The sequence below is a fragment of the Schistocerca piceifrons genome, chromosome 6 (assembly GCF_021461385.2).
Source record: "Schistocerca piceifrons isolate TAMUIC-IGC-003096 chromosome 6, iqSchPice1.1, whole genome shotgun sequence".
NCBI classification, from domain to species: Eukaryota; Metazoa; Arthropoda; class Insecta; order Orthoptera; family Acrididae; genus Schistocerca; species Schistocerca piceifrons.
In genome coordinates this window covers 330,130,932-330,275,110 of record NC_060143.1, presented here as the reverse complement: position 1 = coordinate 330,275,110, position 144,179 = coordinate 330,130,932, and the positions used below count along the sequence as shown (strand labels likewise).

The window sequence follows — 144,179 nt, the reverse complement described above, 5'->3', positions numbered from 1 at the left end:
ATAACCAATGACGTACGGAGCCAGGACGACATGAAAAGGAGACTAGAATTGGCGAAAAGGACATTTCTTTGCCGAAGAGAAGTCTACTAGCATAAAACATAGGCCTTCATTTGAGGAAGAAATTTCTGAGAATGTACGTTTGGTTCAAATGGTTAAAACGGCTCTGAACTCTATGGAACTTAACATCTGAGGTCATCAGTCCCTTAGAACTTAGAACTACTTAAACCTAACGAACCTCAGGACATCACACACATCCATGCTCGAGGCACGATTCGAACCTGCGACCGTAGCAGTTGCGCGGTTCCGGACTGAAGCGCCTAGAACCACTCGGCCACCGCGGCCGGCTGTACGTTTGGAGCACAGCATGGTGTGTTAGTGAAACATGGATTGTGGGAAAACCGGAACAGAAGAGAATCGAAGCATTTGATATGTGGTGCTACGGACGTATGTTGAAAATTAGGTGGAGTGATGAGGTAGGGAATGAGAAGATTCTCCGAAGAATCGGCGAAGAAAGGAATATACGGAAAACACTGACAAGAAGGACAGGATACTAGGATATGTGTTAAGACCTCAGGCAAAAACTTACATTGTACTACAGGGGGCTGTAGAGGGTAAAAACTGTAAAGGAAAACAGAGAGACGGCCGATGTGGCCGAGCGGTTCTAGGCGGTACAGTCTGGAACCGCGCGACCGCTACGGTCGCGGGTTCGAGTCCCGTCTCGGGCTTGGATGTGTGTGATGTCCTTAAGTTAGTTAGGTTTAAGTATTTCTAAGTTCTAGGGGACTGATGACCTCAGAAGTTAAGTCCCATAGTGCTCAGAGCCATTTGAACTATTTTTTTGAAAACAGAGACTGGAATTAGAAAAAAAGGTGGGCAGCAAAAAGTAGCAACTCCATCATGATGATGCATCCGCCCATTCTAGTCATCTCATTCGTAATTTCGTCACGTTCCTACGTAATTGTTAGAATCCGAAGGATCCTGCAGCAGCTCTGAAAGATGTTCAATAAAAAAAAAAAAAATGTTGAGAGCCACTCGGATGCCCAGTTGAGCTGTCTGGCCCAGTAGCTGACATACTCTTCTGGAAAAGAGAAGTTCAAGAACATCTACCCATGTCCTGTCTTTTTTTTTACATTTACGTGTTTTTCATGAAAGCTTTTTTTGTATGGTCGCAGCTTCATCCTTTCCAGGCAGTTTCCCGGTAGTGTGCTAGTGGCTCCATCTGTACGGACGCCGCCATCGCAGGACGTGCTACTGTAGCTCCGCAGTCGCTCGTAACTCATATTTTACAGCAGCCGGCGTGACGCGTGGTCGCTGCCCTTTGAAAGGCACTCGCCCTGAGCCACGAGCCTCCGTGTTTTTAGCGCCTTTCTTCCCGTCCGGCAGCCTGCAGGAGCCGCTAGCCGGAAGCGCAGGTCTGCGGTCTTTTTCCAGCTGTCCCGCATCTGCGGCGTGGCTGGGACCGGCCACAAGGCGTGACGGCGCAAGCGCGCCGTGGGAACGGCGGAGCAGCCATCCCTGCTGGCCTTCAGCTCGCCTCTGCTGGAACATCGGCGCAGGCGGTCTTCCACAGCTGCCGCTCTACAGCTCTGTGCAGCAGGTCGCTTAAATGTCTTAGCCGAGCCGAGAATTTGCCTCGCTGCCGAGTTACACCGACGAAAATAAACATACTACGCCCGAACAGGTCGTGAAGGCTCATCGGTACCGGCCGACCGCCGTGTCATCCTCAGACAATAGGCGTCACTGGGAAACGCGAAATCCCGAAGACTGGATAAAATTTACAGACGCGCGAAATTTGGCACGGACTTCAATGCGAGATGCCTTTAATAGGTTCCACAACGAAACATTGTCTCGAAATTTGGTAGAAAATGCGAAGAAATTCTGGTCGTATGTAAAGTACACAAGCGGCAAGACGCAGTCAATACCTTCGCTGCGCAGTGCCGATGGTACTGTTACCGACGACTGTGCCGCTAAAGCGGAGTTATTGAATGCAGTTTTCCGAAATTACTTCACCAGGGAAGGCGAATGGCATATTCCAGAATTTGAAACACGAACAGCTGCTAGCATGAGTTTCTTATAAGTAGATACCTTAGGGGTTGCGAAGCAACTCAAATCGCTTGATACGGGCAAGTCTTCAGGTCGAGATTGTATACCGATTAGGTTCCTTTCAGATTACGCTGATACAATAGCTCCCTACTTAGCAATCATGTACAACCGCTCGCTCACCGATAAATCTGTACCTACAGATTGGAAAATTGCGCAGGTCGCACCAGTGTTTAAGAAGGGAGGTAGGAGTAATCCATCGAACTACAGACCTATATCATTGGCGTCGGTTTGCAATAGGGATTTGGAGCATACACTGTATTCAAACATTATGAATCACCTCGAAGGGAACGATCTATTGATACGCAATCAGCATGGTTTCAGAAAACACCGTTCTTGTGCAACGCAGCTAGCTCTTTATTCGCACGAAGTAATGGTCGCTATCGACAGGGGATCTCAAGTTGATTCCGTATTTCTAGATTTCCGGAAAGCTTTTGACACCGTTCCTCACAAGCGACTTCTAATCAAGCTGCGGGCCTATGGGGTATCGTCTCAGTTGTGCGACTGGATTCGTGATTTCCTGTCAGGAAGGTCGCAGTTCGTAGTAACAGACAGCAAATCATCGAGTAAAACTGAAGTGATATCAGGTGTTCCCCAGGGAAGCGTCCTGGGACCTCTGCTGTTCCTGATCTATATAAATGTCCTGGGTGACAATCTGAGCAGTTCTCTTACGTTGTTCGCAGATGATGCTGTAATTTACCGTCTAGTAAGGTCATCCGAAGACCATTATCAGTTGCAAAGCGATTTAGAAAAGATTGTTGTATGGTGCGGCAGGTGGCAGTTGAAGCTAAATAACGAAAATGTGAGGTGATCCACATGAGTTCCAAATGAAATCCGTTGGAATTCGATTACTCGATAAATAGTACAATTCTCAAGGTTGTCAATTCAACTAAGTACCTGGGTGTTAAAATTACGAACAACTTCAGTTGGAAAGACCACATAGATAATATTGTGGGGAAGGCGAGCCAAAGGTTGCGTTTCATTGGCAGGACACTTAGAAGATGCAACAAGTCCACTAAAGAGACAGCTTACACTACACTCGTTCGTCCTCTGTTAGAATATTGCTGCGCGGTGTGGGATCCTTACCAGGTGGGATTGACGGAGGACACCGGAAGGGTGCAGAAAAGGGCAGCTCGTTTTGTGTTATCACGTAATAGGTGAGAGAGTGTGGCAGATATGATACGCGAGTTGGGATGGAAGTCATTAAAGCAAAGACGTTTTTCGTCGCGGCGAGATCTATTTACGAAATTTCAGTCACCAACTTTCTCTTCCGAATGCGAAAATATTTTGTTGAGCCCAGCCTACATAGGTAGGAATGATCAAAATAAGAGAAATCAGAGCTCGAACAGAAAGGTTTAGGTGTTCCTTTTTCCCGCGCGCTGTTCGGGAGTGGAATGGTAGGGAGATAGTATGATTGTGGTTCGATGAACCCTCTGCCGAGCACTTAAATGTGAATTGCAGAGTAATCATGTAGATGTAGATACTGAAGTGTATATGGTCTGTGCACCGCTCTCCCGACCGTTGCCAGTTTTCGTGACTGGAGCCGCCACTTCTCAGTCAAGTAGCTCCTCAATTGTTCTCATGAGAGCTGAGTTCATCCCGTTTGCCAACAGCACTCGGCAGACCCGGACGGTCACCCATCCAAGTGCTAGCCAAGTCTGTCACCACTTACCTTCGGTGATCTGACGGGAACCGGTGTTACCACAGCAGCAAGGCCGTTGGCATAACGCCGTAAATGGAAATAGTTTTACGACGAAGCATAGATCTTACAGATATCAAAACACCTGTTGTCCCACGAAGGATTTTAGTCTGCTTGCACTTTGATAACTAACAAAAATAACAAAGACTGTGAATTTTTAAGTCACACACATGGTTACGACATTACTGATGGTGTTTTACTGTTGAGGATGTTCAAAATGCAGTCCATCAGCAGCAATACAATGATTGCAACGCTGCGGACTCAACGGCAACCATGTGTTAACGATTGCCATTGGAATGGCAGGCTATCACAAGCACCTCTCTCATGTCATCCAGTGTACGTGGCTTTGCGCTGTGGCCGGGATCCTTAGAATTCCCCTAAGGAAACATGTCTCATGGCGTTAGATCGTGAGATCTTGATGGAAACCCAACACTTCCTCGTCACCCTAACCCGCTCTCAATAAACTTTCATCCAGGAATTGCCGCGCGCCACGATGGTAATATGATCGAGTTCCATCTCTTTTTTTTTTTTTAAACTTTATCACTGAGCAGTTGGTACAATTTATTCCTGCAACCTGCTATGCTACTTCACGCTTTTCACTGTGCCTTTAAAAATGAATCGTCCTACAATTCCTCTGACAGACATACCACACTGATAACTCAGGAAGATTAACAGCTTTTTCTTCCGTAAAATGGGGATTATCTCTTAGACACTATACAGAGCTATGGCGGTTGATGATTCCGTTCAGTTTAAATGTCGCCTCATCAGACCAAACAATGAAATCAGTCAACTGTAAATTTTCGCAAATCCATTCATAAAATTCGTGGCGTCTTTCCCGGTTCGTCCTTATTCAGGTCCTGAAGCAATCTGGGTAAGTAGGGTTTCCATTTATCTTGTTTAAAAATGCTGTGGACACTTGGGTTGCTTACGCCTGATTCACACGCAGCTTACCGTATGGATTTCTTTTGGTATCTTGTGGAAGCTTGTACCACAGTTACGCAGCTTACTGTATGGAGTTCTTTTGGTATCTTTCGAGTACCACAGTTTCCACCTCTCCTTCGTCCGCCACAGATTTCTTCCTGATATATCGTCCCTTTTTCTGATCACGCATACTACCTTCCCTCTCAAATCCATCGCATAACTTCGTTACTGTTAGCACGTGACGGTGGCGCAGTATTAAATTTTACCGCGACCGTCTCTGCACTTCTTTAATGTTTCTACAGTTCCAACAACGCTTTAAAATCCACTTTCTTTGCTCCAGGTTCCCAGCCATTTAGTTACTTTTGTGAATTTGCTGGCAACGAAAATAAACAACTGAGAAAAATTTATGGCTGCACACACGAGTCGTGAGAGGAACGTATAATTAAAATTGGATCAGGCTATCATTAATGCCTCTTCAGTTGTTAAACTTCAAAGAACGTAAACCCCTTTGCAGGACACTCTGTATGCGCAGATGTTCATCACATGAGTATGAAGAGATTTAACTTTCATTCCATTCGGAGCTGATGTCCATGATCGACATTATCATAAGTTCTGAGCCCCGCGGGAACGAATACACATTTGCCTCAGAAGCTAACAGCTTTCGAAACCATCTTGAAAAATCTCTTGTCAATTCTGAAACATATTTTGTGTCAGTTCATGAAGGCTGGTTGAGGGCTAGTAGGGAAATCAACTTCTCATCTGCATCCAAGACAGGCTCTATGTGTGACAAATTAAGGACCAGTTAGACCAGTCAGGGATTTGCTCAACTAAGTTACGGGAATACATCCGGGGGACGTTTTTGACAGCAGCCGATATGCCGACAGGTGACCTCCCTGACATTTTCAAGGTAAAAGTCGAGAAAGTAAGCGGAGGGCAACTGAATTTAATACCTGAGTTCGGAGAGCAATTCCGTAAAGATAACACACGCAAACACACACACACACACACATCCACACACACACTTTAAACACGCTCACTACACAACCAAAGATGACCGACACTATAAGTTAACGATGGTCAAAATTACTAAACAACCGTTATGTAGCTTTAACTCTATCCCTCTGTTTCTTGACAAGGGAAAAACTGGATTCCACGCAGAATTTAAGCAAAAACCTCCATCTCTGTTTACAAGGTTACTTGATGGTTGCCGGCCGCGGTGGTCTAGCGGTTCAGGCGCTCAGTCCGGAACCGCGCGACTGCTACGGTCGCAGGTTCGAATCCTGCCTCGGGCATGGATGTGTGTGATGTCCTTAGGTTAGTCAGGTTTAAGTAGTTCTAAGTTCTAGGGGACTGATGACCAGAGATGTTAAGTCCCATAGTGCTCAGAGCCAACTTGATGGTTTTCAACTCCTTACTTAATAACACTACCTCAAAGGCTCGAAGAGCATGCAAAAACCTCCGTGTTGTTGTATTTCGTTCAATGACCGGTGCCAAAACTAAGCTCTGAAAAGTCACTTTGTTCGGCTGTTGCAAGCGTGTGCATCTCGTGGTCGTGCGGTAGCGTTCTCGCTTCCCACGCCCGGGTTCGATTCCCTGCGGGGTCAGGGATTTTCTCTGCCTCGTGATGGCTGGGTGTTGTGTGCTGTCCTTAGGTTAGTTAGGTTTAAGTAGTTCTAAGTTCTAGGGGACTGATGACCATAGATGTTAAGTCCCATAGTGCTCAGAGCCATTTCTTGCAAGCGTGTGCGACGCTTATGCTCGATGCACCAATCCTCCTTGGTCCTGCTAGCCTGACCAATATATGACATGCCACATACGCAAGGTATATGTAGACACCTGCCTTACGGAAACCAATATTCTCATTAACGGAACCTAAAAGGAGCCTAATCTTAGATGGAGGTCGGAAAACACATTTGACACCACATTTCCACAAAATACGACCAATCGTGCTGGAAATGCTCCCTGTGTAAGGAAGAAAGACCGTAGACCATCGTGTTAATTCGGTATTGTCATCACTCTTTGGTGCACGGTTGGTCGATAGCGCAACGCGAAAGATGATCGAGATAAATCACCCAACAAACTCTAAGTGTCTGAAATGACGTTGGCCCTGTTAAGCAAGGTATGAAGTACTCCTTCACGCTGAACCAGACGGTGATAACTATCAGCCTGCAGATACAAGTCAGTTCCTATAAACAGCGTGCCCCAGTGTACCATGAACCTCCCTCCTGACCAACATGTCAAAGAAGGAAAGGCAGCCTTCCTTTTCCCTCTCCATCGTGAATATTCGTATGGATCGAACTCAGGTGTCCTAAGAAGTCGACCAAATTCTCGCCGCAATGAGGCCAAACAACAAAAGTATCGCCTAAATATCTGAAAAAACACGCATGTTTCAAAGTCGCCGACTCCATCGCACACTCTTTGACGTCTTCCATAAAGAAATGTGCAATAATAGGTCCCTCGGTCATAGTACTGATGACTGAATAAAAAGTAAGTGGAAGTCAACACGCGTCGAAATAGGTTAGTTAATTCAACATCAAACCTAAGTTCAGTTAACTGTAACGAATCAGACAGAGGAACACAAGAGAGGGAACATCAGAGTCATTCGAATGCATTCCCTCTAATCGACGTAAGAAATCCTCTTAATGTGATGCTCAAACCGACAATCTAGTGGGCTCAACAGAGTAGAAAGGTGTTTTGCTACACGACAGGTCGGAGCAGCAATGTTACTCACAATAGGACGAAACGGATCCCCTTCTTTGTGGATTTCAAATCTTACACTACAGATTAATGTCTACGATAATGGACGGCAACTCATCTTGTAGATGGGTGTGACCTGTGGATTCTTCCAATCGCTGGGCACAATTTTTGGTTCGAGGGATCTTGGAGACATTACAGACTTATTCAGTTTCAGCGATTGAGCTGTTCATCTACGTTACAGATAGCATATCACTTATCTTTGCAGTCGTGTGACAATTACAGCTGGGCATGTGATAAAAATGAAGGGAAACTTAGCGCAAACATAGGTCCGAAAAGGCAGATTTATGGTTTTTTATTTTGTGTGTGGGCGTCAGTAAAATGTTTTCAAATTCAAGCAGAAAGTTGTTTGAAATGTCGTGAAATGATCTCGCTGCAACGAAAAACGCAATTTGTTTTAATTAGTGGCATCGCAACCCTCTCATCATATCCGTGACACACTCTCTCTCCTATTTGGCGATAGTACAAAATGAGCTACCGTTTCGTTGTACGTACTCTGTCGCTACACATCAATTCTCTACAGATGGCTAACAAGTGTTGTGTAGGCAACCTCTTTAGTAGACTAGTTGCATGTTCTGAGCGTTGTGCCAACAAAAGGTAGTCTTTGGTTTGCCTTCCCCACAACATTATCCATGTGGTGGTTCTAATTTAAGTTGCTCCTGATTGTAATTCCTAGATGTTTAGTCGAGTTCGCAATGTTTACATTTGTGCGATTTATCGTGTAACAGAAATTTAATGGATTGCTTTTTGTATTCAAGTGGATGACCTCACATTTTTCCTTATTGAGAGATCATTGCCACTTTTCGCACCATACAACGCATTTCTAAGTTATTTTACAACTGATTTTGATCTTCTGGTCTTTGGTATCTGAAACTTCAGAAATTCGAGCTCATACGGAAGTTTTTCGATAACCGTTTTTCCAACAGACAAGTCCTGAAAGGAGCAGGAAAGCAAAGGGTTCGTAGTGGCACCACAAATTACCAGAGATCGTATGGTGACCACTGTAGTGTAGAAGTACATTACGTGGTTCGGAGATGCTTCGACGCACATAATGTTCACCGTAATTTAAAACGGTGTAATATTGTCACACATTTAGCGTGTTGAAGTTTCTAAATAATATAACACGTCACCTAAAACTAGCTGGTTAAGACCTAAACGAATCGATTCCACATCATTTTAATTCACAGTTAATACGTCTGCACAACACACAAGCGGGTTCCTCTTGGCCCTCTAATAACACGTGCCAGCAGCTGATCAGTTCCGAGAAGTCGAGTGTTTGGATTCAGTACGAAACGGCCAGCTGAAAGTAAACTGGAGTTCCCACTGAGTTCCTGGCACTGCCAGAACACAAAAGCCCCAACTGTTGCAGCTCTGCTTCTGTGAACTTCCCTTCATGGAAGCGAACGAATGAATCATTTAAGACCATTGATTCAACTTGTTAGATGACCCATTTCAGTGAGCAACCCTTATCGAACGAATATAACCTGATCGAACGAATATGACACTCTTGTCTTGATGTCGTAAGAGGTTCTGCTACTGTCTTACATACTTATCATTTCACTTTACGTCCCTACAGTTTCACAGAACACTAAGTAATGCAGGAAAATGCCCAGGGTTCCCTTGCATAATTCTATAATAATTTTATGTTGCAATGCAGATAGTTTGTGCTGCATTGGAGTCGAACAAATCCTTCTTGGTTTGCAATTTTCTAAAACATTAGTGCATTTGTCGCTAAATTTCAGAATTTTGTGTTATTAGTGAATTAAATTTATTGGTACACGTTTCTAACAAATGGTGCTCATTTTCGGGTAATATACTAGGTTACAAACTGACTTTCATATTCTCACAGAAGTCTGAGCATTTTTTAGTATCTGAAAGAAGGAAGAAGACACAACATGGTTTCTTGGGACGTTTACTGAGCGTATAGTTTATATGATCTTGCAACACTTCTGATTATTTTTATGGAGACAAGTGAGTTAGGCTGGTTGTAACAACCTAACGGTACACGTGATGGTTGAAGGTAGACACGTACAATCACGCACACGTCGCCGAAATTGCGTCCACTGAAGTTGAGTACCTCTCTTTAAATGTCACGTGCGATCGTTGTTCCAGTGATGATTTAGCTGGGTGAAACTGTTAACAGAAAAGTGCAGGTCAACCTTATATTACTATTTACGTACTTTTCATGGAATGTCAAGAATTTATTCCACTGTTACAATTCTTGGCGCAACTCTTTCCGCAATTACTGATACACTCACCATTACCTCCTGCTATACGCACATAAATGACTGCTCCGTTTGACCTAATCGGAATATAAGTCACGAATTTAAAGAACCGATTTTAATGTTGAATCACAACCTATCAAAATTAAACATTCTGAGCAGTAATCGTTTCTACTCAAGCCGTGAACAGTGGCACTTAGGAATGCTCTCGGTTATGGCCACCGCACAATTCGTTGACTGTAATTCAAGTAAACTTTAATAATACTGGATCAGTAATAACCAACCGAGCAGTCAAAACACTTCATCTCAGGCCACGACCTGCACAACCGCTCGATGTCATCCTGTAGTGAAATCTCTGTCCCCTAGTTCTGGCCAATCAGAGGTCAGGGAAGGAAAAGCTACCGCATAAGGCCATGCAACGAGGGTTGTTCAATAAAGAATGACTATAATATTTTTGACAACATACCTTTACTCGTCCTCATAATTTTGATGGCCCTTCGTAGTCTCCCACAAATGCGATACACTTGTCGCTGCGTTTCTGCCAGTCTTCAAATACACTCCTGGAAATTGAAATAAGAACACCGTGAATTCATTGTCCCAGGTAGGGGAAACTTTATTGACAAATTCCTGGGGTCAGATACATCACATGATCACACTGACAGAACCACAGGCACATAGACACAGGCAACAGAGCAGGCACAATGTCGGCACTAGTACAGTGTATATCCACCTTTCGCAGCAATGCATGCTGCTATTCTCCCATGGAGACGATCGTAGAGATGCTGGATGTAGTCCTGTGGAACGGCTTGCCATGCCATTTCCACCTGGCGCCTCAGTTGGACCAGCGTTCGTGCTGGACGTGCAGACCGCGTGAGACGACGCTTCATCCAGTCCCAAACATGCTCAATGGGGGACAGATCCGGAGATCTTGCTGGCCAGGGTAGTTGACTTACACCTTCTAGAGCACGTTGGGTGGCACGGGATACATGCGGACGTGCATTGTCCTGTTGGAACAGCAAGTTCCCTTGCCGGTCTAGGAATGGTAGAACGATGGGTTCGATGACGGTTTCGATGTACCGTGCACTAATCAGTGTCCCCTCGACGATCACCAGTGGTGTACGGCCAGTGTAGGAGATCGCTCCCCACACCATGATGCCGGGTGTTGGCCCTGTGTGCCTCGGTCGTATGCAGTCCTGATTGTGGCGCTCACCTGCACGGCGCCAAACACGCATATGACCATCATTCGCACCAAGGCAGAAGCGACTCTCATCGCTGAAGACGACACGTCCCCATTCGTCCCTCCATTCACGCCTGTCGCGACACCACTGGAGGCGGGCTGCACGATGTTGGGGCGTGAGCGGATGACGGCCTAACGGTGTGCGGGACCGTAGCCCAGCTTCATGGAGACGGTTGCGAATGGTCCTCGCTGATACCCCAGGAGCAACAGTGTCCCTAATTTGCTGGGAAGTGGCGGTGCGGTCCCCTACGGCACTGCATAGGATCCTACGGTCTTGGCGTGCATCCGTGCGTCGCTGCGGTCCGGTCCCAGGTCGACGGGCACGTGCACCTTCCGCTGACCACTGGCGACAACATCGATGTACTGTGGAGACCTCACGCCCCACGTGTTGAGCAATTCGGCGGTACGTCCACCCTGCCTCCCGCATGCCCACTATACGCCCTCGCTCAAAGTCCGTCAACTGCACATACGGTTCACGTCCACGCTGTCGCGGCATGCTACCAGTGTTAAAGACTGCGATGGAGCTCCGTATGCCACGGCAAACTGGCTGACACTGACGGCGGCGGTGCACAAATGCCGCGCAGCTAGCGCCATCCGACGGCCAACACCGCGGTTCCTGGTGTGTCCGCTGTGCCGTGCGTGTGATCATTGCTTGTACAGCCCTCTCGCAGTGTCCGGAGCAAGTATGGTGGGTCTGACACACCGGTGTCAATGTGTTCTTTTTTCCATTTCCGGGAGTGTACATGCTGGAAACAATTTTTTGACAGGTCCTTCAAAATCGCCTCCGCAGCTTTCACCACTGCTTCTGATGATTGATAATGCCTCCCACGAGGCCGTTTCTTCACTTTAGGGAATAGACAAAAGTCACATGCAGCTAAATCCGGACTGTAGGAGGGGGGGGGGATGAGGGATGCTCTTCACGTTGATTTTTGCAAGATATTCAGCAACAACATTGGCAATATGCGGCTGCGCATTATCATGGCGCAGCATCCAGCCTGCTCACGGAAATGTGGTCTTCTGTGCCTAATATTTACTTGCAATGTTTTCAGGACATCCCTGTAGTATAGACCAGTTACTGATGTGTGTGCAGGTACAACGTGCTGATAAACCATTCCATGAATATCACAGAATGAGATGACCATAACTTTCCCAGCAGAAGCAACCACTTTTGCTTTTTTGGGGTTGGTGATGAAGGAGATTTGCACACTGAGCTTTGGTGTTTGCTCTCAGGATCAAAATGAATGTAGCCAAGTTTCATTACGTTTGAAAGAAACTCCGGATCTTCCTCTAACATCAACTTTAACTGCATGCAGACATGCACGCGAATGTCCTTTTGTTCGGGAATCAACAGCCTTGGAACCCATACCGCACAAACGCGTGTCATGTGTAATTTTTCTGTCATCAACGTGTGTATGGCACCCAATGAAATGTTCAGTACTTCAGAAAGTGATCATAAGGTAATTAGTCTATCCCCTCTCACAATGACAGCAGTAGTGTTGATTTTTTTCTTCCGTAAGAGCAGTAACTGGAGCACCGGGTCCACCTCCCTTTGAAATTGATTGTCTCCCCTCTTTCAACATTTTAGACCACCTTCGAGCTATGCAGTAGGGAAGAAAAGACTTCCCATAGGCCTCCTGTAACACTGCATAGGCCTCAACTAAAGATTTGTTGAGACGAAAGCAGAATTTCAAAGCCGCATATTGTTCCTCGCGTGTTCCCTCCATTCCAGCGGTAGCCAATACTGAACATGTCTGACCTTGCTTGCCTCTCACAGGCGGGAACCATGAGTCCCCACAATGAAACTACTATGGAGTGTTTGTTGAACATTAAGCTAACAAAATGTCATAAGATTAAATTTTAGCGCGAAAAATTATAACCATAAAAAAATTATGATAATTCTTTATTGAACAGCCCTCATACAATCAACCAATGAGCCACGCCTTCGCTCGTGACCACGACGCTATATGCTGCACTGTGGCAGCATTTAGGCCACATTCCGCAACATTGCGGTTTGCATCAGGCCTTTTAGCTACAAGTTTTACAACCTGTTCGCTGTTTCTGGAGTAAAGCGTTTTCAGGTGCATATGAACTTTTAAAGGAACACGCCCGGTTTCGTGATCTCAAATCACAGCTTCAGATGCACATCTACAAGATAGGAAACTTACAATCGACATTATGATTAAAAAAAAAAACGAGAACAGATACCTATCCTAGTAATCTATGCCCATGACAACCAATATGAAAAATGTCAGTAAAACATTTAAGCCCTGAAACAGGAAGGAGGGGGCTCAGTTGTCTCAAAATAAAGTACTGTTACCTTCGAGAAGCAGGGCGTCATAGTTCAAACTAACCAGTTGAAAAACTGACATGCTAAAAGCACGTTTACCCACAATGAAAACAGCAAAATAAGAAAAGAAGAAAAGGTGAAGAGCCCCAGTATCAACACTGAAAACCCATGGTTAAGAACAATTACCTCACATCGGAATGTGACGGACAGTAAATCTCCATCCGCCTCGCCGTGCAGGCCCACGATGTAAGTCAATGTGCCGGCCGGTGTGGCCAAGCGGTTCTAGGCGCGTCAGTTTGGAACCGCGAGACCGCTACGGTCGCAGGTTCGAATCCTGCCTCGGGCATGGATGTGTGTGATGTCCTTAGGTTAGTTAGGTTTAAGTAGTTCTAAGTTCTAGGGGACTGATGACCTCAGATGTTAAGTCCCATAGTGCTCAGAGCCATTTGAACCATTTTGTAAGTCAATGTGCTCATGTTTGTAACAGAGGACCAAACGTCCCAGCCGGCCGCGGTGGTCTAGCGGTTCTAGGCGCGCAGTCCGGAACCGCGCGACTGCTACGGTCGCAGATTCGAATCCTGCCTCGGGCATGGATGTGTGTGGTGTCCTTAGGTTAGTTAGGTTTAAGTAGTTCTAAGTTCTAGGGGACTGATGACCACAGTAGTTAAGTCCCATAGTGCTCAGAGCCATTTGAACCAAACGTCCCAGAAAACCGGGATTGTCCCGGTTTTCACCCCTGTGTTCCGGTGTCCCGAAAATTTGTTTCGGGACGCTCAAAAGTCCCGGAATTCAGTTTTTAAATACATTTCGTGAAACTTTCCCAAATTTTTGGGGTTTCGCTATATTAAAGGAAATACAACACAAGAAATTAATGTATTTTAGCTTATTTGTCTAAAGCATCCATCGTACCATACTAGTAATCACAGTATCAGTATTGATACACTCAGGCAATAATTTACTTTGAGCGGTACTTTGGCGAACAAGTAGTAAGTTGTATTATTGTAACAGAGCTATGAAACCGTCCGATTGTCACGCCACTTACTCACACACTCATTGTCAGAACAGTGTAGTAGTTGATGTTTTGTCAGACAACCTGCAATAGTTTTTTGACTGTTATTCCAAGGAATGGAATTTCATTAAGAAAGGTCGTTTTGATTACGAAGCAGAGTGTTCCGTATGTAACTGTTTTATTAGTATAAGTCATGGTGGACATTCCGACATAGTTGATCACATCAGGTCAAAGAAACACATTAACAGATACAGTGCACCGAGCTGCAGTAAAACTCTACAAAATTATTTTGTGAAAGATCAGTCAAGAGAAGAGACGAAAGTTCGAGTAGCCGAGCTTACACTAGCATACCATACGGTAAAACATCACCAAACTTATAGATCTAGTGATTGTACTAATAAGCTTAACAGCATTATGTTGGATGATTCTTCCATTACAAAAAAGTTTAGTTCAGCAAGAACTAAAGTGTCATCCTTAGTGAAAGGAGTTATTGCTCCCCAGAGTGTAAAGGAAAGCCTTGAATACATCAAAAAGTCTTCTTTCTACGGGATAACCACTGATGCCAGCAATCATAAGGCCACTAAAATATTTCTGTTTGTTGTTCAGTTTTTCGATATTAATCAGGGAATTCAGACCAAACTTTTGAAGGTGAGTTCCCTACCTAATGAAACATCTGACGAAATTTCAAGATTTTGTGTGAATACTATCGAAATGTTTGATCTTGAGAAAAATAAATGTGTGGCATTTTGTGGAGACAACATCGGAATGTCATGAGAAGTGGGTGAGTTTTTTAAAAGCTGTGACTGTCTTCAGCATTACTCTGAGTTGGTAATAATTGCAAGGTATTTATTTGCAATCCCAGCCCATAATGCCAATGTGGAAAGAATATTTTCGTTCATGAATATCCAGTGGACTGATGAAAGGAACAGAATGGAGGTGGACTCTCTTGAAGCAATCCTGCAGATCCTGTACAACTACAAAATGGATTGTGCCGAGTTTTATCACTCTGTCTCAAAGAAGAAAGACATGATCAAGAAGGCTGGAGGCAGTGAAAAATACCATTTTCTCCAAGGACAGTCAATTCCATCTACAAGTGCTCAGTAATATTAAAGCTGATGTTAATATTAATTGATTAAAAGTAGAATGGCTGTAAAATTTTGTAAAATCGTAATACATTTCTTTCTAACTCTATACGTTTATTAAATATCATTAATTATACAGATAATCTAGATTATATCAATCTTTTGTATCCTCTTATTAGTTATAATAATCGGGTTAGCAAAATGTATCAACAAAACATTAAAATTTAAAATTAAGAAGCCTGGGTACATGTGGAATGAGGTGTCCATTGGCACCCGGGTGAATGTGTCCCGGTTTTAACCGAAAATTATTTGGTCACCCTACACTAGCACCACCACACACATAGCAGAGAAAGCTATAAACATTTTCGGGCGTATCTAAATGCCGAGGGAATGATTGGGACCCTGTTACACAGCTCAACTATATAAACCATAAAATGTCCGCCCACGGTAGCTGAGTGGCTCAGCCGGCACGGTAGCTCAGCGTGTTCGGTCAGAGGGCTGTGTCAGCGCGACAGAATGTCAATCCTAAGGACCCGGGATTTTCTCCGCTCAGGGACTGGGTGTTGAGTTGTCTTAATCATCCTCGTTTCATCCCCATCAACGCGCAAGTCGCCGAAGTGGCGTCAAATCGAAAGACTTGCATCCGGCGAACGGTCTACCCAACGGGAGGCCCAATTTACATGACATTTTAACTATAAAATAGTTTAGCACAAAAATCGTTAAGACCAAAATGGACCAGACGCAAGAGCGTAGAACAACAAGCACAGGATCAATAACCAAGTAGTCGAACAACTATGACACTTGTGTCCTTGAAAGGCAATCAAAGTTCGACAGTATATTCCAATGTCTTAATTCCACCTGATTGTTAAGGGTGTGTCGCAGGTATGCGGAGTGTAAAACTGTGCCCCCCCACACCTTAACAATGAGATCGAGTTAAGACATACAGTATCCTGTCGAACTTTGCCTTTCAAGGACTCAGTGTCACAGTTGTTCAAGTACATAGTTACTGATCCTGGTCTTGTTACAAGCTCTGTATTTCGGGACTGTGTCATCTCTGTTCTTGGTACAGTCACTGATCGATGCCCTTACCCACTTAACGTGAGACTAAAATTTCTTAGGATTTTTTTGTCAGTGGTTAGATCTGTTTCAGTTATCATAGAGTAAGCTCCAAATCAAAAACGTAGCTGCAAAATACATTTCTTTCCAGCGTTTGGTATGAAGAAGGAAATTAATGCTTAACTTCCCACCGACAATCAGGTCACTAGAGATGGAGAGAAAGTTCGCATTGGATAAGACTGTGGAAGATATTTTGGCGTGTCTTTTTCAATATAACCACCCCGAAAATCTAATTAGATTTTTTCGATAAGAGATTCGAGTCATCGTTCTTTCAAATGTGCGTCCGTTTAGTATCGTATGAATTACGAATGCATGTTTAGCAAAACAAACCAAAGAAGGGTCATAAACGATGTTCGTTCCGAAAGTACGTTTCGTCCTTGTTTTTTAAAGAAAAAATTGTAAATCAGGTGACACAAACAAACATCATATGAAGGGCTTATTTAAATAGTGGTACAAGTCCATTACCTCCACTTTTCTGTGTATATTGCTTCTGAAATTAATGGTCCAAACAAACAGAAAGAAAGGTTCATCACTAGCAAGAAACCATATGTTTGAGTATTTCTGGTATCTCAAGTGCGGATTTCTCAGCGCTCTTTTAACTTTATGACTCTCTATCTCAGAACGAACAAAAATGGACTTGTACCACTATTGAAATAAGCCCTTCATGTAAAACCACACCAGTTTCTCATCAAATGAATTCGCAGTTGCGAATAAGGACAACCAATCAGCTGTAGAATGGAATGACCACAGCGAAAATCTGTGCCGGACCGGGACTCGAACCCGGATTTCCCGCTTATCGCGGACCGTCGCCTTACCTTTTTTTTTCATTTTGTTCGGTACTGTTCATTGCGTTTGGTCTGGGCGGATGCCACGTGGAAGATTCGAATGCGCTTCGAATGAGAAACTCTGTGTAAACTTTCCTTACATACAGAATGTAGGTGGCGTCATCGCTCTCTAATTTCTGTGACTGCATTGAAATGCTAATCATTTGCGTATCCAAGCATGTGGTACAAGTCATGTCGATCAGAGGTTTTGCTCCTTTTTTTGCATGTCGCCTTCATAGCGTTGCAACTTTAATTAGCAGCATTTATGTAGATGTAGAAAGGCATTAGAAAAAACTGACAAGGTACGAGTAGGGCTCCGTACAAACTTAATTAGATATATGGACAGTTCATCCATACCGGGAATCGAGAATGGCGACCATTTTTGTCTTTTATCGACATTGATACTGGCAAGGCATCGGTCCCAGGGAAACCAAGATTTTGGAGAATGTTTTAATTTCAACTATATAATTGTGACATGCAGGAGGTAGGCGATCATTATTATAATATTCATCAGTTCTCCATTCAGGCTGACAGGGTCGTAATGGTGAACGTCAAACGTCACGCAAGGAATGACTTTGTTGCTTAATTTATCCATAACGTACACTGAAGATCCAAAGAATCCGATACACCTGCCTAACATCGTGTAGGGCCCCGGCGAGCACGCAGAAGTGCCACAACACGATGTGGCATGGACTCGACAAATGTCAGAAGTAGTGCTGGAGGGGAATGGCACCATTAATCCTGCAGGGCTGAACAGCACGTTTCAAGGCATCCCAGATATGCTCAAATATGTTCATGTTTGGGGAGTATGGCGGCCAGCCGAAATGTTTAAACTCAGAAGAGTATTCCTGAAGCCATTCTGTAGCAATTCTGGACGTGTGGGATGCCACATTGTCCTGCTGGAATTGCCCAAGTCCGTTGGAATGTAGGTAATCAGACAGGATGCTTACGAACGTGTCACCTGTCAGAGCCGTATCTAGACGTATTAGGGGTCCCATATCACTGCACCTGCGCACGACCCACATCATTATAGAGCCTCCACCAGGTTGAACAGTCCGCTGCTGACATTCAGGGTCTATAAATTCATGAGACTGTCTCCATACCCGTACACGTCCACCCGCTCGATATAATTTAAAAGCAGACTTGTCCGACCAGCCAACGCGTTTCCAGTCATCAATAGTCCGATGTCGGTGTTGACGGGTCCAGGCGAGGCGTAAAGCTTTATGTCGTGCAGTCATCAAGGATACACGAGTGAGCCTTCGGCTCCCAAAGCATATATCGATGATGTTTCGTTGAATGGTTCGCACACTGACACTTGTTGATGGCCGAGCACTGAATCTGCAGCAATTTGTGCAAGCGTTGCACTTCTGTCACGTTCAACGATTCTCTTCAGTCGCCTTTGGTCCCATTCTTGCACGATCTTCTTCCGGCCCCAGCGATGTCGGAGATTTGATGTTTTGCCAGAGTCCTGAAATTCACGGTATACTCACGAAATGTAGGTGTGGGAAAATCCCCAATTCATAGCTACCTCGTAGATGCTGTGTTCCATCGCTCGTGCGCCGACTATAACACTACGTTCAAACTCACGTGAATCTTGATAACCCGCCATTGTAGCACCAGTTATCGATCTAACAACTGTGCCAGACACTTGTTGTCTTATGTAGGCGTTGCCGACACCAGCGACGTATTGTGCCTGTTTATATATCTCTCTGTATTTGAATACGCAAGCCTATACCATTTTCATTGTCGCTTCGGTGTATTTGTAGGAGCGATAACTGCACGTGAATACGGCGTTTCAAGTTGCATGTGAAACAAATATTCAGAAATGCGTCATATGAGGAATAAAGTCATTCCTCGCAGATGTCTGACTTTTAGGATTGCGACCCAGTCAGCCTGAATGCAGAACTGCTGATAAAACAATATCAAGTTTGACGTCGGATAACAAATGAAAAAGAAATATTTTTTCGTATGATACAATTAAAAATTAACAATTTTCTGATTTTTTAATTTACTTGTACTGTGAAACCATGTTTCTAGCCAAATTCTATAATTCTAGGTTAACGGGAAGTATTGTATAAGTTTTGATGAGTGAGTTTCCGAGCTTTAAAATACGTGACATAAATGGCTGTATCTTTTGATTGTACTGACATGAAGCTTCAATGCTTTACACCGCCAAGGGATTATGGACCTCACCATGTGACATTGGTCCGCAGGTCGTGGTCTAGTGGCTAGCGTTGCTGCCTCTGGATCACGGGGTCCCGGGTTCGATTCCCGGCTGGGTTGGGGATTTTCTCTGCCTGGGGACTGGGTCTTTGTGTTGTCATTATTTCCTCATCACCATCATCATTCGTGACAGTGGTTAGACTGGACTGTGTACAAAAATTTGGCTGTGTAAAAAAATTGCGATTTTGTATGGGCGCTGATGACCCAGCAGTTGAGCGCCCCACAAACCAAAACATCATCATCATCATCATCATCATCATCATGTGACATTGGTGGTGGTGGTGGTAAGTTCCTATGGGACCAAACTGCTGAGGACATCGGTCCCTAGATTTACACTACTTAATCTAACTTAAACTAACTTGCGCTAAGGACAGCACACACACCGATGCCCGAGGGAGGATTTGAACCTCCGACGGGAGGAGCCGCGCGAACCGTGCAGAGTGCCTGAGACCCCGCGGCTACACCGAGCGGCTGATGTGACATTAATTTCAACTTGACTCACCTACCCATTCTTGAGAAAAAGGGTTTTGAACAGTCGGATAGACAGACAGGCGGACAACGTAGTGATCCAGTAAGGGTTCCGTTTTCACAGACTGGTGCACGGAGCTCTAAAAATAACATCTTTTGAGGGAAGTATTTGCAGGTTCTAAGCCATGTCACCTAGTTCGAAGGCAACTGGCGAAAAATGAGCGTAGTGTTTTTGAGGGGAAGCGCCGTGACCGGTGGAGACATCCTTTCCATTCGCAGGAGGCATCTGAAGGCGAACGCCGTCGGCTGCTACGGCGCTGGCGGCTCCTTTGCCTATAAACTGGTTCACCGACTAATCGGCCGTTCCGTCCGGTAGCCGACTCGCTAATGTCTATTTATATGCTGCTGCGAGCGATCGGCGTGAAAGCGCACCTCCTATCCGGCGCACTTGGAATAATATTCCCGCGTTACGCTTGGCGACGCAACTTTCCTACCAAACGTAGCGAAACTGGCGTCAGCTCCAATGCAGCACTGACGGCCCTAAGCGACAGAGCGCAGTGAAAGTTGTGATAAGTTGGGCACTGCTTTCTCTCGCAAAAAAGCAGCTGAATTCAATCTTGTTCCGTTATGTTAAGAGTGTGACGTTCTAGGCCAGTTCTGACACGATTTCAAAAGCCTACATGTCCTCTATATCGGGACCGGCCATTGGTTGCCAGACCTTACACTAGCCCCATGTTCGGCCCCATGCGGACCGAGGCTTGGTTTCTCTCGGCTTCGAGTCTCCTCGGAAGTATTCGGTACAGTTCAACATTTTATTTAGTACTGCGGTGCGGCATTTTTCGGTCGGAACGAGTCTCTTCTGTTCAGCAGAATCGTGGTGTCAGTGCTGTTTACCCTTCGCTGTTAGTTCGTGGTACAAAGGACCTTTACAGGCCCAGCAGCTACTTGCGCAAAAAGAGGCAATCTAGCGAGCTATCGTGACAAGCCCTTGAAATTGAACGGTAATCATAGAAGAGAGGAATGAGAATTCTCAATATATATTACGCAGTTGCGTAATCGATGGGTACTGCAAGTTTTCCTTGAAGAGACATTAAAACGCCATGCAGAAAGAATGTAAACATTCAGTTGACAATCAAAGTGCAAAAACTAAACGATTGACACACGAGTTTCATTGTTCTGTACGTGAAGAAGCACTTCGTGCTAAATTTTCAGGCATGGAGCACGTAACGAAATTGGTAAAATTTCTGAAGTCGCAAGCATTATCCACTGTGTGTTGCAACTGTTTTCGATGGAAGTGAACGAAAAGGATGGAGACCTTATATACTACTGCAAAATACGTTGGTTAAGTTAACGTGTATGGCTGGAACGATTTTTCAATTTAAAACCCGCTGTTGTTGAATTTATGAAGAAAAAATTAGAGCAGTAACAAAATTTGAACATCCAAAATGGATTGTACAAGTCGCGTTTTAAGTGGACATGGCTGCAGACTGCCCACAGCGAGGCAATGCAAGGTGAAAGCAGCTTGATGACGATGCATTTGAAAAGAAAATCGCATTGCAGACGGTATAAATTCCGACGAACACAGTCCAAATCCCTTACCTCATTGACTTGCTTGAATAATTCATTGTGGCCTTAAAAGAATTCAAAGAACAGTTTTCTATACGTTATGAGCACACTGCCAATCAGTATATGAAATTAATGTCAGAAAAGCTAATAATACATAAAATTTACATGCACCCTATGTAAATGACAAGCTTCTAAGTTATATTAGCTTAATCAACAATATAACACAGGAATTAGTTTATTTTTTCTGGTAGATCGCTTACAGAATAGAAGAAGTAGACCATGGGGATATTCTTTAGCTTACAACTGTGAGCATTATCGCTAAGAATTTTCTCTTAATTGTTTTACCTTATAGGAAATGTGAGCCGTGGTAAAAAAAAAGAAAAAAAATTGTGCTGTTATGAAGAGCGCGCCGCAGCGCGCTGTGTGAAGCAGACGCCCTCCGTTTCTGGCAGTGGCGCCGCTGTGGTAATCGCAGCTTTGGTGTCTCCCTCTGGTGGGAAAGTGAAAAGGTTGCCTGTTTACGTGCATTTAAGGAGCGCTATGAGCTCTGTAGAGCCCTGTCGCGTCTGCCCAGCACCCCCCCCACCCCTCTTATGGGTCCTCATCCTCCATCGGCTCCTTTCCCGCCTCCCCCCCTTCGCTTTTCCTCTCCTTCCCCCCTTTTTTATTTTCCCATCATCTGTCCAGTTTCCCCCCCCCCCCCCCCACCTGCTCTCTGTTGTGGTGTGTCACATTTGCCAACTTTTTAGTGCAGTGTTTCAGTGACTGTTCAGTGTTGTTCGTCTTTCTCGTGTTTCGAACAGAAACCATGCTGTCGCTAGATGTGAATTTTATGTCTTTTGCGAACAGAAACCAGACTGTCGCCGTGTTTTTTTTTATTGTCTGTCTATTGTTTTACCTGTCTAATTCGTATATATTTTATTAGCATCATCATCCCTCTGTTCTTTGTTTTAAGTTCCACGATTTTTTTTTTCGTCATGTTACTCTTTAAGTCTCCGATTTTATCGCCTGTTTTTATTATTTATCCTCTTCATCTTTTTAACGAAGTCTGTAGGCTGAAGAGCGGCATGCTAAGCTGCTGCCAGCCCGCCCCTTTCGGGGGGAATTGAAATTCAATAAAGAAAAAAAAACCTCTGTAGAGGAGAGTCGGTCAGTCGAAGCGAGTCTAGACAGTTGGTCAGCCGGCTCAGTGTGGGGCAGTCAGTGTCTGTCTGTCGTCGGAGTGCGAATATGTCTGTCGTTTGTTTCAAACTTTAAGTCAGAAAATGAGAGTCTTGCCACTCCGCCAGTAACAGAACTCAGCTAGTGGTCTCCCAGTCGGGACTGCGTTCCTGCATCTGAGTCTGTGCGCTAGGCCGCCAGTCTCCTCGAGTTGCTCGGGCAACGGTCATTGGCGGTTGGATTGGTCGGTTGGTTGGTCGGTCGCGTACTGAGACACGAGATGACTTGTCCGCCTTGAGCGTCTGCGCATATGAGGCCTCCACGTGAGTCCAGTGGGCAGCTCCGTATAGAAAGGGGTAGTGGCTTCGCGGTTCACAAGAGAGCAACAGGAGCGGAACCACGACATCGAGGGTTGGGGGTGGTGCGCGAGGTCTTCGCCAGCAATCGCTGTTTATTAGAAGTTAAGTGAGTGGAGATATGTTGTTTCATTTACTTGTTAAATTCTACTTGTTTTCTTGGTGAGGTCACCAGCCGCTTTGTTTTTGGGTCGTCCCACCATTCTTCTCCGTTTGCCCACCCACGGGAAGGTGGTTATTGTGAATTGAGTGGTCCGTTTTTCCCTTGTTGAATTGGGGAGGTTTAGAGCAATCTGCGGTTCGGGTTGTTTCGTAACCCCCCACCCCCGTTAATCTGCCATACGTTAATAGCTGTCTCTGTCATGTTTGTCGGATTCGGTGTTAACGAATTTATAGAACTAACGTAAGGGCCGAATTTCTGAAATATGTTTTTATCTTGCCTACCATTTTGCGAGGCGGTAAATGTGTAATATAGAGCTTGTTGTACACTTTATGTAAGTCTGAATTTCATGAGTTTTATTTAAATAGTCATTTTTATAGAGTTTCCACCCTTCCACCGTAAGAGCCCTTTTAAAAACAAATTGCACTTTGCTGGAAAATAATTTCTTAGTGTGAGTGTTTGTACCATTTCCATCCCTCTTACGGGATGCATAGTTAATGGGTTTGTGTGACTTGTTAAACATTTTAGTTTAAAGTAATCTGGTGTATTGCAGATGTGCACCAGCGTAGTTTTTCAGAGGTCGTTGTGAGCGGCCGTGACAACGGCCATGTTGAAAGGGGGCGGAAGCTTCTCAGCCCGAAGGCTCCTTCTTTTTTTTAGTCTGCCTCTGAATAATTGTAACTTGATATTTCGAGGGTGCTTTTCCGCTTATAATTTAAAACTGTTTTGAAAAAGCTTTAGGAATAAAATTCACATTTGTTAAATTGTTCTTTGATATTTCGAGGGTGCTTTTCTGCTTATAAATTTTAAATCTGTTTTTGAAAAGGCTTTTATGAATAAAATTTCCATTGGTTGAAATTTAATTTGTTTCCATCAGTTACTCCTTGGTAACTACTGTGTGTTAATGTTCTTGATGTATCGGTAGTAAATAAAGTAAATTCTTTAAGAAGAGATTTTGAAAGTAAATTTTCACGGTTCAAAATGATTCCAGCATAAGAATCGAGGACATTCGATCCAAATGCAGATTGGATTGCTGCCCGGTATTAACTGAGTAAAAGCTGACAGTTCTTGGGAATGAGCTCGTATTGCTTACAGCAAATGGTATTAAAGAAAATATACATTGTGAGGCCAGTGCCAGAATTTCCAGACCCCTGAACAGTGGTTCAGGAGTTTCTGAGACAAAAATACATTTCGCGAATGTAAAAAAATATACTATATAGTGCCGAATATCATAAGCGAATGAAAATAAGCAACATAGATTAATTTTCATGTTGGGCTATCACTTGTTGCAGATATTGTTCTAATGGTAAATATAACAGCATTCAATTTTTGAACAAGATCCTGGAAAGGGCTTTCCAAGACGGCTTACCATCTATCTGAACACCTAGCAATTTCGATTGTTCAGACTCACTAAATACATGCCAGTTATGAGTATTCAACACGTTCGTTTTGGTTGACCTGTGTATTAGAAAAACTGAGCATCCATTTATTTGCCATAAATTTATGTCTTGAACTGCACTGTTTGATACATTGCCTATGTTGCACTCTTAGCCTTCGCTATCAACCTAGTGTCACATGCAAACAGAAATACTTTGGAACCGTTTCTCATTTATATAATAGTGAAGGAAAATCGTTGAAGAAGCCAAGGCTCGCCAAGGACTGTAGCGCTACCAAAGAAGTCGTCCAAACAATGACCATTAAGGCAACCCCCCACCACCACCCCCCTACCTAACCATCACTGAGATGCCACCCCGCAGACGATCTTGCTACTACGGAAAATGGCCTTTTGGTGTCCCTTCATAAAGTACGAGACGATACAGCCGTGAGCTTATGCTCTTATTTCATAATGGTCGGACTTCTGTAGCAATATTTTGTGATCTTCGCACGCAAACAGCTTACTTAAATCAAGGAAGGTGCCTAATGTTCGTAACTTTTGGCTCATTCCGTCCAGTGTCTCATACAGAAAAGAGTATATCGCGTTTTCAAGTTACCAAACCATTCTAAAACCAAAATGTACGTGTGACAGCAAATTAGCCTAACTGAAACGATCAATTAATCTTATACATACAACCTTTTCAGTAGTAAGAAAGGGAATAGTTCGTAGTAATTGATGGAAAGTCATCGAGTAAAACGGAAATGATATCTGGCGTTTCCCCCCCAAAAAAAAGAGCACTCCGTCGTCAGGCCACGAGTGGCCTACCGGGACCATCCGACCGCCGTGTCATCCTCAGTGGAGGATGCGGATAGGGGTCAGCAGACCGCTCTCCCAGTCGTTATGATGGTATTCTCGACCGAAGCCGCTACTAGTCGGTCGAGTAGCTCCTGAATTGGCAGCATGAGGCTGAATGCACCCCGAAAAATGGCAACAGCGCATGGCGGCCTGGATGGTCACCCATCCAAGTGCCGACCACGCCCAACAGCGCTTAATTTCGGTGATCTCACGGGAACCGGTGTATCCACTGCGGCAAGGCCGTTGCCCTGGCGTTTCCCAAGCAACTGCTTTAGTCCCTCTGTTGTTTCTAATCTAGATAAATGATTTAGGGTATAATTTGAAACCCCGTCTTAGATGTTTACAGATGATGCTGTTATCTAGCGTCTAGTAAAGTCATCAGGAGATCCAGATCAATTGCATAGTAATATAGAGAAAATATTTGTATTGTGCGAAAAGTGGCAGTTGAATCTAAAAATGGCAAGTGTGAGGTCATCCACACGAGTACTAAAAGGAATCCATTCAATTTCGGTTAGACGTTAACTCGCACAAATATAAGGACTGTCAATTCAATTAATCGCTTAGGAATTATGATTACAAACAACTAAAATTGGAATGATCAGATATATAAAGTGGGGGGAGGGAAGGGGGGGGGGGCAACAAACACTGCTTGTTACTGGAAAAACACTAGAAGATGCAAGAAGTCTACTGCTAAAGAGACTGTCTACGCTACGCTTGTCCGTCCTCCGCTAGAGCACTGGTGTGCCATATGGGATCCATACCAGATACGACGTGCGGAGGACGTCGAAAAAGTTCAAAGAAGAGCAGCTAGTTATTTACCATCGGGAAATATGGGAAGGGTATCACGGTTATGATAGGTTTGGGGTGGAAATCATGGAAACAAAGGCACAGTTCGTAGCGGCTAGGTCTTTTCACACAGTTTCAATCTCGAAATTCCTCCTTCGAATGCGAAAATATTCTCCCTACATAGGGAGAAATAATCATCGTTATAAAATAAGAGAAATCAGAGTTCGTACGGAAAGATTTAAGGGGCAGACCTCTTTGAAAGCATGAAAAATAGGTGATTTTTGTGATTTACGCAAGTAAAATAAAAAATTAATGTTAAATTTGGTGATATAGTTTTATTCCTTGTACTTTTATCTTTTTTGTGTCCACATTAGATGCCTAGCAAATAGTTGAGTCAGGTGGAAGGGCCCCTTGCTGCCGGAACGCTTATCATCGGCCTGAATTCCCGAAGCCCTTCGGTTGAACCTGTAACGAAATAGGATGTGAAATTACCTTTCAGCCATCTAATTTCCAAACTTATTTTATTTGGCTACCAGTTTCGTCGAATAACGGACGCCTTCTTCAGGCACTGTGTACAGACAGTAATGGTATCAGTATGAAATAGATAACCAAAAATGGGGATGGTGCAAGTTATATACAGTGGTAATATGTAAAAACATAACATAACTTTATAAAACTTCCTGTACTGTTTGGTATTGTTATGTTATTACATATTATCACTGTATATAAGATTTGCGCCAACTCCATTTTTTTGTTATCTATTGCATACTAGTACCATTCTTGTCTGTTCACAGGGCCTGAAGATGGCGTAGTAAATCGCTGAAATAGCAAAACAAAAAAAAAAAAACAAAAAAAGTTTGGAAATTAGACGGATGAACGGTGTTCGATTTGACATTCTATAGCGAACAGTTGAGTCCCGCAACCATCTCTAAAAAGATGGTCATACAGAGACTGTAACGAAATGATTTTGCATGAGCCATTCTCATTATATTTTCCGTCAACATAAGTAGAATAACTAAAAAATATTAAGTTCTAACATAAGGGTGACGTACCCAAACAAATGTCAGTTTCTTCGCCCACGGAATGGAGACAAAAGCGTGCACCGAAAACACACTTTTGAGGACATCGCAAAACGACCACTTACGTGGATAGAGAACGAAATTAAGAATGTCGCAATCGAATTCCGATCAAAATAGCATGTACCGCCCTCGGGTTATGTTCCACCCCCTAGGCCCAATTTGAAAAATGAAGTTTAAAGAAAAGCACCTTTACAGTTTTGGATTACATTTTTTGTAGTTACTTTACACATACCCCTGGTCAAAGACCGAGTGAGGTGGCGCAGTGGTTAGCACACTGGACTCGGATTCGGGAGGACGACGGTTCAATCCCGCGTCCGGCCATCCTGATTTACGTTTTCCGTGATTTCCTTAAATCGCTCCAGGCAAATGCCGGGATGGTTCCTTTGAAAGGTACGGCCGACTTCCTTCCCCGTCCTTCCCTAATGAGACCGATGACGTCGCTGTTTGGTCTCTTCCCCCAAACAATCCAGTCCAATCCAATCCCCTGGTCAAAGACATCTGGACCACTCAGCTGTCCTTCCAGACCCAAAAGGAGGTCCTCCTCCATCTACTTCGTGGCCATGGTGATCCTGCGGCCGTCTGTGGCAGCTTCTGTCAACCGCTGCTCTGCTCACTCGATACGCTTTGTGCAAAAGCTGTAACAGGCTGGTCCGATCTCAAGTTCGAGCTCGTGATTAATTTCCATAATGAAATTACATGTTGTCAATTTTTTCGCTCTGTGAATGGTTTTTGGATACACTTTTTCACAAGTCGGCTTTTAACTCGATAACGGTGTTCCCTGCGAAGTTACGATGACCACTACAATGAAGTAGGCATCCCAGACAAGATTTTTATCTAAAAAAATCGAATTTTAGGAATTATCAAAGAGGAATACCCCCTTAAGAGCTCATTATTCGCAAGCGTGGAGCGGTCGAAAAATAGAGTGAAAACGGTTCGATGAACCCTCTGTCAGGTGCTCATGTATGAATTGTAGAGAAGTCATGTAGGTGCAGAATTTTTACAAACAGTAATGGTAAAGAAAAAGGCCTCAGTTTCTGTAGTATGGCCTTCTCCTCTTTTTATAAAGCGGTTTCCCTACTGCATACTTTAATCGTAAATTACCAGATCATGTAGTGGCTGGTTGTGGTTGCCCCTGGTGCAACTATAGCGTGTTAACTCGCTCGTTCATTACCGAATGTACGTCGAGTCGAGATTGTGAGCACACAGCATCAAAATTCGTTTTGCGTTCTCCATTCCAAAATGTGCAATTCAGGTAAACTGCGACGTGTGTTTTGCTTCGAGCGTGCGACACTGCACCTTCTACAAAAAATGGTTCAAATGGCTCTGAGCACTATGGGACTCAACTGCTGAGGTCATTAGTCCCCTAGAACTTAGAACTAGTTAAACCTAACTAACCTAAGGACATCACAAACATCCATGCCCGAGGCAGGATTCGAACCTGCGACCGTAGCGGTCTTGCGGTTCCAGACTGCAGCGCCTTTAACCGCACGGCCACTTCGGCCGGCTCACCTTCTACAGTTGAAAGCATTCGATAGTAGCACCAGTAGTTTGGGAACAGTGTTTGTGTAAGAGATAAAGTGTAGATCGTCCCTTTACGCTCGTTCAAGACGTACAGCTCACTCAATAGAATTCGGCACGTACTATACGGCCATGAGTTATTCAATCGTCATGTGTCTGTTTAATGTGTTTAGGGGGAGGGGGGGGGGGGCACGTTCATGTGTTTAAGCATACAGGATTCATCGCATACAAGCCCTTCGTGATTGCATTATACGACAATGTGTGAGGTTTCTTGAATTCATTTTGGCCGTGGAGATGTAAATAACAATTTCCATTCACCTATGATTTTCAGAAATGTGGCCGTGCTCCACTTACGTGGAAAAGTGGGCCGCCACAACGTAAGACTACGGGGAACTTGACAGCCAAAGACCAAGGTAGAGCACGAGAGACTGTCTGCAAAGTTTCATGTGTTGTACATCATTGCCAGAGAAATGATTTATGGCCCGTCGTTTTTTGCACAAAAGACGTTTACAGGACTCAAATATCTGAATATGTTCTGGTGTTTTATTAAATTATGCCGATCGTCCAGTTTTTCAACACGGCGGAGCACCACCACACCGACGCATGGAAAAGCATTTTCAGGGATCTATACCTCAGTCGGCAGAAACGGAAACCTTACAGCATCGCTTTCTTGTCCTATCTATCTATGTGCCTGTCCGACAGTTCACAACTCTTTTCCTTAGAAAGGGCAGACGTATCAAATTTATATCACATACGAGGTCTGTTCAAAAAATTCCAGAACTTTGTCCACAAAATTCTTATACGCCTTTACTTATTGCGCCGCGCGGGATTAGCCGAGCGGTCTAAAGCGCTGCAGTCACGGACTGTGCGGCTGGTCCCAGCGGAGGTTCGAGTCCTCCCTCGGGCATGGGTGTGTGTATTTGTCCTTAGGATAATTTAGGTTAATTAGTGTGTAAGCTTATGGACTGATGACCTTAGCAGTTAAGTCCCATAAGATTTGACACACATTTGAACATTTTTTTCTTTACTTATTACGCATGGTCTCCTTCGAAATACTCTCCTCCACAATTGATACACAGCTTCCAACGCCGTTTCTACTTACGGAAGCAGTCTTGATACGCCTCTTGCGATGCGGCGACTGCGAATTTTCTGTTATCTCGTGTTTCGTTGCAAATTTTCGTCCTTTCAACGAAGTTTTCAACTCTGAAAATAAAAGAATAAAGTCCGCAGGGCCGAGATTTGGAGAGTACAGAGGATGAGACAGCACAGTGATTTCGTTTTTTTACAATATTCACGTATCAATAGAGATGAATGTGCGGATGCGTTATCGTAATGTGAGAGCCATGATTTAATTGTCTCGCCACATTTGACGCCATTTCCTTCTCACTTTTTTCGATTAACAGTTTGTCCCTGTGGCACTAATTCATGATGATTTAATCCTTGAAAGTCAAGGAAAGCTATCAGCATGACTTTGACATTTTTTTGGTCTCTGAGATCCTTTCCCGACCCATTGTGAAGATTGAACTTTTGTGTAAACATCATAACTGTAGACCCACGTCTCATCACCAGTTACGATTCACTTAAGGAATGTCTCATTCTGACTTTCGAGATCCAAAAGCTCTTGACGGACTCCGAGGCGAAGGTCTTTCTGGGCTTGACTCACGAGCCATGGGATGAACTTGGCGGAAACACAATGCACTCGAAGATGCTTTGTCAGGACTTCATGACATGATCCAACTAAAATGTTACATTCTTCTGCAATCTCTCGGACAGTCAGTCTTCTATTGGCACGCACAATTTCGTTGACGTTCCTGACTTGTGCATCGTCGGTAGACGTCAAAGGGCGTCCTGAACGAAGGTCATCATTAACTTGAGTCCGGACATTTTTAAATCGTGTGAACTATTCGTAACATAGAGTACGGCTTAACCACTCATCGCCGTAAGTTTTCTGCTTCATTTGGCGTGTCTGTGTAAAGGTGTTCTTGAGTTTCACGCAAAACTTAATGCAGACATATTGCTCCTCTGACTCTGCCATCTCGAAATTCGCAAACTGTACAACATACCGTTCTGCTCAGTACAACACTAGACACTAACAGACATATAAGAATGAAACTTCCGGCAGTTACACATGAAACGTAGGTGTGTCCAGGAATGCCACCGCATTTCGCTCCAACACACCATTGGCGCGATATTACGAATGTTCCGGAATTTTTTGAACAGACTTCGTTCTAAGGTCCACGGTGTGTTGTCGGTGGAAAACATGGAAGCTTCTACGTCAATGCAATCAGAAGATACGGCCATTTATTTCGTATTTTGATACTCGCAAACTCACTCATCAAAATCTATAGCGCACTTTACGCTGACTTGGCATAATGAAATTTGACAAGAAGCAAAATTTCACGCTACAGGTCGAGGGAAAAAATTAGAAAATTGATAATTTTCTAATTACATCAAAAAAATATAAGTTTTGGTCATTTGTTATCTGAGTCGAAACTGAAAACTAAAACATTCTCCAAAGTCTTGGAATTCCCCGGACCGATATCTTGCCAGTATCAATAACAGACAAAAATCTTCGAAATTATCGATTTCTGGGCTGGACGATCTGTGTATATCTGTGTTCTTACGGAACACTCAGGGCGCTATTCCTATTCGCAACTGGCCAGTTCCGTTAAACTGTATAATATCGTGAAATCGGATGAGTCTTCTTGTATGTCACCCAAATCTCCTCAAGTTCAGGACTTGCCTTACAATCTCTCATCCATCTCACTCCTACCTATTTCAATGTTTCCTGGATCTCCTCCAAAATTTTACAAATCCCTTGCAATCTTCAGGGGACACGTACACCACCACGCATTTCGTATCCCGCGGCTTTGCCCAACTGACGTCCTGTACCAACTCATCTAGCAGACGTGCCTTTTTCTCTTACCGAAGCGCCTTCCAACTCCAAAAAATCAATCGGAAAATCAGTACCCAATATACTACCCTATTACCGCAAATGAAAGTATCCTGCTCTGCCATTAAGCAGCATTATACCTTCTACACACCTCTACGTCTTGCCCGTCTTCTCCCGTCGATACGCCAACCGTCTCCCACCCCAAAACTACGAAATCTGTCGTGAAGTACACCCTCCAAACTACTCAAACTCAACAACGCCGCTTCTTGCCACCATTCCAGCGCATTTCCTCGTTTCTAGCTACCCTAGTTCCGCTCCCGTTCCAAATAACTATTAGGTAGGCTACATCTCAAGGTTTCTTCAAGATCCTATTACAGCATCTTGTCGTCCCCATCGGAGACTTTTAACAAAGGTAGAAATAAGTAGCAGAAGTGAGAATAGTGGGAAACTTCTTTGCCGTCCGCACGCCTCGTACAAATTTATTCGCTTGGCGCCGGCAGCGCTATTTCGGATTACTTGTCTTGTCGTCGGCCGCTTCTCATCATTCCGTTGATGACAAGCTTCAAACACATTGACTTTAGCGGCCTTTAATTTTTCCGGAAATCCTCTATTTTACCGTATCGTTCCACAAACTCCAAGTTTCTTTTCAAGTAACTTCTCTGCAAGTTCTTCGCTGTTATAATAATTATCCACATACAGCGTGTTACAAAAAGGTACGGCCAAACTTTCAGGCAACATTCCTCACACACAAAGAAAGAAAATATGTCATGTGGACATGTGTCCGGAAATGTTTACTTTCCATGTTAGAGCTCATTTTATTACTTCTCTTCAAATCACATTAATCATGGAATGGAAACACACAGCAACAGAACGTACCAGCGTGACTTCAAACACTTTGTTACAGGAAATGTTCAAAATGTCCTCCGTTAGCGAGGATACATGCATCCACCCTCCGTCGCATGGAATCCCTGATGCGCTGATGCAGCCCTGGAGAATGGCGTATTGTATCACAGCCGTCCACAATACGAGCACGAAGAGTCTCTACATTTGGTACCGGAGTTGCGTAGGTAAGAGCATTCAAATGCCCCCATAAATGAAAGTCAAGAGGGTTGAGGTCAGGAGAGCATGGAGGCCATGGAATTGGTCCGCCTCTACCAATCCATCGGTCACCGAATCTGTTGTTGAGAAGCGTACCAACACTTGGACTGAAATGTGCAGGAGCTCCATCGTGCATGAACCAAATGTTGTGTCGTACTTGTAAAGGCACATGTTCTACCAAAAAAAAGGGGTCTAAGCACTATGGGACTTAACATCTGTGGCCATCAGTCCCCTAGACTTAGAACTAGTTAAACCTAACTAACCTAAGGACATCACACACATCCATGCCCGAGGCAGGGTTCGAAACTGCGACCGTAGTAGCCGCGTGGTTCCGGACTGAAGCGCCTAGAACCACTCGGCCACCGCGGCCGGCTCATGATCTAGCAGCACAGGAAGAGTATCCCGTATGAAATCATGATAACATGCTCCATTGAGCGTAGGTGGAAGAACATGGGGCCCAATCAAGACATCACCAACAATGCCTGCCCAAACGTTCACAGAAAATCTGTGTTGATGACGTGATTGCACAACTGCGTGCGGATTCTCGTCAGCCCACACATGTTGATTGTGAAAATTTACAATTTTATCACGTTGGAATGAAGCCTCATCCGTAAAGAGAACATTTGCACTGAAATGAGGATTGACACGTTGGATGAACCATTCGCAGAAGTGTACCCGTGGAGGCCAATCAGCTGCTGATAGTGCCTGCACACGCTGTACATGGTACGGAAACAACTGGTTCTCCCGTAGCACTCTCCATACAGTGATGTGGTCAACGTTACTTTGTACAGCAGCAACTTCTCTGACGCTGACTTTAGGGTTATCGTCAAATGCACGAAGAATTGCCTCGTCCATTGCAGGTGTCCTCGTCGTTCTAGGTCTTCCCCAGTCGCGAGTCATAGGCTGGAATGTTCCATGCTCCCTAAGACGCCGATCAATTGCTTCGAACGTCTTCCTGTCGGGACACCTTCGTTCTGGAAATCTGTCTCGATACAAACGTTCCACGCCACGGCTATTGCCCCGTGCTAATCCATACATCAAGTGGGCATCTGCCAACTCCGCATTTGTAAACATTGCACTGACTGCAAAACCACGTTCGTGATGAACACTAACCTGTTGATGCTACGTACTGATGTGCTTGATGCTAGTCTGTAGAGCAATGAGTCGCATGTCAACACAAGCACCGAAGTCAACATTACCTTCCTTCAATTGGGCCAACTGGAGGTGAATCGAGGAAGTACAGTACATACTGACGAAACTAAAATGAGCTCTAACATGGAAATTAAGCGTTTCCGGACACATGTCCACATAACATCTTTTTTTTATTTGTGTGTGAGGAATGTTTCCTGAAAGTTTGGCCGTACCTTTTTGTAACATCCTGTAGAGGTGATGCACTTTCCATAAGAAGGTGTCAATAGTTCCATCACTGTTTTTGTTAAAGGTTGTCCAGCGCCGGAATATATCTTGAATGAGGAAATGTACCCCGTACTCGAATCACCCAGCATCCGAAAGAGTATGATATATTTCGTAATTTTCGACAGATTGTAAACTTTAAAATTTAACTATCCACGCTACGGTATCGTTCCTTCATCAGTTTAGATGTTTTTACTTAGATTGAAAGTTTCTTTAAACTTTTTGGAAAAATAATCAATTATGATTTGCACTTTGAAAATCCGGTCGGCATTATCTCGTTTATTGTTGTCGGAAAAATGTAAAAATGATAATATTTGTCTGAATCGGTTGCATGACATCGTTTTGCGAAATATCGGTGTGTCTGGTGGCTCTGAGCACTATGGGACTTAACATCTATGGTCATCAGTCACCTAGAACTTAGAACTACTTAAACCTAACTAACCTAAGGACAGCACACAACACCCAGCCATCACGAGGCAGAGAAAATCCCTGACCCCGCCGGGAATCGAACCCGGGAACCCGGGCGTGGGAAGCGAGAACGCTACCGCACGACCACGAGATGCGGGCTATCGGTGTGTCTATCAACGGATTCGTTGACCAGTAATTATCCATCCTTGATTTTTTTACGAAGCCCAAACCATTTTCTAAGTTCGGGTCCCGTAACGTCGAAAAATTTGGCATTTTTTTAATCCGGTTTCCTTCTATTGCAATTTTGACTGTAATACTTGTTTGTTTCGTTGCTAATACATTCAAATAGATCGTTCCCAATATATAATTCTACGATATCCACGACTCTCAGTGTATCTTTGGAAATGTGTGTGGACCCGGAGATCCTTCAAATTTATTATTGGTCCTGAGTAAATCATAGTCTGTCTTCTTCGTCTGATTCATCCGAATCAGTTGGCAACCGTAGCGTTCGCCGAATTCTTCTTGGACGTATTTTACTATCTTCCGACGATTCTGCTTCACTTTCATTTTTTTTGGTACCCATTGTCTTCTTCCCAATCGGCCAAAGTCGTCCGGAACGTCAGACAAGACGTCCGCGCATTCATCGTAAATAATCGTATCGTCTCTTTCGTCTGCCGTGATGAAAGTGCACAAGTATTTATATTGTTGACGTGCGTAACTTATTGTTACCTAAAAAAAAACACCAACAAAATGGAAAAGATACTGAAGTGCTGTCACCGGCCACTGCGCGATACTATGCTCACGACACCACTGTGATGTCGCCGGGCGGCAAAGTGTTAACATCAGAACTGGTGGATACGAAGTAGGTGAAATTAAGGAATTCTGCTACCCAGAGGGCAAAATAACCCATAACGGACAGAGAAAGAAGGACATTAAAAGCAGACTAGCGCTGGCAAAAGAGAAATCTGCTAGTATCAGACATAGGCCTTAGATACGGTATGCAATGAGGAGGTTCTCCGCAGAATCGGCTAGGAAAGGATCGTACTGAAAACACTGATAAGAAGAATGAACAGGATGATAACACATGTGTTAGGACACCCGGAAATATCAACCATAGTACTACAGGGAGCCGTAAAGCGTAAAAACTGTAAAGGAAGACAGAAATTGGGTTACATACAGCAAATAATTGATGACATACGTTTGCAAGTGCTACTCGCAGATGAAAAGCTTGGCGCAGAAGTGGAATTCGTAGCGCACCGCATCAAACCAGCCATTTTCCGTAGTACTAGAGGGAGCTGTAGGGGGTAAAAACTGTAGAGAAGCCAGAGATTAGAATACATCAAGCAAAAAATTGAGGACGTAGTTTGAACGTTCTACTCTGAGGTGGAAAGGTTGGCAGTGGCGGGCCGCATACAACTAATCAGAAGACTGATGACTCAAAAAAATATTTTTCCCGTGATCAGATTCTGATGAACTAAAGGCTGTACGGTGCCCCAAACTATGTTCAAGTTAGGAGCGAAAATCCCATGAAAATTCGTCTAGCAGCTTCGGAGATCAGCGGGTTCAGAGACAAACAGACAGATACGGCAGTTTTACAGATTTATTATTCTATAGATGTTCAATAATGCTCCAAATATGCCGGTGCCAGTGTCCATCCCGCCCACATGAAGTAGTCACCCCCCCTCAGGCAGGAAAGACAGCGCTATTATGTATTACTACAAGGCGCAGCAGCTGATCCATCGTGCCTATAAGTATTGCGTTTACAGCTACCGAGGAAACGTGCAACTTGTCTCGCTGTCCTGATTCATCCCAAGCAGCGATGGTGTGTTGACTCACCGCCTTGACACACAGCTTATCTCTCTGTCAAGTGTCGTCTGAGCCACCGTGGATTTACACCGCATCGTGTTCCACAGAAATCACGCGTAGCAGACGAATCAGGCTTTCCATGGTTCCTCACGCCCCGTACACTTAATTGAAGGGCGGGTCAGCTTTACAACAGCGACCACTGACGTCTTCTACGCCTCTATAATATCGTTGAAAAAAGGGTCTTGAAAGCACATCTACAGAATTTCGTGTGAATAAAAGCTGCTTCCTTGAAGGCTTACCATCAGTGGTATTAGTAGCAACAGTAATATGGGAGGAGACGAGGAGGGGGGGGGGGGGAGGGTGGTTCTAGTAACCTTAGTCATTCATGGATAACTTTTACGAGGACACTGGACATGTCTGGGTATTAGAATTTAAAAATAGCTAAACAAAAATGTAATTCGTACGTACAGTCATCCACATACTTACAGGTTTATTTTGCCAAGAACGGCACAGGAAGCCGGTCGTGGCTTCGTAACTTCACCGGAAAAAAATAGTCATTCCATTGCGCACACACTGATGAATCGTTAAGTCCTTACACGTGACGCATCGATCGAGACAGGTGGTCAACCGAGCGAGCATTTCCTCTACGAGAGCATAAGGCAGTAGCGATCAGAGAGACATTTATGTTTCAGTTGGACACTGCACGTAAACATGTGTAAATGTAAGGACGTGACAGAGTAGCAGAAAGGGGCAATCTTGTTCGGCTGTACCCATGGCCATGTGGTGAGCGAAATTGCTGGATTTATTGGTGGTTCGCGGCGGAATGTTCAACGTGTCTAGAAGCAGTGGTGTAACAGATGTGGCCACGAAACACGTCGTAATTGTGCTAGGAGAATGTCCTGACTGAAATGGACTGGACACGAGTTTCACAGCTTGTAAATCCAAATCCTTTCGAAACCCGGCAGGCTTGCTGCAAGCACAGAGCACAGAACGGAGATCCATCCCAAACTGTTAGCGAGAGAACACTGCGACGGGAATTACATGCAATGAACGTTTGTAGTCAGTCGTCTCGGAAGAGTCCATTTGCCACACAGGCACACAGAACCTGACAACACCGAAGTTCATCGGGCTGGAACAATATGTGACTAGTTTTCTCAACATTGTATTGTATGGAACTGGGGACCTAGAAAAGATGGTGAGGCTTCGCCCCCGCCGTAGCCCTCAGTGGTTTACAACCCCACAGTAGGCTACAGGAGTCCACTCACCGCACCGCCGCCCCGCACCGAACCCAGGGTTATTGTGCGGTTCGGCCCCCAGTGGACCCCCGGAAACGTCTCACACTAGACGAGTGTAACCACAATGTTTGCGTGGTAGAGTAATTATGGTGTACACGTACGTGGAGAAAGTGTTTGCGCAGCAATCGCCGACGTAGTGTAACTGAAGCGGAAGAAGGAGAACCAGCCCGCATTCGCCGAGGCAGATGGAAAAAGGCCTTAAAAACCATCCACAGACTGGTCAGCACACCGGACCTCGACACTAATCCGCCCGGTGGATTCGTGCCGGGGAGCGGCACGCCTTCCCGCACGGAAAGCAATGCGTTAGGCCGCACGGCTAACCGGGCGGGCTTTTCTCAACATTCTCCCACCCTATTACATTTCGACTCGCCTGCAAAATCACCTTCATAGAAAATCTGTGGGACATGATGGAATAGCGGGAAAACACCGACATCTGCGTCCATGCAGTTTGGTGCAAATGCGCGATCCTCGGGACTCATTCCTAAGCGAATCCAGGCGGTTATCAGGTCCATGGGATGAATTACGCGGTCTTAAATGATACTTGTAATGATTTCTCTAGCTATGGGTGACTAATTTTTTGACCAGTATGCTTAGTAGGAACGGAGCGATGTGGAGCAGTAGTTAGCACACTGGACTCGCATTCGGAAACTCGATATAAATCCGCGTCTGGCCATTAAGATATAGATTTTCCCCTAAATCGCTCAAGACATATTTCGGGATGGTCCCTTCGAAAGAGCACTGCCGATTTCCTCCCTCGTCCTCGAAACATTCCGAGCGTGTGCCCTGTCTCTACTGACTTCGATGTCGATGGGACGTCATCTTCCTTCCTGATTCACCCAAAAAGCCGACAAATTTCCATTGATCGATGGGCAAATCCCGATGGTCCCGTGCCCACTGCAATCGTAACTGACGACGTTCTTTGTTCAAAACGTATACACGTTCTATGTTCAACAATGCACAATGAACGCTGTGCTCCGAAATATTTGTGTGTGCGCCAGCATTGTAGTCTTCCGGCAGAGATGCCACAGACCACCATCTATCCTACAAGCCTCTAAACCGCACGTTCTGTGAAGAATCGTGGACGTCCAACCATTTATCGCTTAGTGATAGCTTCACTGTCCTCCTGCATCTTTCCGTAGATGCTCACCACAGTATCTTGGTAACATTCGACCAGCTTCGAAGTTTTAGAGAGACTCGTTCACGGGTTCTGCGTAATAATAATCTGCCCTTTGTCGAAGTCGTTTATCTCAATGGATTTCCCCATTTGCAGATCATATCTTCTTTAGGGTGATTCCCCGTCCGTGCCTGCTCCGCTTTCATATTTTTGTTACCGTGTCACGTGCCTGCAACGCCCCCAGGCGGCATCCAGCGTCGTAATGTTTCGGCTCATCAGTATATTTTCACATTAAGCTGCTCCGTGAGTTGCAGTATAGCCGCGTGTTTGATACATTTATTTCAGCGTCAGCGGAGAAACACATCTGAATCTCTCATCACTCGCAACATCTTTAATTAGAGAGCACTATACTGTGAAGAGAGAAGCTATAACAAATACAATCTCAGTAGACGCCAGACTTACGGTCGACCTCCGAAATGTTCAACGAATACTTTGGCTATCACGATCTTAAAACAGACTCCCGACGTCCAAAATCGCGGATGGTATTGTGGTATAATCCTATTGAATTGTCCGCACTTTTCACAGATCAAAGAACGACTACGAATACTAAGTCTATAATTAATCCATAGCTTCAGAAGGAAGCCCCTTTGTTAATCATACTCTACACCGTCCAGTCAATATGAGCACCACCTATGTTCAACGTCAACATGCAATAACCACTCACAGACGACAGATGGCAGCACTAGCAGTGGAGGTGAGGCGCGGAAAAACAGTGCAGTCGTTGTTGTAAAGCGGAAACGGAGCAATCTGTCCAAAAGGGCATGATCATTGGGTTTCGAGCAAAGAGTGGATGCATTTCCGAAATGGATGAGTCTGTAAATTGTTCGCGTGCTGCTCTGGTTAAAGCATACCGAACCGTGAAAATTTACTTTCAAAATATTTTCTTAAAGAATTTACTTTATTTGCTGGCGATTAATCAAGAAGATTAACACACCATTTGAGCGTGGAAGTAGTTGCCAAGGAGTAACTGATGGAAACAAATTAAATTTCAACCAATGGAAATTTTATTCCTACAAGCCTTTTCAAAACAGTTTTAAATTATAAGCAGAAAAGCACCCTAGAAATAACAAGTTACAATTATTCAGAGGCAGAATAAAAATGTTTTTGTTGTACGGTAGGATCCTTCGGGCTGAGAAGCTTCCGCCCCCTTTCAACACGGCCGTAGTCACGACCCCCACACAACGACCTCTGAAAAACTACACTGGTGCAAATCTGCAACACACCAGATTACTTTAAAATTTTTAATGATTCACACAAACACATTAACTATGCACCCCGTAAGAGGGATGGAAATGGTACAAACACTCGCACTAAGAACTTATTTTCCACCAAAGGTGCAATTTGTTCTTAAAAGGGCTCTTACGGTGGAATGGTGGCAACTTTATAAAAATGACTATTTAAATAAAACCCATGAAATTCAGACTTAGATAAAGTGTACAACATGCTCTACATTACACATATACCGCCTCACAAGATGATAGGCAAGATAAAAACGTATTTCAAGAATTCGGCCTTTACCTTAATTCTATGAATTCGTTAACACCAAATCCGACAAACATGACAGAGGCAGCTATTAACGTATGGCAGACCGACAGACAGACGACCGACACTGACTGCCTAACAAATGCGGACGAGAGACAAACGAGCAAGCTGGAGACGATAGACTGACCAGCAACACAAGTAGAATTTAACAAGTAACTGAAGCAACATATCACTAATCCCTCAGCTTCTAATAACTGCGATTTCTGGCGAAGACCTGGCGTAGCACCCCCAAAACGCTCTCCCGAACCGTCCGCTGCCAGCCGCTTCAACGGACGCAGGAAGGCGCGCCGATCTCCCGTCACACGGCGTCGTAGCCCGCCCCCGGCCAGACCGATGTCGTGGTTTCGCTCCTGTTGCTCTCGTGTCGGCCGCTAAGCCACTTTGCCCCGCTATACGGCGCGGCCACTGGACTCAAGTGGCGACCTCACATGCGCCGACGCTCCAGGCGACAAGTCATCTTGTGTCCGAGTGTGCGACCGACCAACGAACAATCCAACCCCCAATGACCGTTGCCCGAGCAAATTGAGCAGACTCGCACCGGGCGACCACTAGCTGAGTTCTGTTACTGGCGGAGTGGCAAGACTCTCAATTTCTGGCTCTAAGGTTTGATCCAAACGACAGACATACTAGCACTTCGACACTAACTGCCGCACAAATGCAAACAAGGGCCAGACCAGCAACTGGTGACGCGAGACTGACCTAGCCTCACTCCGACTGACCGACCTACTAGACTCGCAGAGACTGACAGACTCCATGGCTGACCAACGGCCTCCGACTAATTGACTAACTTAACGTATGGCAGACCAACAGACAGACACTGACTGCCCGACATTGAGCCGGCTAACCAACTGACTAGACTCAGATTCACAGACTCACTAACTGCCGAGCTCATAGCGCACCTTAATTGCACGTGAACAGGCAACTTTGCCCCTTTCCTACCAGAGGGAGACACCAAAGCTGCGACTGCCACAGCGGCGCCACCGCCAGAAATGGAAGGCGGCTGCTTTACACTACGTGCTGTGGCGCACTCTTCAAAACAGCAAATTTTACTACGGCTCACATACCATGCATGGCAAAACAACTCTATCCAAAACCGGCGTCGAGGTAACAGTGGTGTACCATGGGCCATAGATGACAGGCGTGAACGGGGGATATGGAGATGTGTCCGGGCAAGTAGAAGTGCAACTTTGAATGACTGACTGCCCAAATGAACCAAGGGTCTCCAACAACGCCTGGCCAGCGATCGTTGCTGCGTACGGCCCTCCACAACAGGTGGCTGGTTCATGGACCCTTACTGACTGCTGTTAATCACCGACGAAGTCTGGAATTTGGACGCCAATATAGCGACTGGACGTACACTGTGTGGCGACAGCTGGGCTTTTCACACGACTCATGTTTTACGCTGCATCGGAGAGATGGCCGTTGGATCGCTGGAAGCATCAAAGCCGGTTCAGGGAGTGTTATGATCTGGGGAATATTTTCGATGCATTCCATGAGGGATCTCGTCGTTCTGGAAGGCTCAGTGGATCAAACCAATTATGCATCTATCCTTGGAGATCATGTCCAGCCATAGATGCAGATTATTTTTTCTCTCCACCGTGGCATCTACCAGCAGGACAATGCAACGTGTCGCACAGCTCGCATTGGTTCGAAGAGCGCCAGGATGAGTTTACTATACTATCCTGGTCACCAAACGGAAACTCGATCTGGCTGTTTGCACCGTGGATTCTCAACCGAGGAACCTAGAGCAGTGTGCTACGGCGCTAGAGTCTGTATGGCTCCTCATCCCTGTCGGTAATATTCAGATCCTCACTGACTCTCTTTCTGCACGTCTAGCAGAGTTCCATGATGCGAACGGTGGTTATTCAGGCTTTAACAGGTGTTCACATTAATGTGAATGGACAGTGTATCTCCTGCCTCACTAACATCAAATCATGATCACCTCATAATCGCAATGACTTTGTTGGTGACAGCTTAAGTGATCTAATCCTGCAAAAGCCTATATGACAGCACTGCTCAAAATACTTCTTGATACTATCATTGAACAGCATTCTATAGCAATAAGTATCACAGTCTATGTACAAGGTCGAAATGCCTCGATACATGTAGATTTTTCTCCAATGATGATATTTTGTTTAATAATAATTAATGAAAACGGGCTACTGTGGGGCCATGTTCCAGAAAGTCGATGAGCAGTGGGCCGATGCAGTCAAAGAAAAATATTACCATGACTTTCCTGGAGACAGCGTGCCTGTTTCTTCGACTACGTTGCAGAAGATTTGTTGGAGAAGCCCTTACTCGTCTTCCATACAGCCCCGATCCGTCCCCATGCGATTTCCAGTTTTTTTGGAGCCTCGAAGAAAGGCATGCATGGTTCTTCTGACGAATAGTTGGACGCCTGGGTACGATCACGGTTCCTTAGGCAACTGCAAACAGTTTTCAACAAAGACAGTGAACCGTGGTATTTACTTCAAAATCTTTTCTTAAAGAATTTACTTTATTTACTAGCGATTCATCAAGAACATTAACACACTATGTGAGCGTGGAAGTAGTTGCCAAGGAGTAACTGATGGACACAAATTAAATTTCAACCAATGGAAATTTTATTCATAAAAGCCTTTTCGAAAACAGATTTAAAATTTATAAGCAGAAAAGCACTCTAGAAATAACAAGTTACAATTATTCAGAGGCAGAATATTTTTTTTTTTTTTTTTTTTTTTTTTTTACAGTAGGAGCCTTCGGGCTGAGAAGCTCCCGCTCCCTTTCAACACGGCTGTAGTGACGACCGCTCACAACGACCTCTGAAAAACTACACTGGTGCAAATCTCCAACACACCACATTACTTTAAACTAAAAATTTTGACAAGTCACACAAACAAATTAGCTATACACCCCGTAAGAGGCATGGAAATGGTACAAACACTCACTCTAAGAACTTATTTTCCACCAAAGGTGCAATTTGTTTTTAAAATGGCTCTTACGGTGGAATAAAAATAACTATTTAATTAAAACCCATGAAAATCAGACTTACATAAAGTGTACAACATGCTCTAGATTACACATTTACCGCCTTGCAAGATGTTAGGTAAGATAAACACATATTTCAGGAATTCAGCCCATACTTTAATTCTATAAATTCTTTAACACCGAATCCGACAAACAAGACAGAGGCAGCTAATAACATATGGCAGATTGACAGGGGGATTACTGAACAACCCGAACCGCAGCTTGCTCTAAATCTCCCCAATTCCACAAGGGAAAAAACGGACCACCCAATTCACAATAACCACCTTCCCGCGGGTGGGCAAACGGAGAAGAATGGTGGGACGACCCCAAAACAAAGCGGCTGGTGACCACACCAAGAAAACAAGTAGAATTTAACAAGTGAATGAAACAACATATCTCCAATCGCTTAACTTATAATAAACTGCGATTGCTGGCGAAGACCTGGCGCAGCATCCCCAACGCTCTCACGATCCGTCCGCTGCCAGCCGCTTCAACGGACGCAGGAAGGCGCGCCGATCTCCCGTTGCACAGCGTCACAGCTCGCCCCAGCCAGCCCGATGTCTTGGCTCCGCTCCTGTTGCTCTCTTGTGAACCGCGAAGCCACTACCTCTTTCTATACGACGCTGCCCACTGGACTCACGTGGGGACCTCACATGCACCGACGCTCAAGGCGGACAAGTCATCTCGTGTCTCAGTGCGCGACCAACCAACCGACCAATCCAACGGCCAATGACCGTTGCCCCAACTGTAGCAGACTGGCGGCCTAACTCGTAGGCCTAGATGTAGGAACTCAGCCTCGACCGGGCGACAACTAGCTGAGTTCTCTTACTGTCTGAGTGACAAGACTCTCATTTTCTGACTAAAGTTTGATCCAAACGACAGACATACTAGCACTCTGACGACAGACAGACACTAACTGCTGCACAAATGCAAACGAGAGCCAGACCAGACTGGTGACGCAAGACTCACCTAGCCTCACTCCGACTGACACACTGCCCTGGGTGACCAACTGCCTCCGACTGACTGACTCACCACTACAGAGCTCACAGCGCCCCTTAAATGCACGTGAACAGGCAACCTTTCCCCTTTTCCACCAGAGGGAGACACCAAAGCTGCGACTGCCACAGCGGCGCCACCGCCATAAACGGAGGGCGACTGCTTCACACTACGCGCTGCGGCACAATCTTCAAAACAGCAAATTTTACTACGGCTCAGACAGTGACCGTCTTGTCTCACAGCTCACAGTGGGATAAATGTATTAACAGTTATGGCGATTACTTTTGAACAAATAAACAGTTGAAACGCCCCCTTTGAACAATTGTACATGACTGTGTTTAAACTGACACACAATATTTTCAGTGCAACGCAATCTGACTTTGAAAAATCCCTACAAAAGAATGGCCCTGACTAACATTAACCTATACCTTTCACAAATCACTTACCTCACCAAAAATCTTCGTTATTCGAACTACTGCAATACAGCGAGCGCAACTACTGCCAGCTAAATAAAAGATTCAAACTACTGAAGGCACTAACTACTAATAGGCATAGTTAGCAAATGAAAGACTTTGATAGAGAACAAACAATGTATTTACCTCAATAGTGTTCAAAAGTCATAATGTATATAGCAGTTCATGACATCCAGGCTTACAAATTTCAAAACTCCGCCATCTCTCTCCCCACACCCACCACTGCTGGCGGCTCACCTCCAACTGCGCAACGCTACGCGCTGTTAACAACCAACTGCCAAACGCTACAATGGCAGACAACAATGCAGACTAGCCACAGACTGCACACAGCACAGCAAGTCATTTTTCATACAGATCGCTACGTGACCTTACCAATAAGAAAACCTAAACAGCCTACTTACACAGTTTAGTTACTTTTTTCCATCTGTCTCGTTTTCATTTGGCTGCCCCGTATATGAACCCATGGACCAGCGGGATAAGCAGAATATATCTATGAAAGTTGAATATTAGAATCTACTGATTGGGACTCTCCTGTGCACAAAACAAGGAAACGGGTAAGTCTCGTTTAGTCATTTGTTCTTTCGGGGGTGAGTACAGTGGCGAGCTGCTGTCGGTGGAGCTAAAAATATTCGGAACAGGATCCACAATGACGCGCAGGCCTTTCGACAGCAGCCACAGCAGGAAGTAGGTGGAAGAGCAGTGAGATGGTTTGAGTGCGTGCGCATCGCAGTCGCCAGCCTACCCCAAGCAGTAGCCGAGCCGGAGGGCGTGGCGCGCAGGTTGCGGCCACCCGCCGCTAGAGGCGCCGCTGCCGACCTGCCCTCAGCTGCTTCGGCGGCGCGTCTGCTACTGTCAGTTGGTCTCCGGCACTCGCCCGCAGAGGACTTGGATCTTGAAGAGCGTCTCGTCTGCGCAACCGAATCATCATGCGGGAGATCGTGCACTTGCAAGCTGGCCAGTGCGGTAACCAGGTTGGAAGCAAGGTAAGTCGGCTCACAAATTGCTCGCTTCGCAATACGTACTGAGGTTGTGGTATATTCCTCGATTCCTCACTAAGTATTGGTTCTTCGACACTTGGTTTGAAGGCTTTAGCGGGAGTTATCGTCAAAGCGTAACCCAGTCAGCGCTTGCGGCATCTCAATGACGCTCTCCGTGCGTCAAACAAACCTGTGACCGCCCGTGTTGCACTTCGGGTCACTGAACTGCCAGTTCGTGTTCATACTGTTTGCCATAGTAGGCTACTAGACGACAGTGCATGCTTTAGCAGAAGAGCTGCTCTCTATTGCACAGGGAACGGACATTGCTGCATTTGTTCATTCTGTGCTCGAGATAATTTATCTCTTGATGGATGTAAATTTTGATGCTACCATATTAAGATGGTATAATTTTTTCGATGATTACAGTGTACAAATGATGTTAAAACTTGCACTTTGGGCCTGAGTTTCTAAGACAGATTATTTGCGATCGACCTGTGTAATTTAATGAAATAAACGATGCCTACAGTCTTAACATTTCGTGGGTTAAGCTAACGGCGAACCGCTGCTGCATACCTTGTTGTAAATATGCTAATAGTTTTTAAAAATGAAACGTTTCCAAGACAGTAAAGGGAAACTTAATGGTATTCCCCGGTGATGATACCGAGCGAGGTGGCGCAGTGGTTAGCACACTTTGGAAGGACAACGATTGAAACCCGCGTCCTGCCATCCTGATTTAGATTTTCTGTAATTTCTCTAAATGGCTTCAGTTAAATGCCGGAATGGTTCCTTTGAAAAGGGCACGGCCGACTCCCTTCCCCATACCTCCCTGATCCGATGGGACCGAAGACGTCTTTGTTTGGTGCCCTTCCGCACGTCAACCAACCAACCGGTGTTGATTTGACAGGCTGCTGTGTTATGACGTGTTATGTGAGAAGGTGAGACAACTCGATGTTAGGCATTCAACACTTTCAAACTACAAAATAAATAGTATGCTATCGGGAAATTGTTATAACGTATGCAGTTAGCTTGCTGAAGATACAGTATTCGAACTATTAGATACTACACTTCAGGTAAAGTTTACAGAATTACAAGTTTGCGTTAACAGAGCAGTCGTACAATGTCATGATTTTGTGGGATTTGGCGCAATGTTTCCTTGTATTTGGATGGAGGGATTGGGATAGGCGATATAGGATTATAAATGGTTTCCTGGCCTGCCTTACCTTGCTTAGGCTGTGATAGGATGATGTGAAAGGACAACTGTGCGTTTAGATCGGCTTAATGAACCGTAAAATGAAATATAAATCTAACCATTGAATATTAACTAAAAGTACTGGATTACAATTTGGGAAATTTGATGCCAAATATTAGCTTTATATCGACCAAATAGATTTCTCCTGAAGTGGAAAACTAAAGAGCGCAGATCGTAAGGAAATCTGTATTAGCTGTATTTAACAGAACGGATAACAGACTTAGTATGCAATGGGCTGTGACCAACCATCTGAAGATATTCATCAAACCAAAACACGATAAAATAACTTCAAAATAATTGGGCGGTGAACTGCCATGAATTCTATTCTATTCAAATCTTGAGATTTTAATGCAAAAATCCACAGATAATTTAATAAACCAAAACTTGAAAAATGCATTTCTCTTGTAATATCTGTGCAAGGAATGTTGGTGAACGACTGCAGAACCAAGAACAATGTTTGTTGAACGCACTTTTAAGTCTTTCGAATATGAGCAGTATACAGTAAAATTAACTTCACAAGCGGAAATTAAAGTGTACATACAAGAGTATTTTGACTGGTATTCAAATTCCGTAGCATGTCGAACTTAACGGGAAAAAGTGATTCAGTGTAACTGGCACCTGGGAAACCTTTTCTCAGGCTGATGAAACTTCGAATATTGGGCGTCCTACAATGCATGAAAATGTTGTTGTGAATGAAACAGAAGTAACCTTTCGGTTATTCTATTTAGTAAGTTCTAGAATCTCTACAAGGTTTTCAAACATTCGAAGTAAATCTGTGGTACGTCGATGGTACTAGACAGAGACCTTGAGTCTGCATGATAATTATCCCTATCCGTGAGAGCAGTTTCTCGTTCGGAATAAGCTGCGCTTCTCAAGACCTTGGAAGATGGCTCCGCTGCCGATGTTACGGGTGGGTACCTTGTCTTCGTTCTGGTGCAAAGCGCACAGTTGACTGCATGTAACCGTACTTCTTCGCTGTAGTGTTTCACAAAGAACTGTACATGAAGTGCACATTTCTGACAATGATGTTTGTAAGTCGGAAGACGATGGCTACAAGCATGACGCATTACATGTTTCATGTGACTCGTTTTTATGCATCGTGTCAAACACTTGTTAGATATTTCATATAAACTGACGTGTACAAAGTAAGAATTGGCCGATGCTCAGCATCATGGGTCATGCGATGCTGTTAGATTTTATTAGTACGCAGCCTCGACACTCAGAAACGCCATGGCATTGTCAAACCTGTCTGTACAGCAAGCTTGGGAGAGTAGAAGCTGTAGCGGAGAACGTGGTACAGATTTTCTCTCGGCAAAGGCAAAGCAGTATGATGTTTGTAAGGATACTGTTCTTTGTCCAAATGAAACTCTGAAAGACTTATTTCCGTCCACATATTCGCTTTTTCTTGCGGGATGTCTCCGGGAAAATGTCAGGTCTTTCTCCCCTCTCTAAGCTTTCGGTTTTTTGCCGATTCCATGAAAATCGGCAATAGCTTCGTTGCCTGTGGTGGCTGAAGTGTGTAGATACCGCGGGCATGCTGAAAAGTAACATGAAAACTCTTGAAGCTTTTTATATAAGACAAACGTCATTAACATTCAAAATCTTGTATTATCTCATATCTGCAGGCCTCCGCCGCTACAGGGCTCCGAATTGTAGCGTGTAACGTGGCAGTGTGTGAAGACAGCGTGCGAGTTTCTAACTCGACATTCGTCCACACAGATGAAGCACTTTTCTCCTCCAGCGTGACACCGCCAGAGCATATACGAGCGCTAGACATCTGCAGCAATGCGACGCCTTGGGTTCAATGTCATCGGTCATCCTCCGTACAGCCCGGCTTGGCCACATCCGAGTTTCATCTGTTTCCAAATCTTAAAGAACGCCTTAAAGGGCTTCACTTCCAGATAAAGTGGTGTATGCAGAGGTGAGGTTGTTGCTCCGTCTAAACAGTAAAACATTTTGCAGATATAGTGTCAAAAAGCAGGTTTCTCTTAGAGAGAAACGCGTTCGTCGCTAGGATGACTGTTGAGAAATAAGTATGTAGACATGAAGAATAAAGATGGAGAATGTTCATTACATTTGTTTCATGTAAGAAGCTTTAAGAATTTTCACTTTAAAGTTCGGAGGCACTTCGTTTTAGCACGGCATCTTGTATAAAATGGTCCACTTACTTCTTCCCTTTAATTTTCGCTATTTCTCTGCTCCACTTCAGATTGTCAAAATAACACGAAGCGGAGCGATTACGTGATAGTAGTTTATCGCAAGTGTGACCGAACAAAAGTAACATTGGTTGTAGTCGTATTTACGACCGACTTAATCAGTCGAGCCTTCAATTAATTTAGTCGTGATCAGGCTGTGTTGATATTTGCGATCACTTAAGTGCCGGGGTTTACGAAAAGATGTTTGTTGCTGGTATACAAGAGTCAGTATTCCCGGAACGAAGTGCATCGCGACGTTGAGCTGTGTGTGGAGTCGGTGCGGTCTTCCGCAGGGCCAAGGGCAGGAGATTCAGCTGCTTTGTGTACAGGCGGGCCCGATAAGCAGAGAGCAGCTGACGTAACGAGTCAACATTTGGTGCCGGGTGCCTGGACCCTCATACTACAGTTCATTATTTCTTTACCTAGAAAGACTCTATACCAAACCGTGTTGTGTAAACTTCTACCCACCTGTCAGCTGAAGGACACACCTTGCTAATGTGAAAGGCTTTTTGGACTTGCCCAATATTGGATTGCACTTTTCTGGATTCTTCCAGACTATGACATTTGGCTGATTTGAGAAAATCAGCCAATCAGTTTCAGGTATAAACGTTTATTAACAACCTTTGGCCATGGTTTCAACAATTGTAAAATTGTCTTCTTCAGAGGAACATGGACCTATTGAGGGAATTTTATTCACCATCTTAAAAAGAATTATCAGGGTGTAAAGGATGTACAAAACCACTGGATAAACCGAGCGAGGTGGCGCAGTGGTTAGCACACTGGACTCGCGTTCGGGAGGACGACGGTTCAGTCCCGCGTCCGGCCATCCTGATTTAGGTTTTCCGTTATTTCCTTAAATCGCTCCAGTCAAATGTTGGGATGGTTCTTTTGAAAGGACACGGCCGACTTCCTTCCCTAATCCGTTGAAACCGATGACCTCGCTGTCTGGTCTCCTCCCCCAAAACAACCCAAACTGGATAAAAGTGTAATAAACAAATTACTTACACGTATTGGCGGCGACAAATTAGAGCAAAGCGGCTCATTTTAAGTAAGATGGTCCATGCGATCATCAGTAAAACCAAATAAAATCCATTAAAATCATTCCCATTAAAGCTGGCTAAGCGTAAGTCTTCACATCGTATTGTGTGCATGAAATAGGAAACATCGGTAGATGGCGTTCGTGCTCGAAAACATACGCGCATAACAGATAAATTGTAGATTATCAATGTCATGTTATATCGGAGAGGGACAGAAAAATTTTAGGTAGAAAAATGGAAGATGGGATATAGGAACATGGGGAATCGTTAAAAATAAATTCACTGTAAAAGGTGGACAAATAGGAGAGAAAATATTTAATAAGAAAAATAGGAATTAGACGAGAACGATTGACAAGTGGAGGCTACCAACGGACTGTAACTACCGAAACGAGTCAGAAGTACCGGCTTAAAATCTTGAAGTAACAGTCGATTCGCATGTTGCAGCTGGTCATTTAACATGTTACCATCCCCATTGTGTGTCTGAAAATTTCCAGTTTTTCACATGTTTCATTTTCTCTTTAACCTCCTTACACAAAATTACGGTTTCTCCTTAATCTTTTACAAGATTTATCATGTTTAAAATTTCCTCAGTAGCTTCATATACTTCGGAAGGAGACAATTTTCAACGGTGGAAACTCTGATCAATGGTTGTTAATAAACCTTCACATCTGCAACTGGTTGGCTGATTTTCTCAAATCATCTATTTGTAATCACCGTTGTTGACAGTACTATGTTCAGAATTTTATGACATTTGTAATATTACGTTCTGTGCTTCGAATGAAAATTGTAAAATATGACGGAGTTGACAACATTTGGAATCAGAGAGAAACAAGTAAACCGCTGGTATCGAGTTTTTCGTCCTAACAGTGAAATATTGTATGGATGCCCCCTCCCCCCCCCCCAAAAAAAAAAATGTTGTCGCAGCTACTTGTACGCGAAGGTATATGTAAATCACATTATTAGCTGGTTCTGAAAAAGCTTTAATTACATTAAATGGAATACTTTAGACATCATACAGAAAAGCCAACTAGAAGTTTTCTGCTGTGTGGTGACACAGCATTTAAATACATAGAGTTGTTACGTCGCTTGCAAAACCAAGACGAGCAGGCGACTCACTTCGGTTTCTCTTCCCGTTCGTTATGCTGTGTTTATTCTACACGGTATTCAAACACCTGCTCGTTGAACGCAGTTACTAACTAAACTTGGAGCATTTGCAAACTGCAGCTGAAGTGATCCATATACACCTTACTATTTTGGTTCTGTCTTTTTGACAGGCTGATTTGTTAAATTTGAGCTGCAGTGCAAAGATAATATTTCGTTCGGGAAAAGTTTTAGTTGCAAGGCGTGGTGTCTACAAAACAGTTCATTTTCCTTGCAAATTTCAATTTGAGATTGCCGGTTTTTTTCAGTACTCTACGAATTATGATTTGAAACATCAGTTCGAGAGTTTAATAGCTACTGCCTGACAGCTCAGCGATACAGTCTCCACGAAAGGTTTCAAATTAGCCATTTCAAAGCATGCGGTCTGAATGCCATGGATCGTTGTTACTGCTTTCCTGGCTCACTTCAGACGTCTAACGGTGCTGTTGCTGTTTGCTACAGGGGAAATTCTAGGCCGTTAAGCCGTTTACAGAAAGATTGGAGGGCAGTGTTGCTTTCACTCTCCGCGCGCAGACACTGTAGAATTTGTGTGAAGTTTGTGAGCAAGCACCTGGATTTTCTGCGCGTTGTTAAATGTACCAGTCAGGTTACAATGATGCATGTCTGAATGTAAACGAAAACAACTTTTTTTTCTGAAGACGAAACGTGGCATCAGTAATATCACTAATTACTGTGCTGACCGTTTTTCCCGTTGCGTTCAGGTAGATATAGCAGCGGAATCAGCGGCTTGATATTGCCACAGTACTTTAGTTCACATGCTCATCGCCGGCTTGATATTGCCACAGTTCTTTAGTACACATGCTCGCCGCATTCGTCATCCTTGGTATCAGTTCCACGTTTTCCTGCTTTTGTAAAAAACATGAAAGATATTATCTTGATACGCTGAATTACTTCACCTTCCCGTTTCTAATAATTCGAAAGTAGATAAGAAAATAGATAAAAGTAGGGGAAACCAGTATGAAGAAGTCTGTAGTACATCAGAGCGCTGGGTTAATGTGCAGAAAAATATTCAGTGATAACCAGAATTGTGATTAACGGTCTGTTGACACACATGGCGCAAACAGCTGCAGTTATTTGTTCGTTAGATTAAGCAAGCAGCTGGTATGCTGCAGACTACCAACGGCGCCAGATGTACAACTGTAATGACGATGAACTGGCCATGGATCTCTGAAACAGGGCATCAGATATGCACGATAGGTTTGATTCGTGACAAGCATGATCGACATAATTAACTTGCATTTTATTATTGGTCTCTTCAGGCCACTTGAGAAAGTTTCTCGTGGAATGGACTACATTGCAATGGCTATGATGTCCTTCTTGGGAAATCTTTGGGTAAAACGTTCTTCGGAAACTTGGCGCATAAAACGTGGATAAAACTCAAATGTTTCAACGATAGTCTCTATCGCCGTCTGGGGGTTTCCTCGAAAGCGCGAAATTAAATTCGAAAAGGTGCTGTTAAGTGCAGACATCAGTCATGAATGGATGCAGGTCGCTGGCAACTATACCGCGGTAATAGAGAGTGCATGGTCTCCTCTGTGACAGCAAGTGCCCATAACATAAATAAACTACCTGCATTTGCTCTGTTGGATTCAACCGTGGCAGGTGAAGGTCTGTCGGACTAAGAGGGTTATAGGATTCATCTATACAGGGTCTTCCAGGAGGATTGGTCAATATTCAGAGATACAACAGAAACCACCATTCGAAGGGAAAAACTTCATATGGACATAGGCCAAACTCCGAATGGCTTGGCCGGCGTGGGTGACCGAGCAGTTCTAGGCTCTACAGTCTGGAACCGCGCTCTCGCTACAATCGCAGGTTCGAATCCTGTCTCGGGCATGGATGTGTGTGATGTCCTTAAGCTAGATAGGTTTAAGTAGTTCTGAGTTCTAGGGGACTGATGACCTCAAAATTGAAGTCCCACAGTGCTCAGAGCCATTTCAATGGAATGGCTTGGAACACATTTAATATACATTGTTTAATTTTGTTTCCTCCGCATATGAGGTTGAAGCCGACGAGTTAGGTTGGGCCAGAATAAAACGTCAGAGGTTGGCTGAGTAAGACACATACATACATACATACATACATACATACATACATACATGCCACTAGCCCAAAAAATATATACACATGTGTTCTATTACGAAAGCAAATCGGAATATTACTCATAGATAAATATCTAAACAATTTTATTCAAAACTAGGCATAATTAACTTTTCTATAAAAACATCTTTCTCCGTGGCATATTCCTATATTTTCTGAGCCACAAATCGTACGATTAGTCGTTCTTAACTTTACTGTTTTTGTGCTGATCTCACCTACATCCCACAATGCCAGCACCCAGCATTGACCTATTTCGGTGCAGTCTAACAATAACGCTCTTTCGTCTTACTCTGAACTCGTTTTCCCCACGACAACAACAACAAAACTAAAGTTACTTCCGTTGTTTTGAGTAGCAGACGAGCCAGTCGATGATTTGGGGGTGGACATCATTAAAAAAAGAGGCGTTGGTCGTTGCTGCGGGATCTTCTCACGAAATTTTAATAGCCAACTTTCTCCTCCAAATGCGAAAATATCTTGTTGACGCCGACCTACTTAGGGAGAATGATCATCACAATACGGAAAATCGTACTCACGCGGAAAGTACAGATTTTTTTCTGCGCTCTATTCTAGAGTGGAATAACAGAATTACAGTGAAGGTGGTTCGATAAAACCTGTGCCAGGCACCCAAGCGTGATTTGCAGAATAGCCGTGTAGATGTAGATTTTAAATTGCAAGCATTGTGAACCCATGCTGTATATCTTAAATGTCTCAGCGAAAAAATTTGTTTCGCTGGTGGAGATTTCTAGCCTGCCACTTTCACTGCCGCACCTATTATTTCCCGATTAACTAAGTTCTGAAGCAGATGTAGCTTCGGTCCATTTAAATAAAACTATTTTACTCACAAACTCGAGGCGACCTGACATCCCACATCATGGAACGCAGGCGCGCTAGAAATCAGAGAAATTTGAGTACAGTGCGGATTGAAATGAGAGAGAGAGAGAGAGAATTCTCTGTTCCTTGAAGTTCTCAGTTCTGTCCACCACCATCACCACCGTAAGCGCTTTATGGCCTCCGCTTGCAACTGAAGTGCCACACAGTGTAATGAATTGAGACAAAAGTGGGGCAATGAACTCTGGGAGTTGAGGAGCGGACTATCGATTCGGCGGCCAGACGGTGTCTGGCAAGTTTGCAGGGAGACAGAATGGTGCAGCAGCCTGGACCCGCCAGCGGAGGTCAGGCAGATAAAAAAAGTCTGTCAGGCAGCAGGTCAGCACGTCTCGCCACCGCAGAACCCGTTCCGCAGTACCCTAGGCGGAGCAGAGCAGAGCAGAGCTGACTGGTCTGGGTTCGTGTTGCAGGCGGGGTACGCTGCGTGTACAGTACTGCTCACTGGAACAGGAGCACACGGAGTAGTCCGCTAAATTACAGGCCCATATCACTAAAGTCGATTTGCAGTAGGATTTTGGAACATAAGCTGTGTTCGCACATCATGAATTACCTCAAAGAAACGATTTATTGACAAAGAGGCAACACGGATTCAGAAAGTATCGCTCTCGTGAAACACGGGCAGCTTTTTGTTCTCACGACGTAATGAGTGCTATCGACAGGAGATACAAAACAGTCAATATTTTCAGATTTCCATAAGTATTTTGACAACGTTCCTCTCAAGCGACTTCTAATCAAATTGCGTTCCTGCGAAGTGTAGTCTCAATTGCGCGATTGGATTCGTGGTTTCCTGTCAGAAAGGCTGCAGTTCGTAGTAATTGACAGTCACGAGCAAAACAAACTGAGTCTTGTAGAACCCCTGGTGTTCCTAATCTACATAAACAGATTTAGGAGGTAATCTCAACAGCCCTCTTACTATGAAGTCGCAAAACGCCAATGGTGTTTACGGCATCCGACACCCTACGTGCTGTCTCCGATGCAACCACAGTATTGACTGCTAACGGCAGCAACGGGCGGGATGGAGATATCCAATGATGAGTACACAATGAGGTTAAGGAGGCTAGTTGAATTCTTAGTAGACTAGTATCTCACAACAGTGCTACAATGCTAGTGGCGTTTATAGAAAGCAGGTCAATGGCAACGATAAACAAAAAAGTGTGTGAAATCTTATGGGACTTAAATGCTAAGGTCATCAGTCCCTAAGCTTACACGCTACTTAACCTAAATTATCCTAACGTCAAACACACACGCCCATGCCCGAGGGAGAACTCGAACCTCCGCCGGGACCAGCCGCACAGTCCGTGACTGCAGCACCTTAGACTGCTCGGCGAGCAGCGATAGACAAACCAAACCTTTCATTATATCTAAAACAGCTGGCGAAGTTGACATGTCGTAAGAAAGGAATCCAAGGAATTTTGCAGAGTGAGAATGAAGTGGCAGATAAAATATTAGCGTTTCTGTGGAAGACGAGCCAGTGGAATGTGTGGTGTCCTATATGCTAGACTGTGCGGACAACGTACATGAGTGCAATGATACGTGCTTAACAAGTGATACTGAAACAGGCGTCGAGCCTTGTAGTTCTTCAGACAGGAAGCCACATTCTCATGGTCAGCCAGCCATGGTAATCAGCTGTCTTGTTTCGATCTCTTCTACATGTTTCTTGCGTCTCTGTGTGGTTTTGTTGTCTGATTTTGTTCATTTTAGTGTTCGTTGCCCTTCTGTCATTCTAGTGGTTTTCTTTAGCTGTTTTTGTATGTCTCGATTATTTTACTCCCACCCTTGTGAAATTATTTTAATCGGAACAAGGGACCGATGACCTACCGTTTGGTCCCTCCCCCTCTTTTAAACCAACCAACCAGTAAGCCACAAATCCCGTCTCCAGTGAAACGCAATAAAGGACAATAGTTCAAGAAGCGGGCACTAAACATAATTACGTACATGGAAGATCGTCGGCAGCATCGTAATAAAGAAGTTATAAACTGATTTAGAATAAGTCCACAGCAATATAACCGTGTATTGCACAGGAAGAACTACGGATATTAAGGGGCTCCGGAACGCCCTATACTTGCAATGTTAAAATAACGCTTATAAATTTCGTCTTTCCTCACAAAGTATTTGAGGTAGGAAGTTGAACTTTTTACAGATTATTTACTGGAATATGGGCTACAACTTAACACGGGGATTTTACAAAATTTTAGTTCAGTTATTAAAGATAATTTTTTTCAATTGTAATGAAAATTCACAACATTTTTTGAAATTTTTTATTTATATATTCAAAAATATACAGTTTTTTGGAAAAAGGCTGTGTAACTGTGTAACATTTACTGAAAGTTTGAAACAAATATGTTTGGAAGATCCTTAGAAAACATGTAATTAGTACGAGAAAATAAAAGTTTTGGGAATCGAGCGACAAAGATTGGATTAACTTTTTAGTGCATTCCAGGTCCATAGGATGGATTATCTTCATCCTCTGCAAACTCCTCCTCCAGCTTCCTCTTGTTCCTCCTCCTGTTTACTCTTGCTTGTACTTCTAGACTCTTTACATCCCTGTCTGCAGCCCGAAGGCGTTCCTTGTCTAAAGCAAGCATCGCTCGTTGTTGTTCGTAGATTTTGCTACCATTTTCTTCAGTTGCAGTTACTGCAACACTGTTCCAAAAGGTGGTCATGTATGAACACTTATCACATTTCAGTTGTATTTCACTAGCAAGTCCTACGTGCTTTATTATGGAGAGTTCCAGACCAACTTCACTACAATGAATACATCTTACACAGTTTGAAAAAATTCCTTTGAGAACCGACATATCAAATATTTCATTCACATCCGATTCGCCCATAAAACATTCATAGTTTTCACTCATTGAACCAAGCTTCTTCTGTGAAGTATTTTCTTTCCCACTTTGACTGCTATGGGCAGGTGTACTTGAGAGGTTAGGTTCACTCACTTCGTTATCGTCTTTATTGTTTACAGTAATAACACATACCTTTGGCTTTCCAACATTTCTCCTTTTCTTAAGAGCCTTCAGAGGATTTCTAATAACTTTACTTTTACTCATTATTATACTTCAACAAAACAGAGACTCAAGAAACAGAATTAATTACGAATATTTTCGAGATAACGACAGAGAAATAAACATGAAACAATCGACAATCACACTAGCGATATATAGTGAACCATCACAGGTTAGCCACAACACATACTTTCTCTCACATCACTAAAATGTACCTGATGAACACGGACGTTAATAATAACACCATTTGACAGCAGTTTAACAGCGCCACAGTGGGTCACGCCCATGTAGAACACATTTCAAAAAAAATTTAAAAATAGTTGTAGTCTTCGGAATTGAATAAATTATATGTCTATTAAAAGGTAATAGTCTGCAGATTCAGAAAACGCAAAAAAGGAAAAATTGAACTTTTCATGATTTTGAGCCTTTCCGGAGCCCCTTAGAGATGACAAGGCGCTCCTGTTACAAGAACTGGTGTTCGCGCATTTCAAGGAAGCTCGATACAATTCATAGGATGTGCATGACAGTGGCCTACTACGTTACGCACATCAAATTGCGCGTGACATAGGTTAGTGATTTCAGGGGAAGCATTGAAAGGTTGCATAACTTCAAACAGGGCTACAGAGTTGGAAGACATAACGAAATGTCTAACGAAGCGTCAAGCTTCAGTAGATTGTTATAAAAGATAATTCAAATTAGCCTACTAAATATAAAATGAATTTTCTCGCTACGCGGCAATACACATCGAATTACACGAGGAATAGCGCCGGATTGTTGAAGAGGTTCAGCTACTGAGGAATCTGAGTCCGAACTCGCGTGGATTCTTCCACAAAGTCCGCCCTCTAGCAGGAGAATAATGAAAGTTCACAAGCAACACTTGGTTTCCAAGGGAGAGCAACGCAGTGTGGCGTTCTTCTACCACTATTTCTCTTTGACCTACCCTAAAACCTTATTATGTCGCTTTTTTGGTTGTTTATTCAGTACAAATTTTGCTGTAGAACTAACTCTCCGATGAGCTAGACCTGAAACTTCCAACTTAGCTCAGAACTTGATGATAATGCAGAATTAACCCACTTTCGTGTCTGTTGTGTGGTGTAGGGTACTTTATGTACGACTACGATTTCCCCTTTTTTTTCTGTTGCACTTGCGAATGTTTGTGGTAAGAACGGTTGCTGGTGAGTTCCCGTGTAAGGTCGAATCTCTCGAATTTGTCTTTGATGTTTCGCGGGATTATTGTAGGTGGAAGCAACGTATTGATTGAGATGAAGAGAAACGTAAGTATCCTGAAATTCACAACATGTCTCTGTTCTAATCTTATCAAAATGTTGCAAATCGATTCAAAAATTTCACACACAAAAGACTAAGAAGCAGAAAATAATTATTTGAATAAAATTTCTCAGTTTAGTTTTTAAAACGGACTAAAAAGTATAAAATTTCTCCTAGCCCGTACAGATTACTAACCCCTTACAGACAGTCCTCAAAATTTGAGTTTTTAAATTTGAAATAGCTATGGAAATGCTTGGAGAACTTCGAACGGAAAACGTGGGACACGTTGATGTATAAATAGGTCACCACCTTACTGTTTAACTCATGTGTCCTGCATTACCAGTTTTAAATTGCTATTAAAAATTCACAAGAAAAAATTTTCAGGGTTATCTGTACAGGGTTAGGGATCTGTATGGAGCTGAGAAAAATTATTTTATACTTTTTAGACTGCTTTAAAAGCTTAGATTAAAAACTTCTTTATTTAAATAATTATATATATAGGATTACTGACAGCTATTCTTTCCCTCAGAAATTGTTGCCATGTGCTGGGAGACTTGAGAATGCCTATTTGCCCTCCAGAAGTTTGGGAACATAATCGCAAAAGATGTGCAACATAAAATTATGCAATCACTCTTTCTGCTGAACATTCACTATTGCGAAGTTATTCCACAAGGTACGAGTAATGAATTACCGGACAGCTCGAACTAATCACGAACTGGTATTTGTTACATCTGAAACATCTGTTTGACTGTGTCATTGCTTCATACTCCCAGTTAGGATGGTCAGACAAGTTGATGAGACCAAGCACTGTGTCTTTTATTGGGTCCTCGGTGTACATGCACTCCTGTACCTCATACCGCATACCTAGGATCGTAGCTGTGCCTGTGCACAAAACAAAACCATTAGCAAACTCCTCAGTTGTTGCTATCCGTCTCTAGAAAAGCTATCCTACACTGGACACATTACTTTAATGTCCTACTACGTTTAAGAAAAGCTGAAACAGTTATGTCTCACCAAGTTTTCTCAGAAAGATTCTGCATTTAGCTGGTCTCTCTGTATGACAGAAAAGCAAATGGTTCCATCTTTTAATAAGTACTTTCTGTTTTCGATTCTGTCACACACACTTATTTTCTCCCCTCATTATTAGTATTGTGTGGTGTTTGCTTTCTCTCTCCCACTACATTATTCACATTTCTGCTAGTCACTTGAGTTCGTTTAGCTGCCAGCAATTTATCTTCGTTTTACTTTCCACAAACATAAATTAGTTGTGTTCTGTCAACATTTCCACTGTTCGATATTTCTGAGTGTCAGAATTCATATTCTGTACAAGCCTTCATGTAAGATGTTTCTCATGAGTACAAAGTAAAATACATAGAATTCTTGTTTAAAGAGAGGGGCTGATGAACTAAAAATTATCAGTATCTTTACATTTATAAAATCTGTAATACATATGAAGCAGTGTGTGTGTGTGTGTGTGTGTGTGTGTGTGTGTGTGTGTGTGTGTGTGTGTGTGCGTCAGATCTACTCTCAGACCTCTGTATCAATTGCAAACGAATATGACTCAAAAACAGCAGGCTTCAAGAGTATCAGAAATGTGGAATTTATAGCCTCCTGGCTCCAATAGGAGTGGAAATATGGGCAAAAATGTGTTCTTGCAGGCCTTACACTATAGGCCTGTTGTGTGGCAACAGTAATGGCCACATATCAGAGGCAAGGAATGTTTTCTGGTCCCTGACATGTAGGCTGCCCTGCATAGCAGGTTTGTCTTGAGAGTAGTATTGTCCTGGTTTATGGAACTCTATTGCAGAGGTGGCATGTGCTGATGAGCATGACTGCAGACAGGTTGAGATGGATAGAGGAGGAGACTGACAGAATGAGTGGGAGAAGGAATTGGACAGAGGGAAGGAGACGGAGATTCGTGAGGCAGGTGGAAGGTGTTGAGGGGTGGTGAACGGGTAGAAGAGGAAGAAAGGAGGTGGAAAGAGAGAGGGGGAGAAGAATATGGTCAGAGAAGAGGATGGAAGAAACGGCTAGAAAGAGAGGAAGAGATGAAGAGGTGGGAGGGTGAGTTGGCCAGACAGAGGGAGGAAGAGGCAGACTCTGAGGGGTGAGGAGGCGTGTTTCAATATGAGCCGAATGCATTTGCAGAAGCTCTGCTATCTGTATGTATTTCCATTTGAAGCACCACAGGGCTTTGCCCGTCTGACTTCTAGCATGGCTAATGTGTGATTTAGGTTAGCTTTTATTCATTTGTCGAGGTGATTGATTGTATGTATGACTGTATGTCTGTATCTGTTATTCCCTAAATTATCTGGTGAATATCGATCTATTATTCGAAGCGCTGGGGTACTCTGGCCTAGCTGGTGAATTAGTTGGTGGGTTGAAATTGAAGTCCTTTCGTAGAAAGTTACTGACTTTCTTTTAATGTGTGTGAGGATGGATGGTTCATCTAATAATTCTTTGATATGTGTGTTGGGTGTATATCTATCGGCTTCTGCTATGGTACGGAGGATGCGGTTTTGGAGAGTTTGAGTTTATGCTGATGGGTGTCTGCCGCCATTGACCGAACTTCTGAACCATATAATATAGTGGGGAGGATAACAGCTCGGGGGCGAAACTGCGGGGAAAAGGCTAGTAAATAGTTAGATGAGAAAGTGAATACAGCCGTGATTTAATAACTAACGTGAATATCTTCAACGTCTCGACAACGCGATAAGTGCGTCCCCTTCGTTAGCGCCTAGAAATACGCGATACAAGAGGTTTTAGCTACAGCTGTAGGATGCAGGAGAAAGCGGTAATGACTGTTCTGAGAACGATCGCAGCGGCTATCAGATTTGCATATCACGACGCTGCAACCAAATCTCGTCCGGCCCGTCCTGCTTACTTTTTCTTTCCTTTTATGTCGAAGTTTCTCTGTGAGCCGTGCTCCAGAACCAGCGAAATTATTCAGACTGAACGCTGCGATATCGCTCCGTCGCTGCGACTCTAGGTGGCCACGTTCTGAGCTGCCTCGTCAGTCAGGTTTATCTTGCCGTGACTTCAGGACTGTACGGTAGATTCACTCATACCGTTTTCTCTATCGCGCTCAAATACACTATTAAAGCAATGGAGAATTTTTCGATTTCCTTTTGTACTTCTAACTTGCAGCAGAGGACCACGATTGTTACTACTTTCAGTAGGTCATAAAATATTTATCTTAATCCAGTATTCTCTCTTCTCTTTTTAAGCGTGAGGTGGTAATATTCCTCGACTCCTCGTGCTTTACTCAGTTTTCATTTACACTATGTGATCAAAAGTATCCGGACACCTGGCTGAAAATGACTTGTTCGCGGCGCCCTCCAGCGGTAATGCTGGAATTCAATATGGCATTGGCCCGCCCTTAGCCTTAATGACAGCTTCCACTCTCGCAGGCATATGTTCAATCAGGTGCTGGAAGGTCTCTTGGGAACGGCAGTCCATTCTTCACGGAGTGCTGCACTCAGGAGAGGTGTCGGTCGGTGAGGCCTGGCACGAAGTAGACGTTTTGTGCAGGCGAGTCCATTATAGGGATGTTGTTGTCGTATAACAACTCTGCACAGACCGTGCATTATAAACAGGTGCTCGATCGCGTTGAAAGAAGCAATCGCTATCCCCGAATTATTCTTCAACAATGGGAAGCAAGAAGGTGCTTAAGACATCAATGTGGGCCTGTTCTGTGATAGTGTCACGCAAAACATGGGGTGCAAGCCCCGTACATGAAAAACACGATGTAGCGGGACTTTGAATTTCGCCGCGCTACACTCGTTCCCTCAGATAAAAAATATCCCGTCGCAGCGGTATGAGCGCTCGACAGCAGAGAAAATACTAAAATTGTAACTCTTTTTTTTGTTTTCTATCAGTTTGATTGTCTCTTGATAGCCGAAGCTTAAGGCAGACGATCTGAAGAAGACGTTAAAAAAACTTATTAGCTAGTCTTGATCTGATTTTAATGTGTAGCCATATTGTGGAAGTTGTTAAGAAATTCGGAGGATGGAAGTAGCAAAGTAAATTAAATTGCATACAGTATCAAGATGATTTTAATTGGTATAAATTAGTGATTCCAGGACGATTGCAAGATTTCGGAGCAGACTTTTCACGCAGAAATAGAGATTTTTGAAGGCCTGGACGCCGCACGAAAGAAGACAAGTTAACCTGGTAAAGGATGAACTCTTTATCTACGGCACTTCCCCCTGTCAGTTACATTTTGTTGTTCTGTTTCTTTTCAATAATTTTTGTAGTGTAAATTGGTTTAACTTTTGCTCATAAACGCCTCAAGGACCACCCCAACAATAGCCTTTCTGTAATACGAAATCCGATCTGCATTTCTTTCTTTCCCTTTTTTCACGGTCATTAACGATTTAAAAAAAAAATATTTTCACTTAGATTTCTTCCCACATTTTCAACTTTTTTCTTTTCTATTTTTCTTTTTTATTAACCACTACAACGACCACACCATGACACCACCGCCTCTGAATTTTACTGTTGACACTACACACTCTGGCAGATGACGCTCACTGGGCATTCGCCATACCCACACCCTGCCATCGGATCGCCATGTTGTGTACCGTGATTCGTCACTCCACACAACGTTTTTTCACTGTTCAATCGCCCAATGTTTACGCTCCTTACGCCAAGCGAGGCGTCGTTTGGCATTTACCGGCGTGGTGTGTGGCTTATGAGCATCCGCTCGACCATGAAATCCGTTTTCTCACCTCCCACCTAACTGTCATAGTACTTCCAGTGGATCCTGATGCTGTTTGGAATTCCTGTGTGATGGTCTGGATAGATGTCTGCCTATTACACACAAAAACCATCTTCAACTGTCGGCGGCGTCTTGTCAGTCAACAGACGAGGTCGGCCTGAACGATATTGTCCTGTACGTGTTCCTTCACGTTTCCACTTCACTATCACATCGGAAACAGTGGACCTAGGGATGTTTGGGAGCGTGGAAATGTCGCTTACAGACGTACGACGTGACACCTAATCACTGGACCACGATCGAAGTCAGAGTTCCGCGGAGCTCCCCATTCTGCTCTCACGATGTCTGTCTACTGAGGTCGCTGACGTGGAGTACCTGGCAGTAGGTGGCAGCACAATGCACTTAACATGAAAAAGTATGTTTTTGGTGGAGTCCGGATATTTTCGATCACATAATGTACATGACTACTCTCAATTCAAACTGAAGTTCTCGCAGAGGATTTGTCGAAACACTTTCACACTATTTCTCTACAGCTCCACTCTCAAACATCACTCGGGATAAACGAACACTTACACCTTCCCGTGCGAGAACTAGTTTCTCTTATATTATTACAATGTTCATTTCTGCCTTAGTAGGTGGGTGTCAACAAAATCTCATATTCGGAGGAGGACGTTGGAGAACGAAATTTCGCCGCAACGAAAACCGCCTTTGTTTTAATGATTGCCACCCCAACTATTCGTCACTATGATACTGCACAGTAGTCCCCTGCAGAGGACGAACAAGTGTTGTGTAGGTAGTATCTACAGCAGATATGTTGCAACTTCAAGGTGTTCTGTCAACAAAACGCAGTCTTTGGAATACTTTCCCGACAACATTATCTGTGCGATCGTTTTCATTAGGTTCTCGTAAATATTTCATGGGTCATAGTTTCCTTAAAGGCCTATGGAGTGCTCAATTGCCGTCAGTAACTGCTACTACCGTAACTGGTGAAATTTAGTAGAAATCAGGCATACAAAATTCTGCTGCCTTAACTACATCTACATGATTACTCTGCAATTCACATTTAAGTGCTTGGCAGAGGGTTCATCGAACCACAGTGATACTATCTCTCTACCATTCCACTCCCGAACAGCGCGCGTGAAAAACGAACACCTAAACCTTTCGGTTCGAGCTCTGATTTCTCTTATTTTATTTTGATCATTTCTACCTATGTAGGTTGGGCTCCACAAAATATTTTCGCATTTGGAAGAGAAAGTTGGTGACTGAAATTTCGTAAATAGATCTCGCCGCGACGAAAAACGTCTTTGCTTTAATGACTTCCATCCCAACGCGACGCGGCATAAATTTTTATTGTGAGATGTTCCTAAAATACAAAAGGGAACAAAGAAGTTGCTGTTGGTTCTAAAGACGATTTTCATGTGGTAATCTATCTGGCTATTGGTCCTTTGGAAAAACTCATTTTGTATAACTTCATTCGAATGAATTGTATGTAGCGCATTTAAAGCTCGTAGGTCTCAGTCTTGATTTACATGAAGTGATTCGTAGTTGCGAATACGAACAATCAGTTGTACAAGAGAATGACGACGAAAATACTTCATAGGCACTGCAATCTATCTATCAACTATCTATCAACTCATTCCAGGCAGCGACTTCTAGTTAAAATGTCCTCCCTTGTACCGTAATTACATAATGTGTGTAAGAGTACAGGTTGTGACGCAGAAACGACGTTATAGGGGACTTTGTGTCTGGCCGTGGGTCATGCGCGGATTGCCAAACCGGTTAAGGCGACCGGTCGCGTAAAGCGGGACATACGGGTTCGAGTCCCCGTCTGGCACAATTTCATTGTCATTCCCCTTATACAGCTGATGTTTCTTAGTTTTCGCAGCTGCAAATATATTTCATGTATTTCGTAATGGCTGTAGTTGCCGCAGTGCCTGTTCCTTCGGTCGTGCATGCATTTCCCAAGGAACAGAGGCACTGCAATATCGCATTCTTGAGTTACACTAGTGTTTTTAATCCCCACCAGGTCGTGTTAAAGAAATGCAGCGAAGCAGTTCAGGGGGCGGTCGATTGGTAAGAATCGATAATTACAGAATGTTCGTCAGCGTAGATGGAAATCCTTAGAGGAAATGTCCACTTTTATCGCAAACTCTGTTAATGTTCAGATAACCAGCATTTGCGACAGACTGTGCAGCGACTCTGCTGCTTCCAATAACTCACATGTAATGACCAAGACGATACAATAAAGGAGAGTGACACTTCTTGCCAAATTAAAAATACGTGCAGGACTGGAACGTGAAACTGATACCTTTGTCTTCACGGTCAAGCTCTACAAAGTACACTATCCACGCTGGGGATAGTCGGTAGAGCGATTAGTCACGGAAGGCAAATGTCCCCAGGTTCGAATCACGATCCTGCATACAGTTTTATTTTTCCAGAAAGTTCCAGATAAGCTGCAGAGTGAAGATACACTTTGGTAAGCAGATTATTTCGTAACGAGTTTTCTCGTCTGTTCCAACTCTTAGTGCACTGCAAGTGCTTCACCAAATGTATCCAGTAGACCCGCTGATTTAGCTCATCCATGACTGCTTACAGGGGCTCCAACACCGTGGCAAGGGGGTGATTTTTTGATGGGTACCTGGCCATGTTGGGATACAGGGTAACGACATGGCTGACAAAACTGCCAAGGAAGCATGTTGGGATGGTGCTGTCCATCAATGTCCCATCCCGTTGCATGCCATTATCATTTTCTGACAGATGCATCATGCGTCAGTGGAAGACTGAATGGTTGCAGGTGTCGGACAACAAACTGGTCGCTCAACCCGAACACAATAGCTTGGCGGACTTCGTGTCAGCCTCGCCGCTGGAAGGTGGTTTTGCTTACCAGACTGCGCATCGGGCATAGCCCTTTCACACACAGCTTCCTCCTCCGGGGGGAGGATCCACCTTTCTGTGAAGTTTGTGGCGTGCCGCTTTCACTTCAGCATATTGTGGCTACGTGTGTCCTGTATACTGATCATAGGGCAGCCCTTGGTCTCGCTGGAGATCTGCCCACCGTCCTCGTCGATACCGATACCAGTGTGAACAGAGTGGTGAAATTTTGTGAACTATCAGGCCTGAACGGGTGGGGAATTTCGGCAGACTTTAGTACGTTATAAACCGCTCTGCATGTGGGGACATCCTTCGTCGTCGTCGTCGTCGTCGTCGTCGTCGTCGTCGTCGTCGTCCCCCCCCCCCCCCCCATGAGATTTCCTGTTGATTTTTCGTCAGGGCGCTGATGGCCGTGATGTCGAGCGCTCCCTCAACCCAACTCATCATATTTCGTACAGTGGAATATGGGCTATTATTTTCCGTCACTCCATTTACGCGCAGAACAGGAAATTAAGTTCAACAGTGTTCCCTCTGCTATGCATCGTACAGTGGCTTGCAAAGTATTAGGTTGGTGCAAAAGTTCGTAGCGTTTTTGCATAACTGTAATGAACACAACATATACACGTAATTGAGAGTTCAGTCATCAAAAATATATTCTCGTTCACTATTTACAAAAGTCTGCCAGCCCTAGGCTAACTTTTCGATTCTGCGACTGTAGAAATCACGTGGTTTTGAGGCGAAAAACTCGAGCCATGCTCGGAACACATTTTCATCTGGACAAAAAGTTCCTTGAAAATTGTTAGATACAGAGTGGAAAAGGCCGCAAGATCAGCTGAATAAGGTGGGTGCGGATGACTCCCAACCTAACTCTTGTATACTGCTGTTGTCAGTCTGGCAGATTGGGTTATTACTTCACGCAGTCTTTCTGGTCGTTCTAGATTTGCGTCTGCAACGTCTCAGTTGTTGACAGCAGATGTCAGCAGTGATGGCTGTACTTCGGAGAAGCAGTTCATTGTGCACCACACCATCACTGTTCCACCAGATGCATGACATTTTCAGTGGATACTCGCAGATACTTGTACAGGTAGCGGCTGCTTCTTTTTGGCTCAATCACAACTTTCTTTCCCTTATGTTAGCATAAAAACACCATTTCTCGTCATCAATCACGTTACAGGTAAATTGATAACGATCAAACAGAAAGGCACAATGTGATTTTGCTTACAGCATGCTGTGCCCAAATAACGAATTTTTCAGCTTCCCCATTGTATGCAAATGTCCCACGATGGTGAAATGACAATCACTGTTGCCTGTTATCGGGAACACCGACGTGGATCATTGTGGATTAAAACTCCGAAACTCTTCCTGAACGTGGGGAGTCACTAATGTCAAAACGTTTGTCCTTAAAACGAGAAAACCGTATTCTTACCTTGGTCTGTCCAATGGTGTTACCTCCAGACACGACGCAAACGTTTCTGGCTGGCTCTGCTGCTTTCTTCCCTCTACTGAACTCAAACAGAAGTGAACCGTAAATTTACTTTCAAGATCTTTTCTTAAAGTATTTACTTGATTTGCTAGCGATTCACCAAGAACATTAACACACTATGTGAGCGTGGAAGTAGTTCCCAAGGAGTAATTGAGGGAAGCAAATTAAATTTCAACCAATGTAAATTTTATTCATAAAAGCCTTTTCAAAAACAGATTTAAAATTTATAAGCAGAAAGCACCCTCGAAATATCAAGTTACAATTATTCAGAGGCAGACTAAAAAAAAAGAAATTTAGTTACAGTAGGAGCCATCGGGCTGAGAAGCTTCCGCCCCCTTTCAACACGGCCGTAGTCACGACCACTCACAACGACCTCTGAAAAACTACACTGGTGCAAATCTGCAACACACCAGATTACTTTAAACTAAAAATTTTAACAACTCTCACAAACACATTAACTATGCACCCCGTAAGAGGGATGGAAATGGTACACACACTCGCACTAAGAAATTATTTTCCACCAAAAGTGCAATTTGTTTTTAAAGGTATCTTACGGTGGAAGGGTGGCAACTTTATAAAAATGACTTTAAATAAAACCCATGAAATTCAGACTTACATAAAGCGTAAAACATGCTCTACATTACACATATACCGCCTCGCAAGATGATAGGCAAGATAGAAACATATTTCAGGAATTCGGCCTTTATCTTAATTCTATAAATTCGTCAACTCCGAATCCGACAAACATGACAGAGGCAGCTGTTAACGTATGGCAGACCGACAGACACACTGACTGCCCGACACTGAGCCGGCTGACCAACTGACTAGACTCACTGTGATAGCGCCCCTGAAACGCACGTGAACAGGCAACTTTCTCCTTTTCTCACCAGAGGGAGACACCAAAGCAGCGATTGCCACTACGGCGCCACCGCCAGAAACGGAGGGCGACTGCTTCACACTAAGCGCTGCGGCGAGCTCTTCAAAACAGCGAATTTTTTACCACGGCTCAAGAAGAGTATGTCGGAAATGTTCCAAAGTCTCGACTTGGCACTTCATTTTCTAGCGTCCACAGCTCCGCTCACCGTCTCCAAACGGCAACATAATATGTAAACTCAGTAAGTGACGGTGAACTACGAATAAAAAAAATGACAATCGATAAATAAACCAGTAGTAACCGAAATGCCAACATACAAAACAAAATCTTACGAACCGAAGCACCAATCTAATACGTATGTATATGAAGAAATGAACTTCAGGTTCGTCATCAGTCTTTGTTTAATCGAGCTGATAGAAATTTAGATCATTTACAGTCGATTGGCATAGACATACGACGTAGTGCGACGACACTTTCTCTCATTCGATGAATGATGAAAAGGTACAAGCAATAAGGTGGTAACCGGGGTCAAAGTTACCTCTCATTTTATCGCTGTAGGCGATACCGTGTTGCGTGCACCTGGAGCAGAAGTTTGTGAAAAACTGTATCGTAGAAGATCTCTTTGTAGTGTAGCCTCCCGGAAACAGTGCCTAACCGCATTCTGCGAAGCGGCGACGATTGAATTGCAGTCGCTGAGTTGCGCAAGTTCCCTCGCTATCGAGTTTCTCGCGAACCAAGAGGATTAGCACTCGGCTGCTTTGCGGTTTTTGCATAGAGGGGATGTCGAGCAGAAGTGGTAAGTTCAAGTGTTCCGTTATCTCGTATCTCACGGACGAAGCAGTTAAGCTGATGTAACTATCGAACTGACATTTAGCACTGACAGTCATAACATTAACGAGCTTTTCGTTCCGCGTTTAACGTCGGTCACGCTGCAGAATACAGCAGGGAATTCATTACCTGCAGAAGTGTCTATTCCGTTAAGAGGTTCTTGGCGCACTACTTCAGTTTCCCCCATCTGCGTGTTCAGAAAGGCTGTAACAAGCCGGACGGAGCGGCATCTGTAATTGGCTGGCACTGAGCGGTTGAGATCATTCCCCTGTCAGCACAGATGGCTTTATTACAGCGAGTTATTGCGCCACTCCTTCTTTCAACGGTCTTTCTTGAGGCGATGAACGCGGAGAATTTCGTTTGTGTAGGGGCTGAACAAACTTCAACGTTCAGCAATATGGTTACATTAAATAAGACTGAATACAAAATTAAGAATTACCGGGAGTGATAGTGAGTATTGCCGCCCCCCCCCCCCCCTTCCCAGGGGGCTCGCCACTCTTTGGCGGGTTCGTGCTTGCTACTGTGGAGCCCCAGCCTTTGCAGCACTTTTTCCCTTCCTTGCTGCATGTCTGTCCTCTTGCTATTCTTTTTCCCCTCCCTAGGTGAACATGTCTTCGTTCTGTATTCTGTCGCTGACGTGTGAACAGTCACACCTTTGTTTTTGGCTCCCTTTTATTTTCTTCGTTTCCCTTCTCCTTTTGTTCCTCCGCTTCGGCCATTGAGGATCCTTTTTTCTCTTCTTCCTCTCTATGGGCTCCTGAAGGCCGGCCCACGCGTCTGGCGCGAAACAGGTGATTGGGTAACGCGTGATTACCAGCCCCGGGTCCAGTGGTAGGGTTCACACGTACCCCCTGGTACAGGCCAGGCCCAGGGAGGGGTGACTGAGCTGTAACCTTCCCAAATTGTCGGTTGGTCCTACCGTGTTTGGGAGGTGTGACCTGAGGTGTGACCTATCACCTAAGGCGGGTGTGCCCTCTTGTGAAGGAGGCCCCCAGTTGGAAAGAGCGCGCCATAGGAGACGCTGGCAATCGTGGGAGGATTTCCTCGCGATGAGTCAGTCATTCTCCCCATCGACGTCTACGAAACGTAAACATAATGAGGCTACTGATTCGATGACCCTTCTCACTGCACCGAGGTTGTCTCACATACTGAAGAGGTGGTCCTTCGCCAAGGTCAATCAGTTTATTATCCAGAAATGTGTTGTTGCAGTTTCTGACCCTTGAAATCCTACTCCCGTTTACAGAATGGCACTCTGATTTTGGAGACGGCTTCTCATTCTCAAACACAACTGCTTGCTGCCTCTCTACTCCACAGCCGTCCTGTTCGTGTTGAGGCACATAGAACTTTGAATTGTTCCTGTGGTATAATTTACTCCAGGCTGCTTGGTCTAACCGAGGCTGAAACACAATCTTACCTCTCTGATCAGGAAGTCATTGCTGTCCATCGTGTAATGAAAAACGTCTATTCCTCCTTGGTGCCCACCCGCAGTCTTCCCCTCAACTTTGATAGGGTGGTGGTGCTGCTGTCAAAGATCAAACCAGGCTATGAAATTAGCACAGTCCGGCGGTACGTTCCGAATCCAATGCGCTGCTACCAGTGTCATCGTTTCAACCACACTCGAACATGTTGTCGACACCCAGCCCAATGTGTAACCTGTGGCAGGGATGCAGTCGAGGGCGAATGTCCATCTATGTCTCTCCACTGTATCAAATGCAATGGCGGCCATGCCGCCGCCTCCCGGGATTGTCCCGTGTATCTAGATGAGCGGGCCGTTCAAGAGACTTGGGTAAAGGAAAAAGTGCCTTACCCAGTAGCTCGCAAGTTACTGGGTAGTTGCAAACCTTGTGTTCTCCCGTCTGGCACCTATAGTACTGTTCTTGTTGCCCCTCGCTCCATGATGGACTTGGCCATGTAGACATGCTACCTCAAATTCGGCTCTGAGGTTCTGAGGTTAGGAAATCGTCCCCAGCGTCAAAGTAGTATCGCTGTGTCCCCCCCCCCCCCATCTCACTGTGCAACAAACCGTCAAACTCTCGCCTCGAGTAGCGAAGACACCCAATACACAACCAGCAGGCAGGAAAGACAGGAGTAGTACTCTCGTAAAGATTTCCTACGTCCCTCCAGCCAAACTGCACCCAAGTCTGCCTCTAACCACAAGGGCTCGATGAAGTCCACCAAAGACAAACGGTCTTCTCCTATCTCGAAGATCCTGCTCGACGGTGTCGCCACGTGGTCTCTCAGCCCGGCCGGCCTATGTCTCGCTGGCGCGCACCATCAACTGTTTTTCAGTGTTTGACTCTACAGGCCGACCGCAAAAGCACGCTGATGCTTCTGTGGACCCCAAGGAGCAGGATCCTCCTGCTTCCGTGGCCTGTTGTAGCGCCTCTACACCAGCTGTCCCTCGGCGGCCGCCGAGTTGACACCCCTACATCCCTTCCTCCTCATTACTGTCCTCCAGTGTTACGTTCGATGTCTTCGGTCCCACAAAGAGAATTTACGACTGCTTTTAGCACCGCAGCATACCCTTGTACTCTGCCTTCAGGAAACGAAATTGTGCCCTCACGACGGCTTTGAGATTTCACATTACTGACTGATTCGTTTTGACCTTTCCCCTGACGTTTGCATTCCATCCCATGGGGCTCATGCTGCTCATACGGGATGACCTTCATAGTCAACCCATATCCCTGACAACCTGTCTTCAAGTTGCAGCAGTCCGCCTTTTCCTCCCCTACCTGACTTTTTCCGTCTGTACCATTTATGTCCCTCTGTCATTTGCTGTAACCAGGACAGACATCCTACAGCTTATTGGGCAGCTAACAACCTCCCCCCCCCTCGCCGTTTTTGCTACTCGGTGACTTTAATGCGCATCATCTCCTTTGGGGTTCTCTCAGGACCTGTCAGAGGCCCTCTTGGCTGACCACCTTAACTAACTTAACCTCTTCTGCCTTAACACTGGAGCACCCACTTCCCTTTCAGACACCTCGCACACCTGTTCCCATTTGGACCTGTCCTTTTGCACTGCCAGGCTTGACCATTGTTTTATGTGATCCGTCCTTCCTGACACCTACTCGAGCGACCATTTCCCGTGTGTTCTGCGTCTGCTGACTCCTACCCCATCTGCATGCACGCGCAAATGGCAGCTTACTAAGGCTGACTGGGAGCTTTACTCCTCCCAGGCGACCTTCGAAGAACAAGATTTCCTTAGGTGAACCATCTCACTAACGTTATCCTTACTGCTGCAGAACGTTCCATTCCTCGCACTTCCTCGTTACCACGTCGTGTCCCAATCCCTTGACTTAGGCATGCTCCGACGCAATTCGCGTTCGGAGTCCTGCTCTCCGCGTTTTCAACCACCACCCTGTGCTGGAAAACTGCATTCGCTATAAACAGATGTGTACAGAGTCGTACAGTTCCTCGGGATAGCAAAAGAGCTAGCTGGATTTCATTCTCTAGTTCTTTTAAAAGTTCCACACCTTCCTCAGTCGTGTGGGCCAGCCTCCGACGGCTCTTTGGAACAAAGATCCATTCCCCAATTTCCGGCCTGACAGTAGCTGACTATGTCATCGTGGACTCTATTGCTATCTCCAACACCTTGGGCCGCCATTTCGAGGAAATTTCGAGCTCTTCCCACTATCACCCTGCTTTCATTCATCGAAAACGAGTGGAGGCGGCTCGGGCGATATCTTTCTCTTCTCAGAATCGTGAGTGCTACAATGCCGCCTTTACTATGAACGATCTAAATCATGTTTAAATTCATCCCGATCCTCCGCCCCAGGGCCAGACGCTATCCACATTCAGGTGTTGCAGCGCCTTTCTCTTGCGGGCAAGCACTTTCTGCTTAACACGCACAACCGCATCTGGGCAGAGGGCAGATTTCCTGGACGCTGGCGTGAAGCCATCACACCCATACCTAATCCCGGTAAGGACAAAAACCTTCCTTCTAGCTACTGCCGCCGTCCGGAGTGGCCGAGCGGTTCTAGGCGTTTCAGTCTGGAACTGCGCGACCACTACGGTCGCAGGTTCGAATCCTGCTTCGGGCATGGATGTGTGTGTGATGTCCTTCGGTTAGTTAGGTTTAAGTAGTTCTAAGTTCTTGGGGACTGATGACCTCAGAAAAGTCCCATAGTGCTCAAAGCCATTTGAACCATTTAGCTACTGCCCCATCTCTCACCAACTGTGTTTGCAAGGTGATGGAACGTATGATTCATGCCTGGCTGGTGTGGTGGCATAGTCTCGCCATTTACTATGCACAATGTGGATTTAGAGCTCGGCGTTATGCAGTTGACCATCTCGTTACTTTGTCCACACATGTCATGAATGGTTTTCTGCGGAAATCCCAGACTGTGGCCGTGTTTTTCGGTTTGGAGAAGGCCTCTGATACCTGCTGAAGAACTAGTATCCTCCGTACTATTTACATGTTGGGCTTCCAGAGTTTTCAAGGTGCATGTGGGTTCTGCCTTGTCGGACACCTTTATCCAAGAAAATGGTGTGCCTCAGGGTTCCGTCCTGAGCGTCGTCTTTGCTATCGCCATTAACCCTATAATGGCCTGTCCCCCCACCGGGCATCTCCGGCTCCCTTTTGTTGATTTTGCCATCTATTGCAGTTCTCCACGGACCTGTCTCACTGAGTGGCGTCTTCAGCGCTGTCTTGATCGTCTGAACGCCTAGAGCATCGACAATGGCTTTCGATTTTCCCCAGACAAAACCGCTTTCTGGAGGCGCAAATGTTTTCTCACTATGTTTACATATTGGGTCTGTTGCCCTTCCGTTCGTTGACACTGCTAACTTCCTGGGACTCCTGCTCAATAGGAAACACTCTTCGTCCTCCCATGTATCTTACTTGGCTGCGCTGCTCGTGGTCTCTCAATGTCCTGCGTGTCCTCAATGGTACTTCCTGGGGTGCCGATCGAACCACCCTCCTCAGTTTGTACTGGTCCCTTGTCCGTTCGAAACGCGACTATAGGTGCTTTGCTTACGCATCTGCTCATCCATCCCTCTTACGCCATCTCAACACTATCCGCCGTCATGGAATCTGTTCGGCCATGGGAGCCTTTTATACCAGCCCGGTTGAGAGTCTGTATGCTGAAGCTGCTAAACTACCACTGGCCTACCGTCGTGATTTTCTCCTCAGCAGGTATGCATGTCGTTTGTCTGTCACACCTGGCCACCCCTGTTATGCCTCCTTTGATGATTCCTTTGATCGTCGGTATGGGTCTCGTCCCTCTTCTGTTACCTCCTGGAATCCCCTTTCGCCACTTGCTACAGCAGCTTAATTTCACACTACCTGCAATCTTCACAGTGGGCGTGAACCCTTCACCACCTTGCTTCGTGAAGCGCCCCATGTTAACCTTGGCCTACATTCGCATCCTAAGGACACTAATCCAGCCTCGGTGTATCGCCTTCAGTTTCACTACCTTCGCATGGAACTTCGCGATAGTACCTTTGTATACACTGTTGGCTGTCGGACTGACCGTGGAGTCGGGTGTGCCTTCATTGGCACCCGTATCTTTATCAGCTTCCGGCACATTCTTCACTATTTATAGCCGATCTTTTCGCCTTTTATCAGGCCACGGAGTACATCTGGTGACACAGCCTTCCCAATTGTGTCCTCTACCCAGACTCACTCAGCGCCCTCCAAAGTCTCTGTGCGCTGTACACTGCTCATCCCTTAATGCAGGACGACGGTTGAATCCCGCGTCCGGCCATCCTGATTTAGGTTTTCCGTGATTTCCCTAAATCACTCTAGGCAAATGCCGGGATGGTTCCTCTGAAAGGGCACGGCCGACTTCCTTCCCAATCCTTCCCTTTTCCGATGAGACCGATGACCACGCTGTCTGGTCTCCTTCCCCAAAACCAACCAACCAACCTTAATGCAGTGGGTCCAGGAAAACTGTCTCTTGCTCTCTTGGTGGAGCCAAGGTCATGTTTCTGTGGGGTCCCTGGTTATGTCGGTCAGCCAGGAAACGAAGCTGCTCACTCTGTTCCCTGTGACGGTCTCTGCATTGCCGTCTGTCAGCAGGTGGCGTCCCTTTCGGCATCGCCAATGGTCCTCCTTTCACAGGAATAAGCTTAGGCTTATGAAGTCTCTCTCGGCTGCGTATTTGTCACTGCCTTTTTTAGCCATTGACATTCGCTCAGTTGCGCTACCCCGCCACTTTGTATGCACTGCGCCCAAATTTGAATTGTCCACCACAATTTACGTTCCAGCTTGAACTTGCCGTCCGATTTATCAGCCGTTTTAGCTAATGACTCGCGGGCTGTCGTCCGCGTTTTACCTTTTATCCGCGGAAGCAATACGACGAAGGCCATTTAATTTTTAGTTTTGGACCTCCATTTTTGTATGGTGTTTTTAGCCCTTTTTCTACGCTCCTGTTTTCAGCTGTCTATTCTGGCCATTAGAACTGACATATTCTCGTTTCCCTCTTATCTGTGTTCGTGTTCTATAGCTTTGACTCAGGCACGTATGACCCCAGTTGTTTCTTGTGACCTGAAACAATATCAATCATTGGCTATCAGGCCAAGGGTGGAAGCCTTTCCAAAACAAGTAGATTTGTGATTCGCATTTGGTCATGGTTAAAGTGTACCGTGCATGGAAAAATGCTACCTAAAACTGGGGCTGAGGTACGTGTGGTGGACTAGTGGCCATCCATGACAAGCGTGAACGACGGCTGCGGGGATGAGAGCCGGCGAATAGATGTGCAACTGTCCAGCAGCTGAACGCACATACGAACCAAGGGGCTGCCAACAGTGTTTCCGTTCAGTGAACGTCGTTAGCTATTGGCTTCCGCAGCAGACGCCTGGTTCATGCAACAATGCTGACTATTGAGTGGCGATAGGGGCCTTTTCAGATGATTCATGTTTTATGGTTGGTTGGTTGGTTGCTTTAAAAGAGGGGGGGGGGGGGAGAAGTGAAGGGGCCAAACTGCTTGGTCACCGGTTCCTATTCACGTTTTATACTCAATCGGAAACGAGGCCATTGACGTCTACGGAGTGAAACGTCTGAAATCAAACACCATGCAATGAGCAGGGAGCATTACAATGAGGGGAATGTCTTCCTGGAATTCCCGGTAACGATAGTGTCAGTATTCCTCACAACAAATTTTCCATACGGCTAATCTCATTAAATAATTCCTCCAGGGATACTAGGATGACTGTTTAAAAATGGTTCAAATGGCTCTGAGCACTATGGGACTTAACTTCTGAGGTCATCAGTCCCCTAAAACTTAGAACTACTTAAACCTATCTAACCTAAGGACATCACACACATCCATGCCCAAGGCAGGATTCAAACCTGTGACCGTAGCGGTCGCACGGTTCCAGACCGTAGCGCCTAGAACCGTTCGGTCATCCCGGCCGGCGACTTTTTAAAGTGAGAACATCGATTGTTAGGGGGTCACGGATTGTAATTTATTCAAACACTCAGTAAACACAAACACTTCAGATAAAATTTACCATTTCAATCTACTTGCCACAATTTATTACCGATCACTTCCACACTGAAACTTAAGCAACGCCCGATCGTGGCACAGACACGCTGTAAGAGCATTAAATTGATTTCCGAGCATTGCCGACGAATGCACTATCCAAGTTCGAATCACTCCCTCCTGGCCCAGAGCCCAACTGCACCTAACTCGCACCACAGCAATAACTGGTTTCCAGCGTATTGTCAACAAGCAAAGAAAAAGACGCCCAATGAACTTCACATATAACTATATGTATATCTAAATTAACATACGTAAAATACTGCCACATGCGGGCGCTGTACCCTCACACCAGGGTGATACCGTCTTTCTGGAAGGCAAGGTGGATCAACACAAGTATGCATCTACCCTAGTGGACCATGCCCACCCCTACATGCAGTTTATCATCACCGTGATGGTATCTACCAGCAGGACAATAGAACGTGTCACAAAGCTCACAGGAAAGGAAACAGAACCATGACGTTACTTCACGTGAGCCACGACGGCCCCTGGCTCAAAGAGAATAAGTTAACCGTACTCCCCTGGCCAACAAACTGTTTTTTTAACCTAATCGAGAATCCGTGGTTGCACCTCGATGGGGCTGTTCGCGCCTTTGATCGCTAACCGAGAAACCTGGTGCATCTGGCCACGGAACTGGAGGCGACATGGCACCACATCCCTGTCCGTACCTTCCAGGACATCACTGACATTATCTGCATGTGTCGCAGCGGTCCGCACTGCAGATGGTTCTTAATCAGACCATTGATAGGTGGTCACGTCAACGCGACTGGATAGTGTATATCACATGATTCTTATCTTGTTTGTGTGAGTATCCGCAAACTTTTGTGAGCCCGCCGATTAAACAGGTAAGAAGATAGTCAGGTTCAGGCTTGTAAGCTGACGGCATCTGCAACCAGAAACAACAAACAACATAAATTTTGAGAGGTCCAAGTAAGCTGTAATGTTTATTATCCGTGCAGTTGGCCACATTCATACATGTGAAATGAAGCGTGAAGCTTAAAATATGTTGTTCAAAATCACCTAAAAGTGAAATTGGCAAATGTCACGTATAACAAAGAGTACATCTTACTTGAAGCATGTTTTTAATCTTAAAACACGTTGAGGCTCTGGAATCCCATAAAAATAAAATTTTTAAATACAATTGATAACGGTAGAAATAAAGGGAAAGACTTTCTACTAAGAAAAGTCACTGTCTTCCCAAAAATAGCTGGAAACGACTAGTTTGAGGTTTTCACAACCACGCTTTACAGCCCGTATTCAGTCGTAGTGTTAAGTGAAATATTGACGGTAAGTGCATGCTTCGATTTTATATTGAATAAACTATGAGAATTTATTACTTTTATAGTTAGTAAAAGTAATGACAATATTTCTTGGTTGTTGTGCTGATGCGATGTACCAACAAGCACTATTATAAACAAATTTTTCGTATTTCTTCGACGTCAGCCGTCCATGGATCTTGTGACGTAACTTATACATGGTTTCGTCTTCTTTCACAATTTTTCTTCACACTATTTCTTCATTCGTTCACTGCGTTATTCTTTCAAGGGCCATACAATGATGCACGTTGACCTTTTCCTGAAAATCCTCCAACTTACTAATCCTTCTTTTGGAAAATTTGGCCTATCTAAAATTTCTGCTTTCGTGACACTAAATTCTGCTGAGTCCTGTTTCATTTACCTGAACCAACAAATCGGCTTCTTCGAATTTTTGTCAACATGTTCCTCTTTGTTGAGGACTAGAGTCTCTGATGAAGGCATCCGGTTATATGACAATGTATAGTGTAGGATTTATCATGATATTAAAGCATTTTATATACTTTTCAGTGCTATTCTTAAAATCGAAGTCACCTGTGTCATTTGGATGGCAGCAAGCAGTAATTGCCGGGAGAGGGGGAGGCAGAGAGCAACAAAATTGACACCCCTCCCCCCCCTCCCCCCCCCCCCCCAGATCTTGACCACTGCATCCACCCCTAGGTATATCTGCGCACTAAAAATAGCAGAATAAAATGGACTATGTTTACACATCCTCCTTTTTGAAAGGTTTAATTCAGTAAATTATTTAAAAAAAAGGCCTGATAGACATTGCCAGAATAATGGATAATGTAGAGGCTTTACACAGGACGATTAGTGGTACTCCGTGTCTCGACGAAGTAATGTCACGAGTGTACAGGCATAGTAACTTTATAAGTCAGGTATGCGCCGTAACAGCTGCATTGATTTATTCTTCGCGTCAAGGCTTTCAACGGATGTGAATATAATGGGTTTCCCGCTGGAGCAGCTGGCAAACTACATCGAAACACGAACGAGCGATAGAAAAATTAATGGCGGTCTGAGCAGTTGATGAAGTACAGTTACAGTTGCCGGATTGGATACCGGCCGCGCTTAAGCGCAACGTACTAAATAAATTTCTGAAGTGCGTTTCGCATGCTTACTTGAGTGGCTACGTGTTTTTCTACCATGAAGCGGACACGGGTTCCATTCCCGGCCGTGTTGATTTTCTCCCCTAGTGGACTGGGTGCTGTGCTGTCCGCAGCATCATTTAATCATTGAAGCGCACGTCGCCCAGTGTGGCGTCACTTGAAATAATACTTGCACCCGGTTGCCGAATTTTCCCGGACGGATCCTTCAGGCCATGAATGCTGTAGTGTCCCGAGAGGGAGTGAGACTGACACGAACTGAATTCAGGGGACTTACCTCAATCGATCTTCTCGAAGTGTAGAGGTAGGCGCGGGCAGCTTCTGCAGCTCAGATAGCTAGACGGAGCAAGCTAATGCTAAGGTGCAGGATACGGAACTCTGTGAGGAGTGATTTCTGCTGTAGGGTAGAATTCATAAGAGCCCTTATAGTTTGATAACTGAGAATCCCTACTGGCACTATCGAGCACTAATTTGTCAGTTGAATCTCTTATTCTGGAATCTATCTCCCTGGTTGTTGCGGAGCCGAGGCTAGCGAATCGTACTAAGTTCCCACTTCTGCCGTAGAACGACACGGATCTTGCGTCGTTATACTGAGTAGATCTCGAATGCCTATAGGGTCCTCCTAACCCCATATTTATCCCACCTTTGTGCGCCACGGAAAGCTTCTAGAATGTCGTGTACCTCCTCCCTGGAGGCTGACCACGTACTTTGTATATTTCCATCATCATGTGATGTGAGAAAGCTACTTTGACCCCTGTTACACATTCGGCTACAGCGTCCAGCTAGTCACGTAACGTTATTTGTCGCCTGGCGCCGCTTCGTTGCCGCTGGCCCGTATCATCGACAAATACTGTCTCAATGCTTCCGTTCCGGAGTGTACGCCTAGCTGCCTCTCCCGCTGAATAAGTCCTAATACATTTAATTTGTACTCGTCGCTGATCGAGATTCGCAACAATGACACACGATCATTTCACTTTTTTAATGAAGTGCGGACCAGCATAGACTTGCCAATACTTGCTGTGATAACACGCGAGCCAAGTTAGTCCTACCTAGTTATGTTTGGTTCAGACGAAATGGACCGATTGGAAAGAAGACGGGCTACTAATATCTACGTAATAATACACGTCCATATCCTGAGACCGCATACAGATAAGCTGTCATACACAGTGTAAAATTCGTACGGATGAGCAAAGCTACTTCAAATTCACAAGTTAATTCTATCGAGGTTACTAACCTATTCTGAGAGTTGTACTGAAAGTAGAACATTGTAATAAATTTCAGACAATATCCATTCTTATGAGAGCTCTGTATAACTTCCGTGGGGAATTTGGAATGGAGTAGCACTTCAGGCATTCAGCTCAAGGTAGTTGCTAGATAACATACTTCAGTGATACTGCGCTGCGTGCACTTTTATAGTTTTGATAGAACTGAATATTGTATCTGCAGTGATACAAGCTAACCATGGTCGTCTGAGTATCGGAAATTAGTGAATGGCAATAAGTGGTGGCGTAACTCTGTACTGCTGCTTGATACAATTCCGCAACACGTACTGTGGTTACCTTTCAATTAAAAGGCATAAACAAAGCTGCGTTGATAACAATCAATACTGAATGGAGGACATGTTTAAATAGGTATATTCATACAGGGCTGCTTAGAAACGGCCTGAAAAGCGTGTAAGGGTGTGGTAGGGTAGGATGTGCTGACAAAGAATTCTTAACAAAACGTTATTTTCTTCGCCCACAAAATAGACAAAAGCGTATACTGAAGAAGTCGCGAAACGGCCACGTACACTGATAGGGAATTCAGTGTAAAATGCCTTCATCAAATTTCAATCAAAATCGTATGTACCGTTCTTATGTTAAGTACCCCGACAATTCGAAAAGTACAGTTTCGAGAAAAACTCGTTCAAATTTTGGGGTTACATTTTTTGTGGTTATGTTAAACATACCTCTAGTTCGCGATCCCTGGACCATACAGCAGTCCTTCCAGGTCCAGTAAGAGGTCAGTCTCCATCTTGTTTGCGTCCAAGGCGGTCTTGCGGGCCTTTCTGGCAGCTACTGTAATCTGATCTCTGCTCCATCGATACACTTTTCGTCCGCTTTTGTGCAAACGTTGCAACATGTTGATCTGATCTGAGCTTCGAACATTTTCACTATTTCCACAGGCAGGTTGTCGTTGGAATTACATGGTGCAACACTGGCCACGATGTCGGCGCTTTAATCCCGCTGTGAATGGTTTTCGGACACAGTTTTTCACAAATCGCCTGGTAACTCGATAATGGAGTTCCTGGCGAACTTGGGATGATCACTAGAATAAAGTGCAGATCTCAAATCATGTCAAGCGCAAAAAATAGTTTTTTAAATTTTCAAATACACTCTGAGAAAAGACTGATCACGAAGGAATTATCAGGAGACGGAAATCTGTAAAAGTGACTTTCATGTGAAGAAAACAAATGAACACAATTTCAGAAAAAGTGGATGATTTATTAAAGAGAATGAGCTTCAGAAATTAAGTCAGTTACGGGTTGGTCCACCTTTGGCTCTCATGCAAGCAGTTACTCGGCTTACCAATGATTGATAATTGTTGGATGTTACCCGAGGGATATCGTCCTAAATTCTGTAAAATTAACGCGTTAGATTGTTGAAATCCCGAGCTCCGCCCATAACGCTCCAAATGTTCTCAATGGAGAGAGATGTGGCGACTTTGCTGGATAAGTTAGGATTTGGCAAGCATGGAGACAAGAATAAAACTCTCGCCGTTTGTGGAAGGGCGTTATCTTGCTGAACGGTAAGTCCGGGTCAGTTTGTCATAGAGGGCAACAAAACGGGGCGTAGGATATTGTCGACGTACCACTGGGCTGCAACGGTGCCGCAAATGGCAAAGGGGTCCTGGTAAATGAAATGGCAGTCCTGGTTGTCTGGCCTTATGGCAGGAGACTTATCAGGTTGGCATCCCACCGCTGTCCGGAATGTCTCCAGAAACGTCTAAGCTGGTCATCAGGACCTTGAATATCGTTGATTGGAGGACAGCTGTCTTCACTGATTCGACCCGCGTCGAATTTACACCAGATGGCCAGCGAAGACGTGTCTGGAGACACCCTGGACAACGGATACAGCCCGTCATACGACCCAACAACCAAGAATGACGGCCTGAGGAGGCATTTCATTTCATAAAAGGACTCCTTTGGTTGTCATCCACGGCCCCCTCACAGTACAGCGGTACATCGATGACGTTCTACGCCACGTTTCGCTGTCCTTCATTGGAAAGCAATTCTGGGATTACATTTTATGTCCTCCCGCAAACGGCGAGAGATTCTATTGCTCGTCTTCGTCATCTGAGAACGTTTGGGGCGTTACGGGCAGGGCCCTCCTGTCACCTCGGGATTTTGACGATCTAACAAGCCAACTGGACAGAATTTGGCACGATATACCTCTGGAGGACATTCAACAAATCTGTGACAAACCGAATAACAGCTCACACAAGGGCCAGAGGTGGACTAACGCATTATTGACATGCTAAATTTGTGAAGCTTCTTCTCTTGAATAAATCAGTCATTTTTTTCTGAAATTGTAATCACTTGTTTGTCTGCATATATCAGTCACACGTACAGATTTCTGTCTCATTCTGAAAATGCTTCATCATGAGTTGTCTATTCTAAAAACGTGTGTACATACAGCCATGCACATTTCCTTATAAACGTCCAATGACGATACGTCCCTGGATTGATAAATCTTGTCACACTAATCTCCCTCCCTCACATGTGGAATTCGAGAGGACTTGACCGAAATGGCACAAGTTGTAGACATGTTAACGACGCAACGACAAAAAGAATCGTCATCGAATGAGGCAAAGTGCAGTAGGAAGTCGCTGAGCCCGTACGGGCGAAAAGAAGCTGGTCCTAACCGGGAACTAAAACATGCGAGACGGAAATAAGTCGTGGAGCTGGAGAGGCTAAACATAGGCCACCAGTGACGGCGGTGGCGGCTGAGGTTCCGGGAGCTCCAAAAACAGATAGCTGGAACTGGAGAAGGCGGTTCAGCGCCCTCACTCAGACGCCCGGAAGCGTCGCAGATAAGTCATGCCCTCCCGAGGAGATGGGCGCCTGGTGGCTTTTGAAACACACCAGCCGCTCGCCGTCCACTGCTTTTATTTAGACCAAAGGCTTCAAAAACTTCCGGCCACGGTACTCTGTACAAACGTCCTGTCGACGGTTCCAGAGGTTAACAGAACTTACGGAGGGGAGATGTGCTTGAAAGAAGTCTCACACACTATTGATCTGCGCCGGAGTTAAGGATAACACAATGCAGATGCTTCACATACGCTAGAACAGCCTCTCTACTGGTAGGCTTAAGAAATCAGCAGCTGTTACATTCTCTGCCCAACGTATTATTGACGGAGGGAGACAAGGTCAGAAATGCCATCTTTAAGAATATGGACTACTCTTAGTGTGACCCTTGACTTTAAAAAGTTGCCGGCCGCTGTGGCCAAGCGCAGTCCGGAACAGCGCTGCTGCTGCTGCAGTCGCAGGTTCGAATCTTGCCTCTGGTATGGGTGTGTGTGATGTCTTTTGGTTAGTTAGGTTTAAGTAGTTCTAAGTCTAGAGAACTGATGGCCTCAGATGTTAAGTCCCATAATGCTCAGAGCCACTTTAAAAGCTGGGGAGACTAATTCCTTCCACGAATTAAAAACTGTCTAAAGTGATTCTCCACATGGCAGTAACTGTAACTGCTAGGCTACGAAGGTAGACGTACGGTACGTAAGACAAGAGACTTGTTTGGGAAGTTGAAAGTCACCCTACTTTAGAAACGGAAAACCCCTTGAGCAGAACAAAAATTTTCAAATACTTAGCTCAGTTATTTTAAGAGTCAGATCTAGGTCTTTGTTCCAAGCTTTTAAAGTATGGAACACTCGAAAAGTCTTGAGAGCAGAGTATTTGTGTTACACAGTACTACAAACTTCGGCAATCCTCTTTGCCTACTAAGGACTAATAAAGGCTATTTACGAAGTAGGCCACGTTGTACCGGAAATTCGGTAATTACACAGTCCAGTCACATTAATGTGACCAGCGTCTGTGTTGTACATCAACGTGCAATAACCATTCATAGGTAGGCTGCATTAACACTGACCAAGGGAGGTGGCGCAGTGGTTAGACACTGGACTCGCATTCGGGAGGACGACGGTTCAATCCCGCGTCCGGCCATCCTGATTTAGGTTTTCCGTGATTTCCCTAAATCACTCCAGGCAAATGCCGGGATGGTTCCTTTGAAAGGGCACGGCCGACTTCCTTCCCCTTCTTTGCTTAATCCAATGAGACCGATGACCTCGCTGTCTGGTCCCCTTCCTCAACCAACCAACCAACCAACCGACCAACCACTAACACTGAAGAGTGTGCAGTGTGTCGGGGAATACGGAAAACAGTGCAGTTGTCGGAGCGATTTATCTGATGTCCGTAAGGAATGATCATTGGCTATCGGGCAAATAGTGAAAGCATTTCCGTAATGGCAAAGTCTGTAAACTGTTCTCGTGCCGCCGTGTCAGAGTATACTGTGCATGCCATAACAGGCACCGAGGTAACTGTGGTGATCCATGGGCGATACGTGACAAGGGTGAACGATGGCTGCGGAAATATGTACGAGCGAATAGACGTGAACCTGTTGAGCAACTGAATGCCCTGATGGACCAAGGGGGCTACGAACAATGTTTCATCAACTGTTCAGCGATCGTTGCTGCATATGTGTCTCCGCAACAAGCGCCTGGTTTATGCACCCACGCTGACTGCTGCTCATCGGCGGCGAAGGCTGGAATTTGCACGGCAGTGCAGCAGCCGTATGTCCACTGAGTGACGACAGGTGGCCCTTTCAGATGAATCACGCTTTATATTCCATCGGACAGATGGTCGTTGGCGTGTAAGGTGTGAAACGCCTGAAAGGAAACACCTTGTAACAATCGTCGGAAGGCTCCAGGCCGGACAAAGGATAGTTGTGATCTGTGGGTACGTTTTCGTGGCATACCCTGGGTGATCTCGTCATGCTGGAATTGACAGTGGATCAACAGAAGTATACATCTATTCTTGGGAAACATGTCCACTCCCATTCGTATTTGCAGCTTGTTTTTTCTCTCCACGATAGTACCTACCAGTAATTTAATGCACGGTGTCAAACAGCTCGCAGTTGTGTGCATGGTTCGAGGACTACAGTTACCTGTCCCCTCGGCAGTTTCTGGTGCAGTCTTAGAGGGTGATGCCGTTAGGCAAGCCGAAGAAAATTACGTGAAAGTGAATTTATATGGAATATACGTGGGGCAGAGTTCCAAACTGTGACGGAGACAGATGCTGTCGACCGTTGTAAAAGCAAAATTCAGACTATAGAATCAAGGGAACAGTGGTTTGCTCCAAATACCCAACTATTTTTTATTGTTATCAACACTTTCGAAATGATCGATGTATGGTATTTCTAGAAACACTGAACGGAAATTTAGTCTCGAGAAGCACTTCGTCTAATAAAATCGGCAATTCAAGTCTCGCCAATTTATCGAAACATGCTGGTCACGTGAAGTGATACTTTCCTATTCTCTCTGAGCCTACGTACGTTGATAGCTGTAGAACGATCACGGTAGAAAGTTAAGAAACATAGTTGTGTGAAAGCTATTACCTGCTAGTTTTAAATAAGTACAATTCCAGTTATAAAGGATTGGACAGTTCAGTAAACTATTGTATTTACTATTGGATAAACAGAAGCCGGCCGGAGTGGCTGAGCGGTCCTAGGCGCTACAGTCTAGAACCGCGCTACCGCTACAGTCGCAGGTTCGAATCCTGCCTCGGGCATGGATATGTGTGATGTTCTTCAGTTAGGTTTAAGTAGTTGTAAGTTCTAGGGGACTGATGATCTCAGAAGTTAAGTTCCATAGCGCTCAGAGCATTTGAACCATTTTTTAAAAACAAAACAAATTCGATATTTCACGAAGCTGATTACTGATCTTTACCAGTAAAGAATGCACTAGTATCAGAAGATCGAAAAAATGTCGTGATTACAAACAGACCGTAATTAATGCATCCGAAAGGAAAAATACTGAAGCTGATGCCTATTTAGTCACTTCAAAGTAGAGTGAAAATTCTACAGTGTCATTATTTCAGATTGGAGAACTTCATAGACTGAAGTTGGGCATTAAGTTTTGTTACATTCTAATCTTTTCAGATCCAACCCACAGACTTGATTATAGTGTTTATATTCTCTCTCTCTCTCTCTCTCTCTCTCTCTCTCTCTCTCTCTCTCTCTCTCTCTCTCTCTCTCTCCCCCTCTCTCCCTCCCTCCCTCCCTCTCCCCTTCCCTCCTCCCCCACCTCTCCCCCCCTGTTGCGCAAGGATGTTTTCAGCCTTCGTCTGGATTCCCTAGAACTGCAGACGCAACTCAGCAGGTTTGTGAGCGGATTTCGATGCCCTTGTTGTTACGCGGTTAATTCTTGCTTAACCTGTCTGGTAGGAGCTGCCCCGTAACACCGCAGGTGTACCCGAAGGGCATGACATCCGCGATGTATTTTTAATTGCTTCTTTCATTCCTGTATCTTTCAAAAAGAAGTATTGATCTATAATGTAATTTGCGCTCAGGTAATGTAGGAGAGCGCCTGTGATAAGACAGAGGTACTGGCGGAAGTAAACTGTGAGGATGGGTTGAGAGTCGTGCCTTTTTAGCTGTGGGGTAAGAGGATTGTCGGCGAAAAGCAAAGTTTTGCTTTGGTCACGGTCCAGCACAACGCTAACCTGCCTAGAAGTTTAAATGACAGCACTCCTATGCAAAGTGAAACATTTATTCTGTAGTGTTTCATTATTTTGTAAAAAAAATCTTAGACTAAAAGAAACTGACGCTCCACGAAGGAATAATCGGAATGGGACGGAAATAGATAGATGGGCTGTGCATCTACAGATAAACAAATGACTAAATTTCAAGAAAATTGGACGATTTGTTCCATAGAAGGGGCTTCACAACAAATTGAAAAGGTATATCTAAGGCTCAGACTAAATGTTGTATAGGTTAGTGAAGTGAAATGGAAAGGAAGGATTTTTGGTCAAATGAGTACAGGGTAGTTTCAACAACAGGCTGGGAGAGAAGGGAAGATTTTAGTTACATTACAGCATGGTCAGATTTTGCGTTAATTATACAAGTATGGAGATGAGCACATTCAGACCAGTCTTCGAACTGAAGAAGAAGAAATGGAAGGCCATTGCATCATTTCTCCCAACCGTTGCCAACTTTCCAAGTCTCTCTTCAATTGTCATCACAATATCGAGTCGACCCCGCTCGTCCTTCCACAAAGGGATAATCCATAGCAGAATAGAGAACAGAATCCAGATAATCCGCATGTCAGACAGGCTAAACGTTCAGCTACTTTCGCGGACGTGTTGTTAACATGTTAAATCATTTTAAGTAGAACTCCTTATACATTACATTTTATCGTTTAATTAAATAGCATGCAAAGAAGTATGTGTATGTTTGAACTCGACGTGTTAGTCGATGGAATAATTTCGTTATTCTTTTATACGGAACAAAGCTAATCGTCTGCACATGCTTGTTAAATGGTTCAGCGATTTAATTTCGGTGGGAATCTAAAGTTTGGTGATGTGACGATTACACGCCATCAGCGTGGTATCATACGCATATTTACATCCTTCATCATAGAACTGCAGGCTTAATTGTTTGTAATAAGAAGCCTGATTATTCTTCCTGGGTACTGCGAAGTATTTTATCGCATCGTATTGCCTATTTTAACATAATCAATCGCCCCCCTCCCCCCACTTATCGCTCTCTCCGCCTAGTTTTATCATAACGATAAAAATAAAACAGCGTGCAGAATTAGCTTCAGCGAGGAGTTTGTTCAAATCCTGTCTCAGCTGCAAACTAAATACACTGCTGGCCACCGTAAATGCAACACCAAGAAAGACAAGAGGTAGCACAACAAAATTTATTTTGTAGATAACATGTTGACCAAGTATCAAATGATTACGTTTACAGACGTCTGTGACATGTGGTTCCTGCCAGAATCAGTAGCCAGAGTAGCCGCCATTGTTGGAGATCACCGCTGCCACACGTCTCGGCATTGAGTCAAAGAGACGTTGGATGTGTTCCTGGGGTACAGCAGCCCAAGCAGCTTCCACACGTTGCCAAAGATCATCTGGTGTGGCAGCTGGGGATGTAATCTGGGTCACTCGTTGAGCAACCATGGACCACATGTTTTCTATCGGCGAAAGATCCGGAGAGCGAGCCGGCCAGGGAAGCACTTCAATCTGGTTATTGACGAAGAACCTTTGGACAATGCGTGCCACGTGTGGTCGCGCATTATCCTGTTGAAATATGGCTGTGGCCGAGCCCTGAAGGTAAGGAAGGACAACTGGCTCCAGCACCTCGGATATGTAGCGCCGGCTATTTAAAGTACCGGCGATGCGTACTAGAGGCGTGTGAGAGTAATATCCAATACCGCCCCATACCATAATACCCGGTGCAAGACCAGTGTGGCGGTGCATAATGCAGCTGTCCAGCATCCTCTCTCCACGGTGTCTCCACACTCGAATCCGACCATCGTGGTGCTGCAGACAGAAGCGTGCCTCGTCAGTAAAGACAGTCATTCCATTCTGCCGTCCACATCCGTCTGTCATCACACCATTGGCGACGGAGACGTCTGTGGTTCTGCGTCAATGGTAGACGAAGCAATGGACGTCTTGCGGACAGACCACTCTGCTGTAAACGGCGTCGAACGGTACGCGCAGACACTGGATGATGCGTTACAGACGCAATGTGCTGAGCTATGGTTCGGGATGTTACTGAGCGATCCGTCACTGCCATGCGCACAATTTGCCTATCAGCACGTGCAGTGGTGCACCGAGGTGAATGCGATCGACGACGTCGGTCCGTCGTACCCTCCTGCATCCAACGGTCACATATCCGCATTACAGTTGTTTGGTTTCGTCCAACACGACTAGCGATTTCTCTGTATGATATTCCACAATCTCGGTAAGCCACTATCCTTCCTCTGTCGAACTCGGATACTTGATCAAACGATGTTCGCTGTTGTCTACGAGGCATAACTGATCGTCTTGTGAAACAATCACAAGGTAAACACACGTGCCGAACGTACACTCGTCGAAATCGCCAAGCCTTAAATGGCGCTATGAGGTGGCGCCACAGGCGCGCGTGATGTGCGTCTGCGCTGAAATTCTAATCAGTTGCATATCTCATCGCTGCAAACCCATGGTGTAAATTTCACTTGATTCGGATGCTTCCTTCAGGGTGTTGCATTTATGGTGGCCAGCAGTGTATGATCGTTTCCACTTCCGCTGTTGCCTTTGTCATGCACTCCACCTCAGAACAATTAGTATTTTGAAGCATCATGCAGTCCAGCACTCCGTCTTTATTTTGGTGAGATTTATGGGATAAAAAACCAGAGTGCAAATGTTTCTTCACCAATGCAGTAGCTAAAAGCTATGTGGTCATATGAAGCAGACCTAAAGTCAAAAAAAAAGTCGTACAAACTAGCATTTTAGCTCTGAAACGTGTTGGACTTAAAAAACATAATTAAAAAGAAAAAATCTGTAAGAGAAGAATGCGTGTTGGAAGGAAAAATATCGCGGCGTAGAAGTTACGGTCGCAGAGATCCATTGATGAAACGTCTGTTTGTAGATAGCACTGTTTGACAACCGCGTAAAATGGTGGTGGCCTCGCGACTGTAACGAACGGCAGCTGCAGCCTGCAGCCTGTTGACTCAGGATGAGGTGAGGTAGGTATGGGTACCAGCAGCACAGAGCCGGAAGCCGCTATCTTATCTGCAGCTCTTCGCTGTGTACGGACGTGTGCATTTACACTGCACTTCGAGTAGAGAAGTGGAAATGTCTAACCGCGGGCATAATTATTGCTGGGAAGTACAGAGCTGATGCTTGGATATCGAGAAGCGTTGCCTTGATACCAGTGTAATTGCGACAAAGGCGACCTTCACGCGACGGAGGAAGTGGAGCTGGTAGCGTCGAAGTGTGTTTTGCTTCATACTGATGCAGTCATCTCGAATCGGGACATAGTGTCTTACATGATCTTCCGATTAGCAATACTGTTCGTAAATGTGTTGCGTGATTGTGTCGTTAACTAATTTTTAAGTAGCATCGTTTCGTGGTATTTACAGCTGTTCTGGAACTATGGCACTGCTGAAAAGTAATTCACCATAGCATTTAATATCGTACTATCGTACTGTGACTGTAAAATCTCTTAGGCAACACAAATTTCGCATTCGTGACCAGTAGTGACGTGATGTTTAGCTACATATTTCGACATTATAGATATTTATCGGGTTATAGGAAAAAGAATTTTTTTGAGAGACGCTGCTCCCAGGACTACCATTGTCAGTTTAACTCCTAACGCCGCATCGTAAACCTCGCCAACAGCGATTTACACGTTATGATTATCTATCTAAGTAATCGGATTCTTAGGAAACAAATTTCTTCTCAAAGAATCAACACATTCAAGAAAATAAGAACGACATGAAAAAAGCTGAATTCATTCACACACGATATCTTGCAAATGATACAGGTAGGCAAGTAAGAGTAATTGGTCTTCCTGTATTTTCCAAATGTTACGCACTGTACCACATCGCCAACATAAAAAGGACATTCAGTTACGCAATTGGATCGAACTTTCTGCTATAGAAACTCCGCTGTAATGCATGGCTAATGTTATACAGAAGGGAAAAGTAATGGGACGAACACATGTATAGTCAGTATTCGGGAAGATGAGTGGGAACTTAAGAATTGTTGGAAGAGTTCTGTGAACAGTACAGCTGTAAACACAATAGGACACAAACCGCTAGTGCCACCAATTCTGGATTAATGCTTCTGCGTTTGCTGTCTAATCAGGTAGGTGTCGTGGCAAATAGTTAATCGGAATCAGGGACATCTATCTAGGACGGCGAAACTGTTCAGTAAATATAGAGAATAGATTCTGAAGGAAGACAGGCTGTTCTCCTTCCACTATCGTGTATTTTACGTAAATAGCATTTGAATGACTTACATGGTGTGGAGTATGAACCGTCACACACTCTTGGAAAGTATAGAGGTTCATGCAGAAAGGAGTGGTATCTAGCGAATGGGAAAGCCTTGTGCACGGGCCTAAGCTCAGTTTCATATTCCATAAACTCTGAAAGTTAGCTTTCTGAAAGATCAACGAAGGCGAAGTGGAAAGTTTGTTTCCGAAAATTAATCTAATGCCTTCAAATGGCCACGTGGAACCAAGTGTAATCCCCAAGAAGTAAAATGGATGCTACATTTAGCAGATTAAAACTAAAAGTTATAACAAACGGTACGTATAACCACTGAGGCAGTACACAGTCTATAGAGAGGGCGATCAAAAAGCTTCCGTTCTACTGCCGTACAGTCCATAATTGGTGTGCCAACGACAAAATCGCCGTGAGCATTGTGACAATCACACCACCGACGCACGAGGTTGCAGGTACAGTTTGGTAGAAATACCGTGTCCTGCTGCGTGGAGTCTCTATCTACTTGCTGCAGATCTTCGTCCGACAAGAATCATAGATTATTCAAGGCCTTTAAGGGACCGAAGGCGCGGTAATCGCATAGGGAGAGATCAGGATTGTAGAGTGGGTGCTGGATTTTCTCCCACTTGAATTGGCGTTACTTCTGCGTCAAGACATTTGCGATGTGTGGACATGTTGTCATGAAGCAGCAGCACCAATTGTTACTTATCATTCCACAACGATGGTTTTCGACAGACATGCTGCCCCCATACCCATTCTTCATTCTGAGATTGATATCTACCGCTATTTGTCCTTCAGCAGCTAAGGAAATAACAGCACCATGGTCCAGTTTGGACGCATTTGGTAATAACGTCGCCGTAGTTCACATTTCCGCATTTACCACACGCACGTCGGAAAGGCATGAATGGCACACTAATCCCTTGCCTGCATATCGGTGCTTATATACCTGCATCGGAGTCGCGCTACGTTGCATATCTGCTGCAGCAACGCCTTCAACCGGAAACTTTTTGATCGTCCCTTTTATTTGAAATCACGTCAGACTGCAGCACCCTGTGCCACTGATGTGTTTACGGCTGGTTAATTCCTCTGTATTGGCTTTCTTGCGTAAGCTGCAAAGACCACCAGCGAGGGGGTTGCAGGGAATGAGTCAGTCTTGTTTGGCGCTATAGCATTGTGTTAGCTGCATCGTGTTAATCCGCTGAGCTTAAGGCATTACGGGCTGCAGCCGTAGAATAGAAAGCTTCTAGAAATTAAGTACATCCAAGTATCCTAGAGCTACAAACAGGTACATGTAGGCCTTCAGAGTAAGCTAACATTATAGTATCTTTGACATTTGTGGTAATCTAAAACCACCTTTGTAGGAACCAAAATAAATGGTTCAAATGGCTCTGAGCACTATGGGACTTAATATCTGAACCAAAATAAGTTTCTAAAACAATCATCGTGTGAAACCCAACTCTTCGCTATTCGCCCACGAGATCCAGAAAGCAGTACATACCGTTGCCCGGGTTCATACCTTTCTCCTTGGCTTTCGGTATTTTATACATCCTCAACCACTGTAGTAGTGAATAACGAAATAAGACAAACAGCAGCATAAAATAAATTTAAATTCTTTACTGGTCTCGGGCAAGTAGTGCCTTTTTTTTCAGAAGGTTATACCTATCGCATTATTTGCTAGTGTCAACAATGAGACGCATATAGCAAAATGAAATGGTCCTAAGATGTAAACAGGAGCTCCAGTATACATTTCTGGACAACGGCATTTTGGTGTATACATCTTACTGTTGACACTCGTAAATAATGCGATAGGTAAAACCTCCTGAAGAACGGCACGAAATGCCTGAAACCGGCAAAGAAATTAAATTTAGTTCATGCAGCTGGTTTCTTACTTCGTTATCTATATTCTCCCCACCCCCTGTGTATCTTCATCTCCTCCTCACCCTCGCTTTGTACAATTCCTCGAACCCCTTTCTCTGACCATATCTTCCTTCCCCTACCTCTGACCTCATTCCACTTCCCCTTCCTCTTTCCATTACCGCCTCCATCTCTCCCTTTTTCATCTGTCCACCACCTCACTACATTTTCCATCTGCCTTTCCCACTCATTCACTTACACTCTCCATTTCCTCCTTCCCTTCCCACTGTTCATCCAGTTCAATCTGTCCCCGACCATGCTCATCGGCACGTGCCGTCCTTGTAACCGTTCAGTGATGCAGGCCGATGCTACTCCAATAACACCCTTGACATGCAGGACAGGCTACACATCAGGGGCGTGAAAATCATTTATTTCCCCTGCCGTATTTTGTACTGAGATGTTTTGGCAGGAGGCCACGATGTTAGTTACTCAAGAAAAACTTATAAACGTGACCTTTAAACACATCTATAACCCCACACTACCCCTCATCAGTTGGGTTTTCTTGTGTATTGTTCATGACGCTCCCTGTCAACACTGCACAAAAATTTCTGAGTACGCGAAGTGTTTCCGATATTCAGTCTTTTTTTTTTGGTGTCCTATTGATTGGGCTATTACGCCACGTGCATAGTTCGGTATCTTCTTAACATTAATAATGTAAAAGAAAGACAACTTTTCTAAACGTTGTGGTAAGACTAGTTAGATCGGCAATTCGATCTAAACTTCTCCCTTACAAGAACAGTAACTTGGTAGTAAAGAGGCCTGACGAATACAACCAAGTAATTGTCTATTTTATGCTGTTAAAATTCACCAGGCTTTTTGATGAAATTTACACAAACGTCATTTTTACGTATTGTAAGTGCTCGACTAAGTGGGTGGTGTAATAAGACCAGTCAATGAATACCAAAAAGTTGAAATGTGGAAAATAATTCGTGCAGTCACAAATCTTTGTACCGTGGTAGGAGGGGGTGCCATGAACAATATCCAGAAATCCTGACCGGTGGGGGCTGAGTGTGGGTACGGAGCGTTTGAAGGTCACTTTCGCAAATATTTCTGGGATAAGTAGAAAACTACGGACTCTAGCGAAAACTTATCACTATACAAAACTACATTAAATTCCCTACAAAAAGGTTCTACTCATTATTTCCACAGGATAGCGAAAACTTATCACTATACAAAACTACATTAAATTCCCTACAAAAAGGTTCTACTCATTATTTCCACAGGAGTAACAGTTTGCACGTAGAGGGTGGCAAAATGCCAAAATATTAGGCGTAGTTTTTTGAAGGTCAGATATAACATCGAGGGTCGCATAAAATGACATCGGTAGGAGCGGCTCACTCATCCTGTATGTACCGTCGGAAGTTCCATGAGGCTTAGTCGATGATACTATTGTATACAGAGAACTCGTAACACTTGAAATGCAGAAAGACCAGCCGATAGTTGACGCTTGGTGCGGGAACTGAAAGTTGACCCTCAACATAAAGTATAATGAACTGCTCATAAATAACTACAAAAATCCGTTATTTTATGATTGCACGATTTCCAAATAATTATTGAAGGTAATCACGCACAAGATATCTAGATATACACATTCACTGCCGTATATTGTGAACGACCGGGTACCACCAATTGTAGGTATGGCAAATTCCAGACTAAGCTTAATCGGTAGAATTTTCAGCAAGTGTAGCTAGCTTACTAAACCCTGGCTCTGCCAATACTTCAATATTTATAGTCAGTCTCTGATACGTATCTGACAGGATTGGTAGAGGAAATAGGTTAAACCGAAAGAACAGCAGCACGTTTCGCTAGAGGTTCGATTAAGGGCGAAATAGTCACGGAGATGGTCAGCTAACTTCAGTGGCAGACGCTGCAAGAGAGGCGACATGCATCACGGTATGATCCACTGGTGAAACGCAGAGCGTAGGTTCCTAGAATAAACAAGCGATATATTGCTTGCTCCTACACACAACGCGTGAAAAAACTATGAATGTAAAGTTGGAGCTCACACGGAGGTTTGCCAACAATTGTTCTTCCCCCCGAACCATTCGAGTCTGGAACAGGGAAAAGGGAACGGCAGTCGTAGACGAAGTATCCTCCGCCACACACCATATGGTGGCTTAGTGCAGTATAGACATAGATGTATATAAGTAGTCTGTGACGTTCTTATCTGAAACTGAAGCCACACAATATCACTAGGTACGATACAGGTTCTGATGCTGAAGATCTCGGTACTAGACACCAGGGATTCAGCACAATCCATAGTTGTTAAATCATAGTGCAGGTTTCCCGTAAGCACATGCGTGCGTCTTTATCTTTACATGCGACAGCAGTATTCAGATTTAAGCCTTTGCACATAAAAGTATGTACTCTCACCGATAATACCTTAGTAAATAGGTATAGCTCCCATTTGTACACGATCACGTTCCCGTAAGGCAGTGCAGTTAGTGGCAAATATTGCATTAACAGGAACTGCCACTTTCTCGAAATTGACAATCCTACTATCTATATTTGGCTGGACTTGCATGTCCTATTGAGATAGAGAGAGAGAGAGAGAGAGAGAGAGAGAGAGAGAGAGGGGGGGGGGAGGGGTAGGGGAAAACGCGATGTCAGGCAGTTTTTTAGCGGACGGTAATTTTCTGTGCCCTTGGGCCTGGCTACCGGGCTGATGAGCTTCAGATGGCAGCTTTTAAATTGAAGGACGTGCTGCTGAAAATTTTCGGAATAAAACTAATAAGGTTAGAAGTCGTTCTCATGAACTGGAACAATGAAGTTGTGCGCGCGCCACAACACACACACACACACACACACACACACACACACACACACACACACAGTCAGAGCACCAGAGGACTTGGAAGAGTAGTTGAACGGAATGGACAAGATCTTGAAAGTATGTAAGATGAATATCGGTAATACCAAAACAAAGAAAATGGAATGCAGTTGAATTAATTCAGGTGATGCTGAGGTAATCAGATTAAAGTTCATGATAACGAATTGCAACCTTAAGTTATAATTCGAAAATTTTCATCAGCATGCAGATGAGTTTTGCTATTTGGGCAGCAAAATAAATGATGGCTGAAGTAGAGAGATTATAAAATGCGGACTGTCAGTTGCAAGAAAATCGTTTCTGATGAGAAATGTAACATCGAATATAGATTAAAGTGTTAGGAAATCTTTTCTGAAAGTATTTGTATGGAGCGTAACCACGTGTGGAAGTGAAACATGCACGATAAACAGTTACGCAAGAAAGTAGTTAATGAAATGTGGTGCTACAGAAGAATGCTACAGATTAAATGGGTACATCTCACAAATAACGAGGAGGTACCGAATAGAATTGGGAGAAAAGAAATTTGTAGTACAACCTGACTAGAAGGAACACATTCTGGGACATCAAGAGAGCACCAGTCTATAGGAGGGAAATGGGATGGCGATTAATGTTTGTAGAGGGAGACCAAGAAATGAATACAGTAAGTAGATTCAGAAAGATGTAGGGTACAGTAGTTTTTTGGAGACGAAGGCTTGCACAGGATGGAGTAGTATATATACTGGAGTAAATAATAAGTGGACACAAAACCAGACATAATATTGATACTGCAGTTCCGAAATTGGTGACGAGTTTAGGAATTTGGATAACGAAGACACTGTCTAGTTCAGACTGACGGCAGTGTCAGATTTACTGCTACGTAAGCATAAATAGCGCAGTACACAGGTAGGAGACGCATTTGTCCAGAATTACGATAAATCAAAGAAGAAACTATGGTGGCATGTACTGAAGAGGGAACTAAAAGTTATTAACTGTAAAGAATGTGATAAATTTAAGCTTCATTGGATTTATATTTAAACGCACATAGGTAACATTACCTTGTCTTCATGAACAAAAATCACATTACTGTACAATATGGTATCACTTTCCTCCTGCTCTGTCCGTAAGTGCTTTTGCACGCAAAATACGTAAGGCAAAATGTACGCAGCTGCAAATGATAGGTTGTTACACGAGACAGCATTTCCGCAGTCGTCAGCGATCGTGGAATTAATGACGGCTTCAGACGCCCTTCATCTACCACTTCTTGTAAGCTGTCGTTCTTGCGCTGAGGCAATAGCCACGTCCCGGACATTAAATGTGACCTGTAATTACTGTTGCGTGAAGATAATTGCCTGCAACTTCTATCCCGAGTTGATGTTGGGGCTATACATGCTTTTAGAAACAGTTTGCTGTAGATATCTTGAAGAGAGATGCCAGCTGTCCTAGAATTTTGCCGCTTTCTGGTAGGAGCTCAAACCAACACAAATGTCAGGATTCACTGAAATATCACGTCCTGTGGACTATTTTAGGTTTTCAAACTTTTTATCTTCGGCCATCCATTAGACTCGACAGGAAGTCTTTGTACCAATGCTCTTGTTCATTCTCCACTTCAATTAAAATTTTATTCATGTATGATACTGACGTCCTGCAGTACTCTTGTTCCATACGAAAAAATTAATATAGCAGCTTCATAATGGAGGAATTCTATTTATTTTGTTTCTTTAAAATTCATTATACAGTGTGTTCAGAGAAATGAATCTGATTTCACAAGACTATTTCGTCAGTGAACGCAAAAATTAGCTAATTTTTACTTACGAATCGAAACTAACAGTTCACCTTAGCACCAATTAAGTTGCCGGTTCATGTTACGAATACGGGTATCCCTGGATAGTTCCTTAGTTGCCTTATGTTATATAGCCCAGGATCAAATGGCGTTTTATATTCTGCGTTTCTCCAGGTGCAACTAAAACAGAAAAGTGAGGCGCGATTGTCGAGAATATAGCATCAGCCGTGGATTGGCCCTAAGAGTCGTGTGGTTCAAATGGCTCTGAGCACTATGCGACTTAACTTCTGAGGTCATCAGGCCCCTAGAACTTCGAACTAATTAAACCTAACTAACCTAAAGATATCACATGCCCGAGGCAGGATTCGAACCTGCGACTGTAGTGGTCGCTCGGTTCCAGACTGTAGCGCCTAGAACCGCACGGCCACTCCGGCCGGCTAAGAGGCGCGTGGTTCTCGCATTGAATCATTGACTCGATATCACTGCATGTGCCATTTTTGTGCAGGTTTGGGAAAGACTACATCTGTGTGTGCCCCCCCCCCTCCCCCGCCGCCCCTTAACAACTTTGCATGAATTGTGACGCAGCATATCAATAGTATTAAATGGATATAACTTTCGACATGTTGCAAAGATGTGGAATGACTTCTATTATCGTCATGACCTTTATTGTGCGCCTGGTGCAGAGCACATTAAATATTTGCGAAAGGTAAATCAAAACTCAGATCCTGAATGTTGTTGTAAAAGGTACCTCCTGTAAGAAAGTAAATGGTAAAGTTCCACGTTCTGGCCCTAGATGGGCACCTTGGGCCCTGAGCGACCACCGTGTTATCTGCTAGTGGTATCAACGGATGCGATGACAGAGCATGTGATCGGCACACCGCTCTTCCGGCCGTTGTCAGATTTCTTGGCCAAGAAACCGCAGTTGCTCGGTCGAGACCCTTCTCTCTTGGCTGCACGAAGCTGCTGCAGCTCGTTTACTTTGTTACATGTCGATGAAATGATAAAATACGTAGTAATTTAAATTTCGTCGCAGGTACCAAAGAGACCTGTTGACTTCTCCACACGTAAAAACGGCGGGCATCCATGTTAAACAGATTATTAACAGTAAATACATCAGCTGTCAGGAGTTCTCACATGTCGCTATTACGTGGGTTCCTGCGTTTAGTGATTATAGCTGCAAGATTTTTTAACACGATGGGGAAAGTATTTGACCATTTGAGTCTTCATTATTGTGACCAGACGGAACTACTTTCATCCATCTATAACTGTGGATTCAATTTTTACTTTGGGAGAAGGCTCACCAAACTAGGAAACATCTAATATTGGTCCGCTTTTTTACATAAATGAATAAAAGATTTACGTAACTTTGACACAGTTTTTTGCCACCGGATTGTTCGATAATTTACAACTGTCACCGACAATGAAAGCATTACTTGATGCACAGATCAACAAATTGGGCGTTGAGGTACAATGTTCAGACTTCACTGAAGTACAAGTGCATTACAAACTTGAACAACACTTTGGTCCTACATTTTAATGATGCCTTCCTTAGAGGTTATGAACTGGCTTTAGCTCTTGCATGCACAACACTCTGACCTCAGTGTGAGGGCACTGGAGTGCCTCCCTTGGTTGCTGCGGATTGCAACGAACCCTCGCTAATGTCTTTGGTTTGGATTCGCGTTGCCGGCTTTGGTGTGGTGCCGCGATCTCTGAATTATACATCGTTCGCAATATGGCACACTACGCCCTCATAGATTGACAAGACTGATGTTTCGATGTAATCATTCAAGAATTAAGTTCTTATCAGTAAAAAGAAACGGTCTTCTGGTGCGTGAGTATAAAATCTGTTACAGCCGTAGTTCTCTTCGGATTATTAGTTCACTTCTCTTTATATTCCTTGGTAAGAAAACAAGCGACTGAATCCCAAAGTGAGCCAAAAGTCTAAACTGGTTACAAATACGTTCCTCTAGTGATTTAATGGATCAATACGGCTAGTGACAAAGGGAGGTAACTTCAATAGCGTATACGAAAAATAAAACTGTGCACTTTCGTGCTCCAATAGAGAAACAGTAGTGTGACTAACAGAGGCGTTAAACATAACCGATGCTGAAAGCGAGGACTATGCCATGTGAAGTGTCAAGTTTATTAAACTCGACTTCCTCTTGCGTACACTGTGGGTATGGATCACGTTGGTTCAGTGGTTGCCAAACTAGAACTTCAAAGATCGCGAGTTCACTCACCAGTCTCCCCAAAAAATTTTGTCGCCTTTCACTACTGGCAGTTATCATTAATGAAAAATGCCAAGAAGCACAGTGGATCATTCCCCGCTTTACACTGAAGGCCCAGCTGTAACTGGCTGGATGGAACAGTTCAGACGTCAGAGGCAGGCAAGAGTATACCATCCGCAATAGAAATATGCTTAGTAATGCACTGTGGCGTTCAAATCAACTTAGGGTTGGTAGAATTATTTTAGTTTCCGCATGGGAGCTGTAAGCTCTGCTGCCGCCTCACAAGTTCGTACCGCCGCGCTGTGGAACAGGGTCTGCGTGCTGCCTGTGTCTGCTGGTGGCGTGGACGGCCTTGGCCGCTTCTGAGAACTGGAAGGGAGGTCTGGTGGCGGCATCGCAACCTCTCCTGTCGTTTTTTGAACCACCACACGTATCTCAACCAAGAACGAGTTAATATTACAATCTAAAAACTGAATAGTAAAATACAGTTCTGAAGAAATATACCTTCAAATTTCCTCTAACTTAAAAACCAAAATTAGCAAAGAAATGACAGTTGGCAACAACGAGGACGAACACGACAGGGGATGGCGTCTGCTTCAATTCCATTATTGTGTAATCGTGAGATCCCAAACAGAAGCTTTCTTATACTTTAACTGTTCCCATTTCGCTACTGTGTAATATTCTGCTTAGAAACAATTCTCACCGTTCTAATGTTCTTTGAGATCTCATGGATCCAGTGACAGATCATTTGAACTGCAGTGCACTGCTATCTTTCGATGGCTGTTGCTATACACTGAAATGCACTGCTGCAAATTGTCTTTGGTTCAAATGGCTCTGAGCACTATGGGACTGAACCTCTGAGGTCATCAGTCCCCTAGAACTTAGAACTACTTAAACCTAACTAACCTAAGAATATCACACACATCCATGCCCGAGGCAGGATTCGAACCTGCCACCGTAGCGGTCGCGCGGATCCAGACTGTAGCGCCTAGACCGCTCGACCACTCCGGCCGGCTGCAAATCTTCTTCCTTCCTGTTACAGACGCGATACTTGGCTGCATGAGTACACTCACAAATCAACAGAATGGTTAGCAAATACACAGAAGAAACAAGTATTGCCCGACACACACACGCGCACACACACACACACACACACACACACACACACACACACAAACTGAAGAGCCAAAGAAACAGGTACACATGCCTAATGTCGTGTAGGGCCCCCGCGAGCACGCAGAAGTGCCGCGACACGACGTGACATGGACTAGATTAATATCTGAGATACTGCTGGAGGGAACGGACACAATGAATCCTGCAGGGCTGTCCATAAATCGATAAGAGTTCGAGGGGGTGGAGATCTTTCCTGAACAGCACGTTGCAAGGCATCCCAGATATACTAAATTGTGTTCATGTCTGGGGAGCTCAGTGACCAGTGGAAGTGTTTAAACTCAGAAGAGTGTTCCTGGAGCCACTCTGTAGCAATTCTGGACGTCGGGGGTGTCGAATTGTCCAAGTCTGTCAGAATGTACAATGGACGTGAATGGATGCAGGTGGTCAGACACGATGCTTACAACCGTGTCACCTGTTCGTCGTATCTAGACGTATCAAGAGCCTCATATCACTCAAACTGCGCACGCCCCACTCCATTGCAGAGCCTCCACCAGCTTGAACAGTCCCCTGCTGACATGCAGCATCCACGCATTCCTGAGGTTGTCTCCGTGTCCGTACCCGTCCACGTCCATCCTATCGATACAATTTGAAAAGACTCGTCCGACCAGGCAACATGTTACCAGTTACAAACAGTCCAATGTTTTTGTTGACGGGCCCAGACGAGGCGTAAAGCTTTGTGTCGTGCAGGCATCACGGTTACACGACTGGGCTTCGGCTCCGAAAGCCTATATCGATGTTTAGTTGAATGGTTCGCACGCTCACACTAGTTAATGCTCAGCATTGAAATCTGCGGCAATTTGAGGACGAGTTGCAGTTCTGTCACGCTGAAAGATTCTTTTAGGGCCGGACGGTGTGGCCGTGCGGTTCTTGGCGCTTCAGTCTGGAACCGCGTGACCGCTACGGTCGCAGGTTCGTATCCTGCCTCGGGCATGGATGTGTGTGATGTTCTTAGGTTAGTTAGGTTTAAGTAGTTGTAAGTTCTAGGGGACTGATGGCCATAGATGTTAAGTCCCATAGTGCTCAGAGCCATTTGAACCATTTTTGATTCTCTTAGGTTGATTCTCGAAGGATCTTCCTCCTGCCGCATCGATGTCGGAGATAGGATGTTTTACCAGATTAATGATATTCAGGATACATTTGTGAAATTTTCGTACTGGAAAATCCCCACTTCATCGCTACCTCGGAGATGCTGTTTCCATCGCTAGTGCGCCGATTATAGCACCAGGTTCAAACTCACTTAAATCTTAACAACCTGCCATTTTAGCGTCAGTAACCGATCTAACTACTGCGCCAAACACTTGTCTTACATAGGCGTTGCCGACCGCAGCGCCGTATTATGTCTGTTTACATATCTCTGTATTTGAATAAGCATGTCTATACCAGTTACTTTGGCGCTTTTGTGTAGCATACAGAACAAGAAACGCACTGTGGTCACATGTACACAATTATAAAAAAAACCCGACGAATGTAAAGGAACAGGCATGTACCACTTACAATATCAGAGATGCAAATCAGTTTATTTAGGGATGACAGAAATGAATTTCAATATTAGACACAAAGAACACATAAGAAGCTGGAAGTATGAAAACAGCTAGTCTACCTTTGCTGAAAACATGATAAAGCACGGAGTGGACCTACTAGTATACGAAAATTATTAGAATGAAATAGTAATTTATTAATATATCTGTAAACATTTATATAACACACATTTTAGCCCACTGGGAATGCTTAGAAAATGAAAGGACTCGAGAACTTTAAGGCGGAAAAGGCATTTTGCAGTTGGATTACACTGTAGTAGGTGTTTTCAAAACAGTACACACAGTTTCAGAAAAACTTCGAAAAGCGAACTGAATGACAGCGGCATGAAGGCAATCAGTATTTGGGCCATATCCCTTACCAGAGATGCACCTCAAACATCGTTAACTGGATGCAATTCGAGTTGGATAATCGGGACATTAAAGAAAGGAAACTCTTCACAATTCACCATGGACTTCGCCCTCACAGTAATACCGACAGGCTGTTCTTGCCCAGAAAATCGGGCAGTAAGAGACACTTTAAAAGTGAGGCAGATAACGTAAGGTCAGGAGCATGCATTGGAAGACTTTGTGAAAGGTAGCCAAGAATAAGCCTTGATTGAAGTCAACAACAAAATTCCTAGAAGTACAGGAAACCAAGAATCAATGTTTAAAAGCTGTACTTCAGAGCCTACGCGGTAAAGCATTACATGGGCGGCCGGCCGCGGTGGTCTAGCGGTTCTAGGCGCGCAGTCCGGAACCGCGCGACTGCTACGGTCGCAGGTTCGAATCCTGCCTCGGGCATGGATGTGTGTGATGTCATTAGGTTAGTTAGGTTTAAGTAGTTCTAAGTTCTAGGGGACTGATGACCACAGATGTTAAGTCCCATAGTGCTCAGAGCCATTTGAACCATTACATGGGCAGTTTTTGGGGAAAGGTCGGAGGGAAAATAAGATTTGGTCTTAGCTGACCAACGGAGTTTTAAAGAAGAAAACTGAAAGCCTGATTTTTTTTCTGTACACTCAAAGCTACAATAGAGAAATCAGAAATCCGAAATGGAGACTCTGCAAAGAAACTGCGGAAAAAATTGACCATACCTTGAACTGATGCAAAAAGGTTCCTCAGACCGTTTACAAGCATTCGATGATGTGACACGAATGATCCACTGTAAGCTTTGGCAAAATCACCATCTTACGGCGGCAAAGAAACCAGTGAGAGCCGAAGACGGAAAACTTTGTCGAAAACGAACTTTCCTAAATTACTATGGAACTTCAGACTTCAATCAGATCGAATCGTGCAACGCAATAATCGGACACCACAACTGCGAAGGGGGCATCGGACATTGCCATCCCAAGTGACTGAGTAATCGCAAAGCAACAACGGAAAAAAGGCTTGAAAATACTGATACTCTGGCATAAGCAAGTGAAGGTGATCTCACTGGTTCTCGTCAGTGTATTTTAGTGAGCACCTGTAAGGCATCTGACAACTGCTAAGCCACTTTACAGGGATCTGGACGAATTTTCCACTTATACATCGATCACTGGATCCCGGGTTCGATTCCCCGTCGGGTTGGGGATTTTCTCTGCCGGGGGACTGGGTGTTTGTGTTTTCATCATCATTCGTGACGGTGGCTAGGTTGTACTGTGTAAAAAGAATGGACTAAAAATTGGGACTTACTACGGGCGCTGATGACCGCGCAGTTCAGCGCCCACAAACCAATCATCACTAATACATCTCGTAGTCCTAAGCGTTTTGGAAGTTAGGCATGTACTGAAATAAGATATCCATCCTACTGATCTCAACTGTTGATTGCTATAATAAAATAATGGTGGTAATAATAAGCACTTAATTCACTAACCCTGTGAGAGAAGAGATACGTGCGTTGACTTGGGCGATGTTTGATCCTTACAAAGTTGTAAAATGAATAACCTGTAGTCTGCCATTGTCACCGAAGGCAACACGATACGCCGCTGGTGTAAGATTACAGCGCGCAAACAGATGAAGGCAGTCAAGCGCACAGGAAGCAAGCGGCGTTAGCAGGCATTCCGCTACTTGGCGTGACGTCACGTACGCCGTATCTATGTGATCGAAGAAAGGCTCCACACCCTTGTCTGGGTGGCGTCCTGATTATGAATGATGGAGCCGATTGTAGTCTGACAAGCCTATTCTATTGGCATTATATACATGGCGGTCAAAAATAGTCTGAAAAGCTTGTAAAGGTGTTGCAGGATGGGTTGCGGTGAAAAACAATGATTGAGAAAAAAATTAGATACGCTGCGCCTTTTCTAGTTGATTAGCGTTAAAGTTAGCCAATTAAGCTGCTGAACGCGCAAATTCAAGCGGCACACCAGATATAGTTAGTGTCGTGTTCTGATATCATAGGCTAACGATAGCGCAGGAGACAGCTTGCTTGGTCTTTGGCTTGGGTTCGATCGTTATTACCGTCCCATCTCCAATTTCTGTACCGCTCGTGTCCATACACAAGAGTGCCGAATCTTTCGTCTCGGGTACCAACAGTGATTAAAAGATACTGGAGGGATGACAAATGTTATTGGTACACGATATACCATCCGCCACATATCATAGTGACTCGTGGAGTACAGATGTAGATTTGGATATGCTGGTAACAGTACGTCGTGATAAACATAAACCTTGGTGGGTGTGGCTTCCGATGTGGAAAAGCTAGCGGACTACCTGGTACTACAAGGGGTTTGCGAATGGAAAATCAGATAGCAATTTCAAGCACGCATGCAACATTAACCATGGTATCACAGATATTATGGCCTGAACTGCGCTCCTTGTATTCATTAAGAAAAAATAAGGTATATTATTCGGTCGGGGTTAGTCATAACGTTTTAATTATCAACTCAAAAACTGTCCGACTTTCATCTTTTTAATTTAGAAAGCGAAAAAAATTCCAAGTGTGTTCTCACCATTTGTGTTCTCACCTTTTTAAGTATTTAAGAATCCTCTTGGCTGAAGGTCAGTATTTTACCGTTGACCCCCATACCACTCACTCTTATGGGGCCAGGGGGTTAAAAATAACGAAGAAAAACTTATTAAATGCACCAGTAGACCAAGAAGAAAACCATTGTATCCGTGAACGAACCGTTGGTTTTTCCAGTATCGTTTTCCACATTATGACGCGTTTCCGTACTCAGAAAAATGTTACTTTGTCCGAGGGTGATGCTGATACAGCGAGCACTCTCCCATCGCAATCAGGCGACTAGAGACCATCAGAATCTGGCAAGTTTCCGTCACCACCTAGGTTCAGCATGCTTTCTGAATCGGAACCCAGCGGGCGACGTTCTCTGTCGTGTTCAGAATGTCACGCGAGGTACTGAAAACTGGTTCATGACTGATTATTCACTTTCTTCCGTTATCGCCCCGATTCTGAAACACTGGTTTTCGAGCACTGGGGTCTCCTCTTGTGACATCCGTTGCTTGGTGGTGCATCACCTGAGCATGGGTTGTTGCAGCATTGAACCCCAATAAATGCGACCGGTGTTTTGTTTCTGTTCCTCTTGCGGCATCCTAGGGTACTGTCTTGTGGGAATTTGTGTTTACCATGATTTGCATGTACTAGCAAACGATATATTTACAGGGTGATTCAAAAAGAATACCACAACTTTAAAAATGTGTATTTAATGAAAGAAACATAATATAACCTTCTGTTATACATCATTACAAAGAGTATTTAAAAAGTTTTTTTTCACTCAAAAACAAGTTCAGAGATGTTCAATATGGCCCCCTCCAGACACAAGAGCAATATCAACCCGATACTCCAACTCGTTCCACAATCTGTAGCATATCAGGCGTAACAGTTTGGATAGCTGCTGTTATTTCTCGTTTCAAATCATCAATGGTGGCTGGGAGAGGTGGCCGAAACAACATATCCTTAACATACCCCCATAAGAAAAAATCGCAGGGGGTAAGATCAGGGCTTCTTGGAGGCCAGTGATGAAGTGCTCTGTCTTGGCCGTCCAGAACTTTTCCCTTTGCATAAACACCCCTTCTCTGTAAACTGTTTATACCAACGTTTAATACACCACCTAACCGGAGGTTTAACACCATACTTCGTTCGAAATGCACGCTGAACAACTGTCGTCGATTCACTTCTGCCGTACTCAATAACACAAAAAGCTTTCTGTTGAGCGGTCGCCATCTTAGCATCAACTGACGCTGACGCCTAGTCAACAGCGCCTCCAGCGAACAAATGTACAACTAAATGAAACTTTATAGCTCCCTTAATTCGCCGACAGATAGTGCTTAGCTCTGCCTTTTGTCTTTGCATAGTTTTAGATTCCTAAAGTTTTGGTATTCTTTTTGAATCACCCTGTAGATTTACTTTTTTTTACTTTCAAAGCGGTAATTGAACCTGACTACCCCTCATAGAGGTAAGGAATATATTAATTACGCGTCAAATCGTACCTTTGCTTATACCAAGTACTACAGTTTGTTGCGTGTTGCTGTTTCAGTTCTGGGAGGTAATCTCTGAGGAGCATGGCATCGACCCCAGCGGCGTCTACCGTGGCAACTCCGACCTGCAGCTAGAACGCATCAGCGTCTACTACAACGAGGCCTCGGGTGAGTTGTCTGTTATCTCACGAGCCGATATCAGAACTAACACCATGTAAATAATAACCATTCCCTGACGGTGTAACGCAGCAGCATGTACACTCACGTTCAGAAAAACTCCTTGAAGGACATAATAGGACGTTGATTCAAATTGTTCAAATGGCTCTGAGCACTATGCGACTTAACATCTGAGGTCATCAGTCCCCTAGAACTTAGAACTACTTAAACCTAACTGACCTAAGGACAGCAAACACGTCCATGCCCGAGGCAGGATTCGAACCTGTGACCGTAGCGGTCGCTCGGTTCCAGACTGAAGCGCCTAGAACCGCTCGGCCACAACGGCCGGCGGACGTTGATGTTCAGAGAAAGCGCATCAGTATGTTGTCCAAAAATGACTAGCATTTGAACCATGGCGGACCGTGGGTTAAAGGTCAACATCGATACCGCGACGCAGCACCACCTACCGGTAAAACGTGCCTGCGGCTTTAGTCGCTGCAAACCGAAGGTGCAGGATGCCTCGCAGACGTAAGCGCGAACCCTGCCGTCAAATCAGTAAGGGCGAATTACTGGCATGAGAGAATGTACTGCATACATCCGGAAAAGTTAATCGGCAGTGCAACGGGTGTGTGCAGAATGGTTCGTGGAAATACATAGAACACGACGAGATGGATCAATTCGCCTCACTCATACCACCCGCCGAGAAAATAGACACCTTAACCAGATGGCTTTGCAGGGCAAATCTGCGTCCTCTGCTCTGGCGCGACTGTGGAATAGCGTAACACATGGTACATTATCAGGGATGACACTCCGTGGCCGTTAATTGCGGCATGGGTTACCTGCACGCCGTCCACTGTTCCGTTTACCTTTGACGAATGTGCAGAAACATGCTAGACGGCAATGATACGTGGAACGACGTCACTGGAAACACGAATTGTATCAGCTAGTGTTTTTGGACGAATCAAAGTTCTGTTTATTTGAAAATGACGGCCCCAGACCTGACACCTATCGAAAATGTGTGGGGTATGGTGAAACGACGGGTGCAGCCCTGTAACCTAATGCCAACCAACACATATGAGCTTTGGAACCAAGTGAGTGAAGCACGGATGGCTAAACCATAGGACGCCAATCGCGCTTTACACGCGTCGGTGTCTCCACGCATGGAAAAATTTATCAGGACCCATGGTGGACCCCATGCCTACTCGGCAACAGGACACATGCTGAACCGAAGTGACTGAAATGCTAATTATTTCTGCAAAACATTATAATGTACATGCCCGGTGAATATGAACGTCCTATCTCTAGTCGTTCAAGGTGTTACGTTTTTCTTAACATCAGTGTATTTGGCGAGAAGTTATGTGCTAATCAGCAGAAACGGAACATGTTAAGCTACAATTCGTTTAGAGAGCAAATAATTCAGGACGAAGATGTTACGCAAAGTTATTTGGATTTTAAGTATGCCACATCAGTGCTGGAATACTAAGTAGCTTGTGAGTAAATGGGTAGAACTTTTTGATTAGGCTAATCTTATTGACATCACAAATATACTGGCTAGTGGAAAGATTTGACAAATAATGGAGCTGATAATGTGGCGAGGTATAATATTTCAATTTTGGACAGTATTTTTTTAATATACGTATCAACATACAAGCTTAGCGCCCGCTGCTTCGCTCGTGTTTGCGTAGTAATTAAAATGTAAATAATTCTATAAACATACATTAGGCCTACTGAAAAATTAAGTAGTTTCTTTTTGTATGCAATTTTGACATAGCAGATTTGTCGTATTGACTTCAAATAGCTTTCTTTTAGTTCACAAATTGCAGAAACTTGCAAATCTTTCACGTTAATTGGTACCGTAGAAGCATGATCTTTTTCGAATTTTTTTCTAACCAAAAAGATTCCTGCAGGTGGAGTGCGAAGTTTTTGCTGATACTGCGTTTTTTCTTGAGGTGACACTTCCGTAGAAACTTTCATCCACTAACAAAACATAATCTTGTGCAAACAAAAGGAGCTACTCTCTATATAAGAGTAACCCTTCACATAGCTGCCAATTTTTTCTACAGCAGGTTTAATTTTGTTTCATACAGCGAACTAAAAAAAGACAAATATGTTAAGTGCTTATGTAGCTATTAGCACCAGTCTTACATCTGGTACCGAATTACCTCACCTTGGGGACTGAATGTCTATAAACAATGAAACATATAACTATTTCTAACCGAGACGTAAAATATGTTTCCATAGATTTAGCTTCAAAAATGCTTCAGTAGATATTTCATAACTTATTTTCAAAATTTTCACCCGCTATTTGACTACCGTAGGGTTGAATTTCCGAAAATGCTGAAGTAAGTACCTTTTTATTTATGGCCGATAAAGCAAATACCTATTATCGTAGTTCTAGCTTCAAAACTTGGTTAAAAGCGACAGTTTTAAAAAGTCATTATGTTTCACCCCCTTAGTGGCGGAATTTCGAAATATCCCTCCTTACACGATGCCTCCAAATTTCAAGTTTCTATTTACGGTTTGCGCTGGGCGATGAGTCAGTCAGGACGTTTCCTGTTATATATCGAGAGTAAAGCCAAACGGACATTACTTCCGCGGCTATCACGGAACTTTAAGTGCAGTCGCTGTAACAACTGATTCGAACAGAGTTTTCTCAGTGTCTTGCGTAACTGCAGTTTTGAGCGTCCTGTTTACTGGGCAGGATCAACATGGTGCATATCAGGAAAGTTGCCTAGAGATAAGGTGTCACTAAGTCCTATATGATGTGACGTCTAAACAGAGTAGCAGTAACGACCTCGAAGGAAGGTTAGCTTTTGGAACTTCACGATTTGAGTTAATCGTTTCATCTAGCAGAGTACATTTTCTGATACTTATAAAGGGAAATGGAATGATATGCAAAATTATGCGGTCTGCAGCTCTGTGGCCTGGTTGTATGGATCGGTACGGCAAATGGGATTCAGCGGCGGCTGCCAGGAAGCCCTTAATCTGATGCACAGCTTCCGCTGCTCGCTTTCTGGCCTTACTGTTGGTAGGCTTCTGCAGACGGTGCACCACCAGCACCGTTCAATAAAGCTGCTGCCAAATACGGAGTTCAAAAATTCTTCTCAACGAGAACTGAACAGCAATCGCTGTCATCTCTAGCTTTATAATCTTACAGAACTATGCTTGTAGGATTGATAGCGTCAGATGGCAAGTGTCTTTTTTCAGTCCTTTAATATTCATAGTATTCTGGCTTACAACGTTTCAAAAAGTTAACTATACATACGTTAGTACACACTCGATGTTACCACTTACCGGTGAAGTTTCTTTATTTTATTAGCTTCATTGAGTTGTTTAGCCACCTACATGACAAGACATGAAGGAAATACCTGAAATTAAATGAAGCACATTAAAATAGCTCAATAATGAACAAATATAGCAAATGTGTTAAGATTTCAGGATCAATTTTTTAAGTCCTATGGCACCAAACTGCTGAGGTTATCGGTCCCTAGGTGAACCGTGACCGGGCGCCTTAGAACGCGCGGCTTCAAAATCATTGCTTCATACTCATAAACGTCTTACACAGCTTCTTAACACTCAGTGCATTAAAATATCTTCGTGCTGATAGTGCAGGGACAAGGGTAGGAAACTGAAGTTTAGAAGACTGGTGTAAGTAATGCTGTTGACAGAGGTTTGAAATACAGAACGGTTTAGGTGTTCTTCACCACAGCCACGCTGACAAAGTTTGTTAAGAAAATGGTGCTAACATATTGATAGTGATCAAACATCATGTGGGCTATAATTAATAATTCCCACCAGCACCTGAGCTCTCGGCATCTGAGATCTTGGCCGTATATGTTATGGCCAGAAGAAACAACTGGCAACTACTGTGAGTTCTTTGAGTACTGATAGATTTCATTTTTATCTCCACCAGACGAAGTATTAGGTTTACTTTACTGTATGAATGAAAAAAAATATTTACGTAACTTGACAGTTCTTTGCTACAGCAGATCATCGAATATTTACAGCTTTCATTGACTATGAAAGTGTCACTTGAGGCATACCATAACAAGTTACCCACTTGAACTACAACATTCAACTTCAGTTATAGTACATGTTCATCTCAAACTTTATGATTATTGTTCCTTAACGACGTTGTGGACTGCTGAAGATGAGGTACACACTGGGCGATCTGTTATTGACCTCAGTGCGAGGATGCTGCAGTGCTGGGAGTGGGGTGTGATCTTCAGGAGCACTTACCATACACTGTTGCGGATTCAGCAGTTATCGTTAACGGTGATAGTACCGAATTGCTTTGCCGACTACGGTGTGGCACCGCGATCTCTGGATGCTACCACAGTATACTTGGTGATGCAATGGCGTAGTGTCTCGCCCTTGCCACCTTAGAGACTCTCCACTTGTTTTTCTTGAAATGCTTTACTTTGTGAACGATGTGTCCCAACGATACCAGATCATCTCCTCTTTAAATACCTCTCTTCGCAAGAGCATCAGCTATTTCATTTCAGTTTTTTCGCGTTCTTTTCTCGGATTTATCCAATAAATGCGATGTGATGTCATTTTTTAGTTCGCCAACACACACTACTCATAAGTTATTGGGTGGTTTGTGTCCTTACGTTTTCAAGTAAGATGATTGCAGATTTGGACGGACAGAATGACTCTGTCTGTTAAGTGGGCTTAACTTGTAAGATGGAAGTGAGCTTCATACTCGTGGTAGTTCCATCATTATTCAGTTTCTAGTTCGATGTTTATATTCAGAATGCGTTTCGAAGGTGTAAACCACCATTACGTGGATTTCTGTGTATTAGTATGGTACTCATAAGTGTTTTGTTATGACTTTTGCGGTAATCTGTGGCATTGTCTAGTAAAGTAACAACACTTTCAGTGCAAGTCTCTGGAGTTCTTTGATTAACGATCGACAGTAAATGTACATGCGAAAGCAAAATAACTAGTAGAGAATACCTTCAGTGGTAACAGGCTCCTTTTCCTGTCAAGATATCACATACAAACCATCACACCTTGTAAACAAATATGGCACCCTGAACGTAAAACGTGCAAAGGGCATACAGCAAAAACAGAAACACTACTTCGAAGTTACTTAGGAGGAGGAGGAGGAGGAGGAGGAGGAGGAGGAGGCGAACTTAGCCAAGATACCTATAAAAAAATTATTTTAGGTAAAGTGTTTCGGTAAAACTAAAGTTACCATCTTCAGATCTGCAATAAAATTAAGACGTGCTACAAACCGTTATACAAGTAATGCACCGTCAGCCCATAGGAACAAATGACAACATACTTTCAAAAAGGTTATTTCAAACATCTTGTAGCATCTACACACAAAATCTACCATTGAATTTCCAGGTACGTGAAGCGTGAAATGGGGAATGCGTTGGCACGTCAAAATTAAAATTAATATGTACATTACAATTCGCCAAAACATCGTACCCATAGTATAACTCGTCAGGCCTTCCAGAGCGCCACGAGGCTGCCAATAGCCAGTGCATGAGACGAACTGACCACAAGCAAAACAGGTTTCACTGTAATACATAGATTCTATAAGTAAACTTAAACGCAGGAAAAATGATAATATAACAAATGACAGATTGATAACAGCAATCAGTAAATATCACTGCTTGACAGTTACTTCAGACCAGCCGACATTTGATACGGGTCACCCGCAGGGACATCAAACGGAAATGCAGAGGGCGGGACGTGTTAACTGCGCTCTGTATGCATTTGACAGTTCATACAGTACAGTGTTTGACGGATGTTGTGGAACCGATTAGTGCAACATTCAATGTTACGGCACCATGTCTTAGATATAATGGCTCAGTGTGATCAAAAGCGTCATCTCGCGATTTAAAAAGGCTGCTGAAGATGGAAATGCAAAGCGTACCGCAGCAAGAGGATTGATTGATACGTACCCCTAGTGGCGAAAAGGAACGGACATTTCACTCCTAGGTAAATCGCTGCGGACCTTGCAACCGCTATTGGCACACGTGTCTGCCAGAACCACTTAGCGACGATTGAACCAGGCTGGTTCTTATACTCGGAAGCCTGTCAAATGCATCCCACTTGCCGTCGTCGAAAAAGAGTTCCTTGGTGTAGGGAGCACGTGGGTTGGGGTCAGCAACAGTGGTCCAGAGTGATGCTCTTAGACGAATCCCGCTTCAGTGGCAAGTGATTCTGGCCACGAGTTAGTGTGGAAAATGAGGGGAACATTTTACAGAAGGTTCATGAACGTCATCGCTATGGGGTAGGCGTCATGATGTGGGCAGGAGTTATGCACAATGAGCAAACACCGCTGCATATGTTTACGCGATGTACCGTACAGCACGGCAGCAGATTATTCTGGATCTTGTCCGTTTGTTTAGGGGTGCGGCAGGCCCAACTTTATGACCGACAATGCCCATCTACACAGGACCGGTGAGATGTTGGACGCACTGGGAGGTTTAGATACTGAACGTGTTGAATGACGTGCGTACTCCCAACACCTGAACTCCAATACAGCAAGCCTGGAATTATCTTGGCAGATGTGTTCTTCAATGAACCCACTCACTCCCCGAATCGTGCAAGAACTGGAAACCGCCTTGACAGAAGAGTGCGACAATATGCCCCACGGACTTCCTAAGTTACATACCCAGTATGAATAGAGGTGAAAAATGGGCATTAATGCCCGATGAAGGCATATTCCTCTCTGAGAATCCGATATCGACCTTAAAGCTGTGAATCTGACCCGTGTCAAAGATGAACTTTATTTATGTCTGTTACCTTGTTTTCCTATATGGTGAAATCTAATACCCTCTTTCATTCGAAATAAACAATTCCATCTCTGTTACGCATCTACTGTTCATTCCTCAAATATTGTCTGTCACTTTTCTTGTCCAACAAAGTCTCTGTTCCGTGGAAATTGTCAAGCAGTGTATTTAAGAATGTACAGGGTGGTCCATAGATCGTGACAAGGCCAAATATCTCAGGAAATAAGCATCAAACAAAAAACTACAAAGAACGACTCTTCTAGCTTGAAGGGGGAAACCAGATGGCGCAATGGTTGGCCCGCGACATGGCGCTGCCATAGGTCAAACGGATATCAACTGGGTTTTTTTGTAATTGGAACCCCAATTTATCACATATTCGTGTAGTACGTAAAGAAATACTAATTTTTTAGTTGAACCACTTTTTCGCTTTGTGATAGATGGCGCTGTAATAGTCACAAATGAATAAGTACGTGGTATCACGTAACATTCCGCCAGTGCGGACAGTATTTGCTTCGTGATACATTACCCATGTTAAAATGGACCGTTTACAAATTGTGGAAAAGGTCGATATCGTGTTGATGTACGGCTATTGTGATAAAGATGCCCAACGGACGTGTGCTATGGATGCTGCTCAGTATCCTGGACGACATCATCCAAGTGTCCGGACCGTTCTCCGGATAGTTAGGTTATTTAAGGAAACAGGAAGTGTTCAGCCACATGTGAAACGTCAACCACGACCTGCAACAAATGATGATGCCAAAGTAGGTGTTTTCGCTACTGCCGCGGCTAATTCGGATATTAGTAGTAGACAAATTGCGCGAGAGTCGGGAATCTCAAAAACGTACGTTGAGAACGCTACATCAACATAGATTGGACCCCTACCATATTTCTATGCAGCAGGAATTGCATGGCGACGACTTTCAACGTCGTGTACAGTGCTGCCACTGGGCACAAGAGAAATTACGGGACGAAGCGTCATTCACCAACCGCGGTAACGCAAACCGGCATAACATGCACTATTCGGCAACGGAAAAAAGTGGAACATCAGCGACCTTGGTGTGTTAATGTATGGTGCTGCATTATGGGAGGAAGAATAATTGGCCCCCATTTTATCGATGGCAATCTAAATGGTGCAATGTATGCTGATTTCCTACGTAATGTTCTACCGATGTTATTAGAAGATGTTTCACTGCATGACAGAATGGCGATGTACTCCCGACATGACGGATATCCGGCACATAGCTCTCGTGCGGTTGAAGCGGTATTTAATAGCAAATTTCATGACAGGTGGATTGGTCGTCGAAGCACCATACCATGGCCCGCACATTCACCGGATCTGACTTCCCCGGATTTCTTTCTGTGGGGAATGTTGAAGGATGTTTGCTATCGTGACCCACCGACAACGCCTGACAACATGCGTCAGCGCAGTGTCAATGCATGTGCGAACATTACGGAAGGCGAACTACTCGGTGTTGAGAGGAATGTCGTTGCACGTGTTGCCAAACGCATTGAGGTTGACGGACATCATTTTGAGCATTTATTGCGTTAATGTGGTATTTACAGATAATCACCCTGTAACAGCATGCGTTCACCAAGGTACATGTACATTTGAACAACCGAAATAAAATGTTCAAACGTACCTACGTTCTGTATTTTAAATTAAAAAAACCTACCTGTTACCAACGGTTCTCATAAATTACGATCCATATGTTTGTGACTATTACAGCGCTGTCTATCACAAAGCGAAAAAAGTGATCCAATTAGAACATTCATATTTCTTTACATACTACACGAATATGTAACAAAAAATGGGGGTTCCTATTTAAAAAACGCAGTTCACATCCGTTTGACCTACGGCAGCGCCGTCTAGCGGGCCAATCATAGCCATCTGGTTTCCCCCTTCAAGCTAGACAAGTTTCGTTCTTTGTAGTTTTTTTTCGTTTGACGCTTATTTCGTGAGATACTTGGCCCGGTCACGATCAATGGACCACCCCGTATATGAACAGTGTGTATCAGTACCGGTGTCGGTGCATTTATGTATAAATGTGAATATGCCCTGGAATGGCATCAGAACACGTTACAATTATCTGTCCCTGAGTAATAACATTTTAATACATTTAAGTCTCTGTAATAATTGCGTGCGCGCGCTTGTGTGTGTGTGTGTGTGTGTGTGTGTGTGTGTGTTTTCCCATGTTGGTAATGAGTTTGTCTGCAGTGGCGAGCCCATCGTGCGATGGCGGCGGCAAGTACGTGCCGAGGGCCATCCTACTCGACCTGGAACCCGGCACGATGGACGCGGTGCGTTGTGGACCCTACGGCCAGCTCTTCCGGCCAGACAACTTCGTTTTCGGCCAGAGCGGCGCCGGCAACAACTGGGCCAAGGGACACTACACGGAGGGCGCTGAGCTCGTCGACTCTGTGCTGGACGTGGTGCGCAAGGAGGCAGAGAACTGCGACTGCCTCCAGGGGTGAGTACACGCCTCCACCGCAGCTACAGTCCTCTGTCTTGTTTGATGTGACCCGCCACGACTCCCTCCCTTGCACTAATCTCTCCATCTCACAGGTGCACTTGCAGCCAACGTCCTATCGTGTTCCAGCATATGTCCTCCTACCTTTGAAGGTGTGGCCTTTGTGGTGCAATCAGTACGTTGACGACACTGTAGGCTGAGATCTGCTAATTCACGGAGTAAGAAAGATACGGCCTCCTAGGACCGTTAGCAGGAGTGTCTTGAAACAGAGCTTCATATCAGCGCACACTCCGCTGCAGAGTGAAAATCTCATTCTGGAAACATCCCCCTGGCTGTGGCTAAGCCATGTCTCCGCAATATCCTTTCTTTCAGGAGTGCTAGTTCTGCAAGGTTCGGAGGAGAGTTTCTGTAAAGTTTGGAAAGTAGGAGACGAGGTACTGGCAGAAGTAGGATGGGGCGTGAGTCGTGCTTTGGTAGCTCAGATGGTAGAGCACTTTCCCGCGAAAGGCAAACGTCCTGAGTTCGAGTCGCGGTCCGGCACACAGTCTTAATCTGCCAGGAAGTTTCATATCAGCGCACACACCGCTGCAGGGTGAAAATCTCTTTCTAGAGAGTAGTAGTTAGTTGGCTTCAAAGAAAGTGAACACACTTCCATATACAATTTAACAACACTTTATTTTTCAATAATTCATTCCTACTCGGAGAGAAGTCTTACAGCGCTTTTCGCATATCAAAGGTTACTGTGCCCCTCTACACGTTATTCCTTTCCAGTAACTCATAAGTGTCTGTGCTTTCGGCTTGTTCCAACGATACACAGTCGAACACTCGCATGGCGGTGAGAGAGGAATGTGAGACAGCACTCTTTACTTCCTGTATTCTGATACACAAAAAAAGTTAACTGTCCCTCGTTGCGACTCGAGCATCTAGACACTTTATTCACCTTTGGACACAAATGTAAGACGGAACTTGTTCCTCTGCATATACTGACACACAGAAATATTATTCGTTGCTATTACTAGAAACAAATTCTACAGACTGTTTACTAGTATCGGAATCTATCGAGATTGTTCTTTGCAGACAGCCAGACAGCTCAAGGTAATAAATGTGGCCGGAAAATCAGCTCCCTCACTCGTATGTGTAGATTCCTCTTTTACTGCATCATTACCGAACGATCACTGTACAGTGACGCCTCCCGACCACTCGGCTGCTCCCTGGTAATGACAGTGACTGAGACTCAAATTGAAACTGCCGAGACTGCCGCTTACATACCGCTTTTTCAGACTCTTGGAGGAGTCTCTCTAGCATTGTTGCCTCCCTAGATGTTACTAGTGGTCCTTTTAATGACCGAAATGTTAGCAGAGGTTATTCAAACCTCAAATAATGTGGAAGCAGCCCACCGGAACTAGCACTACCTCGTTCTGCCCTCTTTTACGTACAAGTCTGATATTCTAAGGCAGTGGGCATGGCCGACCCGCACTCCTTTCGCTTCTGCATGTGGGAATAGTTACGTTTGTCCCACTTCTCGGCCCCAGTCATCGTGTCTTCCCAGCTGTATGCCTATGTGTGGTGTTTAACAGTACTGCTTAATCACATTTCTTTTCTTTTCACAGATTCCAATACACTTCTTAGATTAGATTAATGAACCTTGACAGCCACGTCAGTTCTCACTTATTTGTTACATATATACCAAGCTTTCTTCTCTACAGTTTCTGCCCTCTATCGTTTATACAATCATATTAAATATAAAGGCAAAATGTTCGTATTTTTGGGCGGATGCCTCTATACACAGTATAGGCTGCCAATATCTTCTGCACTATGACGATGGATTCCCTTCAAAGTGTGGCATCGATCCTATCGTTGCCTAGGCGACGGACAGCAGAGTGTCAAAGGGGTCAGTCATATTGCGCCGCTGCCATGACAGCAGCGTCCATAGGGCCTGGACTAGGCAATAGATAACATCGTTGCAGAGAGGACAGCCATGTTGGGCCGCTACCATGGCAACGGCGTCCATAGTACCTGGACTTACAGGGCTCTGTATATACGATTACAGATAGACATACTTAAACTTGTTACATTATTAAATAATAGAAATAGGATATATAGGAACACAAAGTAAATAGAATACAGACAGGAAATTTTTTCCTACCCCATAGTATATTACGAATGAAGATAAGGTAACTTACTAACGTTCTTTTATAAGTTTTACGTTGAAAAGTTTTTCCACATACTTTTAATGTTTATTTATATAACAGTGATTTTTAAAATGAACATGGTTTCTTTGCAAACTTAACACATTGTATTTATACTTCAATTTTTAAGCCTAGATGTCTGCCATTGGTAACTGCTGGAGGCGTTGCTTAAGCTCGCTGATCATAGCTGGCTATATAAACCCAGACATTAGGTAAATTATTTAGTTTCCTGCCATACCTTGGCAGACGTGACGCCACCAGCAGTCGACCAGTGGGTAAAACATATTTACGTAATCCACTCTTATTAGATAGTTGTTACTAGTTTTGTCTAAGATATATATTGTAATTTCACAGTATGTTCGCCCTGAAGATGACCCCTGCGATGGGCTGAAACCGGTCGGCACTAAATAAGTAAAAAACGCGATTAAGACTGTTTTCTTAATACTAAACCGTCAAATCTTGTTTCCTTCTTTTTGGGTTCTGTCCATCATTATTACCATCGTTTACCCATCACATGTTGTTAGGCTGTCTGCGTTTTTCTCCGTGTATTACTATAGCATGTTTCCCAGAATTCACTAGCTACAATTTAGCTTCGTCTTACTTAATATTTTGTTTCGAATATTGGAGTGAATTGGGCAAATTAATTTATAGGCCTTCTAAGTTCCCTATTTAATTTCTTAGATAACGAACCTTTTGTCGTTCACTGTTGTATAAAACTATCTCTGACTTCTTGCCGCGTCAGTTGAGGTTAAAACCTCGAGCTTTCGACGTTAGTCTCCACTGTCTTCGTCAGGAGTAACTGTCAAAACTGCTACCATGGTGGCCTCATATAGCTCAGACGACTGCTGATAGGCCGCTAAATATATCAAGAATGGCGAGAGATATTGTCGCAATATTTGGGCTATGGCGGGTTCTATGGCACCACCAGTGCAAACGTTGACACCATCTGCGACAGCATGACGTAATTACCGACCAATCAGAAACGCTTTCCGCTGTATAAGGCCACCACGGCAGCAGTTGAGATAGTCATTTGCTCCTGACGAAGACTATGGAGATAATCGAAAGGTCGAGGTTTTACCCTGAGTTGAGGCAGTAAGAAGACGGAGGATGTTTTATATAATGTTGTTCGTGATATTCAGTTTTTCCTTTCAACACATGTATACTGCATAAATTTAATTCTGCTTCAGTTCTTCGGCCCATCTCTTGCGCGTGGTGTCTCGCTGTGCCGGTTGCGTTGCCCTTCATTTAGGCGAATTTAACACGCCAAATTGCTCGAAGCAAATTGACAATACTTTTTGAGAAGTATTAAAGTTATTGTAAAATTACAGCTAGTCGAAAGATGCTAACATACGAGAGCCCGTATCTGAATGGGACAGAAAGTAATAGTACCCTCTGGCACACGCTTGACCTGCAAAGTGTGGTCCGATATACGTATGACGGGCACCGCGCAATGTTAGGATTGAAAAATAGTGAGATATTAGCACGGTCCTTGCGCGGTGGTGCCTTCCTTTCAGCGAAAAAATGGTAACTATGCGATCAGGTCCAGAGGATTATGCAACGTCAACCGCCCCATAGGCGTCATTTGGATGTGGTACGAAGAGAATTTGGTCAGCACACCGCTCCAAGTCGCTATCAGCTTTCCAGAGTTTGGAGCAGCTTCTCAACCGACATCAAGAGCAGATGTACAACCCATTCTAGTTCCCCGCAAAGGAAAAGCCAGTGGCAGTAACGGGAACCGAAGCCGATTCCTCCAGATGAGTCATTGTGCTACCTGCTCTGCTTCGAATGCGGACGGTCTATTCTACGTGAACACAAAAAGCTCGTTGTATCCTGAGTACCGGCATTGACCGAATGGGTCGTGTTTGTGTTGCAGATTCCAGCTGACTCATTCCCTGGGCGGTGGGACAGGTTCCGGCATGGGCACTCTCCTCATCTCGAAGATCAGGGAAGAGTACCCAGATCGCATCATGAACACGTACTCCGTGATGCCGTCGCCGAAGGTGAGTAATCGAACCCCCTCCTTTTCTGGTCAGAAATGAGCTTACTCTTCGTCCTCCGAACTTAAAGATCTTGTGAATAAAAATTTCTCGGTGTACATGCCGCATCAACTCAGGATAAAACTCAAAGCTTTCGACCACTACCTCCATGGTCGTCGTCAGGGCTAAAACTGACTGTCGTAAACTAGCGAGGCTCCCACTTTTATATGAAAAGGACGGCTTCTGGTTGGCTGGAATAAGTCATAGCAACAGCGATATGGCGCGTAGTGAAATGGTGCCCTCCACTTTCATGGATGTAGTTTCTATCCCGCGTTGCTTGCAGCGCCATCCCTTGAATCAGGAGGTAAAGTGCAGGAAGTTTTCCTCTGCGATTTTTCTTTATCCAGCGCACTCCTCCAGGTGTTGCTAAGTGCATATCCGTTGTCTCTGTTAAAGTTATTATCGCTAAGTCTAATTTAGACTGCTTCCCGGATCACCGAGTCCCAGTAACACCTGGAAGAGTACACTGGATAAAGAAAAATCGCAGAGGAAAACTTCCTGGCCGGCCTCGGTGGCCAAGCGGTTCTAGGCGCTTCAGTCCGGAACTGCACTGCTGCTACGGTCGCAGGTTCGAATCCTGCGTCGGGCATAGATGTGTGTGATGTCCTTAGGTTAGTTATGTTTAAGTAGTTCTAAGTTCTAGGGGACTGATGACCTCAGATGTCAAGTCCCATAGCGCTCAAAGCCATTTGAACCAAAACTTCCTGCACTTTACCTCCTGATTCAAAGGATGGCGCTGCAATGAACGCAGGATAGAAACATCTATGGAAGTAGAGGGCACCACTTCACTACGCGCCATACCGCTGTTGCTATGACGTATTCCAGCCAATCGGTAGCCGTCCTTTGCATATAAAAGTGGGAGCCTCGCTAGTTTACGACAGTGAATTTTAGCCCTGACGACGACCATGGAGGTAGTGGTCAAAAGCTTGGAGTTTTATCCTGAATTGACGCTGCATGTACAATGAGATTTTTATTCAAGAAATACGTCGCGAAAGACTTCGTAACCATATTAAAGATCTAGCTTACGTAACCAGTTTTGCTATCGGTTTACATTTTATTCACGTAATTTTCAAATACGAACTTCAGTGTTCATCTTACAATAAGCACTGCTAGTCCACTGTTATGTAATAACATTCTAAATTAATACTGTTGTAGCTGATACCAATTTTTCCAACAAGATGATGCAGTGAGATAGGTTATAATATCTTCGTTCGAATGGTCTTGAACACTGCTAGTCAGTGCGGTATCTGTATCGGATACGTTTGATACAGAAAATTGAGAAGATCCAAAGAACAGCAGCACATTTCGTTACAGGTTCATTTAGTAAGCGCGATACGGTCACGTACATCGCAAACTCCCGTGGCAGGCGTTAAAAGAGATGCTTCCTGCATTGCAGTGTAGCTTAGCGTTAAATTTCAGAGAGTGCAAGTTCCTAGAAGACTCAACCAACATATTGCTTCTTGCTACGTGTGTGGTAGTTACCACTTTCGCTACTTCAGCCAGTGTAGGCGGAGAGCTATTTACCGTATTGGTACTCAACTTCATGAGAATGATGTTCAGACAGTACGCTCTAGTGTTTGCGTTGTTAGTGGTATCAGTGTCATGAGTTCTCGTTAGACGCCGGCGCTGGTACAGCGACATTGGGCTTTGAAACACATGCATCAATGTGCATCACACTTGTCGACAATCAACATGGGTCCGGACACCGTTAAAGGGCTTATTCGTAAAGCAGAAATAGTGCTGCTGCTCTTCGGGAATATCTATGCATTAAAGGAATACGGAGGCGGACCTTTCTCCGCACAGGGGCTGAAGAATTGGCGTTTTCGGAATTGCGCCTTGAAGTTACTGTTACCATGGCTGAGAATGGTAGACGCAGTGCGCAATCTTCAGCAGTGCACGGGCTGTGTCACGACCGCTGAACACCCCACGGTCCACCGTTTCCAGCGGCAGAAGAGCAATCTCTAGTGCCGTTCCAGCCTGTCGTGTGTGAAGATATTGGTGAATGTGACTACCGTTTTTCGTCTGGAACTTAAACATAATACGGCAATCAACAAATCGCACCCCGGCAAGGACAGTAACACAGCTAAAAAATGCACTATTTCAGATAAATCGACTTAAATAATTCTATAAAACTTAAACTGAAATAGTATTAGCGTCCTTTAAATTTGAAGTAAATTATTTTGGCAGTAAACTCCGTTAGTCTATATCACAGTAATGTGGACATGTATTTTGTTATCATCAAATGTGATGTGATGCGAGATAATTATGTAATTATTTGAGTTGCGACATTTCTTGATTTTTAAAAAAAACTATTGTTTTTGTTGAGACAGTTCTTGTATACTTTTGTGACTTTTCCATCCCAAATAATGCAATATATTTTCTTATGTACTGTAATATTACAAGACATTCTGAATTCCATCCGACAAAATTAGTACTTAAGTGAAAAAGTAGTTGAAGTTATTAGAAACATACAAAATAAAAAATTGTAATTTATGAAAATTAATACATCTTAATAAGGAACATCAATTACGTATTGTGTAAGGAACACAATTTACCATAACATAGACCCATAAATGGCCAACCATAAGGTAGGGATACTTCTCGCCGAGAAAAGGGATTCAGTATGAACTTACTTTGTAGTAGAAATACTTCTCTCTCCCCCCCCCCCCCCCCTTCTTGGACGATGCAAAGCGCAAAATTTCGTAATATTTACAACTCTGTACTCAGTAGTGCCTGTTCCTTCAGTCATGTGTGCACGGATTTAGGACATTGTAAGATAGTCACGGTATAAACACTGACATTGTAATAATGGAATGTTAATAATTCAATTCAACTTATATATGAAAAGTTAGACAACTCAGAATGTGCCACTATGCTTAAATGACCCAAGCACTCCTGGCATTTTTTTTTTTTTTTTTTTTTTTTTTTTTTTTTTTTTTTTTTTTTTTTTTTTTACACGTGTATCACTTTCCTTGCCGGGGTGCGAAATATTACCCTGTTATGTGGAATTTAGTGTTCCTTTCAGTGGTTTATTAGTTATTTTTCTTCCGTGTGTCCTTATAAATGTTTCTACGAAGTTTTATTGTCTTAAACAGCACTCCTTTTTCATTGGGACCTCATCAAGTAGCAAAAGGGTTATTATAACTTCCCTGTATAAAGACGATGAAAGTATAATTAGAGACATCAGGGCTCCCATTACGGCTTACCAAGTCGTTCTTACATCGCACTATTAGCGACCGGTACAGAGAAGGGAGGAAGTGATACCCACACGTCATGCTTGCGAAATATAGATGGAGATGCAGAATGACATTGGTGCCAGAGATACACATGTCAGGAACATCAGCTTATGTAAAATATGTTCAGCTCATACTTCACCTCCACAAAAGCTGATGAGTGGAAATTGCACATAGTCCATAGGTGACACCTCGCGTTACTAGTCGATATTCCTATCATTTATCGTGGAACCTTGCTCTCCTCGAAATATTCCAACGTACCTTCACTTCATATCATTTTCACGTGTTTGTTGCTAGTTCAACACAAGTAAACATCGGTTACGCAAATCGGAGAAACCACAACAGGAACTGCTAACCTGTAATAACGGAGATCAACATTGCGGTATGCGTAGGTCTACTTCCGCATTGGTCGTTTCACCATCGGATTCTCCTTCACACGGAAGTTAAACCACATCCTGTCGTGTACGGTAGTGTGTGCCAAGTCTGTGGTCATTTGCCGCAGCGTCACGGATCGCACGTTGGCACTTGTAACTTAACAGCTGAGCAGTCCTCGCATGTCGGCGGGAACTTACTCTGACAGCTAAGCAAAACAAAAAGTCAAATTACATCTATACAAGGTATTCGAAAATTCCCGTACAAACTTGTAGGACTTGGGAAATGAGTACGGAGCATTCTGAATAGGACCCAAAGCCTGGAAACGGTAAAACATGTTCGCTAGGTAGGTATGCAACAGTGTAGTCATCGTGCGGGGCGGTTACGTCGGATCGGCTGAAGTCTGTCCTACCTTTCTGACCTGGTTAGGGCCTCGTTCACGTGTCTGTCAACGTTAGAACAAAATGAATTAGTACAAGTTTGTACAATACTCCTGCATGATCCTTCTGAATGGCGACGCTCACATTAATTGAACTGCTCGTCGCCTTTATCAAGATCTTTCTCGAGAACGTCCGATTCCATCGCATGCCCTTTTCACCACAACTGCGCAGCAGCTAGGAAAAGGAAGAAAGTACAGAAAATATTTCAAATTCCTAGCTCAGAAATCGACCATCCAAAATGGACGAATATTTGTTCAACTCTGCGGGATATTGAGCCTTAAAATGATGCGAACACAGTTCACAAAGAAACCACCAACACAGATTAACTCCCACATCAGTTAATTACAAATAGACCATGTCGTAATCTCTCATTCAAACCACAGAGAACCTATGAACGTCCAAATCAGAAAGATCGACTCACATCATTTCATGATGAGAATGAAATTGCATTTAAGACCTCATATTTTCACTGGAAAGAAGACACGAATCACCAAATTTGACACTAGCAGGATCCAACCATCTGTTAAGGAAGAACATGAGAAGCACTCAAGTCATTTGCAAAAACTTAAAAGCGAATTCATCTAAACTGCTCAACCACTAATTCTTGCGCAGAACGGAAAACACCACCCGTGGTGGAATGAGGAATATGAATATTCCACTCAATCTCAAAAGAAACAAAGACATTACTGTGAGAACTTCAAAACTAATCTCAGAATATAAACTAGAAAGTTTCTTCAGGAAAGAAATTCGACACAATAAAGGAAACTGCAAGGAACTACTTCACTGCCCAAAAACACGAAGCAAAAGAACCTGAAGACACTAATCCCAATTACTTACTGTCAAATGAAGAACAAACAGCCAGAGATCAAAACGCAAAAAAACAAAGCATCGAGTGAAGACTGAATCGTAGCACAAACCATCGAACCAGTAGGCTCAAACATCTTACAAAAAATCATGCAAGACATTTGGCAAACAGAACACTTTTCAAAAAAACTGGAAAAAGGCATTACCTCGTACAGTACACATGGAGATCCACAGAAAAGATATCAATAATTACAGGGAGGTACACAGGACAGACAAATAATTAGTGAAATCGCACCACTATCAGTTGCATACCAAGTTATGCTCTTACCAATAGAACACAGAAACAACTACAATCAACCAGTGTGTTTGTAACAAAAAATTAGATCTGTTGATTTCGAAAAAGCCTATGACTCAGTTGACCGAGAATAATTCTTCCAGATATTAAAAGAACAAGATACAGATTTGAAACCGCTTGTCATCATAATGCACGGATACAAAGTCAAAGATTAAATTTATGGGAGAACTCTCAATAAGATGCGAATAAGACAAGGAGATGGGCTGTCATCATTCCTTTAAACTAGGTTCTTGAGAAAGTGATACAAAAATATCGCAAACAGAAATCAATCCTCAAAATTGACCAATCACTTTAGGGAGAGGCAAGTTATCTATATGTTGTCTAGGATTTGCAAACGATTTAGCGGTATTAACTCGGGACAATACATTAGCCCAAAGACATATCGAACTCTTGAAGTAAGAAATTGCAGAATGTCTGTCCCTAGCTATCTTTTGAAAAGAATTATGACCCGCAACAAAGAAGCATAAATAGTCGTAGAGACAAAAAACCGCAAAATTAAGAGATTCACAATCTATCTCGGTGCAACGGTTCAGGAAAATGGATCTAACCAAAACCAAACGAAAAATATTTAGAGCGAAATATCTCCAAAAACACAAAATTAAGACACTGCAAATCAGTGATTAAACCTGAATGCGTCTATGGGTCAGGAACACTTACGTTGATCTGGAAAAAATATATTGAGAAACAGGAACCCAAATCGTAAGAAAAATTCCAAGTCCAAAAACTTATAGACGAATAATACGGACTCAGTAGCAATTAGGAAATCAGACAATACAAACATTGATAGTGATATGAAAAAAACGCAAGTTACAGTTCTATGGACACATTAAAAGAATGAACTCATAGATTTACAAAACAAGTAGATTTTTGCCAACAGGAGCAAAGCCCAAAAGGACTGATGTAATTGTTGGCGAGATCGAAACCGACCCGAAATCGGCAACAATTACTCCAGAAGATATCCAGAACCGTGAAATTTTCAGATCCAAACTTCACAAATGGCAAGCTAAGAGGAAAATCCGAAGAAGACTTGGACAACATGATCTGAAGAAGAAAGGAAGACCATAGGAAAAGAATGTGGGAAATAGGGCGCAAAGGAAGGCAAATGCCAGTCTGCGAGTACTTTCTGTAGTCCTAATGGGCTTATCGTAAATTATAGTAACAGTAATAAATAATAATAGCAATAGTAATAATAGGAATAGTGAAAGTGTAATGATAATAGATGAATGGAAAGTCATTCGAGAAGACTGAAGGTACTATAGATAAAGAAAAGGCCGGGTCTTGGATGACAAACGGAGCCCTGACCCATGGAAACTGAAAGATCGGTCTTTTTCTGTGCAGAAGAAAGCTATGAGAACTCATTCGAAAGGCCAGAACAGAGAAATCAGCAGAGGGCCCAAAAGGCAAACTTTGCAAAGAAGCCGAGGAAACAACTGATTATATCATGAGCTGTAGCAAAACGATTGCTGAGACTGATTAGTCAGAGGCACAAAGACGTGGAATGAATGATCCAGTGAAACTTGAGCCAAAGTTACCATCTAATGGTGCCAAAGAGGTGGTCGGATCGCAAGCCAAAGGAAACTGCCGAAAACGATCATACCAAATTATTGTGGGACTTGAAATTTCAGACACATCAAATGCTGGAATAAACATCCAGCTGTTGAGAAAAAGAAAGTGTGTATAATTGACATCGCCACCACCAGTGATAGCAGAATAGATGAGACAATTTTTTAAATTTTCACAAACCTTGACCCAGCAGCGGGCAACTGAGCAACGATCGGTGTTTACACGGTGGGACCACTGGATATCGGATGCTCGGACGAGCGTGAAGTCAAATGCAGCTGCTTCCAGTTTCATTGATACCGGCTGCACTAGGTATGTCATTAAGTGTGTAACTTATTGAGCTGGTAATGTAGCTACATGCTGTTTCTGTTGCAGGTGTCAGATACTGTGGTGGAACCATACAACGCGACCCTGTCGGTGCATCAGCTGGTGGAGAACACTGACGAAACTTACTGCATAGACAACGAGGCGCTCTACGACATCTGCTTCCGGACTCTCAAGCTGCCCAATCCCAGCTACAGCGATCTCAACCATCTCGTTTCGCTCACCATGTCTGGAGTCACAACGTGTCTCAGGTACGTCTCTTAACCGAGAGGGAGAAATGTTGATGGTTAATTGTTCTCTCCTGTATAGATATTGTCGATATTGATAGCGTATTGTCGATGTATGAGTACAGGGTTGTTGAGGTAATTATTGTATTCTTACTATTTATAGTGACATATGTTCCTCACATTCGACAAGAGCACCATTTACGTCCCAACAAAATTACCATCTCCTTGGTGTGGGAGAGAGAGATTCCGAAACATTTGTAGTGTTACACTTTCAGCAGCTTGTCCAATTTGATCTCGGAGCGTTACGAATGAGTTGATGCGGTGTCTGCGAAATAAATATCGCTTGCTAAATCCCCAGTCCTTAAAGTATTTGGGTATGAGGTAGGTAGGGCGCAGCGCCCAGATCTTGGATCCTTCGCGCCTAGTCCATCTTCCAGGAAAACCGCACGTATTTGGCATAACAGCATGGTACTCTGTCCTGTTGCAACATCATACACACATTCATCCAGCACAATTTGTGATAGAAGAAACTGTTACAGCGTATCCGGATACATTGCGCCATTGCTGAATTTTTCGACGAAGAAGAATGGCCCGTAGACTTTCTCAGTGAAGTTCCATCCATCCACACATTAACTTCGGGGACTTTCGTTCGAATCAGGTGCTCCAGTGATGGTACGTGAACCCAGATGACGAAGTTACGTCGATTAACCGTTCCATAAATTGATAATGTCGCGTCGCCTCACCACTGAATGGTATTTGGTTGACGACGTTGAGATTTTCATCTACTTCAAGCTAATCCTCACACACGTTCATAGGATCTGTCAAATCCCCGTCATGTAACTAGTGGAGAACCTGCAGGTGGCCCAACGGTCATGGAATGTTTTGATGTTTTCGATTGAGATAATGGGTGGACTTCACTGGGTTCGTTCTCAACGGTAGCAGTGCACTCAGGTTTGCTTACTAATTGTTGAATTGCCTTATCAGTAGGTTCAGATGTGATATCGATGATGTAACTTCGTTCGAATTTCATTACACGAAAACCAGTGCAATCTCCACATCCCAATGCCTGTCCTCCACTGTACAGTAAACATCAGCTTATTCAGATACCTATAATGGCAGAACACATGTTTAGCGGTGCCATGAAGCTAATTCATCATTTTCAACCACTACTTTTACATCTGCAATGCACTAGCGCGTTCCAGGTGGTCAAAATTAAAGTGCAGCTACTACAGATCTCCTGTGTGGGCTGTAATTATCGTATGGAGCGAAACTTGCAGACATTATAATGCGTTAATGCGGAACCTATCTACATTGGAAAAAAACAATTCTAATTTTGGCCACCAGGTGCAAATTTGGCTCTACAAATGCGAGAAATATGTACACAAATGTTTCCTATGTGATGAATTAGGAACGGCATGTTGGCCCAAAAGGACAAACAAGTGAGAAAAGTACAATATTGAATTTCATATTCACCACCACTTCTTTACAGCGCCACATTTGCAACTGGTGGCCAAAATTGGAACTAACTTTTTTCCCGCGTAAATCTGTTCCCCACTAACGTGTTAGCATATCTACCAAGTTTTGCTACCGTAGAATTACAGCCCACACTGGACCTCTGTGAGTGGTTTCACTTTAAGGAAACCATCCACTACATCTTACCGCTACACCACCGTTTTCTGCAAAAATCTATACATTTCTGGTCACCTTGTACGTATGTTGTTTCTTAAAAGATGTTGTTTCTTACTAGATTACATCGTTGCCACTTGTACAGGTTCCCCGGGCAGCTGAACGCGGACCTGCGTAAGCTGGCGGTGAACATGGTGCCGTTCCCGCGGCTTCACTTCTTCATGCCGGGCTTCGCACCGCTGACGTCGCGCGGTTCACAACAGTACCGCGCGCTCACAGTGCCAGAACTCACGCAGCAGATGTTCGACGCGAAGAACATGATGGCCGCCTGCGATCCCAGGCACGGCCGATATCTCACCGTCGCCGCAGTCTTCCGTGGGCGCATGTCCATGAAGGAGGTACGTTAAGTCCCATCACCTGTATGTATGTAACCAGGGATCTAGAAACGACGGAGAGGCTCCGTCCCCGCTGCAGCCGCAGTGGTCCACAACCCTACGACGACTACCGCAGTCCACTTCACCCCTCCGCCGCCCCACACCGAACCCAGGGTTATTGTGCGGTCCGGCCCCCGGTGGACCCCCCAGGGAACGTCTCACACCAGACGAGTGTAACCCCCCTATGTTCGCGTGGTACAGTAATTGTGGTGTACGCGTACGTGGAGAACTTGTTTACGCAGCAATCGCTGACATAGGTAACTGAGGCGGAATAACGGGAACCAGCCCGCATTCGCCGAGGCAGACGGAAAACCACCTAAAAACCATCCACAGACTGGCCGGTTCACCGGACCTCGACACAAATCTGCCGGGCGGATTCGTGCTGGGGACCAGGCGCTCCTTTCCCGGAAAGCCGTGCGTTAGACCGCACCTGTATGTCAAGGAATGATAACGTTAACAGATCTGATACCTTGTGAAGTAGCAGGACAATATAGTGAAGAAAAGACGCCAGACAAAATGCCTCCAATTTGCGCGTAACACAATGCAGTGCTTCCCTGCGTTCTAGCGTAACTCTGGTCCACAAGTAATGGTGTCCCTACTGTGCGTGTGCCTTCTAAGCTTTCATTCCCAATGTCCAATATTTCATGGACATTAACTGTCGAAACATTAACTGTAAGCATTCGAAATTTAGTTGGAGGGCAGATCTCACATATACAAGAACAGGGGAGACAGAGTTGCGACTGTTTGCTTGTAACCCTTCCAATGTCATTGTTCAGATTTCAGTGTTGTGGTCGTCGGTCCAGAGACTGGTTTGATGCATATCTCCATGCTATTCTATCCTGTACAAGCTTCATCTCCCAGTATCTACTGCAACCTACATCCTTCTGAATGTGTTTAATGTATTCATCTCTTGGTCTCCCTCTGCGATTTTTACCCTCCACGCTTCCCTCCAATACTAAATTTGTGAGCCCTTGATGCCTCAGAATGTGTCCTACCAACCGATCTCCTCTTCTAGTCAAGTTGTGCCACAAATTCCACTTCTCCCCAATTCCGTTCAGTACCTCATTAGTTACGTGATCCATCCACCATCTAATCTTCAGCGTTCTTCTGTAGCACCACATTTCGAAAGCTTCTAGTTTCTTCTTGTCTGAACTATTTATCGTCCATGTTTCACTTTCAGACAGGGCTACACTCCATACAATTGCTTTCAGAAAAGACTTCCTGACACTTAAAAATCTATATTCGATGTTAACAAATATTTCTTCTTCAAAAACGTTTCTTTTGTCATTGGCAGTCTAAATTTTACATCCCCTCTACTTCGACCATCATCAGTTATTTTGCTTCCCAAACAGCAAAACTCATATATTATTTTAAGTGCCTCATTTCCTAATCTAATTTCTTCAGCATCACCTGACTTAATTCGACTAAATTCCATTATCCTCGTTTTGCTTTTGTTGTTCATCTTCTAGCCTCCTTTAAAGACACTGTCCATTTTGTTCAGTTGTCCCCCAGGGGCCTCACGGTTCTTTCGTGAGTTCGTGCGTGGCGCACGTGGGGCCTGAGCTATTGCAGCCCATTCTTCATTCCCTAGCTGCATTTCCTTTTCCCTGCCCCCTTCCTTCCTATCCTCGCTCCTGACCCGTCGCCACCTCCTTCCCCTTTCTCGGTGTTCTGACAGGCCGACCTATTCCCCTGGTTTCCCGTATTGGTTGCAATAATGTGGCCCAGCAATGCAGCTGCAAAAGTGCAGCTTACTCAAGAAATAGTTGCTGAATCTGAAGGTAGAACTTCGATAAATTACTTGAAGGGACCAAGTAGACAGTTAACATAGGACTCCTGTTTCTTTCATCTCTCAGTAATAAAAGGGTTCCATGTTCAACGTTAAATTAAAACATTACTCGCAAAAATTTCAGTAAAGTACTAGTGTTGATATAGGAAAATAACATGGAATTCTGTTCGCAGGTGGACGAGCAGATGCTGAGCGTTCAGAACAAGAACAGCAGCTACTTCGTGGAGTGGATTCCCAACAACGTAAAGACGGCCGTGTGCGACATTCCGCCCAAGGGCCTCAGCATGTCCTCCACGTTTATCGGCAACACAACAGCCATACAGGTAAGCAATAAACTGCTAGAAGGGTGAGTCCAATAGTTTTCTGTGAACTGTTCAATCACAACGAGGTTTAAATTAAACAAAAACGTAGTGGAAATGTCGTTGACAGTGAAGATTATTGATCGGTACAGTAAAACTTTGCGATATTCCTTTATGCTTGGTCATAATTGTCCCTCCTTCTAATTCATAATCACTTGGGTACTTCTATCAGGGAGCTGGTGTTTACCTAAAGTGCTTACTTGTAGTAAATCCCGATCTGGCGTCGAAGTGGTGTCGGCGACGTAAGTAGGTTCAGTTCGTCACTTACTGTCCTTTGCAGGTGGAGCGCTTACTGACGAAATGAACTTCATATGCCCTTGGAGGGTAATTATTAGTGAATGAAAAAAGGATGCCATTAATGGATATTAATTCTTTGGACTGAATACATATCTCGAGACTTCACTTACACCTACCATGACTTAAAGTGTATATATTACATTAAATTAATCTCGATGTGCATTTACTTTAAAGATAATTAAGAACACAATTAATGCCAGAAATTTACGTTTATCTCTTAGCCGATATATGTGGTGGTTGTCTTTTGTTCAGTAATTATCAAACTCTTCCACTCGGGCGCTCAAACTGCAAGCGAGTTCCGAAATTACTAGCTTCAACCGATCTTCCCACGAGGACCATCGTCACAGCCGTAACATCTGTTGCAACAGATGTCGTCTGTCCGTGACTCTGTGGGAACGGCCACTTATTGATAGCCAGCTGTAAGACTGCTAGCATTCTGGACTTCTTGAGAAGTCATTACTAACGGCTAAATGTAACATTATTTCCAATGAATTAAGAATCGCGGAATATCGGAAACAGTAATAACTCGTACTTAAGTTTTTCAGAAGTATGCCTATCTTCCATTATGGCGATACTGAAGCAAACAGATTTGCAAATTACAATCTGGCGAAGTTATAAGTACAGACTACTTTCAAACAGGACGACACACCAATATGATTGTAGGGGCGGGGGTTCACTTGACCATTTTGTTTGGTTTATTCCCAGGGTTAGAATGCGAAACATAGAGTGCTTGAAACACACACTGCAAACTGTCGAGTTCTTACAATAACTGTTGGAGCTACAAAGCTCTTCTTGAACTCGGGCAGGTCTAAGAGGAATTCTTCAATAACTCTAGAGAATCCATGCCTTGCAGGTGTGAAGCAGTGCTGGCGATTTGTGGTAACCATGCCCTGTACTAGAGAAAGTAATTTTGATTGTTGACTCTGAGATATTCCACTCTGGCGGAGAAATACATCTATTGCCATAGACTAAAATTATAATAGACTACTAAAATATCATATTTCTTTACATTGTACGTCAACTAAAATCCACCCAACCACACAAGGAGAAACCAAAAAAGGAGAAATTAGAGTAAAAGCTTATTCTTACATATATAATTCCAAACGTAATTCCGTAACTGTTTTTGATGTAGGCCTATTTCACAACAAAGCTGTGCGCTATAAATACATTGGACAGACAGCAAATTTGGTTCAAGGGTAACCACTGCTGACTTGGAGGTAGCTTTCGAAAGGTTGGATTCTTGTTGGTTACTGTTTCTCCACAAAAGTATTATGCACCTGGAGTCGGGCAGCTTGTCAAGGAAGAATATTTTTTCTTAAATGGGTACCAATTCTACATTGGCACTAAACATGTTCGTTCAAAATGACTATGCAGTACTGATGTACTTAGGCTATATTACACAAAATAGGTCTGTAGAGAGATTTTCTCACTAATTTTTGTCTTCCTCAAAAAAAAAAAAAAAAAACCTACTTGCCTTCAATTCTATCACGATAAACTGAAATATGCAGTAAATGGCTATCAGACTATTGGTGGCTAGGACTAGACACTACTCGGTGGAAATGCAGTAAATAAAATTAATCCCGTCCTAAAAATGTTGATAAACTTCGAAAATGGAATGACACTCCATAGACAAATGCTATAGCACTGTTAATTTACGGAACGCAGATTACAACGCCATTTATTCATACAACACTGCACAATCACTTGAATGCAGACACTACTCTGTGAAAAAGAACTGATGGAAAGTGAAATATATTCACCCACACAACTGTCAGCAAGATTACTCAGCATTCTCTTACGCACGTCTATAAATCACAAAATACCTTAGTTACCCACGACTTTTAAATATTGAGCTGCGGAAATACAATGCTGCTGTTTTATTTCGTTTGAATAAATTGCTCGGTATTTTGTTGCATAAAGTATTTTATATTTAGAAAATTTCTATACGATGAGAAATTGGTTATTATTTAGTACGAAACTGAAATTGTGTATTCTTCATGGTTGCTGACTCAGTTAATCAAAACAGATAAATCTAATGTCACATTGGAGGAAATGTTTTACATATCCAGTTCTAATAATGACCAAATAAATCCTCTGCAAGTAACTACTTAATTACAACCCACAAATTTTACTGATTAAAACAGAGCAAGTATGACAGACACCACACACCTCAAGTATTAGTAGATTTGAACATTCTACCATATACAATATTGCCAAGAAAAGAAAATTAAATTAATCTAAAGCTGTAATGTCGGAAAACGTTGTGGATTGTGCGATATTTGACAAAGAAATGATGCTGTGACAGAGAAACAGGGCCATAAGCCCAAATGAAGCAATAATTATGCACACTACCAGCTGGAAGTTGAATCGACTGCTGCTACATAAAAAGAATGCATAAGTGTGTTTCGGATCTCTCTCTCTCTCTCTCTCTCTCTCTCTCTCTCTCTCTCTCTGGGTACTGAGACAGTTATTCCATCTGTGCATAAACTGGTTCTGTGACCTGTTCTGTCTGATGTTATTTGTCAACTCTGTAGGAAGTTTGATGCAAGTATGAATTTGTTTCAGGAATTGTTCCGGCGAATCTCGGAGCAGTTCGCCGCCATGTTTCGGCGTAAGGCTTTCTTGCATTGGTACACTGGTGAAGGCATGGACGAAATGGAATTTACTGAGGCAGAGTCTAATATGAATGATTTGGTCAGCGAGTACCAGCAGTACCAGGTTAGTAGCGATTGTTCCATGAACCTGAAGAACTGGCTGCTAACAAACAGCCTTGGTGTCAACTGAATGAAAGGCCTTTTTGAAAGCAAAAACATTACTGTGTGTCGATTTCAGTGATCTATGGTGAATGGTTGATTTCAGGATAATGTATTTGGAACAGACATACCCTTCATAAAACCAACTTGATATTCACCTAAATGACTGTCCAATATTGGTTCTACTTTTAGTAAAATCTTTGAACGTATTTAGGGCCATACATATAAAATATTCACAACAGGTACCTTCCACTCGCCTGAGATTTTGTCCTGTATTCCAGATTTCCACAAAGATGAATTTTACTCATTTTCTGTTTTTGGTATAGACCATTCCTAAATGTCTGCTGTAATAATCTTCTCCACAAGATTTATTGTTTAAGGTTTTAATTACTTTGTGGTGACTACTGACAGTGAATCAAACAACTTCAACAAAGGAAGTGAAGATCATTGACTTCAGTTTATTTTGGATCATTTCTGTTTATGCATATGTTTGGTTGTGTGTTTGAGGTACGAATAAATAATGGACTTGCACAACTAATTTGGTTTTTGTCAGTCTCTGCCAAGTTTAGTAGCTGAAACTTCTTCAATGTCTTTGATAGTTGGAGGTAAATCTTCATGTGTTCTAGAATTCAACTTCTGGATTTGTTCTAGACAGTTAAGGAGCTAATAAAAATATTTTGCACGTATTCTGCAATTTTATGTCTTACTTAAGCTTGCCAGTTCCACACTGTTGGGTTCTCATACCCCTGCAGCATGCCATTCAATGATAAAAATCATGGACATTCTTTTTTTGAAAAGCCTTCCTAAATTTCTGCAATTTTTCTCTTTTCAAAATCTCTTTTAGTTCTAATTATTCTTCCTGTTTCCTTCAGGTTTAAATTGAGGAGTGTTCAATTTTTTATAAGCATGTCCAGTTTTCCACTTTTTGGTTCTCTGTTAAAGCTTCCACACATTTCATTCTTTTTTATTGACTGAGCCAAATGTTTTCTGTACAATATTATTGATTCTTATGGATACTTGTGTCCATTTGACATGTTCAGCTATTTTTTGTCTTGATACTTTCGAATTGATTCTTTTGTTATAATAATTCTGTTATATTTTATTAGATTTTGCAATTTTCATTTTATTCTATTAGATAAGATTTTGATTTTAGAGGGAATTATGATCAGAAGTGGTGGTGGTGGTGGTGGTGGTGGTGGTGGTGGTGGTGGTGGTGGTGGTTGGTGGTGCTACTATACATCAGTTTCACTGAAAACCAAGCAGATATAAAGATTTCAAATTACAAAACTATAGTGCTGTTCAATAACTGAGCCCTAACCTGTTCACTCTTGCCAAAACGACATGGTTCTCAGTAACTGGTGAAAGGTCTTGTGAAGGTAACATTGGTTGTTACAATGATAATAAAGAGGTAACTGGTATGTGTCATTCAGTTTCTTGCCAAAAAGCGAATCATACAGGTATTTATTCACTGTAATCACTGCTTTCACAAATATGACCAAAAAATTATCATACAAAAATTTAGATATAAGGGATAAAGAGATGTGAGTAATCATACTGATACTGTTGCAATATGTGTGAGGTGTACCATTTTTCATGCAGGAGGCCACGGCAGATGATGACTATGAGGACCAGGAGGAGTACGAGGAAGAGGCTGCTGAGGATGCTGGTGCAGGTGGCGAGTCGTATGGCATGGAGGAGACACGGGTGATGGGCTAGCCACGCTGTGATGGTGTGCCTACATAAGACTGCTAAAGTAGACTGTCACTCTACTCCTCTACAACACACTGCTTCCTTCTCAGTTGTTGGCTTCATACATTTCTCTGATACTGAGCTTAAAGCACTTGGAAAATGTATGGAGCACATAATGCAATTTTTGTAAGCTTTCAGTCAAATTTTTTTATACTGTGTACAGATTTATTTAAATAAAAGTTTTTAAAGTAAATATTTTTCATTTCTAAGCTATAGTAGCTCATCTAGAAAGATCTTTTATACAATGTACAGATTTATTTAAATAAATTTTATTAAACTGAAAATTTGTAGTCTTGTATTACAGATTGTGTGTCTAGTTTATTAGTCAGAAGAATGGAAGGCTAGTGAATTTGGTAACCTTTGTTCTATAAACCAATTTATTTGATCTGGTGTTTCAGTGACCAAAAAACTAATGATACCGGTAGAGAGAATGAGATGCTGTAAACTCGAGTTACAAAGGCCATTGTTCAGGCTCATCTTTCATAGCTGTTCAAATAAATGAAAAACTTAATACTTACTGGCCAATAACATGTTGCCTAAATCAGTCTATTCCAAATGTCTAAGTAGCTAAGTGGGTCTAGAATGTTTCTTGCATAACTCTTACTTTTGACAGAGGAAACAAGATATTGGAAATAAATGGGATTCAGAAATACATGAAATCGAATCCTCCATTTCATTTTTGTGGCAGGTATTTTCTTAATATTTCAGAAACACTGATAACAGAAATGCTAAATACATGCACTAGGAATTTGGTTCTTTCAAGAGGTTCAAGAAAAAATAGGCAGTTTCTTGATACTCTCACAAGACCTTTCAGTGTGTTGAACTGTGTTGGACCCTGATAATCAGCTACACAAACTTAAGTATAATTGTAAACATTAGTCTCTAGGAACATGGCTTCAAAGTTAAGCCCAAAAACCACGTGTTCGGAGCTACAATGTAGTGCCATATCTACTAATCGCTGGTATTGAAGTAACAAATGCGATTATTATGGGCACTAAACACCATCTCTCATGTAGCAATATGCACCTTCAAATGGCTGCATTTTTGCTTTTCGCAGAACGATTGGTCCACTGGTAGTTTTCCACTGACTAAAGTTGTATTTGCTTTTCCACTTGTATCGAAAATGACAATCCTACACAGATATGAACAGAAGAGTTTTCACTGTATGCACACTAAGAAATAATAGGAGAATAAAGGTTATTCACTTTTTAAAGGAAGATTTTTAAAATCAAAGGTAGTATCCAAGTCAGTAGCTCTAACTTTAGTACATGTAAATCTGCTGTTTAAACAAATACAATAATTCATCCATGAAGTATGGAGGTGTCGTAATTTACTTTTGGGAGTGGATATGAATTTGACCTTGAACTGGAGGAATAATGGGTAACATGCCATATCAATATACTGAAGGGAAATTTGCATTAATATGATAAAACTTAAGTTTGGTTTGAAAACATGACATGAATTGGCCTCTGCCATGCACTGAATGGTGGTGTGCTGATTATATACTTGAAAACAATCTTTTCTTCCACCAGGACAGTAGTGACATAAACACTGCCACAAATACTCTGGTTACTGTACTACACTTCAGAATAGCTGAAGACATTCCACTATCTAATTTGTACATTTTGACAATTCATTGAACATCTTAGTGTGCTGCACTAAAAGTAATGGTACTGAGGATGTAAGTGATATGTAGAAGCTATTTCCAGAAACTTGCTGCAAAATGTCACGAGTAGACATATCAAAACTGACTGGACTGAGTAATAGATAACCCTAAAGAGAACTTCAGCAGAAGAAACAAGAAAACTGTTTATTATGGTTCTTACTATTCCACAATGTACGCCAGCATTCCCCATTGGTTCCCATTTTGGATTTTCTGCTTCATCTGAATGTTGATAATGTACCAGTGATACACACACCATGCAACATATTAAACTTATTTTGTGTCAGAACATTTAAGTTTTCAGATATATGTAATGTGCTAGCTCAAGAATTAGCTACAGGAATGATTAAAAGAAAAAAATTAAGGCTATTTGCGCTTGTATTTTGATGCAATGTGTCGTTTCCATGTGTAAAATAAATCCATTATCTGCAATCTGCAGCTCATTGTTGTAAACAGTGATTCATATTGTAAATAACATCCAAAGCTGTTGAATAAAAATGTACATGATGGAGATGAGGTATGTAAAGGAATAATTTACTCAAGTTTAATTCCTAACGCATATGTAACAAAACATTTATCCCCCTCAAAATCTGTAGACCTGCACTAGTAACCTAGGAAGATGATGTAAGGGTACAAATATAGATCCTTACCTGGCAGATCGTTCGCCTCCGTAGCGCAGCGGTAGCATTACAGCCTACCACACAAGGGGGGCCCGGGTTCGATTCCCGGGAGGAAACTGGGTGTTGAGTGTCCATTCTCATCTTCATTCGCACCAAAGTTGCCAAAGTGGCGTCAACTAAAGAGACTTGCAATACGGCTGCCGAATCCCGAAGGGGATATCCCGACCATTAAATGCCATATGATCATCACATTTTTCACCTGTCAGATCAAATCTGCCCTTCCTAATCTTCAGTGGAGGAGTATCAGTGACTTCTGGATGCCCAATACTACAAGCAGGCTGCCTACCAATAGTTGCGATCGATCCAGTCCAAACCAGCAGACCAAATGGGTCGCGGGTGCCGGATCGTGTATAAAACTGTGTAAACTGAAGATCGGGTTTACTTTCGTTATTGCATAATCAACTGACGATCAGAAAATACCTAACAGTGGCAAATTCAAAAAGAAGTGGGTTAAGCGAATGATGGGGATAATAGAGTGCAGTGCGGTCAGCTGGGAACATAATGTCTGTGCTTAAAGAGTATTCGAGTAAACAAAATTGTTGAGGCTTTCAAGGCGACTTGTTGACAAACTCCCTGTTGGCTTGTGTCTTGGATTCTTCGGCAGACGTACTTTTGATATTTGTCTGAGGCTTCGCCAGCATAAGTGGCTAACACAGTCAAAGCTGTGGTGATGCACTGGTGTCGAGCCTGCGGCTGCAGATTGTATGTACCTGGCGAGCAAACGTCCAAGGGCTTCTCCACAGTCATTTCGGTGCTCATCTCTCCTTGCCATCTGCATAACGGAAATACATGATCCGTTCACCTTCAGGCCTTCTTCTTTGTTGTTGAAGCTATTGTCATGTTTGTGTATTTTTATGATTTCCCTGAACTTGCGTTCGCGCCTCGTGGTCTAGTGGCTAGTCTTGATGCCTCTGTATCACAGGGCCCCGGGTTCGATTCCAGCTGGCTTAGGAATTTTCTCTGCTCGGGACTGGGTGTTTGTGTTGTCCTCATCACTTCATCATCATTCGTGACAGTGGCTAGATAGGACTGTGAAAAAAAATTGCACTGTGTAAAAAGTCCCGGGCCCTAATGACCGCGCAGTTGAGCATCTCTCAAACCAATAATAATAATAATAATAATAATAATAATAATAATAATAATCGGGTTTGGTAGCTCTTCTCTACAGTAATAACTTCTGCGTCAGCGATTTCTACAATGTGGTCAGTCGTACAAAGCGCGTGTTCTGCCACTGCCGATTTTTCTACGTGCCGCACCCTGCAATGCCGCTTATTCAGTAATCCTGCTGTTGACTGACTGTCTGGACATTCCAACATGGACTTTTGAGCATGTACATGGCGTGCGGTACATTCCCGACATTGCAAGTGGGTCCCTTTTCTGCTCTGCCGTTCAGCGACACTTTTTGATATTATTTGTCGGTTTATAAATAGCCTATACACCCCGCTTGCGCAATATAGACAGATGTCACACTGGGAATGTATGGCAGAAAGGCTGACCCGGCATTTTTTCCTCACTGACTTTGTGGCACTTATTATGGGAGTGGTGGAGTACCCATTGCTCCTCAGAACAGTTTCCAGGTGTTGCATTTGGCGTCTGCAGTGCTGCTGCCCCCTTGTTCGCCTTGCACGCGTTACGAGCATGTTAATCATTCATCTTTCCTGGCTCGGGTGGTAGTTTGACAGTCTGTGCAGGTATCGGTCCGTGTGTGTCTGTTTTCGATACATGCTGTGACTCAGGTTTTCACTAGAAAGGGTAGCTGTTTGTCCTCCTAACTCCATTATAAATTTTACGCTGGCATGGAGTCTGTTCAAATGTGTTAAGTCACCGAGCTGTTCTTTACCATGACTCCACACAGCGAAGGTATCAATCGACGTATCTGTACCACACCTTAGGTTTACGAAGTACCAAATCCAGTGCCTATACTTCAAAATCTTGCATGAGGATGACCACTATTGGGCTAAGTGGATTACGCACGGTGACGCCTTCCAGCTGTTTGTAGAAGTTGCCATTCCACGTGAAATAGCTCGTGGTGAGCCATGCATGAAATGGTGATGCCTTGCGGGAAAATTGAACCGATGTGTTCCAGAGTGTCACTGGGTGGCACTTTAGTAAACAAAGAAACAAAATCAAAGCTGAACGGGATGTCGTTTAATCCAAGTTTGTTTCTTCAGCTTCTCAGTGACAAGTCCTGAGTCCTTTATGTATGTCAGTCATTCCCACGTGTGGCTGGAGCGGTGAGGCCACGTACTTCGTCAGTTTATACGTCGGTGAGACAGGAACGCTGACAGTTGGTCGTAATGGGACATTATTCTTATGGATATTTGGTGACCCATACAGCCGAAATGGTAAAGATTCTTGTTGCGTAGGTTCCTCTGTACGTCTACCGAAAGAGATCAGCCGGTGCTGACCCATCCCGCGCCCCTCCCCCCTACCCCTTTTCGCCGATAGCTCCAACCCGTGTTGCACTGCAGCTTCACTATTCCATTGCTATTTCTGTAAGAGTCGAATAGAAATGATGAAAGTTATTCAGTATCTTTCCGTTTTTTCCCAGAACAGATAATTGTTTATTTTGTTTAGTTAGGAACGTTTAGTTGACTGACGTATTATCTTAGGTAGAAAACAGAGCAATTAAGAAGACTGAATACTTAGTTGCTACCACAATTCCGAAGTTCTAAGGCTATTTACTGGTAGCTTATTTTTTTTAGGTTAAACCCGTTTAAGGATGGTATCGCAAAAAACGAATTTATTATTAAAATGCGACTGAATGCCTAATACCCTACTAGTAGTTACAAATAGCTGGCCGGCTTTTAGGGCAGTGTCTGGACAAATTTATTGTTGAATCAGGCTTTCGTATGTGTCCCGGCAACCGTAGACAGGCTACGTATCGGCAGGGGCACGATTGGGAGTTTATCAAAACTGGGACGTGTACCTTGAACGTAATTCTGCTCTCCTATGCTGTCATAATTTACAAGTCAGAAGCCTGTCGACAGGGAAACAACTCAAACATAACATTAATCATAAGGAGGAGCGAAGAGCTGCCAGTTAAGTTCAAATGGCTCTGAGCACCATGGGACTTAACATCTGAGGTCATCAGTCCCCTAGAACTTAGAACTACTTATACCTAACTAAGCTAAGAACATCACACACATCCATGCCCGAAGCAGGATTCGAACCTGCGACCGTAGCAGTCTCGCGGTTCCGGACTGAAGCGCCTAGAACCGCACGGCCACCGCGGCCGGCTGCCAGTTAAGAAATTTTATGGTTCTTTCTGTGAGCGAATCATTATTGTACACTGTCACATTATGTGACCTGTCAAAAACTTGAATAAACAGCTTTTGCAGCACGGACCCCTGCGAGATGTGCAGGAAGAGAGTCAATGAGGTTCTGAAAGATACTGGCAGGGATGTGGAGCCATACCGACTCCAGTGCTGTGTCCAGCTACGCTAGGTTTCTTGGCTGAGAATCCATAGCCCAAACAGATCGATAGAGGTGATAGTACATATTCTCGTTTGGGTTTAAATCCAGGAAGTTTAATGGGCAGGGGAGAACGTGCTCTGCTAAACACGTTACGCACACTGTGAAGACACGTTGCATTGTCCTGTGGGTAGACGCCATCCTGCCAAGGAAAAACAAACTGCATGTAAGGGTGGATATGGCCGCCAAGGATGTATGCATACTTTTGTTGTCCAATTGTGCCTTCAGAATGACGAGATCACCCAGAGAACGCAATGAAAATATCTCCCGGATCATAACGCTCCCCCCTCCAGCCTGGACCTTTCCGACGAATTCTGCGGAGTGTTTACTTTCAGACGTTTCTCATCGTACAAGCCACGGCTGTCTGACAAACGGTGCATAAAGCTTGATTCATCTAAGGTCAGTTGTTATCACACAGTGGACGCACAGTTCATGATGAACATCATGAATTAGACGCCTGCTGCGGGGCCCATGTGCAGCAACATTCAACGAAAGGTCTTTGAGGAGACACTGTTTGTATCCCCTTGGTTCACCTTTTCTCAGCACCGATTTCGGACTGTCATTTTTCCATGCTTGCAGACGAAAAATTTAAAACTTATCCGTTTAGAAAACGTTTCCACTCTTGGCCTGAAAGCCAATGATCGTGTCCTTCAGCACATCAAATAAATCGCTTCATACCCGTATTACGATTATAGCTGAACTGCTCCCTCCTCCTCTCTCCACAACCCCCAGATGTACTTCGTATGACCTCTGCTGCTAGTGCTGCCACCTACCGTCTGTGAATGGTCAGTGCACGTTGAGAACAGGTGGTGGTCACATTAATGTGACTGTACTGTTCATTTTGGCTTCTTAAGCTAAGTTACTACGAACAAGTAAGACGATGTCGTTTATTTTCTACGATTTTTCTGTCATAACCGCGAAAAACGCTCGAGGCAACGATTTCATCTGCGTTGCCATCAATATGCACAAGAATTCAGTTTAGTACAGAGCTGTTCTACTTCTCCTGCTGCTGTCTGTTCCTAATACACTAAAGAGCCAAATAAATTGGAACACCTGCGTAATATCGTATAGGGCCCCGGTGACCACGCAGAAGTGCCGCAACACGACGCGGCATGGCCTCGACTGTCTGAA

At 43.8% G+C, this 144,179-nt stretch overlaps 1 protein-coding gene and 2 pseudogenes across 1 annotated transcript; 1 reads left to right on the top strand and 2 right to left on the bottom strand.

Annotated features, from left to right (window-relative positions):
* Positions 1-3,704: 3,704 nt before the first annotated feature.
* Positions 3,705-3,823, bottom strand: LOC124803868 (annotated as a pseudogene).
* Positions 3,824-25,545: 21,722 nt separating this feature from the next.
* Positions 25,546-25,663, bottom strand: LOC124803647 (annotated as a pseudogene).
* Positions 25,664-45,734: 20,071 nt separating this feature from the next.
* Positions 45,735-137,424, top strand: LOC124802458 (tubulin beta chain-like). The gene is made up of 9 exons (XM_047263243.1): positions 45,735-45,885; positions 107,368-107,476; positions 116,432-116,684; positions 120,747-120,873; positions 128,049-128,248; positions 129,996-130,248; positions 132,247-132,396; positions 135,295-135,447; positions 137,082-137,424. The coding sequence occupies exons 1-9, from the start codon at positions 45,829-45,831 to the stop codon at positions 137,196-137,198; spliced, it is 1,419 nt and encodes a 472-aa protein (XP_047119199.1). The 5' UTR covers positions 45,735-45,828; the 3' UTR covers positions 137,199-137,424.
* Positions 137,425-144,179: the final 6,755 nt, after the last annotated feature.

Coding starts and splice junctions, on each gene's coding strand:
- LOC124802458 (XM_047263243.1), top strand. CDS start 45,829: ATGCGGGAGATCGTGCACTTGCAAGCTGGCCAGTGCGGTAACCAGGTT. Junction 107,477..116,431: donor CTACTACAACGAGGCCTCGG/GTGAGTTGTCTG, acceptor GTTTGTCTGCAG/TGGCGAGCCCATCGTGCGAT. Junction 116,685..120,746: donor AACTGCGACTGCCTCCAGGG/GTGAGTACACGC, acceptor TTTGTGTTGCAG/ATTCCAGCTGACTCATTCCC.